The following is a 121,896-nucleotide window of genomic DNA, read 5'->3' as shown; positions in this document are numbered from 1 at the left end:
CTTAATAATCAATGGAAACAAATTTATTTGCAGTACAACAATTTAATCTTTCTAACAACTGCAGAGCAGGTATTTGCATGGTATTTTGACTGTTTGTCTTCGGTGAGGAGCTCCAAGTTGTGGCGTTTGGGAGGCCCAGCTGCCATTACCTTAATCTTTAGCTCCCTCCATCAGAAAGTTTTGACTATGCTCAGAAAGTTTCATACTATGTCCAGTTAAAAGAAATGTGTTGGTCACAATATCTCTAATTTTGCAAGAGTTATGAATGTGGTTGGGCTTAAATGTAATAAGTACCCCACCCTAATGCCTATAGAGCAGCATTTAGTCAATTATTTAGTCTACTTTATACAAAGTTCCAGCATAAAGAGAAGGATTTATAAATATTCCTCTTTGCCCAACCTCAGACAATTTAATCCTTGAACATAGAATACAAATAAAATGAATAAAAGACATAGATGTATAAAAAAAACAAATAAAACTATCCAAGTAAGAAAAACTACTATAAAATAGAAACAAACTGGGCGTGCCGTGGTGGTGTAGTGGTTAGCGCGACCCATATTTGGAGGCCTTGAGTCCTCGACGCGGCTGTCGCGGGTTCAACTCCCGGACCCGACAATATTTGCCGCATGTCTTCCCCCCTCTCCTTCCCCGTTTCCTGTCAGCCCACTGTCATATAAGGGACACTAGAGCCCACAAAAGACCCCCTGGAGGGGTAAAAAATAAAAAAAATAAAATAAAAATAAATTGAAATCAACACGTCATGTGGTGGCAAAAAAAGTCAAGGTAAAGAGATACATTACAAGAAGTGATTTAAAAACAGATGTAGTCAGGATGAAAGTCACTCTCCTATTTCAGAATTTGATCACTTGGCGGCTCCTTTCCAGAACTGCAGAGAAACTCTCAGCAAAACTGAGAAAGCAGTTATTGACATATGCACTCCAGTCTACTTCCTTCTGTACTGGGATCACCACCCTAGCCGAGTTTTTCACCTGTCGAGTTTTTCACTCGACAGGTTGTGTTGAGTGAAACTTGTCGATACAAGTTGTATTCTACAAGAGGCAAACGCTTGTATCAACTGGTCCAAAGTGTTAGAGCAGTTTTGACGTGCATTCACCTCATTAACTTGGTGTGTTTCAGCATTTGACTAGTTGTCTACAAGGACACCTCTTCATTTTTTCCTTCTCATCCATCATGTGCCATACAAATTCAAGGGCTTGGATCTGAACATGGTCTTGAGTCTAACAGAACCTGCTGATCTTAACGAGAACAAAAAAAGTTCCTCTTCTCAGTCTTTAATGCCCTTCTTACCCTTACAGGAACATACACACTCAAATATTCTAAAAGAAACGGTGCGTCAAAATGTGGAAGCTAAGTGCAACAAGTGCTGTTCAGATAGAAAAACAAAGAACCTGCCAGGAAAGCAACAGGGAGGAAGCTTTCCTGGCAGGAGAAATCCCCTGAAAGTCAAAACTTTTTTTTTTCTTGAACAACTGCAGAATTGTTTCAGATTTTTATTTTAAGAATAACAGGGCAAAACCTTTTCCAAGACAAGCTGACAAAATGAATTTGGACAAAATTCAAAGCTGTTACAATTTGTCTAAATACAATAAATTTATTTAGTTGTAGAAGAATGAAGTATTATTACTAAAGTAATTTTTGCAGTTAAAGATTCTGTATTGTAATACATAGCAGAAGCAAAATAGAAAGTCCAATATTTTTGCACCAGCTAAGCTTACATGGATAATTCAATCAATAGTCAATAAAGCTACCTTTGTTTACATTTCTTTAGTTCAACCAAAATGTTAAAATGCTGGGCACAAAATTTACAAACTAATATTTTTTTAAATTATTTAAACTCTACCTTTAATTGGAAACCATTTTTTAGGCCTTTAGAAAAAGATGGGGGTTTTTGTGACAGAAAGCAGAGCAAAGACTTCTGAAGCACATTGAGGAGATATGCCCTTTTATCTGAATTTATAAGACATGCCAGCCTTGTGTTGTGAGATCAGAAGTCACAAAAAAGCATGGCGGTAGCTTTTTTTGGCTCTGGTGCATATAAAGTCACATCCACTAGAGGTGAGCTGTGATGAAGTGTCACAGAGAACCGCACTGGCCAGTGGTAGCTTCCCCTCAAGGCGTCGCATCTGCATTCTAACTGAAACCCAAACCTGACTCACACAAAGTCGGTGCTCAGCTTCCATTAATCTGCTGGTGACCTGCCCTCTGTCCAAATAACTCATTGGGATTCTCCCACATCCTGTCATGTACGTAGGCGTGCGTTTGCGTGTGGGTGTGCGCGTGTACAAACACTAGACAGGCCTCACTCAGCCCCTTTCACAACCGCTCATGCTTGTTTTTCCTCGATGGAAGGAGCTCCAGGAGCAGCTACTTGGCATCCCCTGCCATAACCATCTGGGAGCCACTGTCGAGTTGTTATGGCTGACGAAACGGAGTTGGAACAGGCTGGCAGCCAGTGGAATGTATTCATCGCTACATGTTTATGTAAACTGGAAGATTAGAGGAAGAAGAAGAAAAAAATAACATTTTATAAAGCTTTTTTGAAAGTATTTTTGGTTTTCCTGCTAAAGTTTGATAAAGTGGGCAATCATTCTGAAATCATTCTGTGGAATTACTATTTAACTTAAAACGAAACTCTAGTTTTCTAAACATTTATTTTATAAATAAAAAACTGCCTATATTTTTAATTTGTAAACATACAAATTTTAATAGAACCAAGGACATTCATAAGGATGTGTCAACCTTGGGTACAATTTCCAAATGTTGAAGGTGAAATTGCGTGCTCAGACAATCATACACAAGTGGGATTGAGAATGTTAAGCTATTATACTGTTCAGGACAGCAGAGTTCTGTGCCTCAGAGATGATTTTTTTTCATTTGCAAAATGTGTTTATCAACACACTCAGTGTGTCAATGTTCCGGGTGGACTGATCACAGAGCCTTAAGGTGTGTGTGAAAAAGTTATTCCACAAATTTGACAGGGTTACACCTCTTCTGTCAGGAGGAATGCACCAAAATTGTAGCAATCTGTTGTGAGAGACTTGTAGGATGAAGCTGTTTAAAAAGCAATTCTAACTATCAAGAAAATCTATAAGTTTCAACATTTGAAAAGAAAGAAATTATGTTTCTAATTAAATTAGAAATGATTCTATCTGGTTCAAAGCAGGAAAGGTTCAGTCATATTCCATTGGAAAGTGTAGGAAGGGGGAAAAAAATAATAATAAAAAAAGCTTTGTTCTGTTTTTATACGGTGTATGTAAATATCTGGGTTCAACTATAGTTGAGAAATAACAATGATAAAGCTGGTGGGTTTGAGTGCAATCACTTGACAGCTGTAAGTCCCAAGTTCTAACACAAAAGACTGCACTTTAGGGAATACAGATAAGAAGTCAATTGTAAACTATTGAAGCTGCTGAAGCCCAGGGGGCTTTCTGCTGGGGGTTTGGATGGCTGTAAAGATTGGAGAAAGTTGTTGCATCATCAGAAGATAATATCTCACAGTCCCTATCTTATTGCCTCTTGGCAAAAAAACCCCACATGAACCTGGAATGTGCTCAGTCTCTTTAGTCTTAGATTGAACTCAAGAAGACAATGGCGGGCTTGCTCGTTGGTGAACATTTAATGGACTTAAAGGACACAATTACTGGTTGTCTCTGAATCAATTTTATAGAGCAGCAATAGTCAGTGCCTGGATAAAAGGTCTGGCTCCATGCTCTTAATGACAAAGATGACCTCTCTCATAAGTGTGTGTCTGGCGAAGTTACTGCAGCTGACCAGTCTCAAACACAATGCCCTGACGTCACAAGGACTCCTTATGTTTTTGGCACAATCATCCGGTAAGAGCTCCCTATGATTAGCTCAAGTGGCTTCTCTAATGGAAATGATGACTTGCTTTGTTAACCGCGTGTGACTTTGGCACTCTGGTGTTAAACAGCTGAGGACGTGGGCTGCATATTGGGACTCAGAAATTACCTGAGAGACAATAAACCCCTTGACATAAACTGCTGTCAAATTTTAGCAGCTTTGATGTTTTCTGTGGCAGGGTTTTTTGTTTTGTTTTTGGTAGGATGTTTTTCATTGTTCCTTTATGAAAATCAATATGTCAGCTTGAAGCAAATCCCATAAAAGCTGTCAATAACAACAACTGCAAATTTCCCTGCAGAAAGACTAATAAAGGACGCCTCCACTCTATAGTTTATCTCTCTTTTTAATTCAGCTCTAGCTCTTGAAAGACCTCATTTGCAAAATGCATCAAGCCACCAAAGTTGTAATGTCTCCAGTAAATGTTTTCGTATTTTGACAAGTATATGTGTCCCCATTTTGTCTTACCAAATGTTTGTATGTCGAGGTCTGATGCGGTATTGTCATTTTCAAGTCTAAATTAAAATCAGTCACTTTTCTTTGACTTTAAACATCTCCTACATTTAAAATATAAAGACATATGGTCTAACTCAGACAAGTCACTGTTTTGTGTTTTTTACAATGTTCTCATTTCTGAAAATTACAAGGATTTGGTGCAAAGCATCTGCATTTAATCTGAAGTTTTCTTTTTGATGTGGTTTAAAGATGAAACCTCGCATCAAATCCACTTGAGAGGCTTCTACAATTCTGGAACATTTATTTAGATTATGCTACTCCAAGCTCCTGAAAACTGCATAAATCACCCTGTCACAGCAAAGCTACTTGGGCCAATCAGTGTGCTGAAGTTTCACCGGCTAATGTGCTATAATAATAATGATATGGCATCTGTACGGTACAATAATTCAAACCTATTGATCTGATTACAAGCATTCCACCCTATAATCTTCAGCGTGAAAAATTCATCTAACAGATCCAGAGTGAGCAGACGATCTTTTAATTTCTGTGGAGCCGGCACAGCTGGGTTAAACATGCTCATTATCTTCTTTTTTTTCTTTAAAGTCTATTCTCTCGGTGTTGGGTTTTTCAAAATCTTTAGATCTCAAATATCTTTGCACTTTCAGATGTCAAGCGACAGTCGCCACTCTGCCTTGGGTAATACTTATGTACAACCTTCAGCTTTTCCAGACTGTAATGAACATCTGGCACAAGGCACCGCAGAGATCCGGAACATAATGCTATTAAAACCAAGTATGGGTGTGGATTCTGTTTTGAACAGATGCTGTTCTGAGCAGGTAGTGCTCCAGCACGCTTAACCATACTATAGAGTCTCTGGGAGGAATTTCACATGCTAATACCAGTGTGTAATCGAAACAGTCCTCTGGCATCTAAAACTGCATTCATCCCAGCTAATCTTTAGGGTGCCCAGGGTATCTTATAATGCCATAACATGCCATGGCGAGGCTTGGCGGCCAAAGGATTTAGCAGCATGATGCCATTAGCCAAAAGATAGCGTGAGGAGCTAGAAGGAGCAACAGATTTTTTTTAGGGCTACATATACAGTAACTCTGAAATAGCACACGACCCTATTAAAATGCTGCCCTGTTTTCATAATGTAAAAAAAAAGAGACCATAATAAATCACTTTAAACCTTTTTTCACATCACATGTAATGTGAAACATAGCTCTTTTGGTATTCGTCTATTCGTATGGTATTCGTGTATGCCACATCTTGACATTTGTTCCTGATGACATTTCTTGTCCACAGCCCCTCAGGAAATCCCACAGAATTAGTTCTGGACTCTGGGTACATCATTCTGAACTTCAAATCTCTGATCTTAAAACACTCCTTTAGTTGATTTGGATGTTTGACCTTATTGAAATATAAAATCAGTGTTATACTTCAACTTTCTAGACAAAACCTAAAGGGTTTTTAATCAAATTATGATTAAATAATTTATGTGAAATGCTCATAATCTTATGCACCACCACAAAAATTTCTATGTGAAGAGAAGGAACCCCTGATTATAATTTTGCTGACCCCATGTTTCATTGTCAGTTTGGTTTACTTTTGGTAAAGTTAGCTTTTAGAATTGTGGCCTAAAGTTGAAGTTTAGCTTTATTAGACCGTGACATATTTCCCCAAAAGGGTTTAGAAGATTCTAGCCAGACTTGGATGTTTACTATGAATGAAAAGGCTACCATTTTACATTCACACCCCTTACATATGCAGAAAAAGGAGATTTGCATCACATGTAGAACACATCAGCTTAAATACAACAGATTTGTTTGTTTTTGTTCAATTATACTTGATTTAAGTCACAGCAAAGGTGGACTTGTTTTTAAACCCGAGTCATTATCACTGTCTCACACAAACGTAAAATTTTAACATGGCTGTCCACACTTTTGTGGGTTAATGTATAAGAAAGTGCTTTGAATTACTTTTACAGAGCAATAGATAAAAGACAAACTCGAGCTTTATTAGCTGCTGATCGAATATGATCAGAGTTGAGATGACTGTAGATTCACTTTGTCGCATTCCAGCTTCAATACCATCTGTTCGTGATTCATGAACTGTTTACGTTGCGCAAGAAGAAAGAGGTTGTTGTTATAATCGACCATCTAAATTGATTTATTCACAAAAAAACTCATATAACTGCAGTAAAGTGTGGTACACATTGATTTCTGTGTTGTGTATGCAGAGCGCAAACTCAATTTTTACACTTTTTTTTTAATTCGACAACAACTATCAGCAAGAAGCATATTGTTCTTTATTAGATGAGAGGAGAAACAGAGAAATTCTAGCTGCAATGATTTCTGTTTCAACCTTATATTGCATAGCACATCATGGACTTGGAAAGCCAGTTGAAACAATAATTGTCAACTTTGAGTTTTGAAGGTCACACAGTGTGACATGGAAACACAGCAATCACTCAGCAAATGTCAAATTGCTAAAGCATAGCTGATTTGTGAAAATAGCCATTCTGAAAGCAAACACCGACAATATGCCGTCCAGCAGCACAAGGCAGATTTATACAGTAACTGCCTCAGTCGGTGGTGCATCAAATGTAACATATGCACGTAGGTGCATGCCATTTCTGGAGCTCGTTTCCCTCAGCGCATGGTGGACAGGAATCGCTGCTGGGCAAGGTACAAAATCAATCCAAGTAATGTTGCATCTTTCAGGTGGCTGCAGCCTCTCTGACAGCTTGAATGAAATGCGCGTTTCACATCTTCGGTTTGAGACATTCAATTTCCAGCCGCTTCTTGGGGCACAATTCCACAGAGAAGGATCAATGCAAAATGAGTGGAAAATTGCTAATGTTATTTACATCAAAGTGAGACTGGAGGAAACCAATTATGCCAGTGATTCAAGGCAATATTCTTTACTGAGTTGTCCCCTCGGAAATAGTGGAATAATATTTTGATATTATTAATATTCTGAGGCCTACCTAATATTGTTTTAAACAATATATACAGTTGCATTAAACAGTATTTGCTCCCTTAGAGATTTATTCTGTCTTTGCTTTTTGTCATTCGTAATTGTTTCAGTCCATCAAACAAAAAAATTTACTTTTATTAAGAGAAAGAGACTATCCACACCATTGTGGGTAATGTGGAGATATAACTGGCTCCTCAGTCTCCACCACCCTTTGTTAAATTGTAAATTAACTTCAGTTGACCTTGTTTTTCAGTTCAGTTCCCCTAACTACCCAGGCCTTTTTACTCCATGACAAGCAGAATGAAGAAATCACTTTAACAGAATCAATCTGATGGCATAAAACAAACTACAGTATCTCTAAAAGCAATATATTGCAGCCTGATGTAAAGAAATTCAAGAGCAGATAAGAAGCAAAAATATTGACATCTACCGTGCTGCCAAGTATTACAAAAGGTTTCAAAACCTTTTAGGACTCCAGTGAGCCACAGTAAGAGACATTATCTACAGAGAGACGAAATATAGAACAGTGATGAATCATTCTAGGAGAGGCAGGTCTACCAAAATTACTGCAAGAGGGCATGGTTTCATTACAAAGTCACAAAAGAACCTAGAGCAATATCTAAAACACTTCAAGTCTCATCTGCCTCAGTTAAGGTTAAGGTTGCTGGCCGAAGAAAAATACCCAAAGGCCAATCTCTTGTTTTTTGTTTATGGCATAGTCATAATCTGATTGAGCTGCTGTGACATAACCTTAAGCAGCACTTCCATGCTCAACATTTAACATGTTATATGAAATTATCATTTAAAATCTAACTTAGGCATTTACTCAGGTTACCTTTGTCTATGCATACAGTATTTTAGTACTTTAAAGATGTAGTATGTAACTTTTGTAAAATAAATAAATAAATGCTTTTTTACATATTTGTTAAAACTATCACTATGTTGTGACAGTATAATATGAGAGAGATAACCTGTGAAAAGATCGACTTCCTCCAGCTCCTGCCTGTGCAGTTATTGCCATCAGAAGAAATGCACTGCTCCCGGTCAAAAACAACTAATCAGAGCCAGCCGCGCTGTCAGTCAATCTCGTGAATGTGCTGCTAAATGTGCTAATGGCAGAGAAACAACTCACCTTTACAAGAAGATTGTTTATCCGCTGTCATTGGTGGCCGTGCTAACTATTCATGACAGGCTCTGCTGACAGGGAGAAGCTGTACCTTTATTTACAGCATTATTTACAGTGCTAAGACCCCCCCCCCCGTGGGCTCTGATCGGTTGTTTCTAGTTAGTAATGGGGCCACAAATTATCTGTCTCATACTTTACTGTCACAACATGGACAGTTCCAACAAATATATATATATAAAAAAAAATTTTAATAAAAGTTGCATACTGTAGCTTTAAGATTTTACAATGTGGTAGAGGTATACGTTCAGAATCATTTCCTTTTACAAACTGAACAGGATTGATGAAGAAGAATGAATTTAGGTTTTGCTGAGGAGAGAAAACAAATCTGAACATGAGTGTATGATGCTTTCCACTAATGTCTTTTGCTCAGAAACTGTTATTCATCTTGCAGCAGGAGTTCGGATGTGTTTTTCATGTTTCAATTTGCAGCCATACCTCTGTCTCAGAGAAGGAGCTGTGAGGTGATCTGTTACTGGGCATAAATCAGATTTTATCTGTGAGGTACTGTAGACGAGGTGTCATGATTGATGCAGCAGCTCCGTGCAGTGTGCGTGCAATCTGCTGGCACTTGTGAGAGAACGCTTTTTCATTTACAAGAAAGAAAAACCCACATCCATGCTGCAAAATCAGCAACATGTGTGCCAAATGATGGGCTGTGTAGAAGAAAAAAAAATAGGGGGAAACAAAGACGGGGAGAGTGATCAGCCTGTTTTCTACTTTAAAAGAGACATACTCCATGGAAACACATATGTCTACCCACAGATGAAAAGCTTGGTATTTCATGGTCACTTCGTTTCCCTTTGCACCTTTGTGCTTGCATGCATAAGTGAGGCAGCACAGGGTCAATCTTAAACAAAGCTTGTTTAAATTAGCCCATTTCAGATCGAGCAAGTTGATAGAACAAGAGCAGCTTTCAGAAACCGTAGAGCAGTTCCCATCTGCTAAGCCAAAGAAAACAGGAATAGAGCTGGTTTGCTATTTGACAATCGTTGTCAATTTTGCTGATGTTAACCTAAAGTAACCTGGCAACATGTTGTCCAGCAAGTAGTCAAAGACACCGTCTAATAGATAAGGGTAAACTTCAAAAGGCTGCTGCTGAGCAAGTTGGTTATACAGCTCCAAAAGATACAAAATTGTGAAAAGGGGGACATTTTTTTTTTTTGTCTCCTATTTCGGAAAGTGAAACTCATAGTTATATAGATTCATTACACATTTTCAGTATCAGAAAAGTAGGATATTAATATCAGGATTCAAAATCTATGTAGACATCTAATTAGAAATTCTGAAACATTCCATGCTTCCATTTGCTGATAAGCTTTACAGAAATTCTAATTTCATTTTCTAGCAGAACTTGACACCTGCCCACATGGATTAAAGTACCAATTTCTGGTCAAACTATGACCAGGATATTTCTGTGGTTGATTGACCAGAAAACTAAACTGACCTAAATTATATGTTAGCACATCTCTGAAATATTGTAAAGAGAAACTTGAGCTTCACGTTAGCAGAGCCACAGGTTGAGTGTCTCCATACCAATCCACAGTGATGTAGGGTTAAGTACACATACTATACAGTACATTGAGTAAGTTATTAGTAGGCAGTCATTACTGTGAAAAATAGCTGTCTTTTTTGTGTCTTAAGTGTAACTTCAATTTAATTGTTTGAACATTTTATTTTGGGGGGTTTCCTCAGCTGTAAGCTACAAATGACACAAATTATTTCAAAAGTTCTTAAAACGAGGTAACAAAGTGTTTAGAAAGAAGCATTTCCAGTCTAAACCTTTCCTTGCATGAGGGTCAGTTCAAAATTTGTTAGAACACATTGCATCAAAAATACATTTCTTTTTCCTAGGTAATACATTACAAATGTTATTATTTTGTTATCAAATTACTTTCTAAGCAAATTTAAACAAGTGAAAGAAAAGGTCCCACAACCAGCTCAGCCTTTTTTTCCCAGCTACTAACAAATTTAAAGACATGGCTAAAGAGAAAAAAAGAAGGTTGGGAATCTGAAATCCCTCCTCAGCCAAGAATGGGAAAATATTTTGTTTTTAACTCTACAGCAATCGACCCCTTCAGTTCCCAAATGTCTACGGACTGAAAGAAGTGATGATGCAACACAAAGGTAAATATACACCTGTTAAAAATTTCATGACATTCTGCCACATCAGGCTTCAATGAAGTAATGACTTGGTTTTAACCACTAACAGAACAAGCGCTTTTCCTAATGCTTTGAACAGAGGAAGATTTTGCTCTGGGTCTTTTGCAACGGACAGGATAAGAAAAAGGGGAGTCCACAGGAAACAGATTAAAATGTATTATTTACTTGTCAGTTGCCCCTTCAACATGTTTTCCATTGCGTTTACGCAAGTGAAGTCCACAGGGAGTTGGCGGCACTTGCGTGCTACTAAGAAAAGAGAGAATATTTTGCAATCTTTGTGCAGGACTGCTCTGTAATTTCTCTCAACCCAAAATTTGGATGATTTCCTGAATTTTAATTAGTTAGGGTGGTCGCAAAAGAAAGGTCTCACCCAGGGCGGCAATTACGCAAGGACCATTAATGGCTGTGAAAATTTCCTTGAAGACTTGGCTGGATAATCAACATTAACTGAAAACATCAAAGCTTTAAGAAAAGTAGGGGGAAAAAATTGAATAAAAAAAATCAAAAAGACGTTTATAAATTAGTTAGTGCTGAGGTAATTTGACTGTCCGATTTCAATTAATTTAGGCCATAATTATCTGGCAAGAAAACTTTTGGTCCACCTATTTAGTCAATAATGTTAATTTAACCTAATAAGAGGCTTAATTTGTTTAATTAAGAACACTATAGCACAGGATTGCTGGCATTCATTAAATAATTTAACGGTGATTTTTATGTTAATAGATGCAGGAGTCATTTTTCTCAGCCCTCTTTGCAAAACCGTAAACCGTGGTGTGTGTCACTTGGCAAATGGAAATACCTATTCTGAAAGCATGCATGCCTAAATGTCAGCTACACAATGCTGTATTGTTTGACACCTGCCTGTGGTGCCCCCACAGCATGGCTCGTAGCATCAGGCAACCTCTGTTTCCTCTGCAGCAGAGCAGTTATGGAGACAGAGACGGAGCACCTGCCCTCATGCCTGAGCGCTGTTCCCAGCAGCTTGCTAATGTCAACCTGCCTGATACGCACAGCAGGGTGGGGGCTCCAAGACAGCAGCAATTTTCCACTGCATGCGAATGAGACTGGAGAGCAATCTGCTGGCCTAAGAGCCTCATAATCAGCACATCATTATCAGTAGGGGTTGGAACATGAGGTGCAAGTAGGTTGAGGAGAGAGGAAATAAAAGGAGAGAGCAGGGAATGGCACCAAATGAGCTCCTGTTGACATTGAGAAGTTTGAAGACGCTGGGGTGGGAGGGACATTTGAGTAAAAGGACATCTGAACAATCTCACAGCGTGGAGGTAAGAAGAGAATACCGCCCCTGTTTACACATGAGAAGCAACAGCAGACTTTATTTAGCTTGTGGTAGCTCAGATGTTCCATGTTAGTGTGCGTTACTGCTGGTCTTTTAACTCACAGGATCTAATGGCAGACGTACAGATTCGCTGTGACAGCTCTTTGAAGCTTACCTTCCCCGCATGCATTTTTCAGCGAGTTCAAAAGGAGCAAGGACAACAAAGCTGGTATCACAGCTCGCATGTACCCTCGCCTGTTTTTCCGAAGTGCCCAGGATTTTCTGTGTACTCAAACATGCCTTTAATCCTTTTGTCTGATGAGAGAAAAAACGTTTTAGGCAGGGAGGGGAGGGGGGGCAGTGATATGCAGTCCTTCTTGATCTCAGGGTGCTTCTGAATCACATCTGATTGCTCAGGTGCACTCTGTCTACCCTGGTTTGTGCAGCTTATGACATAGAGCCACATTGAACTGCAACCAACGTAAAAATAAATGCATTTACATGACATAAATAGCACTGACTTTTGGAGCCTGTGTGACCCAGTTCATGATTTCTTTAACACTAGGCAGGAGGGGGGGAAAAAACGTGTTTGGACAGATTTAGTTGTCATCAGGTTGTTTTTGTAATCCAGGCCTTTTGGTTTTAGTGTGTCAACAATCAATCACAGCTGTCCAAATGGATGTTTTCTTCTTCTTTCTACCACGTGGTGGCAATAGTGCACAGAGCTCTCAGGCTTGACATTACTTGGCTCAGTGTGCGTGGCTGACACAGTCTATATGGTGCTCAATTCATAAAAGAGGGGCTGGATTGTAAATTGTCTGTTGTAATCCAAAAAAAAAAAAAAGAGAAAGTATTTTACCAGGTTCACCAGCGCGCACGCTCACAAACCAGAGAGAGCTAAAAGCAGTGAATTTGTCATTGTTTTATTACTTAGACTTTCGCCCTCAGATCGATATGAAAACAAACTGTTATCTGTCAAACTTTTGGCCAGCATATCGCTTCTCCTCATCTCTGTTTTTCGTGAATTATATATCTGCTATTAATCTAGAGTTTACTCTGGGCAGTAAAGACATTATGTCAATACCCGGTCTCAAATACTTGACAGCCGGGCAAATTCAATTGGACTGACTCCGCCTTGCTCATGCGGGACTTGTCCATAGGATTTTTTTTCTCTCTCTCTTTCTTTTTTTTTTTTTTTGTTGTCATTCCTCCGCGTGCCAGTCTGCGTGCCCCGCGCTCTCCGGCGGACTCAGTTCTCCACGCTCCCCTCCGGTCACTCACCCCCCATCAGCACCGAAGAGCATTCTGACGCACAGGACCAGTGGCAGCAGCGGCGGCAGACGGAACAGAAGCAGCAGGAGAAGCAGCAGCAGCAGCAGCAGTAGCAGTCAGGACACTTTTAGGGGGAGTCTGTGGCAATCACCGAGCAACATGTTCCCGGCGGGGAGACGGGAAATCCGCAGCTGGGTCTCGACGGTACCGCCGCGGAGCATGCTTGGACCTGGGCAGAATGGACAGGTGTGGATGTCCTTTTGGATTCTGCTCTTGTCGACTTGTATCCCTAGCGCTCAGGCTCAAGGTAAGATCCGTAACTCAGTTGTATTGTACTTAGAGAAAAAAAAATAAAAGTGTGATAAAACGAATTAATACAATGCGACTATTATGAGGCACATAAAAACAGCCCACAAACTATATTTGGCTTTAGAAATGCTGTATAAAAGCTCAGGTCAGGAATGAAAAAATAAAGGCAAATATGGATTTAAAGTGAAATAACGTGTCAGTTGTGCGCATAGTGTCACAAAACCATAACCTGAGGGACAAAAAGAGCTTTTGTTGTTAAAGAAAAAAAAATCCTGTTGTCATCACAAGCAGTTTGGGTTGTTTCTGCATCTCTCCAAATGCATGCATTCAGATCTGTTAAGTATTTGCATATTCCAGATTGGCTGTTTTATTACATTTTAAAAACCACTTGGATTATTTCACTGGTTATCATGACCTGTTGTGAAATATGTGAAGTTCTCTGGTTCTCTGACAGTTTCACTGCTGCTGCAGATTAAGCTGCCCTTTTTTGGCTCCCCCTTTAAATATTCTAGCAGAGATCATTAACTTGCACGGTTATGACTACAGTGTGGAAACATTAAAAGAGAGCAGTTGTTTCAGGATTCTGAAGCATTGGTTCACTGGAGAATGTGTCTTGCAGAATCCATAAATCACAACGAGCTGGTTTCATTTAATGTCCAGCTCACCCAGAGACATGAACAACACTAATCACACGGTTACTATGAAACTGTGACTCCTTGCTTGTCATTTATCAGCTGTTAACTGTTCGGCCAGTGAGAACCTAATGAGATCTGCTAAATAAAAGCAGAAAGCCGTGGAGAACAAGTATGACCTGCCGTCATATTTCATGAGTGGAAAAACTGTAACTGCTGGTTGTCACAAGAAGTGAAAGTAAGTTAACATAGGAATCAGCACAGTTTGTGGAAATGCTGAAACATAAATCTTCCTTTTTGTTTTGTCCCAATTAATTTCAGTAACTTCCTATTTGGTTCTCCTTTGCAATGCCATGGCCTTTGCTGACGAAGTAAAAAATATGTCTTCGACGCAACAGACTATCAAGCATTTCTTGAAGGTCCCAGAAAAAAAAAAGTCTTCTTCAGATGTTGATTCATTTGAGAGGTGCCTTCTCTATGCACTCCTCGTTTCACAATCGCACTGCTCGGTACACCAGAGTGCTAAAAGCAGCATAATCCCTGCACTTGTTTGCCTTTGAACAACTTACGTTGCTCTAAAGTGCTCCCAACCTTATCTGAGAAGAGTCTCTGGCGTCTCTTATTATGCAAGGCACAGTTCCTCTAGCTGTTATTAGCATCCCTTTCTCAAGCCAACAAGCCTGAAGTATGTGTGTGTGGATCTATTGAGCGCCACCGGGTTACTTCACTGGGATTTTACCTTTTCTCCTTGAAATAGAACCATTTCTTATCCCTGCAGTTCCTTTTCTGTTCTTGTGAGCATTTCTGGTTGTGCATTAGCATTGGTGAGAGGTCCAATCCTTTTGTCTGTCTCCTCTTTCATTTGAGAAGGGCCTCCTCTATGATGCATTGTCTATGCTGTTCGGTCTTCGATGAGGATGCTGTTGTACCCGTTGCAGGGGGGGGGGGTCCTCTCAGCATCCAAAGACACCTCGTTCCTCTGAAGTAGAACACCCCTTATCCTCAAGGGGGGATCCTTGTTTGCAAATGAGCGGCATAAAAGCAGTGTCTGTACAGAAAGTTAGAGATGCTGCAGTTATTCCCTGAGAGACAAAGACCTCTGAGGATGACAGAAATTAGGCAACACATAGCCACCTCCAGGGAACAGGTGCTATGTTGCCGCTTGTTTTTCAGCAGGTTCATATTGAGGCACCTGCTGTTTTTAATACAGATGGCTCTTCGATTGCACAAGAGGATATGTGGCTGATCCACAGGAGGAGCCTTTCTGCTGGTTTTACTCAACAAGCCATTTTAAGACTCATGCAGATCCCATAATCAAAAAGCCTGGTAAATAAATGTGAGGGTCTGCTTTTATTTTTCTCTTAGCTGCCTTTGTGTTGTCTTTTTTTTCTCTTCCTCAATAAGACTGCAGAGATTGATGTGTGTTTGTGAGTGACTGTGTGTTGGGGTGCATTTTGTTGTGTGTAAATGCGTGTGCGTGCGTGTGGGGGTGTGTGTGCACAGTTGCCTGTGCTTATGTTCCTGTCTATTGAGCTTTAATCTAGATAGCAGCATTGACATTCTGCCAACCGACAGCTGCTATAATTTTCTGGACGTACGTTATTATGCAGCTTGACAGCTGTCAGCCATTTCCAAATCTTTAAATCTTATGATAATCCTCAGTGCTTACACAAAAAAAGCATTTGTTTAAAACACTCTGAATCTGTGTGTGATTAAAACTGCCTGCTCTAATGCGGGCCTGCACATCATAATTCATCCCCATTGGTGACACACAAGCAAGCACATGCACTTGCAGGCGCATCCACAGATAGATAGAAAAATCAATATGTACAAGATTACACAAAACAAGTATATTACAGTTTTAATAGAATTACAGATGTCCCTTCTTATAAAGACTGCTGGGAAGCCTGTTAATCTGCACCTGCATGTGCAACTGTAGAACAAATTTAACATGCTAATACTCTAGTAGATCTGCACATTCGCACTAAAGTCACATAATTTTATGTGGAAAAATACATGCATAATTTTATGTGACTTTAGTCACATAAAATTATGCTAAATCTGTTGTAATTGTGTCGCCTGTACAAAAGGTGACGGAAATCTTCATTTAATTTTACAACTGTGCAAGTACTAACACGGTGAAGTGGAGGTGTTACATGTGTTTTAACAATTTCATGTCACAGCTATTCTCTGTGCATTTATATTTACGTATAAATAGTTTGGTAGAAGGCCGTTAATTTAACATGTTGCCAGGGAGAGGAACAGCTGTTGAAAATTCTGACTTTTTCTTGGCTCATCCCTGGAAAAGCCCCAGAAGTGACTCACTTAGCATCAGGAGCTTTTCTTTACAGATTCTGACAAGTTTTACTTGCTAATCTTGAGAGTTTTAAATGAAGGCAACTGGACTTATCTTGGTAGAAGTCCAGTTGCCTTCATTTAAAACTCATTTTTATCATGTCTACACCACTACATCCCTGGTGTAGATTCGATGACTGCGAATCTACACCAGGGTTTGTCCAAAGTTGGTATTCAAGGAACCATATCCTGCATGTATTTTTCCGGGTTCAATACACCTGAATCAAACGGTGACTCAGGAGCAGACCTCTCCAGAACATTGACATGCTGAGGAGGCATTCACTACCAGTGTTTTTAACCAGGGAAGGAAATAAAACATGTAGGATACCATCCCCCGAAGACTGACTTTGGACACCCCTGATTAGTCCAGTTTTTTCTTGAATGCATCATATATATAAGTGCACCTGCTATGAAACCTCTAACCTCCAAGTGACTGTATAAGGAGTCATAGGATTGCTAGAGGGAGCTTGATTTAGACTTTAGCCTGGTTTCTCTATACCTATGATGTTTACATTTAGCTTTTTGTCCTTTCAGGTAAATAATTAGGTGCTGCATACTTTGTATGTATTGAAAAGACTGACATAAAACTTTTGCTTAATGTTTCTTTCTTTATCATCACTGTAGTTGAGGAAGACACTTATAATGCTGACTCTTTGCTTTCTTTTTAAAGTTGAGAAGCTAAATATATAATTTCACACTTAAGTTCCGCCAATTAACATTCTGCATATGTTCAGGTTTAAATAAGTCTATATCATTCAGTATGAGAGTGTATTGAAACAAAATGGTTGTGCCAAATATTCTCAACAGAAATATATGAACCATTAACATCCCTGTTAATGGTTATTTTGATACATGTACAAACAGAAAACTTAGGTGAGTGTTTTGACAGTTGCTGTCTATTGTTTTGTTTATGACAAACACATTAGCAATTCATTATTAAATTCTGTACCATTAACAACGAGTAGAATGTCCACACTAATACCAAATTACTTATCAATTAGTTATCAGTTCATATGGTGATGAAATTATTGTGTTAATGTAATCTTGTCTACAAATCCTAACTCGGTACTGTGCAAGTGTTGTGTTGGACACGCTCATGTATCAGTGTTAAGTAAAATGGAGTTAAATATGTTTGTTCACCAAAGAGAAATTGGCAACTTAGTTACTTTATTTCTGTGTAATATGGTTTATGTAAAGAAGGTCTATCTTCTCTTTCAACCTCAATTTCCCTTTCCCTACTTAATTAAGAAAATCATCCTCATTTCATTATTCTGCCACCACCATGTTTCACTATTGCAGTGGTTGACTACAACATGATGTACTGTGTTAGTTGTCTGTTATATATTTAGGTGATCTGTATATTCACTCAGCCATGAGTAGATGGCTAGATATAGAGAAAATAATGACATCTTTACATAAGGTGATGGAAGTCTATTTTTTTCTAAACTGATAAGTTTTGACAACTCTACACATCCCAGCACAGTACTGTCCGAGTGCTGTGTTCCAAACCCATCATGCATCAGCTATACATTGTCCATATTTATGACATAGTTTTGTATTTCAGTGTTCAGTAAAATGCAGTCAGTGAAGCATATTCGCCAGAGAGAGAGAGAGCAGCCGCTAAAAATTTTGACTTAAATGCTTGTTTTTTTTGCAATATGGCTCATGCCAGGAAAGCCCAGCAAGTGGTTCGCCCAGCCTCAGGTGAAATGGTGTCAGCTTCCATATCAGACTCCCTATGCGTCTTCTGTGGCTGCCTCCCATGTTTGGTTGGTTGGCTGAGTTTTTTTTTTCTCTCCTTCCTTTTGCTGCCAAATGCTGTCTACACATGTTTATTCATGCTGCCACAGGAAGCCTTATCCTGCAAGAGGCAACATCTCACAGCTCAAGTAAGAAAAAGTCTGCTCGCTGGCAGTAGCAATTAAAGTAAATTAATGAAAAGCCAAAATTTGTTTTGTAACAATGTCTTTCCTATTGTTTGAAAAATCTAAATGCTCCGAAAGGTTTTAGGAGTGACAAATGATTGCAATCAACCTCATTGTGCAAGAACAAAAGAGCTGTTTTGATGTCAATGTTCCTTTTTTTAGCTTCAGGAAGTCTTTAATTGGCTCAGTTCAGCAGTAAAACTGTGTTTATAGTTCATAATGCAAATGTAATCAAAATTAACTGCAGGGTTTTGGCATTCTCCCTTTGCTTAGTAATTGCCATTTGCCCAAAAGGCAGTGGTAATAGCTGTTTGCACAGGGCAGAGTCCTATCATGTCTGCGGATTTGGGTAACTATTGCTAAAATCCTCGCTTACTCTGAAGAACGCACTTTTTTCCTTTTTTTTGTTTTTTGATTTGTTGAAGTTGTCACAAAAGAATGGTACAAGCATAGAAAACAACAAAATCAGGTTATTCTGACAGATTCTTTATACCTGTAGAGAGCAGCATTGGTGTACAGAGTCAAAAATAATGTTCAAAATAAGGTACACTCAGATGTGATTTTCCAGTAATAACAACATTGATTGTCAAGCAATTTCTTCTTTTGGGGCCGATTTTAATCACATAGCCCGAGAGTGGTTTTGTTTCCATATCTACTTGTTTACTGATGAGACTGAGGGGGAGAGGCGCTGCAGGGGGGAACAGGGAAATTCTTCACATATTAATTCTCCTGGCTAAACGTCTAATCAATCCAACACGGGGCTTGGAGGCACCTCAGCTATCAAGAAATAAAAAATGTCTCAGAAGAGGCCTTGAGCTGAGCCAGAAACTGAAAGCAAAAATGACCTTGGACACTGGATGGAGGGGAATTTGAAGTGGCAGGTATTTGTTTGTTTTGTCTGATATAATTTTGACCAGGGAGCAGAGATGTTTTGCATGCTTCTCTTTGTAACGACCTCCTTAAAATGAAGCATTTGAAGAGCCCTCACAAATGGTGTCATTAGTTCCATCAGTGCAAGTGAGGGATTTGACTCAAACCGTATTCTTGGAAATGTACATGTGTCTCCGAGCCTCCGAGCTGTTGCATGTAAACATTTAAGAACACAAAGGCAACTCAAGGAAAGCTGTGTTGAGAAACAATGCCTTTTACAGCATAATGTGCCCACTGAATCTCCGCTCACATCCAGCATGCGCCTCCTGGGGACTGCTGAGTGTATTCTTGTGTTGTGACTAAAATGGCAAAAGGCACAAGGAGAGGAGAAATGGAGGAACCACTTTGATACCGTGGTGGCATGGGTAGGAGCGGAGTTTTTTTTTCATGTCTATGTCCCAATGAAAACAGCTGGTCCTGTTTACTTTGAACATTGAGGTGAATAAATTTACATCTTAACATTGTAGTCCATTCTTGGCCTAGACACTCTTGGCCATCCTCAAACCAAGACACAACACAACAACTACCTGCCATTAGTGACAACATGAATAGACACACCTATAATTTTATAAACATAAAGAAGGTTTAGGAATAGATCTCAAACTAGCCTAAGTACTATTGCTTTTTCTAAGGCTAGGCTGTCTTTAGACTGCCATCCTTCTATTGTATATCTGTGTTTTGTTTCAATGGTATGAGCCATTGTTATGCATGCCGCAGAACACTGAATTCCACACTGTTGATCTCAGCAGGTGTGCACCATTCAGAGTTTGTACTATGCAATGAAATGTACGTAGAGAGTAGTATTCTATACTCGGAAGAAACTGTGGTAGTAGGTAAATACAAAAACAAATAAATATGATGTAGTGCTAATAAAATGTAACAATCTAAAAAAATTTAAATTGGAAAACTTTCAAGAACTCCTAATACACAGTGAACTAAAGTTGGTGACTGTGTAGCAAGAATCAAGTAGCGAACCGAGAAGAGAGTACTGCCTATTTTAAACGAGTCATAAAATTTACCAGAGTAAATATACTTTTTTTGTTCTATAGCTTTGTATCAAAGGAATTCATGTTGAATTTTGGCAGGAAAACCTCAAACTTCCTTACCAATAATTCCAGCATTCCAATATTTTTTCCAAATTAAAATTCAGAAATTTCAGCTTCTGTGTGAAGAGAAGGAATAGTAAATCTGCATGTCAACCAATTAGAAAATTAGAAAAAAAGATGTTTTCAATCTTCTATGGTAATATTGTTGTAAAACATCTGTCATCATAGTGCTACATGGAAGCCTATTTGGTATTTGTAACAAAAAGTTTGAAAATTTACTGATTTAAATCACATTTTACTTTTCAGTTCTTGTTTGGAACTTTTTGTAGAGGTTAACCAGTTTGAGAGATAGGTGATTCCAAACTGAGACATGTTTTTTTTTTCTTTTTACAGGCAAATTCTTGTATGCAAATGTGCAAAGCTGAGCTAGCTGTCCTGCTCAGATTGTGCTTGGCAGCAGGCCCACCAGGCCCTCTGGGGGGGCTGGCAAAATGCCTTTCACTGCATCTCAATACCTTGTGCTCTGTATTGATTACAGCTTGAACCGCCTCTCTTTCCCCCCATTGTCTTGCTCTTGGACACATGGGATTTGATATCATGTTTGATTTCTGTTTCCAAGCACCTGCTGTCTTCATCTTCATCATCCATGTAGTTTAGATCTTACTCGCAGGGCCTTCATCATCCATGTAGTTTAGATCTTACTCGCAGGGCCTCCCCACTGCTGTCACAGTTTGACACTCCACCATTGCCACAAACAAACGTGCAACAGTGATACCAGCAGATATCAGTGTGGATGTTGAAAGCATTGAGTGAGATACACCTACAGAAATCCATACCAATCGTCTCATTTGTTGATAAGGAGTGCGTACATAGCAGAGTGGAACCGGTCGTCACTGAGGGTCGGCAGCACTTTGTGTGTTCACATAAGCTTTGATTGCTGTCCTTGCCCATAACATCAGCCGAGTATCAGTCAAGAAATGCGATGATAATGTGGGCTGACAGCAGAAGTGTCGGCTTCTTCTTTATGGGTCGATGTCAAATTTGGATCCTTGGCCCCATGTGAAAGTGCTTCAGGTCGGCTACTAAAAGCACGCGGCTGGATTCAACCTCAACAAAGGCTGGTTTGGTTTTCAAACATGAGCCTATTCAAGATTTATGCTTCTTGATTTCTATGCTGTTTTCACTTTCAGGCATCATTGGAAAAAAATGTCTTATTGCAATAAATGAGAAAATTATTTAGTCTGTACTGAATATTAGAATGTAAGTTATATTGAATAAATAAATGAAATACTGAATATTTAAAGGTTGTAAAAAAAAAAGTATGTTTGACCACTGCAGTTAAACAAATTATGCAAGCATACCGTACATACAAAAATGAATAGGCATTCCAAAGTCTGTTGAAATTATTAAATTGGAAAAGTAGCTCTCATTCTTGTATCTGCAGTAATAAACATTTAGTCCTGGAGAGCCAGTGTTTGACAAAGAAGCATAAATTTGCCAATATGCAAGTCAAACCCCTTCGTGTTTTTTGCCTTAAATGATTTCGGAGAAGTTTGGGTGAACAACTCAGAGGTTGAATAAGAAGTGTATGGCACACTGCACCTCTGAGAGCAGCCAACACTGACTGGGATGAAAGAGACCCTGCGCAGACAGATTTGCCTGCTTATTCAAATTTCAAAGACAGCCTGAAAGAGTAACCCAATGAAACTTCCTTTATTGCTCTAATGCATGCTAACAAATGCACAAACATGCACGCAGTAGCAATGTGCACAGTTCCTAATGCACATGCACGTTTTCTTATTCCAACGCACGCCTTGGCACAAATAGAAGTAGATTGTTTCATTATTGCTAAATGAAGCTTTCTCAAACCAGTGTTTGAAAGAAATACTGTAATTTCAGATGAATTGGCAAAATCAGAATTAGCTTTTTCAGCATGAATCATCTGTTCATGTCCTGATGGCCCTCTGTGCAAAATAGTTTCCAATTTAACCTAACTCCCTCTGCCACATCGCAGTCACTGCCAACTTCAGCGAGGTGAAGTAGAAAGGGGAACAAAAAAGAGAAATTAATATTGTTAGGGATGTCGATGGTGAGCCCTGAGCGGGATATTGATGGAGGAAAGAGAGAAGAGCACTGCAACACTGGGGCAGGGATTGCTGTGGCATACAGTAGCACAAATCCTAAATTCTGTGCTGATCCAATGGTAGCTAGGAAACAGCTGACAGTAAAATGGGGGGATCAAAGGGATTAGTGTGCCCAGTTTGAGCTGAAACAGTAACCCTTGCACTTCTATGACTGCCAGCTTTTTTCTACTTGCATTTCCTTTTATTTCAGGTGGTTTTTTTGCAGAAAAAGGGGAAATATAGGAGGTGCACACAAAAAAGAAAATGAACAAGTTAAAACAAGTTAAAACAAAACTGGCACATTTAAACCATGTATGCACACGCCATTTTGTAAAGAAGAAGCTCACTTATTTGATGTTGTTTGTTGCCTGTAAATGAAAATTAAATAACGATATTAAAAAATAATAATAATAACCTAAGTGTCAAATGTGATGGGGACTGTATCATGTTGCACTTCTGCAGGAGGGACTAGTGCACTTCAGATAATGGATGGCATTATGAGGAAAGAAAATGTGTAAATGTTAAAGTATCTCAAAATATTATTCAAAAGGACAACTTGCCTTTTGGATGTTGTCCAAAAGACAAGTTTTTTTTAACCCAAATTAGTGAGTGGTTTAAGACAGGAAAATTAATGTTTTATCATGGCTTTTACAAAAGCCTCTTTTCAATCCAATAGAAATTGTGTGGGCAAAGTGTATTTGTGTGTGAGCAAGACTGTCTTCAAAACTGACATCAGTTCTCAAAGGAGCAATGGTCCAAATTTTTCAGCAAGTCATTTTGAGAAGCTTGTGGAAGGACAATCAAAATATTTGTCCCAACTCATACATTTTAAAAGTAACTTAAAATAAATATTAGTGAAATGCACATAGGCTTCTGATCTTGAACGAAGTAAACATTATTTTATTTTGTGATTGTTTTGCCAGTAGAACAGTAAATGCTATGATTCTAATTTTTACACTTTTTTTCACTCAAACAAAATATGTTTAATTTGTATCCATAGCAAGTTTATTTACTGTGGAAAATGTGGGACGGCACCACCAAAAACTCCACTCTGACTTCCCAAAATTGCCATTGCCGCCATTCAAGCAAACAAGACAAAACAAAGACATGGCATCTGAAGGAAGAGGATGCACCTGTCACATGCAATCAGGGCTGCCGTTCGTGATCTGAGTGAGATTTCCTGTCACAGGGGCTCAAGACGCAGCCTGTTTAATTCTGCAGGGGGCTCCCATGTCCCAGATGCCTCGGTCACTGTCTCCCCTTGTCACAGAACCCGAGTTAAGTAACCAAACAAACGAGCCCAGGCGTCCCCTGTTAGGGACATGTACCGTTGTGCACTGGGAGGCCTGCTGACAACGATGGTCTCCCTGAGGTATCCAGATGGAAGGTACGATGGACATGTGAAGTCACTCTAGGCTGACAGAGCTTTACTCCAGAGATGAAAGCCAATTTGGATCTACATCACATGTGACATACAGGAGATATGATAGTTCAATCTGATTTGTGATGCCAGAATTCATCAAAAGTGTAAAGGCAAAAAGCATTTGCTCCTGAGCAGATGTGGATATGTTAAAGCTTGTGGTGCTGTTCCAGAAACCTCCGGCTGCTTCCCATCATCACTCTCCTCAAAAGTCTTTCACAGTGCTTGTCAAACTATTTCACTTTGGATATGAGCCTATGTAATTCCCCAGTTCTATGAAAGATAATGTTTAAACACATCTGTTGTAACAGCGGGCATGCACTTTAAGCCTGTAGGGACTGCTGAAATTGGAGTCATATCTGTTTAATGAAGTTGCTCTGGTCAATGTTTAATTTCGTGAATTTCAATTAAAAGGCCCCATTTCAATTTCTGCGATCACTCAAGGGGTTGTCGTGATGAGATTTAAAGAGGGAATTGTGTAAAGGAATGACCAGTCAGAAATGTGTTCTTTGAGTGCTTTATACATTGATCTATTAGTACATTGATAATGAATATTTAGCTTCCATAATGACAGAAAAGGTTCCTCTTTACAGGTAGAGAAACAATGAATCTTATAAAAATATGATTGGGTTCAGAGGCTGTAAGAGGATTAGAGAAAGTATGCAGATCTTGGGAATAGGCCTACTCTGAGGAACTCCAATAACTTTTTTACTTTTTTATTCTACTTCGGGGGCTTCTCCATTCAGTACCTCTCTATTAGAGAGGAATGGTGACAAAGAAGAAAAGATGAATGACAATGGGAGCAAGAACGCCAAAAGCCTTTATGTAAACTCTGAGGGGTGGCAGTGTTTAAAAGCTGTAATCACACCACTGCTTCGTTCCCAATGTGGTGTTCCATTCTGCATCATTGAAAGCTTGTTTTATTAATGCTGTCCAGAGTGAAGTATGGCGGGGATTGCTTTGTGTTCTTGATTTAAAGTGGGGTGGAGCAGAAACAATGGGCATGAAAAAAACATGGAGGGCTGTGAGATGCAGCCCACTTCCATTACCCTGAAAGGCAACAGCAACCAGAACGCAAAACAAAGAAGTGGATGTGAACTAAGTCTTAAGCATGAAAACCCCATGCTTTAGTTCTAGATGTGCTGGAAGTCTTAGAAAAATAGTCTTCCATGGTTTAATTCAGGGAAGGAATTATGTTAGTTGTCTTTGAATTTACTAGAATTAGTTCATGAAATTGTTTATTTGACACATACAAGCCAATAAAGCCAACAGACAGCATTTTTGAACAAGGTGGTGAAGTTACTGTGAGTCTGTTGCCTAATTGCTCTCATTAGCAGTTCACATTGACATAAGTTATTCTGCACAATTAACCCAGCGCCACCGAGATGTTACGAGGCAAAATATTACACTGGGTCAAGGGAACAAAAAAGGTTGTAATTAATTCTTAGTTAATTTAATTATTTCATATTTCATAGGCTGGTACAATGGTATGTTTTTGTTGTGCTTTCCTCAAGGGACATCAGTGACTTTTTCAACTGCATGTCTTGTAGAAATGAGGAAGTGCACACAGTTGATGGAAATCAGGAGCCATTGTTGTTTGACAGAAGGCACCTTTGCAGTGATTGCCTGTGTTATTAATTTGTGCGATGAGAGGAGGCAGGCTTCTCCGGCCTGTGATGGTTACCCGCCGCATTAAAGAACTGCTGCTATGAATGACACTCAGGACTAATGAATATGAATACATTTATAAAAATAGGCACAGGCTCCCCTCTCAGCGCAGATTGGGAGTGACAGCCACATTGACTGGGCATGCTTGATGAGAGAGGGAGCCGGTGCCCCTGGAGATGCAGGATGTTGTAGGCATCAGACATGCAACCAGCACACACACACAAACAGAAACATTGCGATTGTTCATAGGCAAATGTTACGGTACGATTGCATTCAAGAAGGGTCCGGCATTAAGAAAAATAAATAAATAAAGAGATCTCATTACCCTATTAACTTACTGGGCACTTAGCTTGTTTATCAAAAGAATGCATCTGCCTTACTAATCTGTCAACTTTCACCGTATCCATCAAAGCTAATTCCATCTATTTGTGGAGGATATCACTCCAAAAAGATCATTAAATGCTATCTGTGGAATATCGAACAGATGGGAGGCTTGAAAGAGGATTTATTTTAATTTGGAAAATCCACAGGTGTTCAATTGTTAGCAAATGATTTATGCTGCACAAACACATTTACATTGCTTGTCAGCCAACTTATAGATTGTTTCCTGTGGAAGCAAAGTGCTGTAATTTATTGTCGTTAACATACAATTCATTCTGTTGAGGCTGACTTTGGGGACATGAAGATGCATCAATTTATCTCTGCGCTAACAGTTTGGTATTTAAGAACAGTCATTACCTTACATGGCTATTAATAATGAACCACTGTTGACTGAATGGCTTTTATCACACTGTCTATATCTACAAGAATAAGGAATAATTTTACTTTAGCTTACTTAATAACAACACTCACTTGAACCTTTTGCAGAAATATAGATTAGAAAGTGAATGTCTTCTTTAGTTCCATTTTCTGCACCCTTCCACAGTTTCTGGAAAAAAAAACACATTACAGCCACACACTTCAGTGTATTTTATAAGCTAGTACAAAATTTCATTACTGAAAATGACACATGGTTTAAAACCAGTTTGCAATTAAAATCTTAAAAGTAAAGCATGTATAGGTTTTTAGTCCCCCTAAGTCAATATTTTGTAGTCATTACTTTCACTTCATCTACAGCTGCAAGTCTTTTGTGGTGTTTCCTCGCTTTACACATCATTAAACTAAACTTTTTTCTCATTCGACTTTGAAAAAGCCAAATGAGACACAGATTAAATTACACACAGAGGGGTTTTGTTTATTTATGAAGGTAATTGATCATACAGAAAATTATTCGGGGGTATTAGAGTAAAAGTGGTAATGCATGCCATATTCTTCAGATTTTTTGTTGTGCACAATATTAAACCATGGTTTTCCTTTACGATTCTCTCTTACTCTGTGTTGGTCAGTCATATAAAATCTCAAGGAAATACATTGCAAAGTTTGTAACTCAAATGTGAATTCAAGGGGAAGGAATACTGTTGCAAAGCAGTTTATTTTTTCATCACCTCACCCAAGAAATGTTCTATTTTTCCTTTCAAACTTGTGTCACAGAGTGTTCAAAAGGATTTCTTCCACTGAGTTTGTCCTTTACCAAATGGCAAAAAGAATATGCTAATATGTTCATCTGTTTTCCTCTGCATGTGATGATCCTAATTGATTAATTGAAGATCTGATTAGCTGCAGATTAATAATTCAAGATGTTATTTGCCATGCTGTTAAGTTCAGGTGCAGGAGCGTGACTGGCTAAGCCCCCACCTCGCTTTCAGATTTTCCAGCAGAGTTGCCGTCCTTGTTTTCCTAAGCTGAAACACAGGCAGAACCGATCCCTCAAAGTTCTGTGAAGGACTTTGATTGAGATAAGTGGAATATTCATTGCCTCCGACAGGCATAACCTTGGTGAAGTGTTCTCTGGCAGCCACTTGAGGAGCGTGGCAGACTGCATGCTCTGGACACTGGGCACGACTTACACCATGGTGCTAACCTTGAGCCAGGTTCCTGTAGAGCTGTGGCTTTGTATTTAAGGCGCATAGAAAATCCATTGAGGAGCTGACTTAACTAGGTTAGATGGCTCTAATGGATTCAAGCCATCAAACTTTGCTAATTAATGGCAGGAGCAACCTTGAAAGCAGTAGACAAACGTGTATTAATCTTGTAAAGTAGTGTGCAGTGATAGTCAATTGGTTTTCACCTTAAAACAACAATTATTTTGTTAAAATTAAAGTTGACATAGGTTTGTTTATTTCAGTGACTTTTTTTCTTAATCCAAATTCCTATGTTTATGTCATACTGAATGTTTGTGTTTTCTTTTAGCATTTCTTTGTATAAATTAAACAAGACATAAAACAATAAAAGCTGTCAGACTGTACCTCCTGTGCAACAGAGCCCCAGGGATTCTGTTTGATTTCCTCCTGATTCAGCATCACTGCCATTTCCTCCTGAAGGTAGTTCAGTGCGAGCTGTTCCTGGGGGTCAGAGGCCAATTCAGCATTATTGAATAATAAATAAACAGAAATGTGTTTCAGCCAAAGCTGATCCCTGTTGTTTCTTCTCCTCCTCACTTTCCTGAGCGGACAGAGAGCAGCTGGAGCCTTGTATTCTTTGTAATGGCCTGTATATATGCAGGGTTTCATATTTCAATCACTGCCACGGCAGTTGAAATTGGTGCTTTAAGATTAAGTTGAAATTGGAAAGTGGCTATCGTGTCTGCATGAGGAAACACATTTGAATTTGAGTAGAAAAGGTGCTCGGTGTCGCATCTGAACGGCAAAAGAAGTATTTCTATGGAGCAGACTTTACCTTCGAGCTATAAATGCTGTGGGGCTTTTCAAGCTTCAGTCAACTGATTCTTTTGTGAGATGTAACGTTAGAGACATCAAATGGAAGCATTTCACAATAGAGCCATCATCAGTGATTCAAAATTGTATATGTTAATGAGATATAAATGATGCATTGGTTGGATAGATCTGCAGTCAACTTATTAAATATCATTAGAGCATTCATTCATGCTAATGAAGTTTCTAATAATTTATATTTTGTATTTGACTTTAAAAAGTGAAATGTGTGAAAATGTGTTTTCACTTCTTTTTCAGTTACTTGTTAAAGGTCCATTGCTGTGAAAAAGGTATTTGCCCCCTTACACATACACGCTTTTTAGATCATCAAATAATTTCAGAAAAAGAAAGTGATAAACTGCCTGAAACAACCTGGCCCTCTGGTTATGCCACTCTATGGCTGCAACTCACCTAAAAACGTTAGATTAGTTGTTTTTTTTCAATACCAAAACTACTAGTGAGCAAAAAGAACCCAAAAGCCCATCTCACTTTTGCCTAATGGAGCAATTGTTGGAAGGTATGGGTCCTCTTACTGTAAATCTGCTATAAGACTAACAGTTCTACAGAAACAAAACATACTGACAAGCAAGCATAGTGGTGGCAGTGGGATGGTCAGGGCTACTTTATCCCTACAAGACCTGAACAATTTGCTGTAACTGATAGAACCATTAATTCTGCTCTCTGCCAAAAAATCTCATAAGAGACTTTCCGGCCATCTGGTTTTTAGCTTTAGCTTAAGTGTACTTCGGTTATGTAGCACAATGGTCCAAACCACACTAGTTGATCCACATCTGAATGTTTTAAGAAAGAAATGAAAGTCTCAAGTGCCCGAGTCAAAGTCCAGAATTAATTGCAAATGAGATTATATAGCATGACCTGTGGTACTGACTTGACAACCATCCAATGTAGCTCAATTAAAACAGTTTCTGGCCTCCTCCATAGTGATTTGAAAGACTCATTGCCAGTTACAGCAAATGTTAGATGACTGCTGTTGCTGCCAAATGTTAAGCAACCAGTTATTAGGTTTAGGGGGCAATTATTTTTTGCAAAGAGCCAAGATTTTTTTCTCCTATATATAAAAAGAAATCATCATTTGGAAAGAACATTTTGAATGTATTTGTATATGTTTTTATCAGACTTATGTTTGTCTGATATTGAAATTTGTTTGATTCTGAACATGCAAGTGCGACAAAAATGCAATAATAGAAGAAATATGTAAGCAGGCAAACATATTATCACAGCACCATTGTGTCAAGTTTGTGAGTTTTACCTATCGGCTCTTGCGGTCACCTACTTCTACTTCTCTTAGTCACACAGTCCTGCTCTCTCTTTGCTACATTAACTGAATATTCATTATTTGGCTAATGGTGGCGCCTTTGAAGAGGAATGATCATATTTAATTTTCTCGCCAGAGAAGGAACAGTCAGTGAGAGGCGAGTGAAGGAGAAAAGCGTATGAGAAAGATAAAAAGGGAGGGAGTGAGAAAATTACATCAAGCCATGAATGGAGCGGCACTGGGGCATGGAGTTTATGGACAGGCAGCGATGGGGCAGATAGAAGGAGATGAGATGAGTCTACAGATTACAATAAGATTATATCAGTCTATCTTCTGATAGTATTGATTGACCTGCACCTGTAACTCTTTTGTCTGTCAATGCAAACACAGTGGAGGGGGGGAGGTTGTTCTTCTCTCACCCACAAATGCCTTCCTTATTTGGAAAAACGCTTTTTCTCTTTCTCTCTCTCTTTGATAGAAAGTATCCAATTATGAAAAAGGCAAAAAAAAAAAAAGAAGAAAAAACAACGAGTGGCTGCAATGGTATTTCTTTGCTCTAGCAGCTGAAGTCCCTGACTGTGTTTATTGCTTTATCGATTACCATCACAAGGCAGTAATTTGCCAGGACTTGCAGGGACATGATTAAAGATCCGCTAGCGGTGCATGGTGGCTCTAGTTGTTGCTGGGGTGTCATCTTGATGAACACATGCTGACATGCAGCGTACATATGTGGACACTGACATAGTCGTAAGGGGGGCTGCGGATGTGTGGGGTGCATTGCTGTCACAGACATCAATGGCTTTAAATCTCCTGAGCTAACCTTTTAATGCTCTCAGATCCTTAAGGCTGGCTGGATAATTGATTGTGTTTGGTCTAATGGGATTAAGAAACACTAGAGGCCTTGAGTTGGACACAGTGACAGCAATGGCACCGATGCTGGTGGATTGGAAGATGGTAGGTCAATGTAAAAAGTGTGAAAAGGTGGGCAATGGATTGAGAAAGAAGTGTTTGTGTGAAAAAGAGAAAGATTTGTGAGTGAGAGGATAAAAAAGGGTGAAAAGATAGCTTCGGGTCTGCTTCTCAGTCCATTCCTAATTAGCTGTATGAGAAAACCAGAGAGTTGATGGTATCCCCAAGTGAAAAGCTTGTTAGCGTAAGAGATGCTATCTGCTGGCTATTGGTTTTGGCTATGTTTTGCTCACTTGGTGAGTCACAGTGCCCGTGGTGTGCAGCAAGATGAAATCGGTAGAGACGAGAGCCAAGGTGGGAAGACCCATCCCCCCCTTATTACTCAGGACAGAGACTGTCCCAACCTGACATTTCAGCAACTGCTGTGCGTTTGCTTTGTCACTCTCGCCACAGCTTGTTTGAAAGTGTCAATCTCCCAGATTTCCTTTTTTTCCCCCTGGATTATTTTTACCTTCTTTCCTCTTTTGGAATGAGATAAAAGCAAACGTTTGTGTGGGAGAATAGTGAGGTATGATTCTGCAGTTAGTATTTTTTTTCCCTCCAAATTTTACTGACTTCTTCATGCCCAGTATACTGCAGCTATGTGTCGGGAATCCTTAGTCTCTAAGCACAGAGCTGTTTCCATCAATGCCAGTTTTTGTTGTTTTTTTTACGTTGTTCCTTTTCAAATGTGCTGTATACAGCCAGGCAGTAACTCATAGTATAGAGGTTAACAGGGTCCATCATTGCTGGATTGCTGGCTCTATTCACAAGTCCAGCCAGCCAGATTATGCCACAGATCCAGGTTTTGTCTCGGGTGAATAGAGGCTGTGGCAGCCCACCGGCCCTTTATACTGGGCCACATTTTCACTTGGGATCGGAATATGCCAGGTCAGGATAAATGTTGCCATTTTGCCAGCTTCCTCTGGCAAGAGTAGCGAAGCTAAAATGTGTCATTGTGAATATGTTTATGTGTGAAACTGTGATGGTACAAGTGTCAGTTAATGAAAGACAAAGAGAGTAGAGAGAGTATAGCACAGAACAGCAGGAGGGCAAAGGAAAAAGGCAGATGATTAATCTGGTGTGTGTGGAGTAGGCTATGTGTGTCTGATTACACTCTGGTAGAAACCTGAGAGAGTAAGGCACTATGCTGAACACAGAAAATCGTGCTGCATATTTGCTAGGTTGAGAAAATGTGTCACTCTGACCTGGCTGTCTATTGTTGTCGATGATATGACAGGTGAGGGGTTGCTATGGTTACCTCAAGTGGGACTTGGGTTGAAATTAAGAAATTTTTTCTTTCCTTTTGGTACGATGGCCTCACAATTTCACAGTTCAAACTTTTTTCATGCCTCACATGTCCCAGTTTTGTTTAGGTGATGAGTGATATTGTAACACTTTATGGGTGCAGCAGGTGTTACTATTAGGTGAGTGCCAGTTGGTGCACATAGTGGGTGTTAGAAAGAGCTATCACTTAGCCCCTTTTCTCGATCTGTGGAGACTTCTCAGAGAGCAGTGTGTCCTTACCAGGGCCAGATGCTGCCTCGGTGTGCTCAGCTTCCATCTTTTCCACTCTTCCCTCATTCCCAACCCCACATCAAAGACGTGCAGCCCGTTTTCCCCAACAGCTCTAAATCTCTTTAATTCCATCATCTGTGGCCCATTGAGGGCTGCAATTTAGGCTTTCACAGAATTTTAGTATGCTATTAAAAAATCTTTAGGGTTGGTGGCCAAGCCCTGTAGCAGTGAGGAGGGCAGTCATCAGAATGTGGTTCTCTCTCTAACCTCTGGATTAGTGTCCCTGGGGAAACATTTAACCATAAAGACAAGTCTTGAAGACATAGATAATTCAAAACATATATGACTTTAGAATGTACTTTTTAATCTAATACTTTGTTGTAATGTGAATGTTTTCACCATTTAGGCAGCTTTTGCTTTGAGAATGGTAACATCCATAGCTCCATGCGCTCATCAAGCACTTTATGAAGTACAGTTTGTCAGGTTTGAAACACTTGTCCTTTTCCCGAATTGGATCCAGGTCTGGCCTCAGAATTGTTTTATTTGTGTTTGTCATAGATTGAACAAGGTGCCTGAAATATTCATCAGGCATCTTCATATGGACAAAATAATATTATGCAGTGATTCATCCCAGCAGATCTGAAGGATCATCTACTGCAGGAGTGTCGAACTCATTTTCATTTTAGATCATATCATGATCATGAATGCCCTTAAAGGGCCAGTTGTGGCAAAATGTATTGATGAAGCTACTCATTAACTGTTAAAATATTATCCTGGTACAACGTGCTGTAAAAAAGGGATGAACATGTTTAGTAACAACACTGAAATAGGCGGTGGAGTCATGCTGTCTTGTTGTCTATGCTAAATTATGACTCCACAATCTAAATGTTACAGCTGAATTAGATCAGCCATTATCTTTTATCTTCTCCTGTTGTCCAATTGTGGTGAACCTGTGTGAATTGCAGCCTCAGTTTTCTGTTCCTTAAATGACAGGAGTAGAACCTGATCTGGTGTTCTGCTGTAGCCCACCTACGTCAAGATTTGACACATTGTACAATTAGCTTTGTTATTTTGGAGAAATTGGTTGTAATGAATCATTATTTGATCTAGTTCATCCTCTCTTATCTTGAACCAATTTGCCCATTCTCTTCTGGTCACTGACCGTAATAAGAATTTTTTGTCCATATGGCTGTGTGAATTGCACAGTGTTTTGTGTTTTTCTAGACCATTGTCTGTAAACTAGTCATATTATGTTTTTTAAAAATCCAAATACACCAGCTATTTCTGAATTACACAGACTAACCTGTCTGGCATCAACAATCCAGCCAATTTCAAAGTCAATTAAACCTCCTTTATTCCCTATTTAGATATGTATTTCAAGTTTCAGCAAATCATAATCACTGGACTCCTTAGGCACATGTTGTCTTTTTATTGATTGATTATCTGCATTCACTACTTGCATCAACAAGCGATTGAACAGGTGTACCTAATAAAGTGTCCAGTATTTGTAGACATCAGTTTTAATAATAATAATAATAAAGATGATGATGATTATGATAATAATAAAACTTTTATGTTTATATGTGCCTTTATATGTGTAGTTTTCTTCAAATTAACCATTACGTTTTCATCAGATGTTATGTTATTATGACTTTTCTAGTGCTTCGATGGAAAGCTGCACTCTTTCACAAAAAAGTGAAAGAAAAATACTTTGCAAACTAACTCAGTATAATGTCTGTAGGAGTTGTTTATATTATTACATCACGGGTTCTCCAGAGTATTCTAATGTTGTTCATGCTCATAATCAAGGGTCTCCTGGGCTCAGGTTTCACTGACTTACACCAACTAATGGGGAGTTGGTTAAAGCACTGTTGGCCTTCTGGCAGCTGTCGAAAGCCTCTCTCCTCCTTCAAGCTGAGAAAGGGGGGCACGTCCTTTGCACACCTGACGTTGACTCTAAGAATGATTGACCTGTCTTAATCACTGGTGTGCCTTTGCATAAGCTGAGTGTCCCTGCTTGGAGCAAATCTAACTTGTTTCTCTACACTACTGTCCTCCTCACATTCTTATTTGCACTGAGTGTCAAGAAGAATTCCGTCAGCTTTCACTGCTATTACTATCTAAATCAAATTAATACTAAGCAAATTAATACTTTTAGACTGTAAGGATTGTTTGTTCTAAAAAAAAATGCTGTGTAAGCCACAATGGCTGATGAGTGGCAATCAGTTTGGTCAATGTGACCAATGAGAGATCATTGTCCCCGACATGTACAGCATGACACAGGTTCTCTCAAAGATTACTACCAACCATCTGAGATACTATTGTGAACAATGTTCTTTCAAGGAGACAAACTTTAATGTTTTCATCCTGGAGAGATGTCTATTCCAACTAGTCTAGCATATTCAAAGGGTTGTTTACTTCTGATAAAAGGGACTCTTCATTCAGCTGTTTGATGAGATTATTATCAGTAAATAGTCCCTGTTTGTCTGTTTACTCTAGATTCTCACTGGCAATGCGGTTCTCCCATCTGGAAGTGTTTTTTTTTCCTTCTTCTTTTATTTACCCAGTATCTGGCAGACAAAGATAAACAGTAGTGTTGTTTGCTGACAGGCCAATGTCAACACCGGTGATGTCACTGATATCCATTGTAACAAACAAAATTGCAAAACAATGATACGGGATTAGTTCTTTGACAATCAGGGACAACCCAAGGGTAACATAGAGATATGAGCCTGGAGTAGGACTTTAGTTTCGCACATCTCTGCAACAGCTGTCTCTCCACATGTCAGTAACAGCACATACCTAATCCAAGGCCTCGTTGCCCATTAAACACAGAGCAATTTTGACAGAGCAACATGACCCCCTACCAGATGAAATGCTAGGTACTGGATTATTTGTGGTGTGGCAGATCATCCCCAACCCTTTCACCCATCCAGTCAGCCACAGAGGTGGATTAGAGGTTTGCTAATCTGACTATGTGTGCTGACACATGTCAACCATTGGATGTCTGCTGTTAGATGCTTTGGGGGTAAGGACAGACATGTCTGTATAATCCGGGATACACAGTGTTTTTTTTTTTTTTTACATAATTTTAACACCAATTAATCACACATACATACAGTATATTGCAGATACAACTGTTCTGGGCTTTGTAGGCTTCCTTGTTATTACTAAACAAACATTTCCTCAACCGCTAAATACCACCCAGGGACTCTTGTCACATTTTTCTATGGGCAAACCCTTATTTTCATTTTGGTGCAGCCAATGGCACCATATAACCTTTTCCTTCACTTCTCCCCTTCTTCTTCTCCTCCTCATCACCGTGTCAATCATCAAAATTCTGTCACTCTGGATATGTCTATGTTGTCTCAGAGTCAGAGCTAAGATCCAGACAGAAGTCAGAGACGAAGGCACGCTACCACTTCCTTTCCTACTCTCTTGGAATTGTAACACACTTTTTGCCTTTCCCAGATTTTAGTTTTTCCTTTCTACATTTTTTCTCCACTGATCTAATTTGCAATATTTCCACATGTTAGATGAAGCCTGTACATGCGGAACAGAGTACACATGGCCAGGGAATTGAGAAGTGCAAATAATTCCCTCATGTGGAAAGGCTGCAATTAACTGGGGATGTCAGCCTTTGTAAAATATAATTGAGTTCAGGACGAAATGAACGTCTCTAATCCGGCCGACAGAGCACTGTCAATCAGTGTTCTTCGCATTCCCAAAAAGTAAGTGTCATGCTTGTTTATGTCTGTCTGCATAGTGAGGTTATAGACACTGTTTAGGCAACTGCCTCTGTTCAGTGTGTGGGTGACTGAGTGACATTGCATGCCTGGTGAGAGTGGGATGTTACTGTATAGAAAAACACTGGACTTCTGTTTTCTCTTGCAGGCTTGTGATAAAATTGTGCGCTCAGGCATGAAGTCTGACACCTGTGTGATTGAAGAAATATTTTCTCCGTTATTGAGCTTAAATCGCCCCTTGTGGCGTGCGGAAGGGTGTTGGTAGGAAATACATCTATTAGCATGGCATGGCTTCACCTCAATTCTAAGGGTCAAATAACACTAACATTCTCTTCTTAGTTAGAGGTCAGCCTACATTTTTTCAGGTCTTTCTGTTTTTGTTTTTTTTTTATCACTCTTCAAGTGACACTAACAATCTTCAAGAAACTGTGTTGGAAATGTCAACCACTTAACAACATTCAGATATTTCTTGTCATGACATAAAAATTGTGTTGACCTTAAACCGTGTAGATAGATGAATCCACTTAGGGAGCACATATTATGTTCTCTATAATTCACTTCCACCTGTCATTTTTGCTTCTATGTCCACTTTGGTTTCTCTGCTGTGGCCTTCCTCTAATCAACCCTCTTACAAAGACACTTTAGAGCCAAGAAACTTATTGGGTACCAAAGTGTCACTCAGAAAGTCATTTGTCTGGTGTGTGTCAATCTGTTTAGTTTTTGTGTTTCTGATAATTGCCTTTCAAGAACCTCCTTAGCAACCCCTTTACCCTCCCAACAGACTGCCTGCAATGGATTAATTACAGGGAGCTTGACAAATGGTTGCCTACAGTTGTTGTGGCTTTGTAAACTCTCTTGACTAATCAGCAGAAGACAGCGCCATGGTCACTCAACGCGACCTCATCACCAGAGCAACACTGTAGCTGTGACTGAATGGCCCCAAGTCAAAGATTAATTGTGCTGAACCCTCAGTGGCATGGACTAACTGATGGCTGTGTTGTTCCTGTTGATAAAGGCGGTGTTTCTTCACTGGCACCTGTAAATTTAGTGTGAATAAGAAAAATATGTTTTCCCTAATGCCTTTATCTATAAACAAACAAAAAAATATTCCAGTGGGGGAAGTGCGCAGAAACTTTGCTATAAACACTGACAAGACGAGCAACTCCAGAACTTTGTCTGGCTGTTCATTAAAAATTTTGTTAACTAAATGAATGACACAACTAACATTTTCTATACATTTAAAAAAATTATTATATACTTCTCTATTTAATTACATTTACTTGGCCATTGCTGTCCTGCTTAATTCTGCTCAGTTCTCATCTCCCTTCAGTCTGTAATTTCTCCCATTGAGCTTGATTTCTCCGATTTAATTACAACCGGGCCAATCAGAGTTATAAACAATTGACTTCTCCTTTGTAGGTCATTTGTAGTCTACCTATAGGTTTGTAGTTTGGCAGTGAGAGGAGTGAAAGTGAATGGGGGTATTTAGTCCATGTTGGTCAAGCTTCCAAATACTGAGCAATTAAAGTTGGAGCAAGAGGAATGTACATGGGATTTTATAGCCAGCAAAGATGTCATAGCCCTACTCCCCATGGTGTTGGTTACAGTGCAGGCAGTTTCCGACTTCATTGAGCTGCCACATTACATATGTCACAGCTAAACATTAGCAGTTGGGCAAAATTAGATCCAATCATTTGAAATTTTTATAGAGTCCATGCCTCTAGCAAGCAATCGTTTATCAACAGCCGAGACCCCCTATATGAATCAAAGAACAAGGGGCTGGTTTTTACCTGGCTGTAATGATATTGGTAGTGAAAGACAATTGACTCCTGCACTTTCCAGTCTGTCTGCCTTATGTGACTCAAGTGAAGATTTTTAAGGCAATTTGCCAAAAAGTACATTATTTTGAAAGGGCAAAATAACCACTGGCCATATATTTTCCTTTGTAGATTTGCATAAAAACATAAGCAGTAGGAGGAAGAGATAAATTTGTTAAAGACTATGTGTTTGGACAGCTACATCTTTAGTAATCTACATGTGAGTTAACCTTCTGTTTGAGCAGCTTGATAATACTGACCTGCGGGGAATCCAGATGGAACTAAATATCTGTTGCTGCCTGGAAGAAAGCATTGTTTCAAATAACATATGATACTCAGACATAGTAAATTCAATAAAAATGGCAAAAACATCTGTTCCATGGCTGAGGTGTTGCATTTACTTTGCAGTCTTTGCATCTTATAACCTATTGTCAATGATCAGAAAACATCATTTTCTGATCACTGACTTCTCCTGTATGTACCAGTCCTTTTCCCAATTGTCTGCAGCTTAATTTTGAAATTTTCAGGAATTTGTATATCTCTAAAGTGCTAGAAGATAGACAACATAATCAATGCACTTATACTTCTAAATGTACCTTTGTGAATTAGTACATGTGAAAAAATATGTATTTGTAAAGGTGTATGTGTTGTTCTGTGGGGCTTGCACTGGATAATGGATGTTTGTGTGTCTTTGGAAGCCACTTGTCTTGAAATCAGATCCACTCAGTCCTTAAGAAAACACTAGGCTTTACAGGATTGCAAACTGCATGAGAGTTTATTTTTTCCTCATTTGTTTTCTTTCCCCCCTAGTGAGGATGGCTTTTTTTAACCATTCTGTGCACACAAAAGAGTCTGCCATTATCACAGCTGTAATCGACCGTTACAGATTCTCTCCCACTAGAGTGCTCGTTAACTGCAGGACAAAAAGCCTCCAAAACAGGCAGCACATCCTGGTGCAAACAACAGGGTGGTTCGTTGTGCCAGCTTAAACCAGCAGCTTGTAAATTGAATCCTGTGGCATACAGACAAGTGTACAGTGTTCAGTGGAGCTTTGCCACTATCGCTAAGCCAGCAGAGCCCCGAGCTGACCCTGAGGCTCAACAACACCTGGCTCCTCTCTTGTTAATCATGGGCAAAGATCCAATCTAAACACAAATGCCTGTGCTCCCGTCGCATTTCATTTCAGACATAAAATACATCCATCCATTGTCTGAACCCGCTTATCCTTGCAGGGTGTTGACTGTGGGGTGTGGGGGTTGTTGGTTCCTATGTCCAGCAGTCATTTAGTGAGAGGTGGGGTACACCCCAGACAGGTCATCAGTTGATTGCTGGACAATAGAGGGGTACAGAACAACAATACACACACATAGGCCTGTCCCAATAAACAAGAAATCAATTAATCACATAATAAATTCAAACAAACTCAATAATTTGCATGATTTATCATTTTTCTCTCTTTCTACCAAATATTGGATGACAAAAATCTTCAGTCTGGTACCTTGGTTTCAACTTGCCCCTTTTTTGAAGGACTTTTTTTTTTTTTTTTTTTTTACAGAGACTTCATAATTCATTATATTTGTTGTTTCTGTTGCTTTGTTTATTTATTGTAGATATTTAAAATGTCCTACAGTTCCAGTCCTAAATGTTCATTAGAATTTAAGGTTTATTGATCTTTGATAATGTGTTCCTAGTCTAAATATTACAATTTATTGCAACAACTTACAAGATGTGTTATTGTGACACAAACACACGCATATCAAATAACAATGTAAGAGACCAGTTATTTTAATAGTCATGCTTTTGGAGTGTGAGAGGAAGCTGGAGTACCTGGAGAAAACCCACGTATGCACAGGAAGAACATGCAAACTCCATGCAGAAAGAATGCAGACCAGGATACGAATTTGGGACTGTCTTGCTTTCAACAGTAGACTTTTACATATTTTCATACTTTAAAAACAATGATTTCATTATGTCCATGGATTCATTTTCTGTGTCTGAAGGGGTTGCATTGAACCTTTTAATTTACTGCACTCCTCACTCTGTCCGCTTTCATTTGCAGGTTTTTGTTTCTGCAGTCAAAGTTTATCATTGACGCTAATGAGTCCAGATGCTGTATGTGTCACCAAGTAGATAAAAATAAAGCCCAGGCAAAGACAGAGTACATGCTCTCAAGTGTGCATCCTCAAACTCTGTATTTCGGGACAAGTTGTTGCTGTGTGAGTGCTGCTTTACCTACGCATCAGGTCGCTCATTCTGGGGGCACTCTTATGAGGAATATCCAGTCGTGTCAAAGAAATTATATGCGACAGCATTCACTTCACATCCTCAGATCTTAGCAGATGGAGCGTACTATACTGTAACATAAATGCTGGAGAATGTCGCACTGGCAAAATCACAGCAGCATGGCAGGGGGAAAGGACAGGAAATTGTGGGGAAATAAACAACATTTGGCTGAGCTTTGTTCTGGGTTAGTAACTGTGTTGATGGACTTAAGGTAGAGAATTAATCTCTTGATTAAAGTAACATTTGTCTCCCACACCATGTCATCCATTAATTTCAAACATTTTATCTCTAAATCTGCTTTCTACTCTTTAGATGTTTTTCTTTTCAGATGCATTGTGTTCAAATGGGATTTTCAAGGACAGCACCACATATGTCCTGTCCTGTTCTCTCCGTCACTGTTGGGGAATGTAATCCTTACCCCCCACAACCTTCTGCCCTGCCTCATTATCAGATGGCCAGTATGTTTCAGTCCCCCTTGTGTCACATTACACACAGAACTTCATAAAGACACTCTGTAGTTGTGCATTCTCCTCTGTCTTGCCTAATCTCCCTGATATTGTAGCTATTATTATGTTTGATGTTCCACATTTGGTGGACGACAGCATTGGATAGAATGGACTTGGAAAGAGATTACAGTGAGGGAAGTAGAACAACAACAATGTACGGATTACAGGCAGGATTTGTGTGAGGAACACATGATATCCTCTCTCATCCCTTTATCAGATTGGCTGTGATGGAAAGGGCGTTTTAACTGCATGAGACCAGAGAGGAGTAAGTTTAGATTCATTAGGACAAAGCCAGGTCAAGACTTTGAGTGATAACTGCTTTTCCCGTTTAATATCATCTTATCAAATATGACTATTTTCCATAGAACGTTAAAAGCGTTAAGAATCAACTCTTTTCCAAACCAAAGAAGAAATAGTCTATTTCATCAGATACCAACAGTAATCTCAGATAAATTGAATTTAAGTCAAACATTAAACTTTTCCTGGCAAGAACACTAATCTTAACCCTCCCGCGGCCTTAGCTCACTGCTCAGAGGAGTGCGGCAGATGTCACGGTAGGACAGGGTGGTCGTGGGGGTGGGGAGGTCGTGTCCCTGCAACCGGCACTCTTGCACTTGTACACACAGGGTGTGAGCAGGACTTACACGACTGTGCTAATGGAATCTGTGTGTTTCTGCAGATCGCAGTAGGATGAGTGCAAATGAGCTTCTTTTTAACATATTTGTCTCAAATTATACTATCAGAACATAGTGACAGTTTTAGAAAATATGTTAAAAAATGTTTACAAAAGCTTTCTGTTGCAACTTTAATGTAAAAAACACTACTCTTATAAATTACATAACAGGTCATGAGAACATAAGTGAATCTGCCAGTCATATGGATGGCAAGTGTCAATTATAGTGGGAACAATCAGTTGTTTGGGTCAGAATTTTGCATAAACATCAAAAATATATGCAATGTTGGAGGAGGTTTCCTTGAGGATTTTTTTTGGCCCCTTAGTGCACTGTGCAACTGTGCACTAACCGTATACAATTTGAAAGCCACAGCCAGTCTCGGTGTTGGTGCTGATAATGGCCATCCCTTTATCCTCCACTGTACCCATTTTTTGATGTCCACATCCAGCTGGATTTTAAGCACCATGTCACAAAGCTCAAAATGATCAAACTTGTTTCTAGAAAAAGGCAGAAAGCTTATTGTACTCGAATGGCCACAAGGTCTTTATCCTGAATAGCAACTTTAGGATATAGTCGAAGATGAGCAACATATTTTCTACAATTTTATAAGACCCGATGTAACACATGAACATTCAACTAAATTATGTTCTACTATAGCTGTTTTTTGTTTTTTTTTTAGAAATTATTTAAAGTATAATCCATGAAAACTTGGTACATTTGTTCTATAAAATGGTGAAATCTAAAGTTTTATTAGCCCATGTGTATGTCGCAATTCGGCGTATAATGTGTTATTTTTAAAACTATTTGAAAAACTAGGTTCTCAATATTTGGATTGGACAGTTTGGCTGCCTGCCAGTCAGTTAATGGATATTAGCACCTGGGATTTTGGATAACTTATTTTTGTCCTAAATTTGACAAACTTTTGAGCCTACTGCTTTGTGCTTTGTGTGTCTCTTGCAGAATAAAATGGCTGTATGGCTGCACGTATAAAAAAGATCCAAAGTGATTTCTAAGATTTTGTATATCAGACTCTTATGTGTTTTTTTTAAATACAACTTTTCTGGCAGCACTCTGTAGGTTTACTACGGAAATCCACAAAAATGGCCCTGACAGCTGATTGTGCTCACTCTGCATAAACCAGTTTGTAAAAGACATCTTCTGGAAAAAGTTGACTTAAAGATTAACTCAGTTAAAAATATTGGCTTAATAAGTTTAAATAAACAATAAATCAAAAAAATATTCATACCTCCAGATCCACTCTTAACAGGCACAATTAAAGGTAGTCCTCTAATTTATTATATATTACCAGTTTGGTGAGAAAATTCTTCATTTTGTTTCTTTGACATTTTCTGGTATTCAGTTGTTCAAAACTTGCTTTAGATCCCACCAAAGCATTTGTGTCGGTTTCAGGCCTTTATTTATTGTCTTTGAAACAGAATTATTTCCCTTTTTTAGACTTTGTGGCAAGCTAAGTAATGTTGAGCTGCATTTCTCAGTATGTAGCAAGTTGAACTGACATGTTGTCTTCAGATCTAGTTGAAGCTTATACACCATATTTAGTTTTCACCAAACTTATTGGTATATTTTATGGCCAAGCATCTCCTCCTTGGTTTTCCACAAGTGGTTTGTGCAGATGGAATGGCATTCATTCACCATACAGTTCAATTCTTTTACAAGAGAAGTGGACATCTTTTATCATTCCTTCCAAACAAGCAGTTCTTCTTCAGTCTTTTTTAATGTAACTCTATCATAACCTTTGATATCAAACTACTGATGCTTGTAGATCCTTTTGTTGCCTTTTTACCAAGCATTGCACTACTCGACCTTATGGTGATGGTCTCCAATTGTTTAGAAATGGCCTTGTAATACCTCATAAACTCAACAGGTAGAAACACTTGAAAATGCCTCAATCACTGATGCATTTTCTTCTTTGCATTGATATGCTAAGGATTGTCTCAGGCTAACAAACTGCAATAATGCCTGCTGTTATAAATGTGGCAATACTCTCTGATGATCAAAAAATCATTGATTTGATTTGTCATCACCTGGGTTTTAACCACTGGAATAGTGTGAAAATATTAGAAATATTTATGATTCTTTGCTGGTTGTAATTTGGTTTAAAAATTGTTGACCAATGACATTGTGAATGAATTTTGTGTTGCTGCTCAACTTAGTATCAATATTTGTAAAAATTTGTAATGCAATGAAACTCCAAGTTGTTCAACTTAGCGATGTCTAAAGACAACAGGACATTTCTTGGGCCGAAACCCAATGTGTTTCAGCATATTCTTTTCCATTTAAAACTAGAACAAATTACAGGGAGAAAGATAATTCCTGTATGAATGCAGAAATACAGCATATTACAATCATTTGAGTTCTCGTTTGGAGCAATAGAGATACTCAAATACACATTGCCTCAGTTACTAGCAGCAATGGACCTTTAATTCTGTTTGTTAGTAGAGAACAAGGAACAGCAAGATATATTATACACTGAGGAAAGACGTAAACAGCCGAATTTAGACCATGTCCTCTGGAAATTCCTGCTCCGACAGCAGCAAACCAACAAGGATGGGTCCATCACCAGTCAGGCTGACACACCCTCTCACACTGCTGTCCTCCCACACTTTTTCCCACTACTCATCCCAATTATCCCTTTTTTTAAGAATCGCTGTGCATGCGATGATTGTAGAGATAAAACTCGCAGAGGATAGATCTTCTTTACGGTTCAACCAGGATGCCAGAACAGAGGGATTTCAGAAAGAGAAAAATGAAAGAACAAACAAATGAATTGACAGTGGGAGAGAAGGAGGAAGGGAGAGAAGGGAGAAGGGAAACGAGCTTAGAAAAAGTGGAGTGAGAGGAATGGGGATAGAAACAGATTGAACAAGAGAATGCTGTGACAATTATAAGTAACAGACCCCCTCGCGTCAAAGTGGAACCCTATTTCTGGGAGCTGTCTATTCTCCCCCATGTGAGACAGTAAATACCTTGTTTCTATCTTCCCCGGACGTCAGTGTGACCACCAATGGCACAATGGAAACCCTGATGAGGAGCACATGCAATTGCTCTCTCTTAATAAAATCTCACAGTTCCCATTACACTCCAGCACAATGGGCCCCTCGCCTGGCCGCTGATTGAGTTCCTACTTTCCAAGAGCTATAATAGAAGCCAAGACACTCCCTCTCACCACCCTCGCCCATTTTATTGCACTTTGCTCCTCTTCCTTCCCCAGCCCTCATCCAAGTCCTTCATTGGCTCAGGCTTGACATAAGTGAAATTGTATCCCTTGGTGTTCAAATATTCACCGTGTCTTGTTTTTATTTTTACATTTCTTTCTGCATTTTCTTTGTAACCATTTCCTTTAGCATAAGGAGTCGATGACTTCATCAGGTGCTGCCGATTTGGTTGACTGACAAAGCTCATTTTAAGAAGTTAAGCTATGTGAAACACCATGGGGGGAAAAGCATTTCTTCTATTTGATTGTTTTTTTCACTAGCTTACATTTATTCACTGTAGCTTTTCAGACTGAGATTTTAAAACTTAAATAGCCAATTTTGAAATCAAGATGGGTTGGAGCTAACTCTTTGTTTTTCTCCCTCACCCTCATGCAATGGACAAAACAAGTTGAGAGCTGTGGTGCGCCATAGCCTGTAGGATACAGACTGACTGTAACCCATCCTGCTGTAGCTAGCAGCAGTTCTGTCCCTTTGGATAAAATAGCAGCTCCTAAATATAATTCATCTCCCTGAAAAAAAATATTTTGGCCTATGTGTCAAGAGGGATGACTAGAAAGGACTTATTCAACTTGCGTTAGAACAATGGTTCTCAAACCGTGATACAAGTACCACAGGTAGTACTTGTGCTGCCCTTAGAGGTTCTCTGAAGAAGTTTTGGTACCAACTTTAACACAAATTGACTGTGATGGGTTGTTCAAGCACACCGATTCTTGCTTTTAACATAAAATACTCAAAAAAGAAGTGTAGTAGAGAATATTTGGAGAACCACTTGTTGGGACTGAATGAAAGACAATGAACCAGGAACAATTGTTTGTGCCTACTTAATCTGTACTTATGTTTGTCCCATTTATCTCTGAAGATTTGGGAATCGCATTCCACCCAACTTTCCTGTACTGTATATTGGGAAAAAAGTGGAATTTGTGGTTAGTTAGGTAGTTTATTTAGTTAAACTACCTAACTAATTAGTTCAGTCATATAATATGTGTTTATATAACACATACAATATGTGCTTAGAAGAAGCCTGTTTGCCAGATTAAAAGTGTATTAAAAATGTATTTTTAAATGTCATGTTTCAATTACTTGTAAGTGGAAAATCACCATGATTAACAGAAATAAAGGTTTTCAAACATCCATCAGTCTGTAACTAATCTATATAAAGTGTTTCATTTAGTGATGAAGTTCCTAAAATAAATGGGCTTTTCAATAATAATTCTGATTTATTGAATGGGTCTGTACAAGGACAGTGCCATTTCCTCCTGATTCTGTGTATTGCTGCTCCTGGTCCAGCTGGTCAGGGGTTTTGGCAGGTTCCTTCTCCCCTGTGCTAGGCGGTTCTGCTTTTTGAAGCTTGTGTGGGTGCCTGGTCAGTGGAGTGACCAGTTTGTGAACTTGGCCTGCACTCGGGGACGTGGTTGGGAAGAGGGGGTTGTTTTTCTGTATTTCTTCCTGTGCATCTTTGGCCTGGGGACTTCTCATCCTGTGCTTTGCTGCCAACCTGCCTCTGTGTCAGGTGTATGGCTACTCTGTGGAGGTGCTTGGTGTCGGTCAACCTGGTCCTGCTGCGGCAAGTGGCTTCGGCTCCCCCGAGAGTTGAGCCTATTAGCCATTAGCTGCTCTTGAGTGCTAAATATAGTCTCACCAATGTGAAATCTTTATAATTCCAGGTGGCAAATTAGCACACACACACCTGCTCTGCACGCACTCTCACACACCTACTCTAAACATATGTGCTTGTGCATGCGGCGTGCATGCACACCCACTCACATGATCACGCAGTCACACTCATGCACCCATACAAATAATTCAAAAACTTGAAGCTCATCCAAACACAGTTTTCTATTTTGTTATTGTTTTCTATCTACTTTGATACAGCTTTGATTTCATCAAGTAAAAAACATAATTAGCATAGGATCTTCAGATAGAGCAAAGCTACCCTGGGATCAAGAAAACCAGGTTCTTCCTTGGGATGCCTGCAGTTGCCATGACAGGAATTGTAAATTAAAAAATATTAAGTTAATAATGTTTTTCTAAGTATTTTGAGCTTTTAAAGATTTGTTTATTAAAGTTCATACACTACTATATGTGTTAAAGCTATGAACTTTCCTAAGCTGTTCAAATTCAAATAGCCTATTTCACTGCACCAGTTGCATTAAATAGAGTGGTTATGTTGCTAGATAGCAAACACTATTTGCATCAATGTCATTTTTTTTTCTAAATATATTTGCTATTGATGCTCTAATGCAACCAGAAGTGAAAAAAGTAATCAACCCCAATACTATTATATTTTTGGTGTTTGCAAAAGGCATTGTCATCATTATAAATCACAATTCTTGTCACAATAACACTTTTTTTCATAATTGTGTATTATTTTTGTGAACTGAAGTTATGCACATTGCATTTGACTCCCAAACTGAATAGTGTAGAATTCACAGTTTTGTTGCATGAGGACCTGGTGCGCTATGTTTGGCTAGTAGCAGTCCTTTGTGATTGTGATAGTTCATACAATTGCATTTTGACATTGTGCTGCTATAATATAATGTCAAAAGCTCAGTAAGGCAATGCCAAAGTATTATTTTCCAATAGCATTGTGTGTTTTTTTCTGCAGCGCTCAAATGAAAGGCAGATATGCATCACTGTTACTGTAGTAATAAAGCTTTGAGGTTTGTGAAATAGTTATATTCCCATTAAAGACACCTTTTATTAGGACATTCTTTAGCAAGTTCAGAGACAGTCTGTCTAGGCAGTCTCCTGATTATGAGGGATTTTAAGAAGGTTTACAGAGAGAGTCACAAGGTGGGATGAATTCCTTTGCTTGGGAAAAATCCAAAAAGATTCTCAAAAGTGGGTTACATGGTGGGAAGGGCATTTATTTGGTCTAATGGCCTTTTTCCTTCTCCGTTGTTCTTTAGTCTTTTTGGAGCATACGCAGGGACCCAAATTAGAAGCAAAATCCATATGCATCAGTTTCATACGTCTGATTTTCAAATTAAAATTAACACTTTGAAAGCTTGCAGCTTTTTTCTTTTTTTGCATTCCAGCTCTTATGTAGGCAAAGTCAGAAGATATTATGCTTGCATCTCAAGATGAAAGCATAGCCTGACATTATACTCCGCTCTGATTTGTTGAATTGAGTCATAGATTGTCTGATCATGGCCTCATCTAACCTCTGGAACTTTGAGCAATGGCTTTGGTTGTTGACTTGCATCGTTGGTCAGAATGATACCACGGCTGCTGCAAATGAAAGGATGAGAATGAAACTCAGATTTGATTTACTAACCACTACACATTTACGCCCACTTTGAGGACCTTAATAGCACAGCCCACAACCACTTTCACAATGATCAAAGAATACATTTTTTGCTTCTCTTGTTGACTGGAAATGATATAATCAAAACAATTTATGGGCCAAATTATGCATGCAGCCGCATACATCCACACATACTGACATGGTGCATAAATACACGCAAACACACAGTTCTCGTCACAGGTGGTAACCCAGGGGACCCTTTTGATTAGCTGGTTTCAGAATGTGAGTCAGGTAAACTGAGGCACTCCCTGCTGCTATGTGATGCTAGTAAAGGTCAGCAGCTGGTGGCTTCGCTCCTGTCTTCACAACAAGGGCTCCCTGAGCAGGGCTCAGTCACTCTAGGAGGGAATTGAAAAAAATAAATAAAGCTTGTATTCACTCCCAGGCTTCCCGTCAGGGTCATGCATGTATGCTCCACAGAAAATATAACAAATTGTAAACAGATTTGTTTAAAGAAATGGGACTGTGCTGCTTTACGATCGTCTCTATAGATGCAGATTTTATGCTTTTTCTCCCAAAGACAATTACAGATTTTGAATCTTAAAACAATGATAAATGCAACAAGAACCGATAGAAAGACAAGTGCTGTTTATTTCTACACTGCTCACTCTATTGTGCAAGTAAAGCTCTCTCATTTAGGTCAAAGCTCTGGGTGTCTCCAGCATCAACTGCGTATGTCATACTAATTTCATGTGGACTAGTGGATGGGCAATCTTTGATGTACTCTAGATAGATTTTTCTTATGTGTTGCTTATTTGATCCAGTTGACTGACTTGTCTGTGTCTGACAGGACTGATACCATGAAGATAAGAGTGTCAGATCAGTCGGGTGCCTTGCTTTATTTCCTCCGCGACAATTTCACCAAAGTCCTCACATCACGTCTGTGCACGGCGGTGACAGCGTGATGGGAGCAGTCCAGCCTGACACACAGCAACAATAGGCAGCTCATGCTGACAATAATGCCACTGCTGCTCACATTGAAGAAAGCCCATCTTGTCTCATTTTGGGAAGAAATGGAGAAAGATGGAGGGATGGGAAGAAAAAGGAAAGCAGATTTGATCTAGTTGAGAAAAAGAGATTTTTTTGCTTGTTTTTTCCCCTAATTAAGCTGCACTCAATGATAATCTTTCAGGAACTCAAATTTAACATACAAACTAGTCTATACACACAATCAACTTGGTGTTGAGAGACATTTGATCAAATTAAGAGAAATTGTCTCCCATCATTGAGTGCTACGTATATCACACGTCCTCAAATCAGCTATATTTCCTAAATTTACTGCACTTGAGATGAGCATTACCACTAAAGTAACATTTTGAGAACCTGAACGTATAAATTTAACAGTGGAATGTTTACATGTTTAGTCTTTGTCCTTTTGTTTCTTTCCTCATTTCTGTCCCGTCTTCCTTTCCTGACTTTTTTTCCTTTAATCCTCCCTTCCTTGCAATTTTTGGTTTTTACAGACTTCACACATAAAGCCCACTCAACAGTTCAACATAGAAATGTGTACTGTACTATAAATAGTGAACTTTAGTATTTCATATTTGAGTTTGGAAAAATCTGGAGTCTGGAAAAACTTGGAAGTTTTACATGAACAATGTGTAGGAATCCAGTTTTTTTTTACTAGTTTTATTAATAATACAGATATAAGTATGTGACATATCTTGTCAATATAGATTCTAACATTATAACCAACATTTCAACCATATTGTTGACATTTTGTTCATACGTACTTAAAAGAATCTTGTGTGGCATTTAGATGTAGCTCTGCGGTTCTATGACATTATCCAACAAAGTGTTTAAGATCTGAGATTGAGCTCTTACTCTCCTTCTGCACCAATATTGACCACTGAAAATATTTTCAAACTGCTAAATTTGCCTTTCAAGCAAATGTAAGAGCTTTCTTTTGGCTCGCATAGTTCAGCTACTATTGGGGGAGGGGTATATGTTGATACTGGAAACTGGCCTCCTCTCAAAACATCCCTATTATATCCACTCCATTGCTCTGTGCTTTACATTTTTAAGTGGGCTACCTATTTTACTTTTTTCATATTTATGGAAAGTATTTTGTCAGGTGGCCTCATTCTGCAAAAAAAAAAAAAAAAAAATAATAATAATAATAATCCTTTGTTTGAAAATAGAAGAAATATATATTTTCTTAGATTTCAAAATAAAATATATATGTATATTTGTACATATTTACTAAATATATCTATTTGTGTGTATCTAGAGAAAAATTATTTGTAGCAATGGGGGCTGAAGTGGGTTTTTGAATTTAAATGGTTGCTGACCTCCAAATCTTCCTAAAGGTCATTTCTAGACAGTGATGTCATTTTTCTTCATAGATGTTCTGTTGGATAGTAGCATTTTTTAAAACTCAACTCGACATGAACCGCTCCTGTTAACATTGATCTTTTAAGCACATTACAAACTGAAGTAATGGCTTCCTGAAAAGACTTTTCTATCATATTTCAGCTCTCACCTGCATCGCCTGTATCTGCTTATGGAAAGATTGTTTTGACTGGCTTTGACAAGTGTTTGGAAAGCCTTACATTTACTTGTCTTTTCTAGAATAGCTAAATGGCTAAATGACAGTAAACAAATCACAGTTTTAACAAGCTAATTCCTTACTTTCCAAAGGTTTCCAAAGCTAATCTTTCAAAAAAAAAAAAACCAACAACTAGGTTCTACTCATAGAAGCTAGTGTTACTTAAACTTTAGCAGGAAACTAAAACTCAGAACCTGCTCTTTAATTCATAAACATGACATTCTCTGGTTGATATGCATTGGATGAGATCAGAGTGGATTAGAGGAATGTGGAGGCAGGCTGGTGAGAACAGATCACCTAGATTGAAAAGGGATTTCTAGCACTTCTAAATGAGATATGGGCATGGATTCACAGATAAGACGGCGCATATGAAAATGGGTCAATTGTTCTGCAGGTTTAGATCGTGATTAAGAAGATTACATGTCTCCAGTGAACAACAATGGCAAAGTCAGGCAGTAGCCCAGTTGTACTTAGCCACTTCGTCAGCCGGGCTGATCCCTGCTTCTTCCTTTCACCAGCATTCAGACTTTTTATGCTTTGAGCGATGGGACTTAAATTCTGGGGCTGTGGTTGTCACATGGCAGATTTACTGCTGGAAGGGAACATAACAAAGCACAGTATAATTTGACTCATACCCAGACCAGAGGCTGTTTTAATGAAACAGTGCAAGAGTTTGGTGCCACCACCCCATCTTCCATTTTTCAGTGGAGAGTGATTAGAGCTGGGGCACTTAGGCTTGAGTTAGTGGACTGCTATTGATTGATCAAACCTGGCCGGTCAGACCTGAAGAGGAGGGAGGGCCTCTATGTGGCCTTCTATCCCGTCCTAATGAAAGGAAAGCAAAGCTCGCTGGTGTCTTTGATCCAGAAAGGATTAAAACTCTCTTGCCTATGGAAGTAAAGATCAGAGCTGTCTCAGTGTCTATCTGATGCATTGCTAGGAAGGGCACAGCTCTCTGCAGAGATACACAGGGATGATTTTGCTCATGTCTGTCAGGATTGTTGTCAACCAAATTACAATCTGATGTTTTTTAAGCTCTGGCTAACAGCATCAGATTGCAATTATCCATTCCATAATCACTCTTCAGCAGACTTTGGATGATGTGAATTATGCCTTAATCTGCTCTTCTGCATTTCCTGTTTTCTTCCAAATTGCTTGTGTGTTTTCTTGTGCTGCATATTCTGCTCAGCCACTCTGAGAACAGTTGTCTTTGTGATGCATCAAAGCTCTTTCATTAAAGGCAACAGATCTGGAGAAGAAAACAGGTTTGAATTAATATGATGACACTGATTTGCAAAATGGTACTGTGGACAACTATCTGAAGAAAATTGCCTGCAAAATCACTAATAGCGGATAAGCACGTTCTCAATAATTAAAATCTTCTTTTTTTTCTGAGAGAAAACATTTATAAGGCAGCCAATGAGGTGGTGAGCTATGATTCAGCCTAGATGCTTTCATGAAAGTTTTAGATGTAGAGAAAGTAATTGACATTTCTAGCAAGTTGGCAGCCAGAACCACAGATGCTAAGTGGACGCTCAAGTTTTTGCAGCCAGTCTTTTTTCTCTATGCTTCTAACTCCTTTTTTCCACTCACACAAATAGACTTGCCGGCAGTTGTGTGTGTTGCATTTTGAGTTTGATCTGTTTTATGGATTTCTTACACGGCTCAGTAGAAAAATTTCAGTTAATTGAGCCGTGGTGTGAAATATCTATCACATGAGGATACAGTCGTTTTTCAGAGTGCGGACCATGCCGCATTTATATCTGTGTGATGCATAGAGTGCAAAATATAAACCATGTGTAGCAGCTGATTTATGCACGGATGAGCCTGATTCATCTACGTTGTAACTTGCTCACAGCCGGGCTGGCACTGTAGGCAATGAAGCAGACGATCAGGTAGTTTTTCAGCCCAGGGGCAGTGAAATGCAGTGTGATACAGCCAGCAAAATGTGGCTCCACTTTGTTTATACAGCACTCGGAAACCTGTTCTCATTCAGTGTGATCCATCTATGCTAATGCTGTCTTCCCAGGGGTATTTGTGTTGTTGTTTAACACAGTATTTCCAAGTGTATAGACTAAAGAAAATGTGTACACACCCCTATTAAAATTCCAGGTCATCCCACATCTTGACCTGGAAAAAAAGAGTTAAGCAAAGTATGTCTAATTATGTGGTCATCTCCTGACTCTCTTGATTTTTTTTTTCTGTAGGAACTATTCTTTTGTTGGTTTTGGTTTAGGTTCTGTCTCATTTTGAGACTGTAGTACAAAATTATTACTCTTGATGTGTGGTGCTGTTTTTGTGCCAAATTTTATTGATGTATTATTTTATTCATTCTATTTTTTTCCGAGACTCTTAATTTTGGGTATTCATCACTTGTTTGCCATAATCTTTAACATACAAGAAAAAAAATTGCTTAAAATAATTCACTCTCGAGTACAATGAACCCATCAAATGAGTGACAAAAAATATTGATCATTTTCATTATATCAAATATTTTGAGCTATACCTGTACCTTTATCTGGTATTCACACGTTTCAATTACAAATTCCTGGCATTTAACAGAAATGTGCAGACATTTTATCTCCCCTGTTACATAACAAAGACCAAAGGTGGAGATGATGATAGTTTTGGATGTGTTCCTAGAGGAAAAGAAAGAAAGTAGCATAAAAAAAGAGAATTCACTTTCTTGCATCCTGTTTTCAATACCTATCCCTTATGAAAACGGTGGAGCTGCGTGAGGCCTGGTAGCTGTTCGAACAACAGAGAAAAAACTTGACATAATCGCCAATTTATCAGAAGCTGTTGAAGTTGTCAGCGTGCTTCTAGGCATCAATGCATCAATAAATCAGGAATCTCTCTGGGTGTTCTCGACTGCTACTGTTTCCTGCCACCCTCACACACTTTTATATACTCAGTTTTATTCACTTTTTTATGTGCTAGGTTGAAGTATTTTATTGAGCTAGTTACTACAGAGCATAAACTAGGGATTACAGCCCCGTGCATGGAAAAAAAAAAAAAAATCTGCCCCCAGAGAGAAATGGAAGCAATCTGTTTTTAATATACCCTAATTCTCATTCTCTGCCCTGCTTCACTTTCTGTCACTCAGCCTGCTTTCCAGTTGCCTGCAAAATGTATGCAGAACCTGAGAAACACTTTTTTTTTTTTACATCCAATCATCCAGAGAATTTGCCAAGCAGTCTCAGCCCTCCATTTACCCCCTTACTTTACCTTTCTACCTGTTAAGACTTCCAGAGGCAGATGCTGTTATCTTGCAGGCTTTTTGAGAGCCTGTCACATCCACTAGCTGCCTCTTTCTTCAAAAGCTGTCTCCCACTGCCTCGCTGCTTGCGCTCCCTGCGATTCCCGACGCCCTGCGGGGAAGTTGCACCCCGTGATGTCAAACGTGGACTTCGGAAAAAAGGAATCATCACAGTGGTCAGAATGATGGATGGAAGGAGAACATTTTGAGTGAAAGATTGAGGGATGCCACCACAAGATGTGCTTTTTTTTGGTCCATCTCTTTTTCTGAATCTGACATTATTGATTTTTCTAACCTGAAACAGAGCCGCAGTAGAACCCTCCACCGTAATATAGATTGGAATTGATTGCCTTGAGGCTTTCTTGTCCTGTAAATATTTGTAAGGCTCTATTGATTCCATTAGTGACTGACTGCTGTTTGTGACAATGATATGGATGATGGCTTCTGCTGATAGAAGTAAAGTGATATCAGAAGGCCAGGAATTAATATTTCTTTGCAAAGCACATTGAAGAATTAGTTTAGGATTTCTCAAATGAGTTTGTTATGTGGCGACTGCAGAAGATTGCACACAGTTTGAAGTGTACGTTTACCATCTTAAAACAACTTCAATTTCTAAAACGGCTTTGTGGTATTAGTAGTTTATATACCTATAAACTGTCATCACCTTTCCAATCAATATGTAGCAGTTCGCTAGCTCTGATCTTCTGCAAAACACCTTCTGACGACCAAACATGTAAAGACCTGTCAGGTTTAGAGATACAGGTAAGACCTTAAGCAGACAGTTTTGACCTTTCCAGTGAGATTCCATTTAAATATTATCAGCAATAGTCCCCTTATCTGTAAAATTCATACCTCTTTCTGCTGTAAGTTTGTCGAAACGTAAACAAACTCCTAAGAGCAGTGGGATGCTGACACCTGATCAGACAAACATCATTCACCTGTTGTTAGCAATTTAAAACAATCCGAACGAAAAATGTGCCTGTCTGTGGGATTCAGTGCTATGTTAGCAGATAATGAATGTCTACACTTTTATAAGAGACATGTTAGTTTTGTCTATGTTTACTCTGTCAAACAAATTTCATGTTTCTACTAGCACGACAAATCAGCACCAACCTGTCTGGAAAGAGTGAAGTGTACGCTTTTGTATTTTGTGAAGAGGTGTCATCTTTGCAACTGTATAGGTTTTCCAGTATTTTCAGGTCTTGCCAGAAATTATCTACTCACGGTCAGCTGACCAGGTGGATCAAATGCTGCGCCTTAAGCCCAATAACTTCTAAGGTGAGGTCACATTGGCAGAAGCTTCTGGCTTTAGCAGTCCATTGATTCATCTGATCAGCCAAACTTTAGTGGCTTATTTAAAACAACAAGACAGGAAAAACCACAGAGGCTTACTATTCATATGCCTCCTACCTCACCCATTATTTTGTCTACTTTTCTGCAGTTACACTGCAATATTTCAATGTCTAACAAGTGAGAGAATTATTTCAAATAATAAATTCATAGAACCTCATCTTTAAATATCCAGATTGTCCCTTTAACTGTTTTTAATCTTCTATTAAAACCTAACTTTATAAATCCTGAATGACCCCTGTAAGTTTCTGTTATCACAGATATGATAGCATATATGAATGTATTCTGCTGCCTCTTGGTTGCAAATTGTCACCAACTACTTGCAGTATATGTGCTGGAAGGCATTCGAGGTGGAGGAAGCACAGGTTCTCCAGCAGTTGTTCTCAACGTGCACATTTATTTTTCTTAAAGGACCCACTGACACATCATTTTCCACCAGATTTTTCTATACATTAATCAAAACACAGTGAACGGATTGTTCCTTTTGTTTTTATTAGGAGGTGGTTGCATTAGTTTCCATTAGTTCTGTTTTATCTCTATCTGATGTGTAGTTTGGGCAGCTGTTGTCTCTCACAAAGAAAACGTCTATTTACAAACCAGAAATATAAAGGGGACAGCCACGAACCGTGCATGAGCAGTGGGTATTTTATCTGATTTTGGAAGGTGAGGGACTGGGAGAGAGCTGCTCTGGAGCACAGGGGGAAAAGCAGTAGCCCACGCGTTGCTGCTCCGTTAACCCGAATCTACCCCAGCCTCCCCAGCTCCCTCCGTGTTCCTTTGTTGTCTCAGGAACACAAAGGCTATTTTCAGGCAGCCAATCCTGAGTAGCAAGGGAAACTGCAACCCTGTGTGCCCCTAAAAGCCTTCATGACTTTTTAATTGGTGGCTCAGGGGCTCTACGTCCGGTGGTTTTGAGAGTGGACCATCACTGCCGGTGAAGCACTCCACGAAGGGATCAAATCCCCCCCACCTGAATCCTGGGCCTGTCAAAGCAGTCAGGCATGGAGGCAGTGGATGGGTGGCATTTGAAGGTGAGAAAGGGAGACCTGGCAAACGGGGGGAAAAGCAGCTTGTGGTTTTAGATGGGTGGATGGGAGTGTGGAGCCAGGAGCGAATGTTTGTAGAGGAAGGAAGAATGAATGTGAAACTGCTGAGAGAAGGAATAGCCCTGCACCGAAATAGCATTTTTTTAAAGTAAGAAAGAGTTTATTCAGTGGAGTTGGAAGAGAAAAATGTGATGTGTGTGTGTAAGAGTGAAAGAGAATGCGTGCTTACGTTCGTGTGTGTGTACGCTAAAGAACATTTGGAAGTGATGGATTGTTACAGCATACCAAACAGAGTGGGAAAGGTGGGTGGTGGATTTTATTGGAGCGCTGGAAAGGTTTTGTGATGAATAATAGTCGTGAGTGAATTGGTCATTGTCAGAACCCTCCAGAGCCTATTGAATCAGCAGGGCCAGGGTTTTACAATGAGCTTCAACCATGAAGATCATCCTGTTGGGCCGTAATAGATGGAAAGTGAGTTGATGGAGGCAGGGGGTGCGAAGCAAGAGGCCAGCTCTCACCGCTGGAGAAGCATTTGTCGGCAGGGAAAAGGGCCGCACACCTCCCACGCTGTGTGGAGAGATCAGAGAGCAAAATAGATGCATCTGATGATCACAGGTACAGCCGCGCACACAATGAGCAGAGTCAGCATGCTTACAAGGGTTGCAAGCCGGCTAATGATGACCTGTTGACCCATCACTAATGATCCCCCTCAATTCAGCCAGGGACATGCTGGACTTTGATCTCTCTGTCATTAAAAGACCGAGAAGTGAATGCGTGTTTCTTTAATCTGATGAAGATTTAAAATATACATGGAGCATGGATGTGAGTGCATTTGCAACTGTGCATGCCTTCCGCAGCAAACAAGTGTGCATATGCTTTCACTTTTTGAAGATTCATCTTTGTATAGCAGAAAGAGAAGCCACTGAAATAGGGATTGACACTCAATGATTGGAAGTTAACACAAACACACATTAATACCTTCAATGCGTTGTATTTGGGGTTTTCTGTGATAGCCCAACAGAAAGTAATTCCCGATTCTGCAGTGAAAGATTTTAAACATGTAAATAAGTGGCAAGGCTGTTGAGTGGTTGAAAAGAAAAGAACAGTAAAGAAAAGAAAAGAAAAAAATGAATAACCCTCTGCAGTTTGCCACAAGTCATGTTGGCAATTTTGAGTAGAGCTCATGTTTCTGAAAACTTTCCATTGAATGATGCTCTTTTTAACCTGACAAACCCTAAGTGACTGAAGTTGATGCTGATGTTATTTAACAGTGCTCTATTTGGTGGTGAACAAAGCACTTAAACTGTTTTTTTTTTTTTTTTTTTTTTTACAAAGGCAAAGTTTGGATATGTCACACAAAAGAGAAGGAAAAGTGAAGGCTTTACACAAGGTGATCTTCATGGCTACTCTGTGCGTGTGCGTGCAGGCGTGTGCTTGTGTGTGCTCATGGACAGCACAGATGTAGTTTAGCGCACCTAGTTTGTGCCGTCTTTTTAAGGACTCGATAATGCATACCTTTAAAACTTGACTGTAGTGCCTTTGACTTCACTCAGAACAGAATAATTCAAACTGAAGGCTCATGCCCTCATCTTTATAACTAACAGCTTAAGCCAAGTTTTTTTTTTCCTTCCTCATTTTATCGTTTCCTGGCAGAAGTTTCAGCAAAGAGTAGCTAAAGTGAGTTGCCGCTGCATTCTGAAAGACTCATTGAGTGTGTAACAGAATGCCAGATTACATAAAAGAGGAATATTGCAGTGTTTCAACTTTCTTAATCCCAAAGTTATATAAAGGCCACCTGGATTTATTTTTCCTTCTCAGCAATACTTTGTAGTCTCTATTGAGTGTCACCAGTTTAAAGGGAAAAAACAAAACGCACGCTGACAGCATGGCAAAAAGGGGTTTAAAACTAACTGAAATCACTATATTGGAAATTGATTCTTAGATATGCTCCATCCAGTCTGACACTGTGCTGTTTTGCAAACAGGAACGAGGCAGAACAAAATTCAGCCTTTAGAAGTGCGAAGCTGGCAGGGACCCCAAAAGTCTTGGAGAGAAAAGTGGTTGTAGTAACTTTCAGATCAGGGGGCTGAATACATATGCATGCCACACTTGAGATTTGTATATGCGGAAAATATGAGGATCATGTATCACGTTCCTTCCATTTTACAATTATGCACTACTTTGTGCGAATCTAGCACACAGAATCATAATAAACTACCAGTAGCTGATAAATCCCCTGAATCATGTTACAGATTAAACATGTCATCTACCTATTACGGTACAAGAGCAATAATAAATAAAACTGATTACTTATTAATATCCACACTGGTAATCCGCTGTATTATATGTGTATTAAAGCACATTACTTACCATTGCACACTCAGTTAAAATGTTTCTAATAAAAATATAAAGTGCCTAAGGCATTTTAAAGCCGCAGCCAATCTGGGAGCACTATCTGCTCCGTGTTTCACTAATGGGACTGATGTAAATATGTTCATTTGTGAATCGTCTCTTCAATTTATTGCAGCTCATAGTGTGGATGTAGATTATCCAGGGATTATGATGTCTGGGAAATAAAAGGCACTTGATGTGTATTTATGCATGGCTTATGGATGTGGTAATGTGGAATTAGGTTCTATCATGGCTAGAAAAATAAAAATGGAAAAAAAAAGAAGTTTCACTCCTACGTCCCCACATTTGGCTCCGCTTCCGGTTTTAATTTAGTGATACTCATCCCCCAAAAGTTGAAATTTAACAGACGTTTATGATGCAAATCGCAGGCTATAACTCTGCGTGGTGTGGAGGGCCGCATTAAGCCTTCAAATCGCTCTTGCCTTTTCTCGGGTGCCAGCAGCTTTATGCCGTATCTGCTTGATCGTCCACACTCATTTAAATGTGCGATTGCAGCCAGCTACAGTCAATCCCTACGCTTTGCAGGTCCTCAGAGGCGGAGAAAGTTCAGAGAATTACCAACACAAAGTTTTTTTCTTCTTTTTTTTTTTAAACCGGTGTGCTAGTTAGCAGTATCGGTGGGAATATTTCAATAACACAGCAGGGGAAAAGGGAAGAAAAGGCTCTCTGAATACATTAACCTGATGGGAGATGGTGTCTCAATTTATTTTTATGTAATTTCAATCAATAACCTCCAGCATATACGGTACATGACATTGTGTGAAGACTAAAATTGCTGTGGTTCTAAGTTCCTTTTATATGCAAAGACCTCCTGCATATGTATAAGCCTGTCAAGAATAGAGCCCACCTTGGTATTTACTTAAAAAAATTCAGAATTTCTTAATACCTGTGCTTACTTCACATTCTTTTGCATGTGAATTGGCACTGCAGAGTTAACATTCTCAACTAAGAAAGAGACAAAGTGGATTTTGCTTGTTTTTAAAAAAATCTTTTATCATTCCAAGAGGAAGAAAACAAACCAGCCAACATCAGTGCAGTCACTCTGGGAGCAATGTTTTGAGTGGAAGCTTAAGAATGTAATTAGAGCAACATCATCAGCCTCATATATTAGATAGCGTTCTTGGCAAACGAGCTCCAAGCTGTATTTATGTCGCTTGTGCTATGAGAACTATTGATTAAGAGCTGTGGTTTTCATGTAAGACAGCTTGCAATTTGCCGATCAAAATGACACAATCCTTACAAGTAGAAATGTGGGTTTCTTTTAATAATCATGAAATGAACAGATGACAGGCATTTTAAGAAAAGAGGGGTGGCAAAGCACACAGAATTTGATTGTATGTGTATAACAAGTATATAATCAAATTTAAGGGAGAAATATTCCATTTTGTTATCATAAATTGAGTACTTACCTAATCAGAGGGGAGAGAAGAGAAATACACATCTTTCATCTTCTCATGTGGTCTGTTAGAATTAGCATCTAATCATTATTCAGTATTTTCACTGTCAAGCATGCATAATTTCAGGGTATTCACATAGGGCGTTATTATGCTCACCCAATTTTAACAAGTCATGTTTCTTGCTCTAAACCGTCTAAAGGAACATATGAAGAGAACAAAACAATTAGTATTTCTGAATGAGACTTTTTTATTTTTTTCTCCAAGGGTTGTTTGAGTTCCACGGTTCTCATCAGTTCCCGTTACTTTGTCTGATAATTGAGGTGAGCAATGTGGTGTGAAATCATGTAAGAACCAGCCAAACACCACGATCTGCATGATGTTGGCGATCTCAGATCTTTGTCTGTCTGCTGGGTTAGACCTGACTGTCAACAGACGATGCCTTGAGACAGACTTCCTCCTCTGTCCTCTCCAAGTGCTGCGCTGCACAGATGTGGAAGCAGTGAAAGAGAAAGTGTGGGTGCCTGAAAGAGGGTGAGCTGCGTGACCTGGAAAGAGGCTGCCGGCTTTTCTGGTTCCACCTGAAGGTGTCTCGAATCTCCACAAAGCAGGATTTTTTTTTTCTTTTTTTACTTCTGCAGGGATGATGGAGGAAAATAGAGGATGTAGGCCCTCTTTAGAGCGCTGGAGAGGGTCAGCAAAATGACAAACCCTATTCTGTCAGTTCTCACACTCCAGAGGTCTCAATTAGGAGCTGGGACTTCGTGCTCCCGTGTGCTTCTCGTTTCGCAGAGGTGATGATCCTGCTATACTCTAGACCTGTGTGGAAATGAGAGAAGATGAAAACACATCCACTTGCCACACACTCATCACCCTGTGAAAATACATCACCTTTAACGTGGTCTTCCCAAAGAGCTTGTGTTTCTCACATGAAATTAGACAGGGTATGCTAAATGGTTTTGGAGAAGTCGGTTTTAAAGGCTTTCCACATTTTTAACAAGAATCAGGGGTTTACTAACAGCAGTACTGAAATATTTTTATTTAATGAGATCATAGGACATGTTTACAAATATTAATGTCTTAGTCCCTAAGAGTGTTTGCAAGGTATAATATGGCTCTTCTTATTGCTTTTTGGATTCTTCACCTATGTGTGACCTCCCAACCCATTTGACTCTGTGGATAGTGAGACATTCTTTATAGGGTCTTCTGATTTTGTTCTGTGGTTGATACACATGTTGTGTATCAAAACAATTCATCCCCGGGGCATGAAAACTAAAAACACTTGTCAAGATCCACAATTCTCTTATGTCATAGAAAGCTATGACATAGTGATCCGGGCTTTCCTAGATTGAATAAAGGGATGTTATTCCTTAGCCCTACTTAGACATTTGCAAAGTTAACATTTTAAATTAAAAAGAAAAAAACCCTGTTCATAACAGTATGATGCGACATAAAGAAACATGCATAAAATTTATTACAGTAATCCACAAGATGCTTACAAGTGTGCACTGTGAAGTGCGTACTTAAATGTTCACATATCTGTATCTGTGTAGGGTATTTTATCAATATCAGTTCATGATATGCATGTTACTTTGAAGAGCAGATTGACAAAAAGATCTCTTCTATGCAATAAGCACTTCAAAACAAATACTCATAATTAAATAAATACTAATAATCAATGGTACGTCATTTTTGCTGCTGTACGTTGCACTAATGTTTTACATAAAAGGAACATGCTATAAATGTTGGTTCTACATTTTTGTCCTACGCAGTGCATTTTTATTTCACATTGTAATACCAAGATCATCTCATACGAACCCATGCCTACATGTCAATGAAACCTAGTGGCCTGTTAGCAGTCATAACACTTTCTGAGCTCAGGGATGAATTTCAGCAAAAGACGGTGTTTGTCTACTTCAAACCAGGTAAATAAAACATTCCCAACACTGATTGCTGTTCACGCCTGTACCCGGCGGAAGGAAGGGGGGACGACAGGCAGGCCATGTAGATGTAATGAAAGGAGGTAATAATTCTTTTTTCTCTGTCAGCTGCTCCGTGCCATTAGCATTTACTGCCAGCCCCTGCCACTCAACGTTTGGCAGCCATGCACTCTGACACACTGATAAGAATCACAATCACCAGCTTTTCCACATGCATACATTATAATGGCAGGCACCATGATACCTCGCACTTAGCGGAACACTATTAGCATGCCATCGGCATCGCTCTCATTCAGAGGTTCAAAGAGATCAGTTGGGGAGGAAACCAGGGATGGGACATGGCATTTTGAGTCCATGAATTTTGCCTGAGAATATTTTGCGTCTTAAATGCACACAAACACACTGAAATGAAAATACACACAAAATGTGGGACAAAGGAGAACAAGTAGAACACAGGTTTTGCTAATGTCAAGAGACAAGAGGACTCCAAATAAATACAACTCTATTTATATGTTAATGATGGGAGGGAAAGAAGATACACATTCTGTTTGGAGCAATGAGCAATTAAATCAGGACCTGTCTAATAGCTACATCTTCACAGAGCTGCCCACAGGTCCCAGGATGGACAGGCAGCACAGCTTCACAGGTGCATCTGATTATCTCTATCTCAGTGCACATAAAATAAGGTTTCCCCCACCATACCATCCACTAATTAGGATCTAATTATCTAGCCTGTTGTAAACAATCACAGCAGATGGCATTACGCACAGTATTAACTCTAATGACCCAGGGCCTTGTGGAATTCACATTTCAATGCGTTTGTTTATTTTATTTATTACATTACTCTTTGCCCTACTTTCCAAATTCACTTAGGGCTATTTCCAATTCTATCAAGCCATAAGAAGAAGCTGAATGGCGCTCCTTTTACTCTGTATCTTATTCAATTATTGCCATTTCTCTGCTTTGTGTTGCTGTTTGTATTTGATGTCAAATGAGACTGGATATCCCCAAGAGTAAAGTTAGAACATTCCCTTCATCCTCCATCTGTCCCACCTGGGAAATAACACCAATCACTAAATCAGGTTGGAAGCCTGGGTCATTTCTTTTAGTGTCTGACCCATAAGTGCTATCCAAGCTTCCATATCCCTAACAATTTAATACAGTTTTGCCCTTAAAATCTCAGGAATTACCCAATCTGTCATTGGCAAGAATGTGTTCATGACTCGCTGCTGCTCTGAAACATAAATCTTATTTGTGTGCCACAAAGTCTGACAAGAACCCCTGCTTTATCTTCCGCCAAGCTACTCTGTGACTACTCCTTGATGATTAAAGACATAACTTTCTCACATCTCGCCGCAGTTGCTCAGCTGGGGTTTCGCCACTGCTCATCGGACAAGGCTGAGCCAGCTAGAGACTGGATGCTGCAGAGGGCGTGTAATGGTGGCTGTGGGTGTGCGAGGTCTCATTAATTGAGGCCGGGCCTTGTGCCTGTGCTCCTCTGCGAGTTGTGCTCTTTGCCAGAAGCTGGACTTGCTAATTAGGCTCCTGGATATCACAGACATGTCCCTGGGTGCTCCGTACAATACACTGTTAGTGCCGGGGAGAACGAGAGAGCAGGACTGAAGGAATCATGGTACAGTCGGAAGAAGTGCAAAAAGACCGAATAAGATCGAGAGACCTCTTGGCAGAGAGCGAAGATGGAAAGGACATGGTGATTGAAAATGCGCAAGAAGGGATGACAACTGATGAAAGGGTATGGAGAGAGTAAATGAGAACTACTGTATTGGAACAGATCACAGCCGCCAAGTAAGGCAGACTGCCACAACGTGCACAAAGGAAACTGTTATTTAGGTGGGAAAATCTGAGAAAGAATGGGAAAATCAAAATGAAAAAAAGAGAGAATCTATCCAAAGGAAGATAAACAGAGCAGAGAGGTAGAGATATCTACTCAAAGGCGAAGTGTGACAAACAGTAAAGAATTCCAAACAGACCGAGTGTGTGTGTTTGAGATTTTGTGTGGCTGAGAATTTGTCTGTGCTGCGTGCTGGACTGTGTGTCCAGATAATTCAATCTGCTGCCCATTGACCGGCCTCCCGCTCCGTCTTCACTCCTAATTAAATCTCCATTTGTTGGCTGGCTGCTACAGTACTGCTTCTAATTGTGCTGCCACAGCCCCTCGCAGATACGCGGGCACACCTAAGCGTGCACCAATCCGGGGCCCCAAGGCAAGCGCGATCCCAAGCACGTCACTGCGCTACATTACACCTCAATTAATCTCATCAATTACACATCAATTAACCCATGGCAATTCACTAAATGCAGCTGGGATTCAGGCTGTTTTTCATCGGCGGGGACCCGAGGACTTTTTCTGCAACATCAAAGCACACAGAGCATCAAAAAGAAAAATATGTTTAATGACTTAACAAGAAATTCAATTTTTTCTTTTTTCCATCTATTCGTCCGAGTGTTTAATGTCACTATTTAGAAATCCATATTGCCAATGTAAGGACAAAAAGTCATTTTAAGATCTTGTAACCTTCTCTCACACAAATCTCTCCAACTCTTTCTAGGAAGTCCCTGGGCATTCCCTGGCAAAAACAGAAACTTAGTCTTTCCACCAAGTCTTCGTTTTGCCCCCGGGTCTCCTTCAAGTGGGGCTTCCCCAGAAATCCTTCAAAGGCTCCAAAGGAGAGCACCAAAGAGACATTCTGTTCAGATGACTCCTTCTGAGCAGCAACTTAACTTGGAAGTAGAGCTCCTCGCCTCAAAAGCTGAGCATAACCACTCTGTGTAGGAAGCTCATTTCAGATTTTTCAAAGGATGTTGTTCTTTTATACCACGAAGCACACACTTTGCTGAAAGTCCCTAATGTGTTTATCCTTGTCCAACTCCATCCTATCATGATTCATGAACAAGATACCTAAACAATTTAAGTCTTTTGCCCCCTGATATGAAGGAAACAATTCACCTTTTTCCAGTAGAGAATCATGACTTCTGGCTCAGAAGAGTTGGCTTTCATCTTTGACTGTTTCAATGCATGCTTAAAGTAAGTGTGTAGGTGTCAATATAACTACATCATCTGGAAACAGCAAACTCAACATCTTACGTGTTCTAAACCAGACACCTTTCTCTCCATGACTACTTGTTGAAATCCTGATGATGAAGATTAACCCATTTAATCCCAAATTTTTGTTCCTGCAAAATAAGTGCATACATTTAAATCCTTGGACCTCCCTAACACATGATATTTATGAATTATTACATTTTATGTTAGTTGTGTTGGTGAAAATGCAGGTTTTATACTCGGCAACAATTGTTGCCGGTGGGCAACTGCATAGTCTAAATTACACAAATATGATCTATTTACACATATAAAAAAATAAGGAAAATTATGACATGCATAACTTATTATAACAAAGAATGGTTGCAAGAGTTTTCAGAAATATTTTAGAAACATAAAAATTCAATGCCACATCCTGCAGATGTCATTGTCTCAATGTGCCAAGTGACCTTTGACCTCATTTAATTATTTCATCAATTAGGCAAAATCAGGTTAAAATGTTAGTATGAACAAATTTGCATCTGAGAGGACCTTGCCCCTGTTCCACCAGACCAAGCACAAGACCTTTGCCTTGTCTTAAACTAGTTTCAGGAGTGGCGGCATCTTGTAGTGGTCAATCAGTACATAGGCCACACTTTGTGGAAAGGGTCGGGTTTTGGAGGGTGGGGCATGGGGAGGGGTTCAACTGTGGGAATGACAGTGATGTAGAAGACATCGTTTTGAGGTTCCTTCAGGCCTAAAAAATCTAAAATATCTGATAGTTTTAAGCTGTGTGGGAACAGCAAGACATATTGAATAAACAGCAAAGCTATGGACACATAGCATAGTACTGTCTATGTATTATGCTACCGGCAACAGTTGTTGCCATGCTTACATTCACTCTTCTTATGATCAAAATATGGATGAAGGGATACAATTTTCATTATATATCAGTAGAAGACACTTGAAAGAACATATGTACAAAATATTTAATTTATATATTTTTATTAAAGTATTTTACCGACTTCCTCTTGTACACATTTGTGACTGACATTTACCTCCACCATTACAGGCAGGAAGTAAAGAGGTCTGGTCATGTGATCTTTCACTCTGTATACATGAAATTGATATTGCTTAGAGTAGACACTATTATTTGATTTAAAAACTTCAATTAGCTGCTTGAAGTCAAAGCAATTCTTTTAGAGCTTCCAGAAGTTAGAAAAAATGTCTGGCAACAATTGTTGCCGGTGGGATTAAACGGGTTAATGAAAAGAGGCAACCCTGGCAGAGTCCAGCCTGCACTAAAAACACTCTAAAAGTTGCACGCCGATTCAGAGGCTGTAAATACAGTCGGGGGAATGGCGAGGATGAATTGAACTATGATGGACAAAGGGTCTCATTCGGCATGCAGACGCAGATGCATGGGCCATTTCTATAAATGACTGTAGAAGTGTGTAGAGGCTCTACATCTCCTCTACCTGTCTTCGGGCCTGTTTGGCTTCTGCTGTAATGGGTTCCTTCACCTTGCTGCCTGTGGTTGGAGGACACCCCTCCCTCTCTTTTCATTTCTCTCTTTCCACAACTCTTCTCCCACTTCTTAAGATCTCTTGATTTAAACCATTACACTATGCATTTTTCCTACCATCTGTTTAACTGTCACTGTTTTCATCACTCAATCTTCCCCTGTCCGCTGTTTCCTAATTCCTTCAGTCGTGGCAACATCGGTTTTGATGCACTTAAGAGATGTATTGTACATAGGTGCCTGCTCACATGGATGCAAGAAAATATTTACAAATATGCTTGTGTTTAACATGACCTTCAGTTTACTTTGGTTATACAAGTGGTTTATATTTTGAGTGTTTTGTTAATGCCTCTATTGAAAGGCCTTATTGTCTTGGCTCAAATCTTTTCATTTCAACTGGTAAAGCATCAAATACATGACAGAGAAGAACTCATTATTGAGATGCTTTATGTATTTCATTGTGTGTATTCAAAACGGAAGAATTACTTTCACCTAGTTGCTTTCTAGATGCTTCCCTGGAAACGTTATGCCATCCCTAATGGCCCTTAAGCTTTCACTAGACTATTACTGAGCCATGGTCAGTGCCATGACAGTTGCATAACCCCCATCAGAGAGGTCTGCCATGACCCATCTCACATGTTATACACCAGTTGGAGAGGCTAGATGACGACTCCACATTTACCTGGATGACATGGTCCACTGTTGGCTAGATGGACTGAGATAATGATACAGGGAAGTTATGTGAGCATGTCCTTATGTAGTAAAGAATAGAAGATGGCACAGAAGATAAAGATAATTACAACACAAACACATCCAGTGAAGGATGGAGATAATGAGAGAACTGCAATTGTTACTACAATCTGTCACTCCACTATTGCTGTACCTCAGTGATACACTGCCAAGTGCCATCTAAGATGTGGTTACAAAGGCTGAAACACAGGTAGCCGAGGTTTAAACAGAGGAAGACACAAGAAACTCTTCACCGTCACAGTGTAGCCGGGGTTACGAGGTAAAGCACAAATAAAGCAGGAGAAATAACACAAGACAAAAGCCGAATGTGAACACAGTCTGTGTGATTGCATGCCAGCATGGTGCAACGAAGAGTACAATGGGCTTTGGTATATAAAGCTGCCCCAGTGCCTGTGGTCTTTGTCTCACAGCCATTAAAATTCTGTACATGCAGCGGGGGACCCGACTGGAGTCGTGCCACCATTCAACCTCAGCTGTCAGGTTAGAATAAGGTGTTTTTATATCTGTAGTGAATGGGTTGTGGTGGTGCAGATTGGCTGTGGAGGGCAGCTGCTCTGCACAGCAGCCACATTAAAAAGCCCCCCCTGATCCCCCTATTGCCAGTTTTTGGTCTTCTCCAGATCTGTCGTTTCTGTTTGGCTTTTATCTGCAGTCGTAGTGCTGGAGGAGTTTAAGTCAAGAGGGACTTCCCCTTAGCGCTCCATCTGGATGCGCTGCCTTTCAGTGGGCACTGTCATGTACCTTCCAAACCAATGCCTTTTCTACATTTGTCAGTGGAATGGAGAGTGCAGCTTTTCTTCCAAGAGACTGATCTTTATTTTTTTCCTAGATCCACTTTTGTCTTTTTTTTAAGAATAACTTCTAGCCTCACCTTTATGTAGTGCTGCCAAGAATGGATGAAGAGATAAGTACCTCTTATAGTCAAGATCCATGTTACTATTCTTGTGAGTCATAAAATTTCATGCTTTAATGAAACCAGAAAGGGACACATAGTAAGAATTATAGCTGATTTCTGTTAAGGTAAAATAGCACTGATTTGTTCTTTGGATTAGGCCAGTAATACTACCACAGAGTTTCCCCCAGAAAACTTTCTAAGCACGGTGATAAGGGCACTAGGGCTGTCCACCAGTGGCCTGTCGTATTTTTGTGTCGACAGAAAATTAAAAAATATGACTAGGTAATTATGGTATATTATAGTGGATGACATTGCTGACAATACTTAAACACACAAAAATAAAATTAAAATAAATCATGTAAATTATAACTTTTTGCAATTTGAACATTTTTTATGGAAAATGCCAATACTATTAAATTTTATTTAACAGTTTCATCAGAGATAAAAAGTGTTTAAGATTTAAATTTAATATTTAATATTTAAAGAAGTTTGTAAATTTAATTTTCAAAAATGCATGGAATAATCTTTATAATTTGATTGATTGTTGTGTTACCTTTTGTTATAATCTGATTCCATGAGTTTAATCTTTTGTTTGAAATCAGTTTCTTCGCAAATACACCTCAGCAAATAGTCATCAAATAAACTTAGCTACCGACTCCACAAAATCTGTATTGACACATTGTTAGTGGTCCTGATGTACTTAAAAGGTAGAGAGGGGCCCCAAATCATATTCTGCTTCAGGCCTTGTACAACTTTATATTTTAGGTAAAAAAAAATTTATTTTATAGGTAAAAAAAAAAGAAAAGAAATGTAAAGAAATATTATTTAAAGTGGACAATAATAAGCATACTTGCTCTTTTCAGTATACGTAAGTTTTCTTTCTTTAGTAACATGAGCTGCATGGTGCAGTGTTTTGACCTGCTGGTTGTGATTGGTAGATTTATCCAAGCGAATGCAGCAAGAAATACTCTGAATGAAAAAGACCTGGTAGTGAAGTCTGGTCTTCTGCTATTCTTATAATACACTAGGACAACCCTGCTAATAGAAATACCCCTAGAATGTTGCCTGGCAACCTGTAATTGTTGGTTTCATGATCTGTGATCATCCAGTCAGTAAAATTACCATACCTGCTATTGGATCATTCTGACTGCAACATTCTTCTCTCAGCATTAAGTTTCACAGTGAAGAAAGTTCTAAGTTAGATGAAAACTTAGAACTATAGACAATATAGGCAATTTTTTTAGGAACCTTGAGAAATCAAATACATTTTTCTATAGGTGCATGTCAGTACTTCAGTCAAGATGTGAGACTTCGGAAAATGACAGGAAGCCGAATGTATGCTGTCAGAGTTATTGTTTTGTTCATTTAAAGAGTCTAACTCTCACATTTTGGGCGTAGTTTGGACATCTTGGTTAAATTTACAATTTACTGATTCAGGAATGCTAACCATACAAATCATGCTATATCCAGATGTGAGATGTTTAAATACAGTTTTAAATGTAATTTCTGTAATCATGCTGTCTTCATTGAAACAAAAGTAACCATTTGATTGACTGCAGAGCTGTGTAGCATCAACAGCTCTCTCACAGTATGCTTGATGTTACCTCAGCGCCTAACATAAATAATAAATAATCATCAACTGCTTAAGGCTAATGTATAGGTACAATAAATAATGAATTATTCAACAATACTACGCATGATACTAAATATTTTATTTACTTTGAATGGATTATATTGTAATTAGTGACATGGCACACCTCTACACACTTAAGTATTGTGATGTTTGTAAAAATAAAAAAATAACTATGTCTTGTAAAGAAATAAATTGGATATTCTAAAACTGTTTTAGCAGGGATTTTATTGGTTGAGTTACATTTGTCCAAAAGCAGTCAAGAAAAAATGACTTTTATTATCAATACTTTTTTTAACGAGAAATTGTGATTAGCTAAAATCATTATAAGCATATCAGGTGACTGAAAACCACTTGAAAAATCTCATGTTGGTACATCTAGAAATCCACAAGAAAAACCAATAACCACCAGAGTGACAGCAGCAATAGGAGTTTACATTACCCAGTATTTATTATTACAGCTTTGTTCAGTTGTATGAGTTCCACAAATGTAAAGGTTCACATCTACTGTATGTCAGTAAGCAAAAATTTGTCATGGATTTTTTTTTTTCAACCTTGAAATATTCACTTGAACTGCATATTTTTACATTTATACATTCCTTATCCATGGCTGAAACATGCAAAGACAATAATCCTACCACTGTCACCAAAGCAGACTCTACAACAGGCGCAAACTCTGTGAATATCAAAAATACAATGAGAGGGAGGAGAGTTGGGGCTACAGAAAAGAGATTCTTCATTGGTAGCATATTAGTTCAGAGAGGCCAGTGTGAGGATGAATTGGCCCTGTCTTGTTTCAGCAGTGAGTACTGTTGATGGCCTGTGGTCACTTAAGCGCTCAAAGACTCAAAAGAAATCACTTGACTTGGTTGTTTCACTCTGTGATTTTTTTTTTCTTTTTCTGGGACTCCATGAAATGAAATGAATTGCGTTTTCATTCTGTGTTCTTTTATAATGCTAAACATTGATTTTTCTGTCCTCTGAAATGCTTGTTCCTGAAACCCTACACTTCAGTCTAAATGTGAAACCGGTCGCAAGTGTCACACACAAGTGCCGTCCAGGGATTTATAATCAGATTTTATTTTAATTGGTCATTTGAGACAGAAAGGAATGCGATCACATGAACGGCACCATAACAGGTAACCACAGAGGAGATTAGAGTGTGCTCAGTTCCCTGTTCCACAATCTGACATCACTAAGTCGGCATTATGCAGATTCCTTGTCTCAGGCGAGTGATGTGTGTTTGAGGTTCTTGGTTTTGCACGTTCGGCTACCTAATGGTGGCTTGTTGATGGAGTTTCTAAGTGCACACCGTCAGCTAGCCACCGACTCAATTGGATGTGGTCTTGTGTTGTTGCCTGTGTGTGTTTGTTCAGACAAAGGGGAGTGTTTTTGGATTTGTGTGTGTATCAAGTCCAAATGCATTTACTACTGGATAGAATTACAGCATAGCCACCACTCCAGCAGTTTGTGTTCAGAGAAAAAAGAAACAAGGGATGGCTCCCTTATTATGGTTCAGCCAAGGATCAGTTTAAAGTGTCTTTTAGGTTTTATAGTGTTTGCTTTTGAGTTCTTGCAGAGGTGATAGATAGGGCAAGATGTGCCAGGGAGAGGAGTATTGTTACCAAATAAAAATAGAAACTGCTTCTTAAAACAGACATGCTATAGTTATTTGAACAATGTGATTGAAAGGGAAACAGGCTACAGACAGATATCACTAGAGATGACAGGAATGTGTGTTATACGTTTGCACTCTGCTCACATGACTGCCTTTGGGGGAAAACAGAGGTTCACACTTATTCTTTTATTTACAGTTTCAATCAGGTTCCATTTTCTGTGTCCCCTTTCCTGCTCTGCGGGAGTGCCCTCACATTTACCTTGCTTTGCCGCGCCACGCTCTGCATCCGCTCTCATAAATCTTGCGTTTGAACTGTGGGGGGATGGAGAGTTAAAAAGGTACGCCGTTGACCAGCCATGACAGTGAGTTAGCTGCTGCAGCACACTTTGAACCATGCGTGCTTCAGGCCCCAGCGCCTTCCTGCAACTATTAATACAGACTTTAATTAGCACGCCACAAACACTGGTGCAATTGGTTCAGTGTCGCCCATGGCTGGTGAGGCAGACAGATCAATAGGTCTGATCATGCCTTTTTCATCAGCTCAAATGAAAGCACTTTGTCTCCAAACTCAGCTCTGGACTTTGCGGAACACCTTAAAGGCTTTTTTTTTTTCCTCGTGGCTAGACTGCTTGTGTGCAGTGTTGCAGATGGGGCTTGTATAATCTGGCTGCATTAGGGAACTATAAAGATAAATGAAGAGAGGTACAAAGCATAACTCATCCTGTCAGAGAGCAGGGTTTAAGACTAGGAAACTTAGTGTTTTCTAAAGCAACCCCTTCCACCATCGCCACCTCCCATACTTTCCTAGTTCCCTACTTTCCTCTCGTCTAAATTGCCCGCATTACATTTTTTTTCAGATTGCTATATTTTTCTCCATCTGCTTTGTCTATTTCTGCTTCAGTCCCCTCTTCAACTCCATCTTCCTCCCCATCCCCTTTTTAGTGGTTTAGAGGTATGGAAGTGTTCATTTAAACTCCTCCTTTCAGCACAAATTGCTCCTCCACCTCTTTGCTGGCGCATTTCAATTTGAAAGGGGAAAAAGTATGATGCGTTTGCAGTGGCAATTTATTCCATGTGCTTTTTGGCAATATTTTTGTTGACCTTCAAGTTCTTAATAAGAGCAAAAGAAAAATGGAAATGGCTCATTCTGAGCTTTCATTTCTCGTGAACTGCTGAAATGTGTCGTGAGTCTTCTTATATGAGTTACTGAATCAAACATTTCATTTTTTTTCTCCCTAACAGCCACCACCTTATTCCTCATTTTCTGTTCCTATAGTTAAATTTTTTTTTGTTTAACTTACCTTTTTCTCCAATTATTCTCTTCCAGTAGACGATGTTCCACCTTACTTTAAGATGGAGCCTCCTCAAACCCAGGTTCACCTGGAGGGAAACCGCCTGGTGCTGACCTGCATGGCGGAGGGCAGCTGGCCCCTCGAGTTCAAATGGATCTACAACAGCAGCGAGCTCACGCGGTTCTCCTTGGAGTACAGGTGAGGGATGTGACCTTGCGCTCCAGAGCGAATGCTGTTGCCATTGCTTTTCTTTTCACCGATTGCAATTATCTCACCACACGAGGACATTTTAACAGTATTTAATTGTAAATAATAGCACAATTGCTCATTTTTATTCATATTCTAACCTCATTTGCATGGATTTATTTGCCACAGATTTGGTTGCATGTCTTCCTTGGAAGCCTGCACGTGGCGTTTGGGGAGTTTCAGATTTATTCCAATTTGTCTCACAACGTACTTGGCATTCTTGGATGTTGTGAGGAGATAATGCTTCTTTTCACTCCTCTCCCATTCCGTTTGTCAAAACTATCATGGTGGTAATAGAATACAACAGTGCATATTTTTCATCATCATCCCATGCAGTGTGGGTGTGATTCCTTGCTCCACGAGCTGAAAGATGGTGTTTTACTGACAGGATGTTTCTTTTGGACGTGTTATATTACACGTTTAAAGCCTCTTAACACCGTCATGGAGAGTTCCTCTGACACCAAAGAATGTGGCAAGAGGAAGCCTCTGTCTGCGCTAACACGGCCTCTCCCCGTGTGTCCCTGCCAGTCACAGTTGCAGTCTGCAGTGAAAGTCACCTTCTTTCCAGTTCCAACCTCGTTTTCAGGACTTTATTCACAGTCTGACCAGACCTCAAGACATGGCCAAACACTCTTAGGTGGGATTGTCTGATTGCTATCGCTGCTAACACAAAAACAGACTCACACAGCATCCCTTCGCTGTCTTTTTCCACTCTCCCATAGATCTTTTTACCCCCACCCCTCATCTTCTTCTCTGGCCTGTCTTCCACCAACACTTGGCTGCTCACGTGGTTTGTTCTCTGGGTCTGCCTTGCAGGCCAGCCCTCTGCTTATTATTCTTCACCAGCCTTGATCAAAGAGGAGAACTGGAATCCATTTAATCAGAAAATCCAACCCCCCCCCCCCCCCCCCCCCCCCCAACACACACATACACACACACCCCCACACCCCACGTTCAAATTAGCAGATTCGGGAATCATGGATGTGGTTCGCACCTTTACAGTGCATTTTTAAGAGAGCCTTCTTGTTAAACTTACCTGTTTCACAGCATCAAACATTTCTTTAGGTCAGACAAAGATAACCGAAGAAAGTTCAAAAAGCAGCTATCAATGAGCTCAGTTTCTGAGGGCCAAAATGCTGCCCAAAGCAACCTTGCTCTAATATCACAGCATCTCATTTAGATTTCAGTCCAAACTTTGTCAAGGCCACTCCAAAACCGTCACGCTGACCTTTTGTTTTAGTCATTTAGAGTTGGGTTTGCTGACGACTTTCAGATCATTGTCTTACTGCATAACACAAATGGTCACAAAGTGAAGGTCAGAAAGCCTCCTGATTTTCTGGTAGGGAGCAACAAGTTGTCAAGGTTCTAAAGCACAAAGCAGCCTTAATTCATCACACTACCACCACACTCTTCAGTTATCAATATATACATATGCATATATATTGTGAAATGCTCTGTTAATTTTACACTAGATGTAAGAGGATGCAGTCTTGCTTAAATGTTCCAATTTGGACTTTTCAGTCCACAGATTAAGTTCCCAGAAGTGTTGAGGATTTATCATCTTATTTTCTGATGTTAGACTTTGTGCTTATCAGTGGTGTTCTTGGACATTGGACTCTCTCATGGATCATTTTTGTATAGTAATTGTATAGTAACAGTCATAATTTTACTGTTGAATTATGAGAACCTGAGTGTGACTAAGGTAAGTCATGCCTAAGGCAGTGATTCTGGTGTTGCCTTTGGTTTTGTTTTGACCTTCTGGATGAAAAGTAGATTCACTGTTAGAGTAATTTTGGTAGCAGTTGTTTACACTATTGTGAAGGTTCCCTACTATTTCATGTTTTCTTAGTTTCTGGACAATGACTCTCAATATTATTGGAGTCTCAGAAACAACTCTGTGACCCTCTCCAGACACTTCCCATATTTCTACGACTTTATATTTTATGTCTTTACATCAAGTGTTGTTTTCTGGGATCTTCATGCTGCCAATCAGGTTCTATTGAAGTGATTCTTAAATATGCAGATAAGGCAATAATCTGGTCTAGAAAACGTTCTAAAAAAGAGAGAGGGAGGGAGAGTTTTCTTTGGTAAATTTGCCTGACCTTAAAATTAGCTTCGTGATCATAAACATAAAAGGTGTGACTGTAGTGGAACAATAAAAAAATACATCTTTTCAAAGCACTGTAAAATTTAGTCTTAGAAATCCTAATTCAGAAGAAAATATTTGGGTTTTCTATTCAGCTTTATTCACACACATTCACACACCATTTACCACCAAAGCATGTCAAGGGAGAGACAGAGCTGTGGCTGTCTGAAACACATGACAGGTGGTTGTATGATTTGATTGAACAGACTGAAGATACAGGATAACAATGGGGTTTCGTGAGTCCTGCCTGTCTGGAACTCAGCTGCGCCTGTGTCTCCTTTGTGTTGCTCCAACTGTGCTCTACACACACATTGGCAGTTCTCTGACGTGTTTCAGAACATTTTCCTCTCACGTTCAAAACCATTTAAGCTGTATTTCAGGTGTCCAGTAAAACATCTCAATTAATTTAGTGTCCTTAGCGTGGGTGATAAAACCCAAGATGACAACTGTTTTGCCTGTTTGTCACTCTGATGATGACTAATTGCACTCGGGTTTTGTCTGCCCATTAGGTACCTGATCCCATCGCTAGACCGATCCCATGCTGGCCACTACCGCTGCATCGTGAGGAACCGAGTGGGTGCTATAATGCAATGCAGCACTGAGGTGCAGGTTGCCTGTAAGTGATGGCTTATTTTCATACATCTGGCAGATTGAGGCGATGAAGCTGTTCTTGTGAAAGTACAGCATGTCACTAGGCTTAATTAAAGGAGAACATTGATAGTGATTCTTTCTTCACTCCTCGTTTCCTGTGGTGTTCACATTTCTTTTTATTTTCTCACTTTCATTTATTTTTTATGTCTACCAGATATGGGCGGATTTGTGGAGGGCGAGAGATCTCAAACTGTTTCCCAGGGCGAGGGAGCTCTCATCCACGCACCGCGGATACACAGTTTCCCGAGGCCCCAGATAACGTGGTTCAGAGATGGGCGCAAGATTCCCTCGAGCAGCCGCATGTGAGTCCGCATTCCACCGCAGTTTGTTTGCTTTTGGATTGAGCAGAAGTTGTGTGGGTTTGGATATGCTCGAGATGTTGGTGAATTTTCGAGCTGCTGTAGCAGAATTTCTTTTTCTTCAGAGAGCTCCAAGAAGTTCAATACTGCTCGCTGATTTTCTCCTATTCCCCCTCACGCCATGAACCAAGTTTAGCAGAATAACTGATGAGTGAATGTTGGCACAAGCCTACTGTTCATCACTGAATCACCTCTCAGTGATAAAGTGGGTTATTATATCCCCCCCTATTGACTTTGCAGGCGGAATGATTGAAGGGTAGACATGGATCAGGCAGCAGGGGAACCAATTAGACAAAATTCGACAAAAGGCCTCAATTGATGATATGATTGACTGACAGCTCTCGCCCCGGTTGGAGTTGTGAGCGTGTGATTGTGTGTGTGCGTCTGTGCGAGGGGTAAGAATCTGTCAGAGGCGGAGTATACATCAGGGGTTCAGTGTGTGACTCTTCTTCTACAGTTAGTGTCTTTTGAATTTCCATCTTTTTATATATGCAATTTTCCTGAGGCGCCACTGTAAGGTAATCACCTGAGATTAATTTTGTCATCCTGACAAATAGAGGAAGGCAGTCCACCAGTCCTCGGAAACCACCTCCTTATTTATTATTCAGCAGCCAGCTGCACTGTGTCATTGCTGTTGTGAAGACTTTCTACCTCAAGCTCTAGGCTCTAGCTCAAGATATAGATTGGTACATGGGTTTTCTTCCTGCAGATTGTAGGCCAAACGGAAAACAAAAAGGCAAGAGGGAAGGGAAAAAGTAGACAAAGCTACTTTCACAAATCTTTATCCAATTCCAGAGCTGCTAAGTACACAGTTGGCTTTTACAAGCAGTAAAACACTGTGACGATGAGAGGCACTGAAAGGACACTCAGCATTTACCGCTTTCTTGCTTGCTTAGTGTCAGGCCACATTGATATTCACAGGTGTGTGTCGGCGTGCGTGTGTCTGTGTTTTCTTGCTTGTCTGTTTGTGTAAGAGTCTGTTGACTCGGCGAGAGCTGCTGCTTCTAATTGTCCTGGAGCGTTTTTTCCACTTCGATCAGGCAGATGGTGGTTGATATAAGAAGAGTCTAATCTGGCCACATGCTTAATGTCAACTTTCATTTCACAGACTCTTTGCAAACACCCTAACCTGTCAGGCTAGCCAGCATTTGGTCTATCGAGACACTGATGTTTGTAGAAAAGTTTGTAAAGGATGTCTTTAAAATTTGGGGAAGGTAATTTTATGAATATTTAATGGTGTAGCTTTGACACAGCATACTTGTATGTTTTACTGCTTGTCAAAATAAATATAAATCTATTACCCAGGAATGCAATTCCTTCCAACAGCCATAGAATTCTAATAAAAACACAATTGGATAGCAAAGTATAAATTTCCTCTTCAAGATTAAACTGAAAATTGGTAAAGGAAACCCTGCCAGGTATGGATTGTGTACACTCAGATCGAGCCACCTCTATTTTGCCCCTGCAGCTTAGACTTAATTCAAAAAAAAGCATTGGAAATATATAATTTATCTTTTTATTTTTCAAATCTCAAGATCAGTCTCAAACTGTCTTTTTAGGAATTCATTTACAGTGTAGGGTAAATTAGTGAAGGTTTCCTCAGCACTTAATATATGAACAAGAAAAAAAACACACAGTCAGCAATAAGATATTCTTATGTTAATTTAAATGCCACAGAGCAAATAGATTTATCCAGCCAAGACTTTGTCCAGTCTACAGCCATATATTCAGCATTGTGCTTTCTCTGTGCACAATGCTGAGGAGAACCCACTCCTCCCTGATGCGAAAGGAAAAATATATATATATATATATAAACGTTTTTGCTTAACTTTAGTGAATCATATGGATTTTTTTTTGCAGCAAAAATATTGGATGAAGAAGAATGCAATGAATATCAGACAAACTGGGAGATCTTGTTTGTGATTGATTTGACTTTGCTTGTTTAGTCCAGAGATTAGCCAAACCATAATCTTTCATCTTTAACTTCTTGACCCTCAACAAAGAGTTAAGGTTTTCTTTAAATGATTGTTGAAATTTGGTGTTGTTTTTTTTTATCCATTCCAGTCTGCTCCAGTTCTTTCTAACAAATGGATCCATAAAATTTTAACCTTTTTGTCTAAAAATTCTGGAGCCCTATGGCAGTACTCTGATCAGTTGGCTTATGCCTCCTGTTGTGTTTCCAAGAGACATTCACAGAATACAGAACTTTGTTTTTCAGAAAAATAGATTTTATCCGACAACAAAATAGTAAACTTAAATTTTGTGAGACAAATCAAATATCCAGCAATAGATACAAAGATTGTTTAAGCAATTCTAGGATGGCTATCAGTATGTGATGATAACTCTGAAATTGGTATTGGCATGCACTTTTAAATTAATTTTCACTCCAACTGGAGGAGGATTAATGCAGATTTACTATGTTCACATCTTAGGTCTTGCAAATATTATTCAAAAGGACTATTGTATTATGTCAAAGGTCCCATTAATTAGTGTTAGTATGTGCAGAACAAGCTCCACACAGGCAAACAAAACTCAAACAAAGGAAATGCCTACTGTTTTTCAGAAATGGAAAATAACAATAGACAATAAAAAAATTGCAGTGAATTGTAGATGGAAGTACTCATAAAATGTCTTTGTGTGCCACTTTTTAGAAATAATTTATGTGCTTGCTGGTGTGTCAGTCTACCCTTAGGATTTATTGACTGTAAGAAACAACTATTCACTGATTTAATGATCTGAGTGGGTCTGCGTGCGGGGGTGTGGGTGTGTGCGTGTATGTGTGTGTGTCTCCACATGTGTGGGGTGGATAGGTGTGGAGGAAATTTTAAGCACAAGAGCAGAGTGGAGATGTTTCTTAATGGAAAAAATCAACTACTTTCATGTCAGTCTGTAGGCTCATCTGTAGCTAAAGTGACAGACTTAAATCTGCATCTAATGTTTTGTTTTTGTTTTTTAATTCTTTCTCATCAGTGCCATCACTTTGGACAACACGTTGGTCATCCTGTCCACTGTGGCCCCAGATGCAGGACGGTACTATGCCCAAGCAGTGAATGACAAGAACGGGGAGAACAAAACCAGTCAGCCCATCACTCTCACAGTGGAGAGTAAGTGCGCATAAAGCAACATACACTCACAGGCACTCAAGCGTACTTTGCAGTTAAGCAACAGACGTCTTCGCCCACGCAGTGAAAGACACTGCTAACCAGCAGATTGTTTGTGTCGCCAGCAGACTGCATCAACAGGCTGGCACAGATGAAAATGTCATTTAGAAAAACAGTTTTTATTTATGTCAGCTGAAGACACACACATTCATTTAATACAGCAGCCTTAAAACAGGTGGTTGGTTTCCACTCCAGACAGTGGGAACAGAAATGGCCCCCTCTATTGGTAGGCACTTTTGTCTTGTCCAATAAACTTCAATCACTGAATACCTGCAGCCTGATGTTTGTCCTCTTTTTGTTCTGCTGCTCCTCTAGTCTCTGGTTTAGGATGTAAATTACTGGTTGTACAGCCACAACATTTCATCTATTTTATTTTATAGACTAATGAAATATTGTATAATTGTGAAGCATAGAGAAAAGGAAAATCGGAAAAGCATCCGGTATATTTGTATTCAGCCTAATTCAATACTTTCTTGGACTGCCTGCATGTACAGCGGCAAATCTGTTGGTGTATGTCTCTACCAGCTTTCAAATCTAGAGACGGATATTTTTGCCCTTCCTTTTTGTAAAATAGCTGAAGTTCAGTCAGACTGGGTGGAGCGCAAACGTAAACATCAAAAAGGCTCAAGATGAAATTCAGCCCCTCTTGGCTGCTTCCCTGGTTAAGACAGGGGACAATTCAGGTAAACATGTTTTTAATAAATTAATGTTTGCCTGGCCTGTACTGACCCACCGTTCAGTAACCAGGTTTCTGAAAATGGCATAAAGCGAAGATTTAACTGAAAACGCCACCCACACTGAAAAACTTCAGATTAGAAGATCGACCTCTGTCACAAAACAGAGTCTGTAACTGCTTCAAATGAAATGTTGCATCATTAGACCAAGCACAGATAAAATTCCTAATAATTAGAGCCCGGTGGATGCTCGCCAATCCTTCCACCTACTGTCACGTTTTATCTAAACAAAGTCACACAGATTCTCACTTTTTTTTTATCTGAATGAATCAATCTTTCTCTGCTTACCCTTCCAAGCCAATTAAAAGTTACTAAATATATCTTCAATCTCCCAAAAGGACAAGTTTTGAATGACTCAAATATCACTGCATCTCCTTTAAAATGTATGTGACAAGTAGTGCTGGATAAAGATTTTAAAGTGCTTGCATTAGGACCTACACATTCTTAAAAATGCCTGTCTGCATCTGCTTTTCAAATGCCTGTAATGCAGCCTTTGTAAGTCAGTCAATGTGCGTGACACAGCAATCTGCTGGGACCAGAAATAGTTAAAATTCACAGAATCTGACCTTGCAGATCATGCCGTTGTATTTTTGCATCTTAAAGTCAATAAGCATTTCAGAGCAGCATTTGTTCATTTAGGAAATTTCTGCAGAGAAAATATGCACACACACACGCACACAAGAAAAATCGGGGGGAAAAAAGACAGCAAAGTGAGCATTGTGTTCTTGAGGGAGAATACAAATGAGCCAAAGCTGAGTGTCATAAGTAAAAACAAACTGGCATAGCATAATGCTTCAAGTAGCAAGGCACTTTGTTTTGTTAGGGTTTATTCTTCAGATTGTGAAATACACCCAACATGACTTGGGTTTACACTTGTTTTTGGACTGTGACATATGTAAACAATGCTGTGACATTAGTAGCGAGGACTTGTTATGCAGGTCACTGTGTTGTTTAATTTTGCCATATAATTGGATGATTACACACTTGAGGTATTCTCAACACAGGGAGTTTATGAACTGCAATACATTAATTAGTTTCTGCAGGGAGCCACTCATGTCTTATGGGGGAAAAAAACATTGCTGTTTTCTCACTTTGTAGTGTTAGATAAGTAAACAACCACATTTTCTCTCAAATATAGCATATATTATGTTAAGAACTAAAAGAAATCTAATAGAAATCTTAATGCTATTCAAGACTGAGTTGAGCTTTTCATCGTAGATAACTGTAAGTTCATTTTTCAACAACATAGGTGGACGATTCTCCATCAGTCGTTCCTCTTTCTCCACCCTATGCCCCCACGTCAATCTACTTTTCCAATCAAATCCCCCTACTTAATTAGGCTCATGAATTACACAGATCAGCTGAATGCTGCAATCTCACAATTTAGCAAACAATTTTTGGCCCGAGAGATTTCGATTTTCCTTACCAATCCCCTGAACTCACACAGGGCTTAATTTCTCCTTTTTCGAAACTCTGACAGAAAGCTTTTTCTGCATGGATTTATTGGTCTTCACTGTGCTGATTAATTATTGTAATAATAAAGTCAACAACAGCCTCGATATGGTCCTTGTACTGCTGTAATGAAATGATGTAATGGGGAAGTGTGGAATAATTCTAACCTCTCAGTCGACTGAAGTGATACAAAATTCATCTGTTTTCAGTTGTCAGAGAGGTTGTATCCCTGCAGCAATAAATGTTAATGCTCATATGAGTCTCCGACTTAATTTCACACATCGGAACATAATCGCCGTGTTTTGTCCACGAAACCCTTCGACAATATGTCTCAGATGGATTTTCCATAAATATGTTGTTCTATTAAACCCATCTCTAAGGTTAATTTAAATGTAGTAACTGTTTACTTCCAGGCATAAGTTTACACGCACTTATCATAACTATGAATATTAATCATATATTCAAACAAATTAAAAAGAAATTCCAAATGTCTGCAGAATTATACATTTGACAGTTACTGAAGACACAAACACAGACTTATATTTGGTTAAATGTCCTTTTGGAAGTTGGTCCTCAACCTCTCAGTGTTTCTATTCAAAAACAAGCTTCTGACATCGTGTTGGCTGGCTTTCTTTGGCCACTCATCTTGAAAGAATTGGTCGAGTTAATAGTAATTGGCTGGTTTCATGCCACAGAAAGATTAGTCCACAATGTTTAAATTGAGTTGAAGTTGGGTGTTGGTGAGACAATTCAGTAAACTCAAAGTTAGCATTTGAAAACCCATTTTGATGTGAGTTTGGGCTCATAGTACTGTTAGTCATATTACTGATGGAGTTTAACATGAAGATGGACTGATGGACTATTGAAAGAAACAATACAACCTCAAGCATAACTGAAATTTCCCAGTCATCCATACGGACTGGCCATGTAACTAACATCAAGCATGGTGGTGGCAGCATCATTCTGTGGACTGTTTTGCTGTCAACTGGAGTAATAAATATGAATCTTTCCCTCTTTACTGGCTAACAGAGACATTTGATTTTGTGGTTGTTATATGTAGAGAAAATTTACTATATATTTAAAATTGGAATTAATTTTTTTTTCTTTAAGTCAACAATTAAAATATGTTTAAAATACATATTTAAAAGTCTAAAGTGACATGTTGATGTTGAGTATGTGGAACTGTAGCATACTAATTGCATTTTGAAAATGTCTTCCTACTTTTTCTCGAATCTGTAAACCTTACAACTGTTTGTGTGTTTGTCTCATGTCTGTGGTTACTGAAGACTATTTAAGCTGTTACACCAAATCTTTATAAGTTTTTTAATTACATTTCTATGCAAAATCCAGTAATATAGGTTTACAGATTACTTGAGGCATTGAAATGCGAGGCTGATCCGTAGCTTAACCAACAGCAGTAATAAGCCTCAGAAGGTCTGCTTCGACATTTAGAGGCAGTGTTTGAGGTGGAAGCTTTGTTACAACGCTGCTGAGATTAAACACCGAGCCATGAAGGGGCGAGACTCACAATGAGGTGGCACGGAATAACATTACTAATAATAAAAAGTTGATTAGGAACCTTATTAACCTGCGCTCACCCTGAAAATCGAGCACCCCACAAACACATGGTCACACAACACACACGGACAGCACACCGTAAACGTGCAATCACTCAAACACCATATGAGTTCACCGGCCCATAGCCGTTCCTCCCGGGAGGCGGGGCTGTAGGGGGGGCGGAGGGGTTGGCAGAAATGAGATCAGATTCAGAGAGAGATCACTGATTGAGGGCAGTGAATCGATGGATGGCTGGAGGCTCCGTGAAACCAGTGAGTGATGGTGCTGCATTTAATCGCTTTTTGTGTTTGTCTCAATTACATTACATAATAGCTTCTAACACCTGGTCTAACACCTTGAACAGGGAAATGCTGTGTGAGGCACAAAAAGAGGATCCTAGAGTACAGACAGCAGTGTTAATAGTTGGCTTAAATAGAAAACTGGCTGCCTGCTGGTGATAGTGACAGACTGTCAGTCTACGTGTAAGGACCCAGTCATGCTCAGCTGGCTGCATCAGGCAGATGCACAGGCTACATCAGATGTTGGAGTGCTTTTATAGATTGGTTTCACTTGTGTGTGTGTGTGTGTGTTTCAATGAATGCAATAGATGTTGGAGGACCTGCAGATCCCATCGCCCCCTCCATCATCATCCCTCCAAAGAACACCACGGTAACGGTGGGAAGAAATGATGCCATCATGGAGTGCGTTGCCAATGCAAGGTATGTATTCACAAAAAGATATGCAGTTTTAGGGAAAACGACACAAAAAAAATACATAGTGATGATCAAATCTCTGCTTTTATTCCTCCTCAACATCTGATATTGTGATTTAAATCAGTCCGGAAATCTTTTGTTTGAACACGATCGAAAAAGTGTTTTGCACATCTCTCGTTTTGTACCTCTCCTCCATTCTTCCCTTTGATTCAAGGCTTTGCTCTGCTCTCCCTATCTCACACAGTCCCGGCTCTGAATTCTGACTATTATCTCCAATTCAAAGATTTAATCAGAATGACAGATGTATCAAATTTCACCCTCAACGCTCTTTAACCTTGAAACAGCATAAAAGTTTGTATTAATGTCACGTTCTCTATCTCTTGCTCTCTTTTTTCCCCTTCCTTTTCATCATTTTTGTCTCTCTCTCTCTCTCTTTTAGACCTCTTGTTAAAATGAGCGTCACTTGGAGGAAAGACGGCGTGGTGGTCAATACAGGAATCAGGGATTTTGGTCGCAGGCTTGTGATCAGTTTGCCTGCGGTCAGTGATAGTGGCTACTATGAGTGCGAGGCATCTCTTCGCAGTAGCAGCGTCCCCTCGGTGACCGCTGGCGCCTACCTGCATGTTCTTGGTAATTAAAACACAGCTGACAGTTCAGTCCCACTCAGAGCACCTGGGTATTGCCTCAGCATGCTCGCTTTCGTGTTGAGAGAATTTAGAGTGAGATTTTTGGACTACCACGAGTAATTTAAGTGACGTTATGTACGACAGAGAAGGGTTGAATGAAAATTTGCTTTCGAGATCATTTTTTAAATGTTTTAACAGAGCTGTGCTTTCGTCCTTCTGAAACAGAATATCCTCTGTTCATAAAAGAGCCACCAAGTCACATCACCGCAGAAATGGAGAAAGTGGTAGATATACCCTGTCAGGCACGAGGTTAGTCATTTTCTTCTGCTGTTGAATGAGCGAAACACAAAATAGCATAAAAATCTAGCAACAAAAACAAACAAGTAGACATCATGTTGAGGAGGTGAATCTTCTTCTGCAGGAACGCCGCAGCCAGACATTGTGTGGTATAAAGATGCAGTGCCTATCAGCCCAGTAAAGATCCCCAGGTACAAGGTGCTGGTTGGAGGCAGCCTGCAGATCAACGGCCTCCTGCCGGACGACACTGGGATGTTTCAGTGCTTCGCCCGCAATCTCGCAGGAGAAATCCAGACAAACACCTACTTGGCCGTTACAAGTACGCCTCTTTGGAAATTCTCATTTTTCCTCAGTCTTTGCATTTCCGAACTCATAAATCTGATCCTCTTGTCTCATTTCTAATCCTCTTTTGTCGCACTCCCCATCTTCTCTCCGACACCCATCTATCTATATATCGCCATGGCAGTGACAGACTTCTAACATGGGAAGCTTGTGCATTTATTGCCCTATTTTTGAATTAGACTCTGAGCAAGAGAAGCAGTGAGATGAGAGCGGCTTGTCAGAGTCTTAGAGCTGTCGCTGGGAATGAGACCTGACGGCTGCCCCCTTTGTCAAGTCTATTAAGCTCTCAGCTGCTGCCTGCTTTATTAGGGACAAAGCTGTTTATGTCTCTCATTATCATCTCTGTCTCACCTGATTTTCTTTAAATATATGCGTGCTTCTTTGTGTGTGTGGCTGATCCCACCCAGGTATTGCTCCCAACATCACGGCTGGCCCCTCTGACAGCGCGGTGATTGATGGCATGTCAGTCATTCTGCATTGTGAGACCTCAGGAGCCCCGCGCCCAGCCATCACTTGGCAGAAAGGTGCGTGGGCCAACAGTGTGAGCTTCCTTGTGGGGCATTTATTATGCAGCTTTTTTTTTGTCTTTACTTGCCAAAGTTACACAAGAGCTACAGAAAAGATCCACAATATAAATGCTCCCCAGCTAATCTTTATCTTTTTACTTCTGTTGCACTATTTACACTCCTATTATGTTACTCTGACATTTCTCCAATGCCCTAATCGCTATTTCCGTGTGCCCCACCATGTTCTCCCCTCTTTTGCTCCCTGTCCTCCTTCCGAAACCATCAATCACTCCTGCCCCTTTCCTGCAGGTGAACGCGTCTTGGCTAGCGGCTCAGTCCAGCTGCCTAGATTCACCCTGCTTGAGTCAGGCAGCCTGCTCATAAGCCCCTCCCACCTGTCTGATGCCGGGACCTACACCTGCATGGCCAGTAACTCGCGGGGCATTGATGAGGCCTCAGCTGACTTAGTGGTGTGGGGTAAGCTTAAATGAAGCAGATATAATCTGCTCGAATAGCCACGATTAGCATTAGAAATTTCTTCATCAATACAATGGGGAAGTAAGTATTAAAAAGATAATAAATTTTCTCATAATATATGTTTCTAATGACAATAGAAAATTCACATCAGATCTCAGTGAAACTAAAGTAATCCACACATAAAAAAATCGAATCAAATAACTCAATAAATTAAAGCTGATACTTCCCTGTAATATCAGTCTTTTTTTCTATTTGAGACCAAATAATTTTTCTGTTTGTTTTACCATGCTGTTGAAAATCATTATTTAATCAAGATAAAATGTACCCTTTCAAAATCAAGCTTCTGAGTGCTCAAATCCTGACAGTTTCCTGCATGCCTGCTGCATCGCTCGGTATTTGCGCTGAAAATTACACAGTGTAGGAAAGATAGTGCTCCGTATAATGAGCCCAATCCTTTCTAGTCAACATCAGAAGGAAGAAGAAAAATACCAATCTCATTGACAAGCAGTCAAAAAGAAGGAAGTTGTTCAGGAATGTTTAAGTAGTTTGAATGCCACTGTACCAGCAAAAACTATTTCAGGTTAAAACAGTGGGGTAATGTCTCATTTTATAGGCAGAAATATGAACAGAAACCAGTCAGATTGAAAATCTCTAACAAGAATATCAACAGAATCGTATGATAAAAATAAAAATCATTATTGCTGTTTGCTTCAGCTGCTTCACCATGCTCAACATTGTCCATCACCTTACCGGTCATCACATAAGGTGTGACCACATTCCAATACAATTTTAGCAACTTATCAGCTAAAACATCAGCTGAAATCTGTCAGTTTTTAGAAAGCAATCCTGTTCCTATAGCTGGTTTAGTTCTAATTGATGAAAAGGAGACAAGTAGAAGCATGCAAAAGTAAAAGTATTTTACTTTTTTATATTGTTGCAAATAAAATAAAGATTTTTCTTAAGTTCTTTTGAGTATCATTGGTACTATAACATAAAGATGAAAAGAGCATAATTTTACCTTAAAGTTGTCTTAACCAGGTTCTCATTGCAATATTTCTGATAGAGATGTCAAAAAAAATAAAAATTAGCAGAAGAGATGCACAGGTTTTAAAGGTCACTCATTGAAAGATCTTGATTTTCAAAAGGAAATTATGAGTAATACACTCAACCGCTAATTTCCAAGATATTCTAGTTATAATCACTAAGGTAACATAATCTTTTCACTGTAAATGAATGCAAACTATCAGTCCTTGAGCAGCCGTTGCAAAACACCCATTGAAATTACTGCAATGATTTATTCTGCTTCCGAGATACACTGAGTAAAAGATAAAATCCAGTCCACTAAGCTCTGTTAAATCCACTGTTCAAACATGTGGTCTCTGAGCACCAGCCTCTGGGTCTTTTCACAGCACGTACCCGCATCACTAAACCACCACAAGACCAGAGTGTCATCAAGGGAACCAAGGCTGTCATGACCTGCGGTGTGACCCACGACCCCAGCGTCACCATAAGGTAACTTTCACTTATCCTCGCTGCAAATTGATGGCTGATCTTCCATGAAGTATTTTCAATCTGGAAGACAAACTCAACCGAGAGTGGATTTAATTAGTTTATGAAATCTGGGCGATATCTTGTGGTAATCCAGCCTTGGAAAGACTCCAGCGAGGAGATTCGGAAACTGAAGATCGGATTGAGGAATTAGTTCATGGCCTCGCCTCGCTTCTCAGTCAGTCGTGAGCGCGATAGAGAACACGCAGCTGTCTCTGAGGGAGCAAAATGTCGTCTTGGGAGCCCAGTGATTAGAGTGCCTGTCACCTGTGGGCCTGCGACATTGATCAGATTGCAGGGTAAACAGATGAATATGTAAACAGCGTAATAACCTCAGACAGCGCCTTTAATTAAATGCAACACAGAGGAGATTAGCCGGAGAGCCCGAATAGCTGCAATTAATCACACTGGCTTGTGGCACTTGCATGCCTCAATGCATGCATAAGAGGGATCATATGTGCGGGTGGATGTCTGACATGACATGGAGTGGAATGGCTGGATGATATGTTGTGCACTGTATGTGTGGCGGAGACGGAGAGAGAGAGATGTTTTTCAGATTCAGAACACTTTGTTACCCACTTCACAAGGCTTTTCATCAGTGTCAGCAGCTTCTGTGTTTGCCGTATGATCTGACACAAGGAAAACAGATTTACTGTCACAACACTCAGGAGTAAAGAGTGGAAAGGCATAAGCCGGTGTATGTGTCCCGGTGAATGTGTGTTTGACACGCTTTTCAATCCTGCAGGTATGTGTGGGAGAAGAGCGGCTCGGTGATTGACGTGAACTCGTCGCCCCGCCTGCGCCTGGATCCTGACGGGACCCTCCACATCTCCCAGACGTGGTCGGGCGACATCGGAACATATACCTGCAGGGTGACCTCGGTGGGGGGCAACGATTCCCGTAGTGCCCACCTCCGAGTCAGGTCTGCACCTTATCTAACTGATCTTGATCTTGATGTCTGGGCTTTTTTTCTTTTTTTTCCTTGCCTACTTTAGTCTGGGGAGGTAATGATTGATGGCTGTTTTCTTCGCTGTTGCAATTTATTGTTGCTCCCCTCTGTAATCGATGAAATATCTCTAAAATCTACAGTGGAAGACTCTCAGCTTAGCTGTTTAGTGCTATTATTTGGCACTTATCCTGTCTGAATTAATAATAATAACAAAAATAAGTTTATTTGTGCACTGTTTTTTTGTTGTTTTTTTTAGATCTGAGAGACACTTTACAGGAATCACACAAAATCACTCAAAACACTTAAGCACATGATAATCATTGATCACTTGTTTCTCCTAAACACACATGTGCCTACAGGCAACTGCCTCATGCTCCAGAGAACCCAGTGGCGATCCTGAGTAGCACAGAAAAGAGGGCCATTAACCTCACGTGGGCCCAGGCCTTCGATGGCAACAGCCCACTGATCCGCTATACCATGGAGGTCTCCGAAAACAGTAAGCGTTCACTTTAAATTCTTCTTATTTGTAATTTCAAAAGTCAAGTTTCTTCTTCTTTCCTGTGTGATGTACTAATTTGCAGCCCCTTTATTATATTATGTCTCTATTGTTTCCCTTAAATTGTCAGCTGCTTCCTTTCATGCCTTTTGCAATCAGTGTAACTGAATTGCCTCACCCATCGGTTCCATGGGAACTAAATTGTGTTGATGTCCAATGCTCCTATCTCCTTTATTTTTTTCTTCTTCCTCCAGATAAAATCAAAGAAGTTATGATGTTTTCACCCGTAGAGGGTAAATTGTTCGACCATTTCTCATTTAAGCTTTGGCTAAATTGAGAAAATGACAACTCATTAAAAAGAAAATGGATCTGAGGATGCAGATGGGATCTGGGTTTTAGATAATTGAATTGCAATCTGATCTTTAGAGGGAGTGCATGCAAAATAAATGACTTGTTTGTATAGGTGACTGCAATATTATTACAGAAAATGAAGCAATAATATAACACAGAATTCAAATTTGAGTTTGCCTGCACACAGGAGATGCTCCTGAAAACTCCTCAACCTGGAAAAAAAAAGAAAAAGATTTCATATTTAGTGTGTGTTGCTCACAACTCGCTTTGTCTCGTGTTTTCTATCTCAGATGCCCCTTGGACAGTACTGTTGGCTAACATTGAGCCTGAGTCGACAGGGGTGGTTGTCGGTGGCCTCATCCCAGCACGTTCCTACCAGTTCCGCCTGTGTGCTGTCAACGACGTCGGCAGAGGACAGTTCAGCAAAGAGACGGATCGGTAGGTGCTCAAAAATTCCTAAAACACCACTCGGAGTCTGTATAACTTAATTTGAACAGTGGTCCGTAGAAAAGTATTGCACTTGGAGGGCTTTTATTGCCCTGGAACAACTCGTTCTCCCCCTAGATCTTATCTTGGCAGTTCAATAGAAAATCCTGTAAGACCACTTTTTTCTTTTTTTCTTTTTTCCCCCCCCAACTCTTTGCTCTTACGCAATTGAGGGAGAGATGAACCAGCTTTCGGTCGGGCCATATTTTTTCAACATATAAGTGTGAATGAGCTTAAAATGTGCTTTGAGAAGATTTGATGGGTGCCCTGACCCAGCTTCCTCTCTTCCCTTCATATTAACTGTCGTTGCAGTGCTTCACGAGTGAAATAAACCGAGGCTTTGAAGAGGCGCGGACCCAGAATCTCAGGTGGATTCTGTCGATGAGCAAGACCAAACAATCTCATAAAGGGCAAACTCAAACAGGATGTGATGTTATTCGCTTGTACACACAACTGTTTGACATGGCCCTTGTCAACATTCACTTCTTTTACACCTGCAAGTGAAAGCAACCGCATACCATCACGGTGCTTTGTAACCAGCGCTCATTTACAGAATCCCCCGGTGAATTCGCCAAAACAAGGGGAAAAAAGGGGAGCAGGGTTACTGCATCAGAGAGAGCAACACTTTTCCAAGGCACTTCTTTGATCCTAAACACTCTGCTTTATCTCCTCCAGAGGGGCTGCTCCAGCACGTTGGGAAGAAATCAAGATGTCATCTTAAATTGACTTAAAAGAAAAATCTTCATGGAGCTCTCCTTCTTGTTCTGTGCTATCATTCTCTCCATCGTGCTGCTCCACTTTCGCCAAGGCCTCTTTGATCTTTTCTCTGCCACAGCGAGTGGTCCCTCTGCGGACAGCAGTATGGGGAATATGTTTTAGGCTAAAACACGACCCTACTTCCACAACTTTTCTTCATGGAGGGTTTTCACAAAAAAAAAAAAAAAGAAATACAAAAGCAAGGCTTTATCATGACTTGATGCGCTATGATGAAATGGGATAGAAATATGCAGAAACGTGTGATAATTAATGCATGGCTTCTCTCCTTGTCTCTTCTTGTACCTCGCTTTCCTCTTTTGCTTTCTTTTTTTCGCTGTAGGCTGACTCTACCCGAGGAGCCTCCCAGCGCACCACCTCAAACTGTCATTGCAAGTGGCCGCACCAATCAGTCTATAATGATCCAGTGGCAGCCACCCCCAGAGAGCCATCAGAATGGGCCACTACAAGGCTACATCATCAGGTAAGAAAAGCTGCCATTTCTTTTTCTTTTCCAAGGATAGTTGCCCTGTTGGGTCAGTTCTGTTTCTACGAGTTAATAAATGTAATGCCAGTTTTTGTGTTACGATTTAGCTCAATGAGGTGCTTCCCATTAAAAGCGTACTAAGTTCTTCCACATGTCTCCTCTTTATATCTATATATATATATAGAGAGATATATATATATCTTTATATATATATATATATATATATATACTACATCTCGTTGCTTGTACTACATCTCATTGCTTGTACTTGTGACAGTGCAATGACAATAGAGTTGAATTCTATTCTATTCTAATTCTATATATATGTTCTTTTTTATCTCACTAATCTTGTTGCATGACTGTATTGTCCTTGCCTCCCCCATCCATCAATTACTCTCTCTGCTGCCAGGTATTGTCTGTCAGGGCTTCCAGTCGATTGTCAGATGAAAAACATCACCAACCCTGACCAGAGCAGCCTGCTCCTGGAGGACCTCATCATCTGGACAAACTATGAGATTGAAGTGGCAGCCTACAACGGAGCAGGCACAGGCATCTATAGCCATAAAGTCACAGAGTGGACCCTGCAAGGAGGTATGAGCAACAAAAACAGGACTTGTAGGTTGTGCTGGCTCAAATAAAAGATTGTTTATGTGGATCAAAAATTCCCTACTTCGAGGGAGTGCAGTTCATTTAGTTTTACATATTCCATTTACTTTATGTTTAACGTTTTTTCGGGGGCATGATATTCAGCCTGCAGCATGAAATTTGTGTTTATAACTTAATGCAATAATCTGGTTCTAATGATCAAATTAAGAGTTTTCTTGGGAGTTTTCACCCCAATAGCATTAAGAAAGACACACCAGCGCCCACATCGTTAACGCAGCACTATTTCTGTTGCTTATTTTAGAAGTTTGCAGTCAGCACAGAAAAGCAGAGTTGTAAAGACATTGCCTGCTTGCCCTGTAGCATTTTGTTTTAGCTAAAAATCTTTATAGATGCTGCAATACTGTATAACACAAAGTTCCTTACCTTATTACTCACAGAGTGTTGTTTTTCTTCTTTGTTTTGAAGTTTCTGATTTTATTTTTCATGTTCATAATTTGGTAAAGTTCATGACAAGAAATAGGAAACATATTTTTAATACAGTTAATCACCTTGGTTTTCAGCTAATACCAATTTTTGGGGATTAGCTGGTTGGTGCTGCCTTATAATAACAAGAAAAGAACATTATTTCTGTCAGTTTTATTTTTGTTTTTTTTATATATCTAGATTAATCTAAAATAATCTAATCTGTTTTTATAAGATGATTTAACTATGGGGGGGAACTTATTAAATCCTGAATTATCTATGGTTTATGACATTTTTGATTCAGTTTTACTTGCCACGCCCAGGCCTGATCACTGCCAGAAACAGGAGATCAATTAAACATAACCTGTCTGACATCAGGAAGTAGGCTAATACTCATTACAAAAACCAGAAGGTCATGCACTGAACTAGAAAACGTTCAAGAAAAAATGAGCGATAATTCAGCAACATCTATCAGTCTGCAAGGGATTCACAAAACCATTCCCAAAGCTTTTGCACTCTAGCAAACCACAATGAGGGCCACTATCCACAAATTGAAAAAAAAGATGGAAAAGTGGTCAATCTTCCCAGGAGTTGCTGCCTACCGCAATTACCATCAGTGATTTTTCCAGCTAGTAGCAAAGGAACCAATGCAACCAAAAGATCAGAAAAACCTGTCTCACATTTGGCAGGACACATCATGATGATCCTCAAGACTTTCTGTGAGATGGTTTTCTTTTCTGATTTAATATCACAATGATGATTAAACAGTGGAACTATGAATTAGACTTTCGCTGAACAAATTATGTAGGAAAATGCCTAGCCATGATCTTGAGCTCAATATTGTAGCAGGACAGTAATTTCAAGCACACCAGGATTCTACATGTAAATGTCTCTGAGTGGTCTAGTAAAAGTTTGGCTTTAGATTAGCTTGACATGAAGTGGTGTGAGTAAAAATAAATTGCTCCAGTGTGGTTGAATTATAGCAATTCTACATTGAACATGGTGGCAGAATTCCTCCACAGTGATGCAAAAGACTAATTTGCAGTTATTTCAAATTATTCAAATGGCGTTTTTTGCAACCTATAGTCACTTTTTTCCCCTAAAATGAATTAAATTAACATTTGAAAACTGCATATTTTATTAACTCTGGATGTTATAGTCTGATTTTAGCCTTTTTTGGTGAGCTGAAACAAGGTTAACAAAAGTATAATATGGATGTAGAATAAATCTGTAAGGGATAAAAACCTCTTGTCTGCACTGTACAATTGTTTGCTATGTTATCTACTGTTTGAGGACACAACACTTGACATTCATCTTTTGTGCTTAGGAGAGTTTTTTATATCTGAATGATTCATGGATCTGAGTTAACTGGCTGAACAAACAAAAGAAACACATTCATCTAAAAATGGTTGAGCACCTTGTCTACACTTAGTTAAACAAGCAGGTAAGGTTCAAAGAAAACATTGAACGACCGCCAACCTGAGAAGAACTATTGATTAAGACCATCTCCTTGATCATTCGGAGATTTAGCTCCCTGGAGACCAAATTATCAATTCCAACAACAATTTTCAATGTATTTTATTGGGATTTTACTTTTTTTCCTTTCTCATCTTGAGGCAAACTTCAAACACTACTATTCACGACTTTCTCTCAATCATGGTTTCCTTGCTACTTCAATGATGGTTAAAGGCCTGATGTAAGGAGTGCACAACAAATGCTTGTTATGTTGACTAATTTTTCCACCTGTGTTGGGAATCTCTGCAGCTCCTCCAAAGGTACCATCTTGGCTGCTTCTGTTATTATTGCTTGCCTGGATTGTCAGTGTAGGAAGGCTATGTCTTTGCAGATTTGCAACTGTGTCATAATTTTTATATTTATGAAAAATGGATTGAACAGTGCTGCAGGGCATGTCTGATTATATTTTATAAGCCATTCCTCCTTTAAACTTTACCCACAACTTTACTCTGTTACTGATTGGTTCCTGGATTAATTTACTCATCCCAGCAACTGTTTTACTGGATTGTATTAATGGGATATCAGTTTTGTACAAAAAGAAAATGTTCAAAAAGTTTGAATATGTTTAACCTGTTCCACATTATGCCAAAGCATGCACCTAATCTACTCCCAAATCAATTTTGATCTCCATTGTCAATGATATTAATTATTAGTAACACAGAATTCAAATCAGTTATTATAACAACTTGTGAGTGGAGAAATGTTTATTCTGAATTATTAAAAAAGTTTGTTGCACTTTCTTAGAACATATTTAATTAATCCTGTCAGCCAAATACTAATTTAACTGACAAGAGTCACTCTTGTGTCATACCTCTCCATGTTTCTTAAGGATTTGGTTTAGAATGATTTGTTCTTCATTTGTTCATGCTGAGTAAAGTAATTAGAACATTCCTTTCACACTCTGTGGTACCGTCATGCCTACTGATTCAAATATATTTGTCTTCCTTTCTCTCTCTTGTGAGGATCAGAGTCACAGTCACTATAAATCACCAAAATCTATGTTGCTTCTAGAAGGAGCTAAGCTTCAAAATGCCTGGCTCTTTAGACAATAATGAGGCTCAGTCTTTTAAATCACACATTCCCAAAGTGACTGTCAATAGAATTTTATTGTTGGGTATAAATCTGAACACTAATAGGAGTGATTCATAAAAAAGCTTTGAACAAACAAGAAAACAAGAAATACTGACAACCCAGCCTTTGCTTGGTTTGGTAAATGTCTTGGCCAATCACATCAAAGTTAATATGTAGTTTGAAATCCTGCAACAGCCTTTACCGTATGGAACATCTCAAGCATTGCATATTTTATGCATTTTTAGGCCTTTTAAAGTTCTGGAAGAACAAACAGACTCATAACTGTGAATCCCTGTCATGCTAAATCAAGTGTTTCAGGGAAAACGGTGCATCACTAAATATTTTCAGCAGCTCACACAAAAAATTAATGAATAAATAAATAAAGCGCCCGTAAGAGTTCCTCTACCTACTGAAAAATATTTTTTTCCACTCCACAATGTCTGTTGTTATTAGTAAAGGAATGGCATTTATTTCTGCCAATCTGTCACAGTCAGATGATTAGAAAATACTTCACATGCTTCAGGAATAATGGATTCTGTTGTGAAAAAAAAATTCTGCACTCTCTGTGAGATAACCGCTTAATTTATAAGTTAAAGATTGTAATTAGCTTTGATGTGGTACTACATTTCTTATGAAACAAAAGACTGGTGTTTAGAAAAACTCTTAAGTGTTCAGTTTTCTATGTATTTTGTTTCAACTGCAAAAAACTGGATTTCATCATCTGAGCTGTTTTATTGAAAAACGCCAATAAGATAGGTGTTGTTTAGCTAAACATTCAGTAATTCTTTTTTTTTTCTATTCTCCTGAATAATTAAATCTGGATCAGTGTTAACATTTAGATGAGGTTTTGAGGGAATTCAGAGGGGACATCAGGACTGATATGGTCCCATCAGCGTCATTAATGTGCAACTCACTAACTGTTTTCCGGTGTTACATCAGGATGGCGTGCTCACTTCAAACAAACTGCTGCAGGGTTTACCTGGAAGCTGCCTGAGGCAACCGCTCTCACACCCCGTTTGACTGCCGTGTTCTTACCTTCCCAAATGAGCTAAAATACAGGTTCCTTCACCCTGATTCTCACGCTTCGAATAGAAGTCCGGTCTGAAAAGAATAGCTCTTGTGAAATTTCAAGTCCCGCTTTTCCCCATCTCATTACTATTCCTCTTTCTTTTCATCCCTTTGCTTGTCTTCCCGTGTCTTCTCTAATCCCTATGCCTCCCTGAATCTCTTGCTTTCTCCTCTCTTTGGATCAGTGCCCACTGTGCCACCGGGAAACGTACAAGCTGAAGCTGTCAACTCCACCACTGTGCGTTACACCTGGAGTGCCCCAAGTCCTCAGTTTATCAATGGAATCAACCAAGGATACAAGGTGAGCACCTCGTTTCTGTCAACTAGTGCACTCTAGTGGCTAGTGGTAGCAGGGCAGTCTTTTGCCTTCATCTGATAAAGAACTAATAATGTATCACTGTGCTGAAAATCTCATTATTCAGCTTGTCATGAGCTTAATTATTGTTAATTGCTTGCGATAACTTCTTTTTTGTATTATTTTTAATTACTTGCACAATGTTCCATGTTTTCTATCGCCTCATCTCCAGCTCTTGGCATGGGAACTCAGTCGCTCTAACGAGGTCACAGTGGTTATGGTGCGACCCAACTTTCAGGACGGCGTGCATGTGGGTTACATCTCTGGCCTTAAAAGGTTCACAGAATACTACACTTCGGTATTATGCTTCACTACCCCTGGAGATGGGCCCCGTAGCCCCCCTCAGCGGTTACGAACACATGAGGATAGTATGTATTTTTTTTAATGCAAGGTTGTGTTCAGAATTAATTTAAATAAAATCATCAAAAAGAGTGATGTTTTGGGTCCTGATTCGATATTTGTTTGTTCGGTTTTTAGCCCCGGGTGCAGTAGGACACCTCAGTTTCACAGACATCCTGGACACTTCATTAAAGGTCAGCTGGAAGGAGCCACAAGAGAAAAATGGCATTCTTACAGGTATCTAAAAAGTGTAATATTTCAGTGCTTTGCAAAGTTACTTAAATTCTCCGAACTTTTCCAAAGTTTGTCTCATTACAACCACAAACTTCAATGTATTATATTGTTGAGGTGAAGACTTGAGCAACACCACCACCTTTATCACCAACCAGAATGTGTTGGCTGGTTAATAAAGTAGAGGGATAGGGAGTTCAGTACCTCAATTGTCACAGGAGTTTTGACCTTTCCAGATCTTTGTCACTTTCCTTGCACCTGTAGATTGCATGTATTACTTTTGATTTTTTTCTGTAGCACCTCCAATTACACCCTCACTTTGTTTTTAGTTCATGTTCTCCTTGCCTACTCTCTCTCAGTTTAGGCGCATGAGTAGATTTGCAGTTATTCTATTCTTTTTTTTATGTTTGGATGATGGATTAACCGAACAGATGTGTTTTCCTTTTGATGTGTTTTATAACTTAGCTCTGCTTTAACCTTCTCTACAACTTTACCACTGACCTTTGTGCTGTACTTTGATCTTTATAATGCTGATTGTTCCCTCATGTTTTCTAAAAAAAAAAACCCTCTGAAGTCTTCACAGAAGAGTTGTGTGTACATACTAAGTTTAAATCCCACTCATGGAGTATTTTCACTAATGAGGTGACTTCTTAAGGCATGTGTCATTTTAGTTCTACTTCACAATTATTCACATCTTTGTGCTGGTCTAATAAAGTAGATTGAAATGTGTGGTGGTAACAGACAATATTTCAAGAAATTGAAGTGAATGCTTCAGAGCCCTTTTTTAAGTTACAGAAATCTCCAAAGATCAGTTTTTTTGTTTTTTTGGGGGTTTATGCTACAGCATTTTGAAATGTATTTCAGGGTATCGTATCTCCTGGGAGGAGTTCAACAGGACCAACACCAGAGTGACCCATTATTTGCCCAACCTGACTCAGGAGTATAAGGTTACAGGACTCACTGCACTCACTACTTACACCATTCAAGTGGCGGCCATGACTTCCAAAGGCCAAGGTCAGCTTTCTGCATCGACCATATCGTCTGGTGTGCCTCCAGGTCAGTGTTCTAATGAGAGCTGAGAAGTGGCATGACAATTACAGAAAACTATTGGACAAGAAGCTGGCTCCTTTTCTGCCGTGACACATGATCTGTTTGCTGCTTCCCCCAAAACCTTCTTTGAACAGAGCTGCCCGGTCCTCCCACCAACTTAGCCATCTCTAACATCGGCCCACGTTCGGTCAACCTGCAGTTCAAACCAGGCTATGATGGCAAGACATCAATTTCTCGCTGGTTGGTTGAAGCTCAGGTAAGAAAAAATCCACTTTTATTTTAACTTCCAACAACAGTGCATTCATTAACTGGATTTTTTTTTTTTTTTGTCAGTTTTATTTGCTTAGCTGCTTATGCAAGCTCATGTCCCTGTGCATTTCAGATTGGTATAATTGGGGAAAACGAAGAGTGGCTGATGGTTCAGGAGCTGCCTAATGAACCTGATGCTAGGTCGCTGGAGGTCCTCGACCTAAACCCTTACACTTTTTACAGGTGCTCTCCTGCATACCAACAAACTCTTATACTCATGCAATGCATATAAAAAGCGTCCTCTCCACATCACTCAAATTTAACTGAAAATGTCTATTCTTTCACCCCATATTTTACTCCTCAGTTTAAATTGGTTGCCTTTAGGTACTACTGTTTTTTTAAGTTGTATGTTTAAAAACACAGTATATCACAAAAGGTTCTAAATTACTTTGCTACAGGTACTTAATATTTTGTTTTATTGGAATCACAAATTTAAATGTACGTTAATGTGATTTGATGTTTTGGACCAACACGGAGCAGCATATTATTACAAGTTGAAAGGATAATTATCCGATTCTTTTTACATACATTGACTTTTTTTTTTCTTTTTGGGATAGGCTATGGTGCTTTCATATTGTGTCCACTTTAATCTGATAATCTTAAATAAAATTCAGAGCAGACAGTTGCCTTCAGAAATCAAATTAGGGAATAGTGTTTACTCTTATGTAATTATTCAGTTTAAATAGAGTTCTTCTATGAAAGATCCAAATGTTTGTTAAGGAATATTATTTAAAAAATACAGAACATAGTGGATAGTAAAATGTTCACCTCCTAGCAGGACAAAAATAGCAAAGCCAGAGATACATTGGAAAGTATTGAAGGGTCAAATTAAAGACCTAAATCAATCATGTTTTTCCACTTCACAGTTATGCTGTGCCTTGTATTGTTGTCTCACATAAAAATCCCAATCATATTCATACATGAAAATATGTTTTTGGCTCTAGCATAACAAAACCTAAAACAATCCTTGGCGTATGAATACCTTTGGAGGGACTCTCAATGTAATACCATTATTAAAGTATAGTGACTATTTTATGTGAGGGTTTGTTTCATATTAAACAGTATGGATGGCTGAGAGGTTATATCTGCTAACAGCAGGTTTCATTTATTTCAGGTTCAGGATGCGTCAAGTCAACATTGTTGGCACCAGTCCTCCAAGTCAGCCGTCCAGGAAGATCCAGACGCTTCAAGCTCCTCCAGACATCTCCCCTGCCAACGTGACCCTTCGCACAGCCAGTGAGACCAGCCTGTGGCTTCGCTGGGTGGTAAGTCTTCGCTGCATACTGGTCCTGAAAAAACAGCATGACACTGGGTAGTTTAATTAGATTTTCAGGGACATTTTTCTGATTTTGTGATGAACGATTTGAAATGGCTTATTTTCTTTTAACGTCTCTCTTGAGTATAAGCTTTAAATGTAATGATGGAACTAAAAAGAAATTGGCAAAATGTCCTTGAGTTGGTAGATAAGCTTAGTAAAAACTCGATTTAGGTGATTAGGTATTATAAAGTTTGACATTCAGTAACTTTTTCAGCTCTCGCTTTTCCACTATTGGGGCTTTTTTAATAAGATAAATGAGTACATGCAATATTACTGATAGGGATGTTGAAAGCTGGATACTCTGGTGTCCTTGGGATGCCTGCTTTCTGCATCAGCATTTGGCAGTGTATTCTTTACCACATGTGTCTATTAACATCCCTCCACTGGTGCTTAAGACATGAGTCACAGAGATTTGTCATATCATTGAAGCCATTGCAAGATTAAAAAGAGCGAATCTACCTGGATTTAAAGAAACAGGGGGTTGTCAGCAGTGGAATCTGCTCTGCAGGCTGATGACAAAGCTTGATGACCAGTACTAAAGCTGAATGTTATAAAACCTGCACCTTCTTTAGGCTGCTGTTCAGAACACCTAAAGTGGATCATAATGGACACCATTAAAATGTCAAGAAACAGGAAGCTTGAAAAGATTATATATGCTGACATTTAAAATATAAAACAAAAATGTTCAATGGCACAACTGTGCATACATTTAAACTAATATCTTCTTGAACCACATTTTGCTCTAAATTAGCATTTAGTCTTCTTTGGCAGGAGTCCAACACACATCCTGATTTGATAGTATCTTCCCACTCAAGCTTTCAAAAATTCTCCAAATCTATACATTCCAGGTTTATCAGATTTACTGTAATTGATGACAGGTGGCAACATAAGATAATAATAAAATAAAAATAAAATTATTTAAAGCGATATTTCAACAAAGTATTAGTTTTATAGCACATTACTGCAACAATGCAGTAATGTGCAGCTTTTTACCCTTATGATTTTTTTTTTTTTTACTAGAAATTTCCAGGATATGTGTAAAATCATATGTGAAGAGAGTGTAATTTTTACATTGAAAAAATTGCATTTTACCAGGCGTGTGTACACTTTAGAGAATCACTATACTTATATATTTCCTGCAAATCTGTTCTAACTGGGTTAAGCACTAAACATCACTTTATAAACTGCTAACTGCCTCTCACAGTTTTTGTTGATGCCTCTTGTGTGTTGTTAAATTGCTGTGAAGTGCAGCCTCTCATGTGTCATTACTTCATTATGGACCCAGACAAGGAAGATATAATTCATATTGGTTTTAAACCGTGAGTGGGAAGGTAAAAAAAAACAACACCAATCCTCTCAGCCTCTTCCAGAGTGGGAATACAATGGCAATCCAGATTTTGTCGGCTACCGCATCCAATACTTCAAAGCGGGATCAAAAGGGGGCGTTCTGTCTCACGTCATCATGGACCGGCTGGAGAGAGAGTTCACTATAGAGGACTTAGAAGAGTGGACAGAGTACGAGGTCAGAGTTCAGGCTGTCAACGGCATTGGATCAGGACCTTGGAGCCAAGCAGTCCATGGCAGGACCAGGGAGTCTGGTGAGGAAGATTAAGAGTGAATGTAGAGAACTTAGACCCTGTAATTATTATTGAATGGCAGTAAAACAATACAGTCTTCTACCGCAGTGCCGTCCAGTGGCCCCACAAATGTGTCAGCATTTGCCACCACCTCCAGCAGCATCCTCGTGCGCTGGGGAGAAGTCCAAGAGGCAGACCGCAACGGACTCATCCTGGGCTACAAGGTATTTCAAACTACTTTTCTTTTTTTCTTCTTTAGAAGTCAGATTATTGTAAATCTTCTGCGTCACTCAGGTTGTGTTTAAGGAGAAGGACTCAGACACAGCACCCCACTTCTGGACAGTAGAGGGCAACAACAGTCATAGTGTCCAACTGACTGGTCTGGGGAAGTATGTCCTGTATGAGATCCAAGTCCTGGCCTTCACGCGAATTGGAGACGGAAGGAGCAGCTCGCCTCCTATTCTAGAGAGGACACTGGATGATGGTAAACACAACTTTTACAAATCAGACATTAGATGATCAAAATGTTGATTTCATTCCAAACCAATAGTTTGGAATAAAATATTTGGAAACTACTGGTTTGGAATAGCCTATTTAATATTTGCTACAGTCCATTTTGTAGACAAATTTCTGTGGTCTATTATGCCTTGAATATGAAAAAGTCAAATATGCAGCGTTGTTAAAATATCTATTTGCCATGCTTTTACTGTATTCTAACTATATTTTCTTATTTTTAATGTATTTTGTCTCCATTGCAATATTTTTTTATTTAAATTTTGTATTGGTTCTACCTTGTTTTCATATAGATTTAAACTTTTGACTTGTTACATTCTACACAACATTGATACAGGTTATTATTAGTATATACTAAACAAAAAATAACATTTCCCTAAGCTTACAGGACACTAAAAATAAATAAATACATGAATAAATAAAGCATAGATGTGGGCGAACATTTATTTTGAAAACGTTGCAGCTTTCCCCACAAGCTTAAAGTTTTATCGCATTGTGTCAAAGTAAAAACATGTTCTTGCTATCTTTGTTATGTTATTTTGTTTCATAATAGAGAAATCTCTAAGGACTATTAATAATTTCTATTTTATTGTATGTGTGATAGTACCAGGGCCTCCGGTTGGCATTCTGTTCCCTGAAGTCAGAACAACCTCAGTCAGACTCATCTGGCAGCCCCCTGCGCAGCCCAACGGCATCATTCTCGGTAAGATTACACGGTCGGGCAAGGCAGTGGAGAGTTATTTGTGTTACATTTTTAAATAGCATTTGAGTTCAAAAGGCTGCATGAGTCCTTAAAGTCAAAAATGACGTGAAATCATTTATGGAGGACCATAAACACATAAAACAAGAAAAATATTTGCTAAAGTAACACGAGGCAGATAAAGAAACATGTTCACGACTAAAGTTTTATTTTTTAATTTCGACTAAATTGGTGGACATTTAATTTCCATAAAATGTCCCATTATGTTTTAATTTTAAACCATGTTACCACATTTGTTCACTTTGATTTCATTCCCATTCACATATTTTATGATTCTGATGGGATGCTTTCAGCTTATCAGATCACCTATAGAAGAAACTCTTCAAACAGCAACGCTGCCATTGTGGATGTGCTGAGCCCCAGCGCGCGACAGTACACGGCAAGTGCACTGAAACCCGAAATGGTTTACATATTCCGTCTCACCGCTCAGACGCGCAAAGGTTGGGGAGAGGCCGCAGAGGCTCTGGTGGTCACCACGGAGAAAAGAGGTGAGCATAAGATCCTGTAGCTCAAATGTGTTTTTAAAGTGCATTTACCTCTCAATATTTAGATTAAGTGGGATTGTGTGCGTGTGTGTGTGTGTGTGTGTGTGTGTGTGCCCCTCAGCTCGGCCTCAACCCACCAGTCGTCCCATCGTTCCTCAAGAAGATGTCCAGGCTCGCAGAGTTCTGTTGTCATGGGAACCAGGCAGCGATGGCCTATCTCCCGTTCGTTACTACACAGTGCAGTATAGAGAGCTGCCGGACAGCAACTGGACAGTTCACTCAGCATCAGTCAGCCATGAAACAAACTCCTACATAGTGGACAGGTAAATATCATAAAATTATTATTATTATTACAATATATGTGTTGCATGGTATATATAAGCATAGGGCTTAGTGTGTCTTGGCTTTTGTTAATGAATTATTATATCAATATAACATGGCATAGAGGTAATCAGCCTGTGGTTCTAAGGTGTTAAAGAAGTCCAGGTTGCTTTGATGGTCTCCAACTGGTCTTCATTGTTGGGTCTAGTGTCTCTCAGCCATAGTCCATAGACTTTCTATGGCGTTCAGATCTCCCCTGTTTGCTGACCAGTCAAGCTGAACTGACTGGCCATTCAGTTGACTGAATCAGCTTTTGCAATAGTGATTGTTGACGCACCTTTTCAATCTCTGTCAAACTCTTGAATGTGGAATACATCACAATCCTCTGAAGGCTGCAGATATTTGGTTGCTTGCTTTCTCTAACATGTTTTTCCTACCACTTAACTATCCATCAGCATGCTTTGAGGAAACGGTGTGCATTGGAGATCCAATTTTAGCAATGACCTTTTGTGGCTTACCCTCCTTGTGGAGTGGGTCATTTACTGTCTGTTGGACAAATGTCAAGTCAACAGCCGTAACATAGCCGTGACATACCATGTCTTGATTGATTGTTTTTTAAATTGACTTTAGTTGATGCTCAACTTTTTGGAGAAATACAATTTTGAGATGTGATTAGCTGTAATCTAAATTAACAAAATTAAACATATGTACATATGTGAAATAAATCTGTATTTGAGTTTTTACCTTTTAAATTGAATTTCTTAAATGAAGAAAATTTTCTATTATGTTCAAATTTATTTATATACCTGTGCAACGTATGCCTATAAATTACTTTTCTCCTCTTGTTTACAGGTTAAAGCCTTTCACCTCTTACCAGTTTCGAGTTAAAGCCACAAACGACATTGGAGACAGTGAATACAGCGAGGAGAGCGAGGCCATTACTACGCTACAGGACAGTAAGTAATCTTACCTTAGCGTAAGGTCACAGGACAGTAAGGACAGAGGAACAGCTTGTTCAGTTCCACAGTGAACTGAACAAGCTGTTATTTTCAGGATCCTTTTGTTGTACTAAAATACTCTTCAAGTGTATCAGTGAGCTCTGAATTCTTACAGTGTATAGTTTGTTAACAGTATGTTTTCGCAAAAGCTGTCCTATACAATATGTCAGCACTTCTAACATATTTTTTAATCCTGTGAAGCTCCAGACAAAGCCCCGACCATACTGTCTGTTACTCCTCACACCACCACGTCTGTACTGGTTCGTTGGCAGGTACTGCTGGGTGATTTGCCTCGTTTCAAATGTTGAATCTGAATTTTAAGGGCGTCCAATATTTTATTCTTTCATAATATTGAAATATTACACATTAAGAAGATCTCATTTTCCTTTTAGCCCCCTTCAGAGGATCACTTAAATGGAGTTCTGCTGGGATTCAGAGTCAGGTACAGGGAGTTGCACTACGATCACCTTCGCAGCTTCTCTGTCCGCACAGTAAACAGTCCTTCTGCAAACTGGGCTGATTTCACATGTAAGCTCTAATAATATTACTGACATGCTTTTTGCATCTGTTTTTTAAAAAAAAAAAAAATTATTCAATTCTTGTATCTCCCATTATTTCCTATTTTGCGTTCAACCTCCCAGCTCCATACAGCATCAGAAACTTGACAGAATCCTCTTTAACCCAGTATGAACTCGACAGTAAGTCTTACATTGCCCCTTGTGGGTTTCAAATCACTCTCTTTTAGCTTAAATACCATTTAGTGAATATTATTCCCACAAAGTCTTGCATTTGTATTATTTACAGCAATAGTCAGCAGCATCCTCCCACTCAACTGTGGCCACCGCTTTTTCTTATTTATGTGTGTGTGTGCATGTGTGTGTGTGAGACTTTAATCTCTGCAAGCTGCCCTGTCATTATTTCAGCATGGTTTCCTTCTTTTTAATCACTGGCAAGTCTTCCCACATGCTTCCACAACAGCCCTGTCTTTTGATCAGTTTGCATTATATTTCTAAACCGCTGTGTTCTCTGTGTTGGGTGTGATCTTATCTTGCCATGGCATTTGAGTCAATGGTTGTTTCTCCTGAATTTTTATTTTCATTTTTTGCTTTTTCATCTTAAGTCCTCGATTACAATGCTGCATTGCATTCTTCTCTGTTAGACTTGAACAAACACAAGCGCTATGAGATCCGACTCAGCGTGTATAATGCAGTTGGGGAGGGTCCAAGCAGTGCACCGCAGGAAGTGTTTGTTGGAGAGGCGGGTAGGATTATTTCTCAGTTTGCACCCTAGTTTTACCTTTAGTTATTATTCTTCAGGTTTTAAACAAAACAAAACACCTTCTTGTTGAATGTTTTCTACCTTTTTCCTCCAGTCCCAACTGCTCCTCCTCAAAACGTGGTGGTCCAGTCTTCAACAGCTACTCAGCTGGACGTTACCTGGGACCCGCCTCCTCTGGATGCTCAGAACGGGGACATACAGGGTTATAAGGTATCAGGATTGCGTGCACTTTCAATTATGCCTCCAGTATTTGTTTTAAGTCCTGCAAGAAAACCATGCGATGACTCTGTCCGCAGATCTACTTCTGGGAGTTTCAGCTCCAGAACGAGACGGAGCGCCTGAGAACTCTGTTCCTGCCAGAGCTCGGGGTGAAGCTTAAAAATCTGACAGGCTACACCACCTACATGATCAGCGTGGCAGCCTTCAATGCTGCAGGGGATGGGCCCCGCTCCCTGCCCACCAGAGGGCGCACTCAGCAAGCAGGTGCAAATGCGGATAAGATTATTCAATAGACCACCGGCATTTATTTTGGTGTCAAACCTTTTTTTTTCCAACACCCTGCTCCACTTTGCAACCTCACACATTTCCAACCCAATGCTAACTTTGCAAATGTTTTTGCACTCAGTGATACTCCCTTTCCAGATTTACACGCTGTGTAGGGTTCTCATGTGGATTATATGATGTAGTCCCAGAAGAAGCCTATAAAGAGAATAATAGATGACTTTAAAGTCAATTGATAGGAGTTTTTGAGTTACTGGAACACTGCAAACTCAGCCACTGCTTGAATTCAGCAGGAAGCTTTATGCTATTATTTTTTCATGTAGTTTAGTGTCGTCTCTTGAGGAATAGCATGAGAGATCAGAGGCTTTTTGCCTATTATTTCAGGATACTCCACAGTGAAGAACAGTAGAGCAAAAAGGACTATCAAGAATGATGGGTGTTGATTAGTTTCTGGCCACAATTTTACTTCTTTGTTTAGAAGCAAGTTAGATTCCCTCCTGTGGGATTTCAGCAAAAAAAAAAAAAGAATGTTCACAGTCAAAATGATTCTGGTCTTTTGTGCCCTTTGAAAGTTATGACATTGATAAAGGTTAAAAAGTGCTGAGAACTTTAAAACACTGTCTGGAATGTTGGCTCTTTTCACCACTGAGGACTGGGAACACAGCCAATACAAGCTTTTGTGATCTTTCATTCCTTATGCTGAATTGCGGATAAATCCTGACACTCAGCTGAATCGGGGTTGGCTCAGCAGGCAGAATTCTCACAGCTCTTCTTCAAGGTCGGACGCTGATTTTCTAAGCTGGAGTCGACTTTTTCCAGTCACAGACTCCTTTATCCAAAGGATAAATCAATATGTTTAATCTAGTAGAATACCGTCAGAGAAATAACAATTAAATATTTTCTGCTGTTCTTATGTCTCTTTGTTTCGTCTTGTAGTGTTTTCAGTTTGCCCTTTGGTGCAATTCAACTTCTTTTCGTTATAAAAAAGTCGTATTGCTGTTTAAAATGCTTAAAACAAATGGAGAGACATGTTTACTGCCCCCTTTTAAATGAATAAGTCCTAAATGATAAATTACATGAAAAATAATTTTACAAAAATTGTTTTTGCGATGCCATCAATTACATGTTATAAAAATATATATGTACTTTGATATGGCTTACATTTGTTCAGAGAACATTGCTATACTTTTGCAACACTTGTAAAGGTATTCTTTTTCAGGTTTTGTCTCATTACATCCACAAACCCAAATCTGATGGAATATGGTGGTTTTCAAAATGCTGTACAGATAAAAATCTCAGTAGGACTCTGTAGAACTTGACTGCATGCTGAGGATACAAATCAGCCATTGTCTTCAAACGTATAGTTGTTAGGGAAACATCTAACAACTGTAAGACAGCAGGGCTCCAGAAACAATAGTTTGACATGTCTGATCCAAACAATTTCATTGTAGCTCCAGTTGTGTGTTTGAAGGCGTTGTCCTGGTCAAAGGTGTTTTTTGAAAACATGTTTTTTTTTTTTTTCAAGTATTACCCTGAATCTTGCTTCATTAATTTTCCAATCATCATAGCATCCCCACAGCATGATGTTTCCATTTTTTTTTTTCATTTTTGATACAAATTGAATGTTCCTCTGTTAGACATTTTAAGCTTAGGTTATTGCCTTATAACCTAACTTTGGTTTAAACTGTATCCATAGCCTGTCTAATGCCTGTTTTCTTTCTGTTTTTCTCTTAACAAACCTTTCATTCCTTCCCAGAACAGCTGTATTTATGCAGAGCTTAAATTATACACAGGTGGACTATTTACTGATTAAGTTACATTTTAATGGAATTGGTCTTTCTGGATTTTATTTTAAGGCCATGGAGGAAAGGGACTGAATACAAATTACCACACTTTTCAAATTTGGAAAGAAAAATGGCAACCATCTCTTCTTTTCCTCTCACTGTACACTATTTTGTGTTCGTTTATGATTTCAAATTTAAATATAAGTAAATTAGATTAGAGTTTATGGGAGCAACATGACAAAATGTGGAAAAGGTGAAGTGACTGGAATCCTTTTGCAAGGCACTGTAGTCTAATGAGGGATCTGACTGTAATTACATGTTATCCTTCTGTCAAAAGCACCCACTGCTCCCAGCTACATCCACTTCAGTGAACTGACCACAACTTCGGTAAACGTGTCCTGGGGGGAGCCAAAGCAGGCCAATGGCATCATCGAAGGCTACCGTCTGGTTTATGAGCCCTGCACTCCAGTCGACGGTGAGAAAATCTGCCTTTAGCCTGACAACGTTCCTCTTCTCTTGACATTCCTCAGATGACTCTCTTAGGCAGTGATTTACAACCTCTCCTCTCTTAACCATTTTTGTTTTTAAATCATGCTGCTTAAACTTGTGTTCTAATTTGTTGCAGATGGGTATAGACCCTGCAGTAATGTATAAAGCAAGGCTGATAAATTACACTGGAATGCTCTTGTGAGCCTCTCTACAGCTTCCTCTTTTACTTCGAGAAACATGGTTAATAGCTGGCTAAGTGTTGTTTCCTTGACCAGATTGTCAAATAATTGAAAGCAGACTAGGAAAGCTGAACTAAAGCTGCTGTAGTCCCTTGGGTTGCAAGCATAAAGTGAAGCAAGCAAAGCAATAAACACATAAATATCTCTTGGTCTATTCCTCTCTTGACAACTAAAGAGCTACTGGAAATAAAACATTTTCTGCTATCCATGCAAATATTCCTGTCCCTAGTTGCTTCTTTGGTCTTGTGTGTAACTATTTCTGATCTTTGCTCAAAGCTTGGTTTTCTGTGATTTGTTGAAAGCAGTATCTAGAGTCTTAGTGTTTCCTGTACAGACTCCTCTCCTCGCACTCCAGGTGTTAGTAAGATAGTGACGGTGGATGTAAAGGGCAGCTCTCCTCTGTGGATGAAAATCAAAGACCTGGCAGATGGCGTCACTTACAACTTCCGCATTCGGGCTAAAACGCTCACGTACGGCCCTGAAGTGGAGGCCAACATCACTACTGGGCCTGGCGAAGGTATTGTCCGACAAGGCTGTTATGTATTGCTGGTTTCTCTCTCTCATGTCAAGCAATAAGTCTTTGAAGAACATCTGCGACATGATGTCCGGCTATTTTTACCTTCTTAGGAGCCCCTGGTCCTCCGGGAGAGCCATTTATTTCACGATATGGCTCTGCCCTCACTCTGCATTGGACAAGTGGAGATCAAGGTCGTGCGCCCATTACGCGATACGTGATTGAGGCCAGACCGTCTGGTGAGTGACCACACCTTACTGAGCCTGTGCAATGTGCCACCGGTTTCTGTAAAAATTTCTTTTTGCTTAAACAGATGAAGGATTGTGGGATATTCTTATTAAAGACATTCCCAAAGAAGTGACATCGTACACACTTAATCTGGAAATGCTTCGAGAAGGGGTCACCTATGACTTTCGAGTAATTGCTGTCAACGATTATGGCTATGGCTCCCCCAGTGCTCCGTCCCCTTCCATATCAGGTAAATTCTGCTTAAAAGTACACTTGTCAGTCAATGGTTTTTGTCCCTGTGGAGAATAAGTTTTAATCTACCTGATGTGTGTTTGTGGTAATGATGAACCCCGGCTGCACTGCACTGGATTCAGTGACATGCTTTTTATAGGCCAACATTTCTGTATTAAAAATATTTGAGTGGTACCTAGATAGTTTCTTAATCTGAGCAAATTTGGGGTGTTTATTAGTTGTAGCGCATGATCATCAAAACTAATAGAAAATTATGTTTGAACCACATCATCTTGTTTTTTGTTAACATAATATGATTTTCAATTGTTAATTTGATTTACTGGAAGAAATTCACTTTTCAGTGATACTGGTTTTTGTTTGTTTGTTTGGTTGTTGTTGTTTTTTTACTCGACCTGTGCATGTTATTGGCTGTGCTTGAATGTTTATGCTGATCAATGTTTGTGTTTTTTCAGCCCAGAAAGTGTCTCCTTTCTACGAGGAGTGGTGGTTCTTGGTCGTTATAGCTCTGGTCGGCCTCATCTTCATCCTCCTCCTTGTTTTCATCCTCATTATCCGAGGCCAGAGTAAAAAATACACCAAAAAAACGGATTCAGGTAGGAAATGCGACTGACCACCACACATTTGTTGTGCTTATGCAGCTTAAGCCACAGGGCGGAATTGGTCTTCATCTTGGACGAGTCTACAGAGAAATGAAAGTTTAATGATTCACCAGCTGAAGTCTATTTTATAGAACAAGAGTGTGGAGGCACACACAATTAAACCCATTATGTTGATTTTCCTACATTGTCTGGCTGACAGCAGAAACATAAGAGTAAAGGTTATTGGTAAGGGAGCTGAAGTAGACAAATATTATTGTCCGACTTGAACTGCAGCGAGGATCAATAACACGACAAATGGCTTGGCAGCAGCTTAATGCTGGGGCCATTAATTAGATGGAGAGTAATTGTAAAACTACAGCACCAGTGGCTCCTATGCCATCGCATCAAGAGAGAAAATTGCAAGATTGTTAATTATCCTAATTGACACAACTGTTCCAAGAAACCCAGTTTGTTATCTTCATTGGTAATTACGGTCCGTAGGTAATTATGCCATAATAATAAGGCTTATTTCTTTAAATAATCTAGTCGTCCAGCAACACATAGTTAGTAGTGCGTATGTACACAGTCATTAGACTTTTTATCTTACTGTGGATGACAGCTACAAATTTGATCTGTTTAACTAAAGGTAATTATTATCTAATAATGTTATCATAGAGTCAAGGATATTTTTAAAGCTTTTTTGCATATGTGACTAAAGAATAGAAGTGATTCATAAAATTGCTTGTTTTAAAAATATATGAGCGACGTATTTCCTTTGGAGAGTTCATTCCAAAGCAAGCAAAGTGTCAACATCATAAAAAATTTCTAGGCAACCACTCAAACTGCACCTCGCTTCCTCTGACCCATGGAGAGATGGTACGTCTGGATGAAGGACGCTTCCCTGCCCTGGAGCTCAACAACAGACGCCTTTCTGGGAAAAACTCATTCTGCCGCAAAAACGGCATCTACACCCGGTAAGCTATTTGTCTCTGTTGAAATAGCCTAAATCCTCACATTTACAATAGCACTTCTAACTGTGTAAGGGTTTGTAGCTTTCAGTAAGTGTTCATTTTTATGTCCACAGTGGAGAAATAGGTTAAAAAGATTGATAGAAGGAACACAACCAAAAGACAGCCAAGAACTTTGCTGAAAGTTAATGAATTGTGCCATGTATAGAATGCAAAACAGGGGCATTTGTTCTTAACACGATGGTTACCCAAAAAGAAAGTAGTGAGGAAAGGCTCCAGTGTGCATCAGCTGGGAGACCTAAAAGACTGGAAGCCTAGCAAGTCATTTAAAAGCATTCATTTGGACTATTGGTAAACATGTGGAGGACCTTTCACCTTTATTGGAGAGCAGTTATTGATTTCATTTTATAGCAGCAGTTAGTTTGTACTGACTCCAGAGGAGAGAGAAGTAAAAAACATGGTTAACAAAACACATTTTTTCACAATAGCCACAGTCAACTGAGTGTTCTAGATGCCGACTCTAGCATAGTGACCTGTCATCAAAGTAGTATGGATTGTGTTATGCATGTGTGTCTACGTCCTTTAAAGTCAGGTTTCAAATTTTTCTAATCATCCTGACGCAAAAAGTGTTTCTATCAGTAAATGTTTTGAATGTGAATGAGCATAATTCCGTCCTGTTAATAAAATTACATTCAACTAAGGTGTTTTCATAAGGTAAAAATGTGCACCATATCCTTTTTATGTGCTATCCAAAAACATTCAACATTATCTTATAGGAAGTGTATTTTTTAAGTCAAGAAAACTGTTTACTGCTTACAGCAGATGCACATTCCAAGCGACATGTCATCACCCATATGTGGTAAATGGTGATTCTGTTTTAAACAGAAGTGGAAGTCTCTCTTGTTTCAGTACATTCATTTTTTAAAACTATGTCATGGTTTCTAAATTTAATAGGTTGGCTCTGAAACAACATATGTCTTGTTGTATTATTCAATTGACAACTTTTATACCTTTTTTTTAAAATTGCGCTTCTCAAACTTAAGCCATTTTTCCCCCTTTTTCCTTATGCATACTCAGTTTCACTCGGAATACTGATAAGAATTTATATTATACCTTTGTGTGCTGTCAGTCTTCAGATATTGAGCAACCCATCTGAGCCTCCTTCCTCTCCTCTCATTTATATTCAGTGTTTTGGGAAGCAGCAAACTATACAGGGGAACAGCACAATGCCAGCCGATTAGCATTCAACAGCTTCTGCCTATGCTCTTTGTCTGCCCATCTCTGCTTGAGACAAAGAGTGCTTTTGGGTCAGAGCTGCTTATTTTCCCTTGGCCTTTAGCCTTTTCTGCAGCGCTGTGAGAGTTATCCCAACATAAACTACTGTCAGCAGGACTTTGGTGCTCCGGCAGTTTGGTAATGTTTAGTTAAACATTTGATAAGAGGGGTTTCGCAGATGCTGCAGCATGAGGAGGCTGAGTAGAGGCATGGGTCATGGTCAGACTGATGACCCTTGTTACAGCCTAACAGTCTGCATCTTGTCATCGCAAATGCACAAAACAGATGAAACAGAAGTACTTGCGCACATTAGTGCGCACATTATTGTGGAATGTACTGGCCAGTCCACTCAAATGCAGGTTAATATGCCATGCTCTCCTTGATCGTGGAGGCCAGAAAAAGGGATCAAAGGGATTCAGGATGCTCCCACTCATGAGGCTGAATCTTTTTTGATGTCTGAAACTTGTCCGAGTCCACCCTCTCACATGCATTCTCTCCAACCTGAAGGAGCTGTATACGTGTTTGTTGTGTTAACAGTTTCAAGGCTGTCGTCATGTTGGGTCGTCCAAGCTTGCTTTTAAAAGGAAGCCGTAATGTCGCTTCTGCTTGTGTAACTGAACACATTTCAAGTTTTATCTAAGAGATAGTCAAGGTTGTCTGCTTTGTGCATTAATATTTCACTTGACATCACAGTTTGTTTGTCTCTTCTAACCCCACTTTCAACATTTTCCATTTAAACATTTGTTTTTGTGCTACTGGTTCTTTAAGCAAGCCAAGAAAACTCTTGTCTCAAAGTAAGACAAGAGACAAGACAAAGTAAGGTTATTACGGTATTTACCTTTTTGAGAACCTTCTAAAGTCTTAGCAGAACGATGTGATTCAGGCAAACTATAACAGTAGTAGAAGTAAAAGAAAAATACCTCTATATTGCTTGTTTTTAATCAGTCAATCAATCGATCAATCAAGCATAATAACCATTCACTTCGATGATTGATACCATACAACAATGAGTGTAGACCAGTTCTGTGGAAGCTGTTAAACATACATATTTTAATTCTTGAATACATACATTATAAAACAACATACATTTTTTGGTAACGATGAATTTTTTTCTGTCTCTATTACCTCTTCAGGCTTCCTACTTCTTTGATTAATGTAGCTTTTCTTTAAATCATTACTTCATCTTATTTTAGTTTGTTTTACTCTTGCAAATCTGACCCAAAAAGCCAATGAGCCCAAGAGCAACAGAAAGAAAAGGAAATGTTCATTTTTCATGACATGTTTGTCTTTAATGCTCAGTTGGCATAATTACCATTTTAAACCCACTGATGTAGCTCAATTAAGTGAAAGTAGTGCCCTATGTTTTTTCTTATGGTCCAGATCAACTTTAGACTTTATGCACATTAGCAGCCATTACTTCAGAAGAAATAAAAAAACGATTACATCCAGATGCTTCTCTTGCTTCAGTTCATGATCATAATGACTGGATCCAACAGAATTGAAGGCGTATTCTTACTTTACTTGGTTCTTTACTACTGAGCTTTTCTACAGCAACTCTGCATCTCTGACTCATTTTTCCAAATCATTCAGGTTGAATAACTGCACAATGACATTCGTGAGCAAGTGAATAGTCTTTTGTGAAGGATTCTGTTTGGGGGCCTATGAAGGTTTAAATTAGCCTAACCTGTCCTCTGCTAACTTAAAACTGATCGTCTCCAGCGATTTGAAGGACACAGTAAGGAGGAATAACCAATTATGTCGTCTGTCTTGAATGTTCTGTTATGGGCTTCCAAAAATATGCATTGTTCTGTTGGTTCTCTGAAGCAGTTGGTCATTTTCCCTTTTATAGTTCGTGACACTATCTTGAGTCTCTCATTATTGTGCATTTTTAAAAACATTTAAAACTGAAAACTGAGTGGTGCTGTGAAGAGTGTGAAAAGAACTTTTCTTTTTAAAATAGTTTCCTCACATTTGTTTCAGAGTCCATTTAGAATCAAACACTCAGTGTTTCGTCTGTGCTGTTCTTCCCCAATCTCTTTAGGTCTCCTCCAAGACCCAGTCCTGGAAGCCTGCACTACTCAGATGAGGATGTCAGCACTAAATATAATGACCTGATGCCGGCAGAAAGCAGCAGTTTGACTGAAAAACCCTCTGAGGTTTCTGACTCTCAGGTTGGTAGCAACTCTGGCTTACAGTCTATAAGAGAAAGCGGACAGGAATTAAAAAGTAAAAATTCAGCTCTATCAGTTTCTCACAGTGACAAGTTTCTCCAGGGGAAAGTTGTAACCTTTTCAAAAAAGATTATTTTACCTCACTTTGCTATAGTTAAAAACCAGACAGTTTTATGACCGTGGGCCAGTGTTTCCTGCAATAAATTAAAGCAATTTTGCCTGACAATCTGCCTCAAGTGGATCATCTGGAAATTAAGTATTCCCTATTAACATATGCGAGTCACTGCTGACATCTCTGAATCTTTTATTACTGACTTTTTGAGGAAGAAAATGATACTCAGCTACTGCACATGCCCCCTGTGTGTTAAATGTCTTCAAAACTAATTAATGTTTCTCTAGCAGGTATTCATTTATTAATTTAGGTGGTCCCAGCTTATTATGAGGTGTGCGGAATTGGTAAACAGATGAGGGTTTAATTTGATAAAAGTAACCGAAAGGTGGAAAAGGCAAAAGGCAACCTGTTCTGAGCAAGTCGTCGGTACTCCCGCTCCTTTATCTGCTACCTGCAGTCAAAACATTGTTCAAGCCGAATAAACAGTGTTCTCCCCGGAGACACAACCTGGTGTTATTCTTTTTCCTCTGCATAGCCTCCCACTGTTTACCAAGCACTTGTCCAAACAAATGGTCCTTCGACGTCTGCTAGGCTGTAGTATCTCAACGGACTAGCGCGCAAGTAAGCATTTGTCACACACGCGAAGTCTAACGTTCTCTTCAGGAGTAATTTGCTGTCCTTTTTTTTTTTTGCAGTTTTTGTTTCTGAGCAAGTACGATAAAGGATTCACCCACACAATCATTCATAACTTATGAGCTTAATATTACAAGAAAGCTAGAAAGTAATCCTGTAAACAATATCTTTATCCAATTCCAGGATGCTCTTGTGTACACTTATCACGTCCGTGCTCCACGGAGCTATAGGTGAGCTGACTAGACAGATTTCTAATAGAAATGATGGTCTCCTCCTATTGGATGTGTTGTGAGTAGAGGTTTCCTGCTGTGCTGTGATTCAGCATTGTGTCTCTGTCAGTGAACAGCTAAGATGTTCACTGACAGACATCTGAGTAGTAGATGTCTGTCAGTGAACATCAGTAGTAGAAATAGAATTATCCTCGATTATGAGTGGATGAAAATGTAGCTGTCAGGGGTTTTTTTGTGCGCGCGCGTGTGTGTCTGTCTTCTGACGTTTGACTGTTGCGTTCTTGCAGGGAAGCGACAGCGAGTACGAGATGGATCAGAGCCGACAGAAGACCCACTCCTTCGTCAACCACTACATCAGCGACCCCACCTACTACAACTCCTGGCGGCGGCAGCAGAAAGGCGTCTCTCGTCCTCCTGCGTACGGCTACTCCCAGCCCGAGCCCCTCGTGGAACAGGAGTCCCGCCCACACCCACCGCCCGTGCCCCCTCTGCCTCCACTCCTTCCCCAGAGCGCCCCGTCCCCTCAGCCCCAGTGCCAGGGCCCGGGCCAGGGCAATCTGTTCAGGCCTAAAGGAAGCCGGACTCCCACCCCCTCGCTGCTGTCCTCCGACCCCCCCAGCCAGCACAGCACCCTCTACCGGCCCCCCAGCAGCCTGGGCTGTGCCGCTCAGGCACCTACCGCGGGCTTCTCCTCCTTTGTTTGACACACAACTCTCCTCCTAGCAACCACCCTGAGGACAAGTCTTTGATTTTCTTTGTTGGTTTATTTATATTTTGCTTTTTTTTTTTTTCTTTTTTGTATATTTTGTTCTGTCTGAATGACAGAGTTTTTTGCTCAATATTAAGCATTGCAGGCATTTTAAATAGTGCTTTTCTCCTCTGTGAAGAGTGTGTAAGTATGACTGTGTTTAGCGCGTTTGTTTGGTTAATCTATGTATTCTGTATTTTCTGAAAAGACAATCATTCAAGAGGTTTTCTGCAACCATTAGGGTACATTTGATGGATCAACAATGTGAACAAGGAAAAACAGAACAGAGTTCTGAAGAAAAAGAATCCTTGTTATAAAACTATTGTATATTTGTTTTTCATGAGAGCTTTATGAAGAGAAAAAAAAAACACCATAGATCCATGTAGAGTATGGACCACATGGCTTATTGAAAATGGACAAACTAGCTTGGAAGGAAAAAGTACCGTCCAACTGAGGACAAAAACACAGTGAGGAATGGACTCTGATCTGGAGCGAGAGGCACTTGTGGTCATTGTTGCCCTCGGTTGCCTTTGGGTTTCTCACTCCGTTTAGTCACTGCTGGAGCTCCAGTTTATTGTTTACTGTATGTACTTGTCTCATATTGTTTACCAGATATTTATATCAATCAGCTCCAAGCTCAGAAGTTCCGAACATCACTAGTGACAAATGCTATGAATCACATTAAAACGTTGTGGCACCTTTTGTGGTTGTCTGAGGATGCTGATTGTGGACTGGGGCTCAGTCCATCAACATGTCTATATGTGTCTTATAATACTGAGGGACTGTACCAAAGGATATTTTGAAACCATACAGATTATTTCCTCTAACAGCAGTCAGTCATAAAGAAAAACTCCCTTTCTTCAAGTTAAAACCATGACAATGTCAAACTCTATTTTTTTTTCCAAAATAGCTCAGAATTTATCATATTGAAAGGATAGTTTGCTAACAGCAAGTGATCAGCCTTGCCAAAGATTTTCAATTAGGTTTAGATCTGTATTTTCCCTGAACCCTTCTAGATGAAGATGCCTTAATATAAACAGTTCTATTTTAGCTCTGACTAAATGTTTCAAATTGTTGTTCTGCTGGATGAACCTCTAACCTACCCTCGTGTTTTCAGAAGCATTGAACAGGCTTTCTTCCAACATAATACTTTTTCTAATAGGATCCACAAATTGTACGGTTTAACTCAGAAGTTTACATACACAGGATAAAAAGATGCATGCACTTTTTGGCACTTTTTTCTGAAAGTAAATCAGATAAAACATTTCTTGTTTTGGGTCAGTTAGAATCTGCTAAATGTCACAATAATGAAACCAAGCTTATGTCAGAGAGATTTATTTAATAATGTCTTCAAAATCCAAAGCTTGCAGTTTTCTAAGTTGTTCATTTTGCTACTAGGACAATTTTAATGTGGTGTAATGTTGTTTCTTTGCATCACTTTGCACAAGCCAGGTCTTCACAACAGCAATATTTCTGTGCTGGGATAGAACCCAACTGAATAAAACATCTTTGCAGTCTGGAGAAATAGCCCAAAAATATTCACTGTAAACATAAATGCATCTCAGCAACGAAGGAAACAGTAGGATAGCTGTTCAAAACATATTCTTTTTTGTTCATGAATCATCAGAACGTTATAGAACGTGATGGAATATTAATGAAGAATAATAAATTTGTTGGCAAAATAGTCAGGGGATTTACGCTGTTGACATATGAGAGGATTAGTGAAGCTTCATAGCTGCTGTGTAAACAATGGTTTTAAAGAAAATAGAAACCATATCAAACTTTCCAGACAGCCATTTTACAGGGTCAGCCGTCAGCAGACCCTTTTTGCATGGTCGGGGAATATAAAGCGATTACTGACACTTGATCCCACAGTGCAGGAGTGACCTGATTCTCTCAGCAACCATGGAGAAATGATTCAGATGCACGAGGAGCAAGAGTTCCAGAGGAAGAATTGGAAGAGGAGCCAGATCTGGTGCAAGCATGCTGAAAATTGGGACAGGTGTTTGGGTAATCTCCTTATTTCAGGCCAAAAAACATTGATTTTAAACATGACAGGGAGAAATCATGCAGATGGGGTTAGCATGAGTCTATTCTAGAGAAATGTTCATCCTGATCTTTTGTTTTTCACTTTATCATACAGTGAATTGCAAAAAAAAAAAAGTTTGTATATTTGCAGAAGACAGGGCAGTTATTCGTAAATAATTGAATAGTTAACATGGAGAGGGATTTATGTTCTAGTTGTTGGGTTCAACCAGAAATTGAAAAACTTGTGATTTTTTTTTTTTTTTTTGAGTAGCCACTCTGAATGTGTATTTCAGAAAACGTATCAGCTGAAGCTCAGTTTTAAAAATGAAATATTTCATTTGTTGAATTTTCCCTTGTACAAGTTAAACTGATGGAGAGTGTTTCTTTACTTAACATTTCCAGAACTGTGGTTTTTCTTCTAAGAGAGACAAAAATGTATCGCTCACTCACATTCAGCCACACAGTGACAGAAGAAGCTTCACATCTGTCACATATTTTTTTACATTTTTGTATATTTTCATGGAATCTATTTAATGTGTCCTGATTCTGACTGTCTTTGGTGTTATGAATCAGAGCAGCATTTGTTGAGCAGCTAGACTGGTGACTCTAAAACGGGGACATATTAAGCAAAGAGCAACAGTAGAAATTAAAAAAACCTGGTTTTTAAATTGTTATTATTGTCAGTTGTTCAGTGCTGTGAAAACAAGTATTTGGGCTCCAACAGCTTTCTTCTGATTTTGCTTTTTTGTTACCCCTAAGTTGTACAATCAGACAAAGATTACCTGAGTAAATGCAAATTGTACTTGACAAATGCTGATTCTACTTATGAATGGAAAAGCCACCAAAACCTGTGTAAAAGTAAAAGGACTCTTAAACCAGATAACTTCTTGTGCTCAAAGCTGCTATCAAGCATTTCCACTGACTGATGATGAGTCTTTTTACATTGGCGTGAAGAAATGCTGGCTCAATCGTCATTGCAGAATTATTTTAAGTCAGACACAGTGGAGGATTTTCAACCTGCTACAGATTCTTCATCCCATTTAAATTCAGACTTTGAATTTGCCTCTTCAAAATCTTCATTGCGTTTTGGCTTTATTGAGTCCTTCAGATTTGCTGATGAGAATCACAGTCTTGTTAAATATGTTGTCAGCTCTAGGTATCTTGCTCTGGAGGAAGCAAATTACTGAAGCTTTCCCCAGAAGCTCTTTGGTATATTTGCCATTTTGACTAAAGTTTGTTCAGCAGTATAGACCTATGAGAAATATACAAGTCTACACTGTTCTGAGTATTAAGTGGGAAGTGATAGGATTTGGTTTGCACTTTAAATTGTCTTAGGCGTTGAGTGACAGGAGAAATATTAGTTTACCATTTAACAAAAATAAGACATTAATGATTTCCCTGAACTTCAAAATCCAGGTCTAAGAAATATGTAGGAACAGCAAAAGACGAATTAAACTCACACTGAGAAGATAGTGATAGTGTTCTCTTCATAGGATTGAAAGCATTTTTCTTCTGATGTTTGACTAAAAGGAGCAGTCAAGCTGTTAAAGCTAAAATGCAAGAGTTGAATAATGTTCTTTTGTAAGGATATAATTGCCAACTTGGATTCCATTTGACTTTTCGTTTTGTTGAAGAAAATTGTCATTTTGCCTTTTTACATTCACTTGAAAATTCCCCTTTTTTGTGGTTTGCAGTGAAGGATAAAAGGCTCTGATCTTTATTTTCAAATTTGTTAAAAAAAAAGAAATCCTCTTTCTCTGAACACATTTCATTTTCACTTTGAGTGCTTGTCAGCTGTTTAGGAAGAGAGCAGTTGAGCTGATGCATTCAGGCGTCATTGTGTCAAAATATCACAGCCTAAATGGAAGGCCACTGCACTCAAATTCTTAACATGAAGATCACATATTCTCCCACCAGTTGGCGGGACAGACTGTTCTGGGAAAAAGCCGAAGGCGAAACCGACTGCAGTTTGAAGAACTCCATGAGCTGATAGCTACATGACTGGGAAATATCTGTGGCAGACTAAAGTGTAGATTCTGTCTAGGTAGAGTGACATTTGCCCTCTGTGAGCCATTCACACATTCCTTTCTCCTGATTTTAGGGTGCGTATGCAGAGCCTGGAATGTATTTCCTGCTAATTTGCATTGTAAACAACGCCACTGGGTGGCCACTGACTGGGGACTGCTTATCAAGCTGAAGTACACAAGATCAAATGAATGTTTCACTCAGCCAAGAATGCAAGCCCTTCCTGAAAAATTTGCACTATTTCTTTCACATGAAAAAGTATAAATAAAAACATCTTTGCGAAGGATGTGAAGGATGTCTTTAAAACATCATCAAAAAAAGTCTACTGTATAAAACATATAAGTCTAACAAAATTATATGTATTTGTCTCTCTGTAATTTAATGTTGGCAAGTAAGTAAGTATACATTGGTAAGAGGGGGAAACAAGTTAAACTTAATACGTGCAGATGTTTATGGATAGTTAAAGCAAAATACCAGTCTTTAAGCATTAAGCAGCTATTTTATCAGCATTTTTTTTTTTTTTTTTTACTACAGGAGTTATTTTCCCCCTCTTGTTCGATTAGTTGAGTGTAATTTCATGACTCAGCGTGCGTCCCTAGCTGATTACAGCCAGTCAGAGCGGCCGCCAGCCGCCGGCATCCTGCGTCTTTAAGGAGACGCGGAAAAGAGAGGGCGTGTTCACGCACTCACGCTACAGCAGGAGGCATTGTAGTGAGTTCCTGAGCCTCAGAGCAGAAGCATCGTTTGTGAGGATGCGGGGACAGCTGCTGTAGAATTGACCTAATATCATAAAGACCGAACTCTGCTTTCTAAAAGCGCTGCTTGGAGTACAAAGGGCACGTCTGAGCGCCTCACGTCTCATTCAGTTGGATGAACGCATCGCCACATTATTCTAGATCTGCTGGGGGCCTAGGAGCGGAGCACCAGCTGTTTTATGAATGGGATGCTCGGTAAGTCTACATGCATTTGTTATCTTTTTTCTTAACAAAAACACTGGCACCTAAGCACTCAAAAGGTGAAGTACACCTTTGCAATATGTGCAGATAAACATGTCCTTTTCAGTGCTCCAGCTGAGAGCGGCTGCTGACGGTCAGCTGTTATTGTTCTGCCTCTGACCCACCCAGAATCAGCAGCGCTTTATTGTAATATGATCGAGCCTTTCACAGTAGCTAGCCCAAGTGTGCTCCAAGACGTACAGAGGTCACTTATTTATTGTTTTTATTTTGTCCATAAATTCTTGTGGAGGAAGCATAATCGAATATTTTTATTCGACAATGAATATTTAACCATCTTAAGCAGTTTTTTATTTATTTATGTATTACTTTTTTTATATTTATTGTTTATTGCATATGTCTAGAAACGTGTTAAGAAAAGGAGGAATAAAACCAAAACCTGTTTCGTAACAATCGGACTTTCTGCAAAAACGTGAGCTCTGAAACACTTGTGCAAACTTTAGGAAGTGGAGAAACTAACTAACTGACTGATGGTGGCAAATAAGCCATATTTTGCATCTTCTTGCTGTGTTCCTTTCATCCCTGAGCCTGATGAGTTGTCATTATTGGGATTCTCACTGTATGATAATCTTGAGTAAGAATACTAAGCAGTATAGTATTCAAACAATAGATGAAAATTGATAAAAGTTTGCTAAATTTAGTATTTTTTTAACTTCTCTGGGCTTTTTGTGCAGAAAATAGCTTGATTTTCTGCAATTTACAGAGTAGCACAAAAACAATAGTCTATTAGCTGGTTAAATAGTCAAGCTATCTGCTCAGAACAGCCCACAATCAGCTGCTTACATGACAAACTGCTCTTACAGACTCAGAGGTGCCTTTGCCTATGCACGTCCATTTTGTCCGTTCTTTCTTCCATTTCATAACTGTTGGCAAACCATTTTTGTCAGGTTATAGTTTAATGTTCTCATGGGCCAGTTGATTCTTTATAAAGAATTCCAGATCACAACTCCTGATCAAGCGCAAATTAGCACAGGTGACCTTCTGCTGGTAGTACCTAGCTGTTGGAGTCACATGATAGATATTTGTCACCATTTTGAACCAACTCTGTCCCACATCCTGACAAAAAAAAACCTAACAAA

General features: G+C 39.4%; 2 protein-coding genes across 4 annotated transcripts in view; both read left to right on the top strand.

The window, feature by feature from the left end:
- Positions 1–13,131: 13,131 nt before the first annotated feature.
- LOC116735982 (protein sidekick-2-like) lies at positions 13,132–116,453 on the top strand. Of its 3 annotated transcripts, none has more exons than XM_032588184.1 (45): positions 13,132–13,518; positions 72,475–72,634; positions 75,338–75,444; positions 75,634–75,781; positions 78,809–78,942; positions 83,350–83,461; positions 83,895–84,085; positions 84,307–84,390; positions 84,503–84,697; positions 85,128–85,244; positions 85,536–85,703; positions 87,113–87,215; positions 87,997–88,173; positions 88,560–88,696; positions 89,338–89,485; positions 90,630–90,770; positions 91,183–91,364; positions 95,681–95,796; positions 96,023–96,218; positions 96,328–96,426; positions 97,285–97,476; positions 97,605–97,726; positions 97,853–97,962; positions 98,894–99,044; positions 100,458–100,695; positions 100,783–100,898; positions 100,969–101,158; positions 101,792–101,890; positions 102,241–102,435; positions 102,554–102,755; positions 103,606–103,709; positions 103,953–104,023; positions 104,144–104,279; positions 104,393–104,449; positions 104,911–105,012; positions 105,124–105,239; positions 105,326–105,512; positions 107,652–107,789; positions 108,377–108,559; positions 108,670–108,795; positions 108,870–109,034; positions 109,489–109,629; positions 110,444–110,588; positions 113,899–114,028; positions 115,291–116,453. In XM_032588184.1, exons 1-45 carry the CDS (start codon positions 13,371–13,373, stop codon positions 115,705–115,707), a joined length of 6,696 nt encoding a protein of 2,231 aa, XP_032444075.1. In that variant the 5' UTR covers positions 13,132–13,370; the 3' UTR covers positions 115,708–116,453. The 3 variants fall into 3 exon arrangements, with proteins under 3 accessions (XP_032444075.1, XP_032444076.1, XP_032444074.1); XM_032588185.1 differs by having other exon boundaries at positions 72,472–72,634; positions 108,398–108,559; XM_032588183.1 differs by having other exon boundaries at positions 72,472–72,634.
- A 4,042-nt stretch (positions 116,454–120,495) lies between these two features.
- The window catches only part of cdc42ep4a (CDC42 effector protein (Rho GTPase binding) 4a), an 18,908-nt gene continuing 17,507 nt past the window's right edge, over positions 120,496–121,896 (top strand). Inside the window, exon 1 of the mRNA XM_032588192.1 lies at positions 120,496–120,754. The gene's annotated coding sequence lies outside the window, so the exon portion shown is untranslated. The remainder of the gene's footprint in view (positions 120,755–121,896) is intronic.

The sequence above is a fragment of the Xiphophorus hellerii genome, chromosome 16, assembly GCF_003331165.1.
Source record: "Xiphophorus hellerii strain 12219 chromosome 16, Xiphophorus_hellerii-4.1, whole genome shotgun sequence".
NCBI classification, from domain to species: Eukaryota; Metazoa; Chordata; class Actinopteri; order Cyprinodontiformes; family Poeciliidae; genus Xiphophorus; species Xiphophorus hellerii.
The sequence above is the reverse complement of the archived record's forward strand: the minus strand, read 5'-3'. Positions and strand labels throughout refer to the sequence as shown.

Excerpts from the sequence above, each read along its gene's own strand:
- LOC116735982 (XM_032588183.1), top strand. The coding sequence starts at position 13,371 with ATGTTCCCGGCGGGGAGACGGGAAATCCGCAGCTGGGTCTCGACGGTA. Across the intron at positions 97,477-97,604 it reads ATCGTCTGGTGTGCCTCCAG|AGCTGCCCGGTCCTCCCACC; the intron begins GTCAGTGTTCTA and ends TTCTTTGAACAG. Across the intron at positions 100,899-100,968 it reads GACTCATCCTGGGCTACAAG|GTTGTGTTTAAGGAGAAGGA; the intron begins GTATTTCAAACT and ends TGCGTCACTCAG.